At 37.8% G+C, this 132955-nt stretch overlaps 3 protein-coding genes and 1 long non-coding RNA gene across 27 annotated transcripts in view; 1 reads left to right on the plus strand and 3 right to left on the minus strand.

The window, feature by feature from the left end:
* FBXO34 (F-box protein 34) overlaps positions 1–6986 on the minus strand; it is a 70607-nt gene extending 63621 nt beyond the window's left edge. For 4 of the 22 annotated variants that reach the window (XM_039866536.1, XM_039866542.1, XM_039866538.1 and 1 more), the window contains exons 1-2: positions 6062–6262; positions 5183–5233 (exon numbers count right to left, since the gene is read on the minus strand). The gene's annotated coding sequence lies outside the window, so the exon portion shown is untranslated. Of the gene's footprint in view, positions 1–5182; positions 5234–6061; positions 6263–6365; positions 6504–6835 lie in introns of those variants that run through there. The other 18 variants (XM_039866541.1, XM_039866553.1, XM_039866546.1 and 15 more) reach the window with 10 other exon arrangements.
* Positions 6987–46432: 39446 nt separating this feature from the next.
* Positions 46433–83600, plus strand: DLGAP5 (DLG associated protein 5). Of its 2 annotated transcripts, none has more exons than XM_039866561.1 (19): positions 46433–46594; positions 48440–48678; positions 54308–54501; positions 56718–56780; positions 57859–57943; positions 58031–58153; positions 58911–58981; positions 60899–61173; positions 62063–62190; positions 62596–62719; positions 64640–64725; positions 65439–65599; positions 69849–69938; positions 72677–72896; positions 75604–75793; positions 77457–77517; positions 78111–78357; positions 79118–79167; positions 83215–83600. In XM_039866561.1, exons 2-19 carry the CDS (start codon positions 48441–48443, stop codon positions 83353–83355), a joined length of 2547 nt encoding a protein of 848 aa, XP_039722495.1. In that variant the 5' UTR covers positions 46433–46594; position 48440; the 3' UTR covers positions 83356–83600. The 2 variants fall into 2 exon arrangements, with proteins under 2 accessions (XP_039722495.1, XP_039722496.1); XM_039866562.1 differs by lacking the exon at positions 83215–83600 and adding an exon at positions 79580–81919.
* Positions 83601–85920: 2320 nt separating this feature from the next.
* Positions 85921–98872, minus strand: LGALS3 (galectin 3). 2 transcript variants are annotated; one of them, XM_039866563.1, is made up of 6 exons: positions 98737–98872; positions 93194–93215; positions 92161–92556; positions 90273–90361; positions 87569–87734; positions 85921–86230 (listed from the first exon to the last, which is right to left on the minus strand). In XM_039866563.1, exons 2-6 carry the CDS (start codon positions 93209–93211, stop codon positions 86075–86077), a joined length of 825 nt encoding a protein of 274 aa, XP_039722497.1. In that variant the 5' UTR covers positions 93212–93215; positions 98737–98872; the 3' UTR covers positions 85921–86074. The 2 variants fall into 2 exon arrangements, with proteins under 2 accessions (XP_039722497.1, XP_039722498.1); XM_039866564.1 differs by having other exon boundaries at positions 98728–98829.
* Positions 98873–109615: 10743 nt separating this feature from the next.
* Positions 109616–111476, minus strand: LOC120605609 (uncharacterized). Its single transcript, XR_005653665.1, has 2 exons — positions 110156–111476; positions 109616–110060 (listed from the first exon to the last, which is right to left on the minus strand). It is a non-coding gene; the product is annotated as an uncharacterized LOC120605609 (long non-coding RNA).
* Positions 111477–132955: the final 21479 nt, after the last annotated feature.

The following is a 132955-nucleotide window of genomic DNA, read 5'->3' on the forward strand; positions in this document are numbered from 1 at the left end:
CTTTTTTTGCAATCCAATGGACTATCCCACACACTCTATATTGGAGGCCTAGAGTGTTAGCAGAGACTGATCAGGAAAAGTCAAATCCAAGCAAAGGTTTCACTAGAAATTTAATGACTGGTTAACTATGGGAGCAAAGGAGAGGGGATGACATAACGGACATCTACTATTTGCTAGTCAACATTCAGTAGGCCCTAAATTTCCCTTGGGAATCCACTCTTCTATCAGCATGCAGTTGTAGCAATGACCCCAGCCCCAGATCCAGGGGTAGACCTGGGCTGGCTAAACAAATTAGCAAGTCCATATTTTTAGTGGTTGGTGCAGAAATATCAGAAATATAACTCAAAGTCAATGAGATACAAGAAGACATTTGCTGGGGCTTGTGGGAAGCAAAAGTCTCTTCTAGCAGTAGTTCTTAAGCTGAGGCTTATAGATACCACCCTTGCCAACGGATTTAGGTGGAGATAAACTCAGATGCGGAGGGAAAAAATTATTTCTTTCACTAAACTCCAACTGAAATTTAGCATTTCCTTCCATTGTTAATTCAGTCAACAAACCACAATATTAGCAATATCTGTCACTTTGTCACCAGTAGAAATCACAGATATCTTTCTATCACATGATCACTGGTTGCAGAGACCTCCAAATAATCATATTCATCAGTATTTGGAAATTATTAGACCCACACTAAATCTTATTATTTAATAAAGAAGCGCATACTATTTAAAAAAACATTTTGATAACCATATTTTAAAATAACTGTTTTTCTTTATAGTCTTATGTACTTTAAAATATTATTCAGAAAAGGGGTCCTATTTAAATATTATTAAAATATTATTCAGACTGCCAAAGGGGTCTGTGGAGCAAAAATGGTCAAGAGCCCTGCCCTAGAGCTTCTGTGGAAGCACTCTCCTTCACCCTCTGTGGGCCTGAAGGCATGAGGACTTAAGCCTTGAGGACAGCAGGCCTTGAGCAGCTGAACATGCTGCGACCACAAAGGGACCAACACCATGGAAGCAGAGCTCATTAAACGAAAAAAAGAGAAAGACAAGGTTCTGATCACTTTGGAAAAAGTAGATCAAGCTTTATCTTCAGACTTTTCAGTATTGTGAGCCAATAAATTTGAGTTGGTTTTCTGTTATACTCACAATATAAAAAATCTAAATGGCACAGTTAATTTCAATGGTTTCTATCTCAGGGAATTAGAACAATACTCAGTCTTTGCAGAAAAACAGCAAAATTAGAAAAGCCTTAACTTTGTCACATTGAGGGAATCTAGCGAAAATGAGTTGTTTTTCAAACTGAGTGTACTGAAGTGTACTCAGTACTCACGCCAATCTATTCTCATGTGGACTTTCTATTTTAGAGAGGATAGACAACTAAAAATGACATTTTCCAGATGCCCTTGAAGCTGAGGTTTCACATATGATCTAAGTATGGACAAGCAGACATACCTGCATAAAATATTGAGGGCAGAAAGTAATATATAATGATGGTTCTAGTACAGCATAGGAAATATAGTCAATAATATTGTAATTACTATGTATGGTGCCAGGTGGGTACTCTAAGGGGGGATTATTTCATAAACTATATGTCTAACCACTATGCTAATAGAACACTGAATGTAAACTGTAATTTAAAAAAAATTCTCAACTGTTCATTCAGCCCAAAGTTTACGTATCTTTCTTTTTCAATAAATCCCATTTCTTACAACTGCTTAGAGCAAATGTTCTTGCTACAGATTCTTGAACAGTAAGTACAAAGTAAACAGAGATACAGAAAAAAGAAGCACCCTAATAGCAGTTAGTAACCTAACAAGAGTTAAGTTATGGATACAGATGTAGGCATGACCTGTAAAGAATTATAATCAAGAAACCCTAAGAAGTAAGGGCCAGATTACGAGCTGCACAATGAAGAATCAAGAAAAGAGCTTTGGATAGCTTGGATCTGGAAAAGAAAGAATTACCAGCAAAGTTGAGAAATCAGGAGAAATCAGAGATAGGCAAAGAAAGGAGAGGAGACAGCTCAAAAAATAAAGAGATCTTCTGTGCAACTCAATACCAAAGATGACAAACAGGATAAGAATTTAACTAAGATGTTTTTCACATTACATTCTTCCTCAAAAATTGTCATTGGGTACAGAATAATGCTCAAACTCCTTCCAAAATTGGGTCCCAACTATCCTTGTTTGCTACTGTTCCTTTATACCATAACTTCGTAAAGTCTATCTGAAAAGTCAAACACCTCTTCTCTGGATCCTAAAGGCCCAATCCAAGACCCACACCTAGGAAGCTTCCTCTAGCGGTCCCAGTTGCCGCCTCTAAATTTATGTAACATTTATTTATATCTCTCTTTGGATACCTAACCAAAACTCGAACTAAATTATAAGCTTGAAGAGAACAGGGCCTATGTTCTTCATTTCTTTATATTCTGAATACCTAGCATAATGCCACTCGAATGTGCTGCTAACAAAGCAGGCCCTTTGAACAGGTCATTTCACAAGAAACTGGTGGAAGTAAGATTGTAGGAGATTAAAAAGTTAATTAAATTGACTTGGAAGTACATGAAGGAACTTTCTGTGGTGATGGTAATGCTCTAGATCTTGACAAGGTTATGGGTTACACAGATGTGTGAATTTGTCCAAATTAAGGGAATGGTATACATAAGTACTACACCATTTTACTGTATATAAATTTTACCTAAAAAATAAATAGTTCATGATAAGTACACTGAAGTATTTAGGGGTAAAGTATACTTACTTTAATATATAACAAAAATATAAGATGGATTAATAAATGGATAGGAGGAGAGGGAACTTAAGATGGATGGATGGAGAGAAGCAAAGACAGTAAAATATGAATTAAAGAATCAGTTGCAGGTATCTAGGTATTCATACAAATAGTTCTTGCAACTTTTCTAACTGAAATTTTTTATAAAATGTTAGAGAAAGAAGGCAAAGAGGAGAAACAAAGATAGTGAGAGGCTCACATATTTCAGAAGTCTGTCAATTTAAAGTATTGACAGAAAAGAAGGTATTACATGTGTGAGAGTGGGATGTCTGGATCTTCCTCTCTCTACCTCTAATTTTAGTCTGCCTACACAAACCAGTTCTGGCCCTAAGTTCAAAGAAAGTGCTCGCTCACTAAACTCCATTTATTCTAGGACAATCCAAATCCGAAACCCTCTGATAATCCATTCCCCATTTCTTTTACCTGAGTTTCTAATACTTCCTTAAATAGGCCTTTAGATGAGACTTCTAGCCAATGTGACATAACATAAATGGTTCGCCTGTCATCTAATTCCGGCCTCTTAGACCCATGGCCCTCCATGGCAAAAAAAAGTTAAAACAAAGGTCAAAGGTCCACGCAGCAAGGACGATTCATCTCAGTGTCACGGTCCGTGGCTAAGTACCTGGCACAGAGGTACTCAAAAAAATGTTTGTCAGATGAATGAAATCTGTGTGTGATAATATCATACACATAAATAGCACTTAGTTTCAGAGTTATATCTACATTGTGCTGAGGATAGTTAATGTTTTTATGTGCTAGGATTCTGAGAGTGAATATTTAAAAAGGAAGGATCTGAAGCCTCTTCTGTGGAGGATTTGGAAACAAGAGGTTGATAAACTCAACCAAGAAACACCTACATTTTAATCATTAATGCTTTCCCAGATAACACAGTAAGTTCATCAGCTTCAAAATACCATAAGCATGAACTAAAGGAGAGAAGATAAATTATGCAAAGATAAAGATTGACAGGAATTCAATTTCCAGATGACCTAAATGCATTTGGAGTTAATCTGCTCTTTTTTGTTATTGTTGTTTCCAAAGGACTGCAGATTATGCACTTGCTGAGTTTTGCCTTTGTCACACATGACCTAACAAGGAAGGCATTCATTATACCATAGTAGCTTCCCTCAAGTATCTGGTTTTAAACAGCTGCAAGTTTTGGAAGGTAACACCAAATGATGTCTCTCCTCAACAAATATTAAAACATGGTAAGGTCTATACTAGGATATCGAGACCAAATTAAACTGGCTTAGCATAAATTTAAGTTTAGAAAATAAAGTAGAGTGTTTGTGTTAGAATGTAACTCTATGTGTTACTAGAATAATTGATCCGATAAACATATCCTAAAGAATTTCTAAAATATAGCACTTTCGTTCCTCATATTTGCTTTTATCTCTCTGAAAAATGCTGTATCATTAAAGACTGATTGATTCGGGCCCTTCAAATGTTGTAAATGGATAAAAAGACAAAATATTTTAAAATAATAATAAATCTGATCTCAAATAAATTCCCATAAGAAGTAAAAGCTTCTTTCTACATTTAAAACTGCAAGGTCAAGGTGAAAAACATCCTGTGGAAAGTAGAAACAAGCTAAAAATGTTCCAGAAGAGTTATGACTTGTTAAATAGTTATGCAAGTATATGAATAAGCTGGCTTTTTTATAACTGTCATTGTTCCTCAGTCACATCAGAATACAGTAAGACATTTATTCTCTACCTATAACTCATTTTCCATAAGGAAAAATAAGTTTCATAACTGCTAACAAAACAGGGGAAAAAAATGCACTGCCAAGGAGGAGCTATTTTATTATCATCATTTGTCTTTCAATTCACATTTAGTTTGACTTTCATCCGTTCCCATTTACTGATCAGTACACTTCATTAACAGAGAAATGCAGCCTGCTCCAGAAAGGCCAAATGGAAAAGACACATGCAAGAGTCCTTTTTTTGTACCTTCTCCAATTTCATTACATATTATCTTGCCGTGATCCTTTCCTCTTAAAGAGTAGGTTCATTAACACCCTCAGTACAAGCAGTTTCATGTTAAATCGGAACCTATCAGTCTTGAGGATCTAAAGGCTTAAATTTTGTCTTTAAAACCGTCACGCAACATTGTCACTATGTAATTCCCAATTCCTTAAAAAAAAAAAAAAAAAAAGAACAACTCTCAGTAATACATACAATGCTGTCGAATTTCCAAGGCATGGTGAGGATTAAAATGAGATTTACATGAAAGCTTTGTTTTGTGAACTTCCAGTCAAATCTAATAGTAATTAATGAAGGTAAATTTTTGCTTTAATTTCCTATATTAATGGACATAGCATTACATCATCAATCACCTATAAAGAGCGAACTGGAAGGAGAGGAAATATTAACTGCAACAAAAAAACCTACCTTACAAGTCAAGGTCAGTGAAGGATTGAAGACTCCTACCCAAGCTTCCTGCTGAAGACACAAAATTGCAATTATGCTTCAATTTTAAGCCATCTATCTTTCAAACTAGATTCTATTAAATGATTCTATAGAGAGGAAGAAGTGATAAAAATGATAGCTCGAATTCCTAAAGAGAGTCAGTAATGGCAAGTGACTAGCTTCTCTTCTAGCCTGACCTCTTTTGAAATCTTTGGAAGAAAAACAATATTCGAAGACAAGGAACCTTTTAAAAATTCTGTACTTTCATATTTGAAAACACTACAGACAAAATTTTAGCTGCATGTCCAGACAAGCAGTCCTGGGATGTTATTATATTGTTATGGCCCAGCCTTAGTAAGAAATAAGAAGTAAGAAAAAGGTTTGTTGCTGAGCTATAACCACAGGAAACCCTCAATTATCCATGGTAGCATGGGACAGAGAATCTGGATAAATTAAATCCTCAGGTAATTATTATTTAAGAAGAATACTGGATTAACTCAAACATCTCCTCCCCCCAACAGAAAAATTCTTTTAAGATCCACTCTCCCACTTTCAGGCAATTCTCTAACAAAAATGCGAAAAAGCAGACAGATGATCTCAAAACTGTCTAGCAAAAAAAGTAGACTGAATTACCAGCACTCAGATTAGTTCTACTTTGTCAGCAATTCCGATCACAAACAATTAAACTATGAGTTTAGCTTCCTAAAAGGCTTTTAAACATTCAACACCCCCCCCCAAAACCCTCCTGCTTTAGATGTTTCTAAATCAAATGTCTCATATTGAACTGTATTAACAATGCTTGTGTGATATAAAGTTGAAGACCTTGACAAGTATTACATTAAAATTGTAAAATGCTGATACCAAACAACTTTCGATTCAAATCCGCTGCGATTCCAGGAGTCGACAGGAGACTAAACTTCCTTTTTCTCCCCTCCGGATCCTACCGGCCTTTCCGCGCCAAGCTCCCCGCCAGGGCCTGCAGTGACATCACAGCCCATCTCCTGGAACCCCCTGACGTCACAGACACGCGGACCCACAGCACTATGACTTCATAGCGGACTGGGGCCGACCCGCAGTCGACTTGCGCCAGCCGGGTGGCGAAAGAGGTTTCCAAGCCTCCGTCGTGCCCGGTCCCGGTAAAGGTTAAGGGCGGGCGCCAGCTCACCTGCGCTGGGACAGGGAAGGACAGATTGGCCGAGCCCAGGCGGGAGCGACCGTGCGACGCGACCCCCACCCAGGACCCGACTTCCTCACTGCCGCTGGTCCCGGAGGCGGGAGAGCCGGTCCGGTGTCTCCGCACGGCCTATCCGCGATCTCCCGGGCGTCAGCCCGGGCCGGGGTCGCTGCTCCCGCCCGCCGGCCCGCCAGACCCTCCGTGGCCCGCGGGGGCGCTCAGCGCCTGGCCCGTGCGCGGGCGGAGGCCGGCCGGGGAGGCGGTGCGGGCCGCCGGGTCCCTGCCCCAGACGCAGCAGCGCCCCGCGCGCCCCGAACCCGCGGGCGGAGCCCCTGCCCCCACCCGCCCCGCGTCCCGGGAGCGCAGGCGAGCGGAGGGAGGGGGGCGGGGAACGGCCACGGTGGCCGCGGCGGAACCCCGACCGCGCTGCCCTCGTGCCACGCCGCTCGGCCCCGACCCACCTGCGCTCCGCCCCGGACGGGGCCTGGCCCGGGGCTGCACACCGCGACGCAGCGGCAGCGGCGGCAGGAGGCCTGGCTTGCTCCCCACCGCTCAGGCGGACAGAGCGCCCAGCGCCGCGCGGCGGAGCCCAACGCTCTCCCCGAAACCCATTTGTTTGGCTAAAACGGCGTGACGTCACGCGCCGGCCCAATCGACGGTTGGCCCAGGGAGGGGCCGCGGGACCAGGAGGTCGCACCGCCCCCTGCCGGGCATTCTGCCGTACTTCGGGCACTGGGGACGGGAAGAGTGGGGAACTGAAAAAGGGAGACCCGCTGAAGCAACTGCGGCCCCCCAGTGGTGAAGAGTGAAAGCTCCAGCGCAAGTTGTAGGAAAGCGGTCAAACCCTCAGGCTAGCCAGAACGGTAGTCACGCCAGTGTTCAGTCATGAGACATGACAAGTATATTAATACTCACGTGTGGATCTGGAGCTATAAATGGTATTAGATTACTATTAGATATCCTAGTAGACTTTGGTTCTGGTTTTGGTTCTGCTACTAGCTTGGAAGGCTGGGCTTCAGGGTTCTCATTCGTAAAATGAAGGAGCTGGGAGAATCCCTTCTGTCATTCTTTTCTATGCAAATCATGGCCGAAATACCTACCAGCATGTATATAAACTTTGCAATTGATAATGGACTGGCTCGAAAGCTGGCCAGTGGGCCACACCTTGAATAGCTCTGGTCTAGGAAAAAGAAGATGAGACTTTAGGAAAGTCCTTCCCTTAATTCTATTTCTCCATACAATGAGAATGATCCCCAAGAAATGAAGCCAGTAGAATCAGTGCAGTATGCATCAAGCCACGGGCCCTGTTACAGGCCCTCAGGAGGGATCTCCCGGATAAGGATGTTATGGAACAGTGAGGCTATGGAACTCATAAGAAGGTGGGCCTGAGTTGGCACAACAACAGAAAAGGTCTAAATATAAACAATATAAAACTTGGGTTATTACATCAATGATTAGCACTTAGTTATCTCAGACCAGCAAACATATTAAAACCCAGTACGCTGGGCTTGCTTGTATAGACTTGGTTTCATCACCGCTCTCTACGCAGAAAAAAACTAAGAACCTACCACTTATTCCTTAATATGCTCACTCCTATCTCCAAAAACACCCACTATCTCATCTTCCGCCTCACACCCAAATTCTTCATCCTTTACCAAATCTATTCCACTTCAGCAGAAAGGAAACCTAGTGGCAGGATCCATTAGATTTTCCTTCTAGACCCATCTTTACTACAAAACTAGATCACTGGGTGTGACAATGCCTTTCCCTACCTATTTAACTGTATTATTATGAAGCTCAAATAAGAAAAATGTGAAAGTACTTTCAAAACCTTAAGTTTACCACAGAAGGCATGTACTTTTGTTTAGATTTTATTTTCCTTTGAGGTTACATGGGAAGATGGCTAAAACCTCTTCAAGCCCAGAGTTCGAGCCTAGTTAGCCTATCTAGTCTTCCCAAAATTATCCTCTTTCATAAAACTTCATATCACTGATTACACTAGTTTTTATTTATTATAATCCCCTGTAGAGAGACAACTTCAAAAGGATGGGGACTGAGTTTTATTCATTGCTATGTCCTAATGTCAAGCCCTGTGCATGACATTTCAAAGGTACTCAATAAGGAATGGTCGAATGATTTCTTTGTAAATTCTTGAAAGATTTTTTTTTAAAAAAAAGAACAGCAGTGATCTAGATTAGGAATGGTTTAACCTCCGAAGTTATGAGCGATAGAAGAAGTGTTTTGAAAAGAGAGGCAGAAAAAATAGAGGGATCTTCCTGCTCCTAGAAGAAGAGACTTTCTAGTGAGATTTGCTCCAGGAGTTCTCTCCACAATCAGTGGAGTAAGACCAAATGTGATGGTTAGGAGAAGACCACAAACCCTATAGCCTGAAGCCACTCACGTGCAAACACTAGATATAAAGCCAGAAGCATCTTAGAAGACCAGGAGGACTAAGCTGTGCTTAAGAGACTGGAAACCAAGACAGGAATGCCACCTTAAGACACAGAAGGAAAAAAAAAAATCACAAAAAAAGAACGCAGGTTTGCATATCGCACTAATTATCATAGCACAGAAGGAATTAAATCCAGCTGGGAATCATGCTGCATTCCAAGTACAAAAATACAACAGGTCAAAGGAAAGCAGCTTTTCTCTCTCTCTCTACACACACACACACACACACACACACACACACACACACACACCCCATCCCTAAGCCTATCGATCCCTCCTTCTCTTATCATAAAGTCAGAACTCTTTACTACGGCCCATTATAATCAGACATGTCCCCTTCCTCAATCTCTCTCCATTCTTCTCCTTTTCTTGGCTGAAATGTTACAACCTCAGAGAGCTTTCTCTAACTCTGCAATGTAGTATTTCAGCCTTGTCACTTTCCTTCACAGTACTCACGCCTGGTACACGACAGGCACCAAATAAATGTCTATTGAATTAATAAAAATATTCATACTTTTTCTCATCAAACAATTTAATCCAAGATACAAGAGTTCATCACCAATGGATGACTAATACAAGTAACAAGGGTAGAATGTCTTGTACATTAGAAATAAAACCTGAATAAAGGAATTTATTGCTGCAAGAATATGACCAAAAGTAAAAACATCTGAATTCTAAGGAACCCAACCAGTCATGATTTTGGTGCTTCAACTTTTGAATAAAATTTGAATAAATTTTCTAAATCACCAGTTGATTATAAGGATAATTATCCACTTCGCATTTAGACAGGAACTAGTATTCACTAGGTAATACTAGTTAACTCATTCTTATGTGTTTTATATTTTTAATAAGGTCTTGGTCTATGTGTTGTAAAAAGGCAAGAAAGAAAGTGGAGCGGGGCGAGGTAACTACCCACACTTGGCTATCTATCAAAAAGCAATTCCTTTTTTCTTATTAACAGAATCCTGATCTCTAGCACCTTCTCCACGCTCCAGGTAAGGTGGGCCCAGTCCCATGAGGTGAACAATTAATAATGACCTAAGCCAGTGGTTCTCAGTGGGATGACCGATTGATTTTGTCCCCAAGGGGACATTCAGTAATAACTTGGAGACATTTCTGATTTTCACACTTGGGGGTAAGTGCTATTGCATCTAGTAGAGAGAAGCCAGGGATGATGCTTAATATCTTACAAGGTACATTTCAGCCCCTACAACAAAAAAATTATCTCTCCTAAAATGCCAATAGTGCCAAGATTGAGAAACTCTGCTAATCAGTGTGGTCCCAATCTCCTTGTCAGTGATTGGTTCAGGCATGGGTATGTGATGCAGAACTTACTAATAAAATACAGTGGAAGTCTACTGAGATACTTCTGAAAAAGGTTTCTTTTATTTTCCCTTAAAGATATTTGTTTTCTGTTGAGATTCATCACTTTCCTAAATTAAATATTTACCAGTGAGAGAGAGAATAAGAGAGAGGAGAGAGAGAGAGAGAGAGAAAGAAACAGTCCCTCATCTGCTACTAGATATCATTGTGTGGTGTCTGTGTGTGGTGTCTGGTACTGTGACTGCCATCTTGGGACCATGAGAGCTGTTAGCTGAAGAGAGCATAAGATGACAGGCAGAAAGATGGAAGTAACCCATATCCTTGATGACATCATTGAACCTCTGATTTAACCAATCCTTGAGATTTCTTATTATACGAGTTAATAAATGCTATTACTATTCAAGTCATTTATAACCCCTGGGCTGTGTATCAGTACCAGTCCATGGCCTGTTGGGAACCGGGCTGCCACAGCAGGAGGTGAGCAGTGGGTAAGTGAGCGAAGCTTCACCTGTATTCGCAGCCACTTCCCAATGCTAGCATCACCACCTCAGCTCATGTCAGATCATCAGGCGTTAGCTTCTCATAGGAGCACCGGTCCCTGGTGCCAAAAATGTTGGGGACCGCTGATTTATAAGACTTCCTAAAAAATTAGAAAGTCACTGAAAACATCCTGATACACATTTGGGAGGATGTTGAATAGGAAATATATTGGGAGGGGAAAAACTAACCTACTACTTTGGAAGGAGGCAAACTCTACAATACTTTAATAATAATAAAATAATTTTGCGTTGCTATGTTTTCAGAATAATAAAGTCAGTGGGAAAAGAATCTTTGTCTATTAATGCATACATTTGTGTTCTCTAAATAAATGAGTAAGAACTCATGTGACATTTGAAATCTTTAAGGAAATGACATTTTCCAATCATTAAAATTTAATTTGGGGGAGCCTACAGCATTAGTCTGTTCTTATTCTTCCTAAGCTCTAGCACACCTAATTCACAGGCACCTGCTATAACAAAGAAGAGGCTGCCTGGCTAAAATAACCTAGTTACATCATCTTGCTAAAATGGTCCAGAGGAATAGATTTTGCTCAGAATTGCATTCTGCAAAAAAGCCACCAACTTGTTCCACAGTTTTAGGATTTGCTGACATTTTCTACCAGACATAACTATGCTTTAAATGCCAAGTCTCTCTTTGAAATACCAAAAACCCTTTTCAAAAAGTACAGAATTCAGTTACCAGCATTTCCTTGCAAAAATCACTTATTTTATTGATTAATAATGTACCCAAACTAGATGTTTTCCTTGGAAGAGGGTACAGTGGTTTGGCTTCCTTTGAATGCACCACCATATGGACACACTCACGCCTCTGTATTAGTCTACTGTTACTCTTAACAGAGAGTCCCATGGGCCTTTCACCACAACTCACTTCTTACCCCTGAGCTTCATGTAATTTTTTTGTATGATAATACACATGTGAATTAGTAAAGTAAATGAGCCTGCTTTGTCTTTCCTCTAAGTGCCCCTTCCCCAAAAAAAGCCAAAGCATACCTCCAAAGTGGCATAATGATGACCTTGTAAAATGATGAGGACGTCTGATTGTTCCCCCTTGTTCAGAACTACTCTGGTTTTCGTTGGAGTTTATCTCAGAGCCAACATTTTCACACTCAGATTATGTGCTCCTTAAGGCCCCATTGCTCCTATGTCTTTTGCCATCTGTTATTTTTACTGTAGCTGCACTTTTCTAGCTTTCTGTATGTTTCCCTTCTCTCTTCTGCTTCTGTCCTTACCATATTTCTTGACTTCCTTGCCAAATGACTTGACTTTTACAGTCATCACTAGCCAAGCAGACTGTTGTTGGTTCATACATGGTGTCATTGGAGTCTCTGCATATTGAGTGTAGGTTCGAATCCTCTCCCCTTCTCAGTTATTTCCTTCATTCCCTGCTACTCAAAGGCTACTTTTGCATGGCTGTATGCATTTTCTTTTTTCTTTTTTTTAACACCTACGGCACCTGCTATTCCTAGGCGGTCTCCCATCCAAGTACTAACCAGGCCCAACCCTGCTTAGCTTCCAAGATCAGACAGGATAGGGCACGTTCAGGGGTAGACTGCAGTTCCTTTTTTACATTTCCAGTATTGGCAAAGCCCTAGAGCTCCAAGCTGAATAAAACTAATGTGTGATTAGTATGTGTGATAACAGTGCCCTTCTTAAATTCATTAAGTACTTCTTTAAAATGTGCTAAATCTGTTTTCACATGTGTGTAATTTTGTATGTATATTGACACATCTGATTCCTAATGTCCTGCTTTGAGGAGAAAGTTGTACTCTGATAATAAAAGCCCTGTTGGAATATCACAGGAAAAAAAAATGTTTTTCAAGCTCCAAAACTACTGGCTAAGCCACTCTTCCTTCAAGAGTCTATACGAAGCATAAAATGAATAAAATTAATATTCATTTTGTACCCTTTTGCCATTGCTCTTACATTTGGGTGGCTTATCAAACTGCCCTGAGAAGAGGCAAGAACTATGGCCCGCACAAACATGTCATCCACCTACTACATTATAGTTGCCCCTGAATCCCTACACAAAATGAATTATCCCCACAATCAATGATCTCATAGTACTTTGTTCCACTTTTTCGATTTCACTTAAAACATTTCAATGTAACATATCTACGTACAGAGCTACCTTCACCCTTTGTGAGTTCTTTTAAGGACATGTACTACTGATTTATTGAATGGTGAACGGATGAACAATCTATGAGAACAATTTCGTGGACTGCATCAAAATATACAGAGGGAAAAATCCCTTTTCATTAAGCGCAATAGTTAAACTGCCAAACTTGTCAGTTTTACATAAATGGAACTAAATTAAAAAGCATGACCTTCTCCAATGGGCAAAGCTTTGTGATTTTTCCCCGGGTAGTAAACTAGTATTCGTGACTGGAATGCTGCTGGAGTGAATCTTGTTGGCCTTTCCAAAGGCTGATGCTTTCCTTAGTGCCTTCTCAGGGTAAAATGACTCACATGTTCTCTCCAGAGAGTTTGATGCCATAGTTAACAGATTGGGCCTACTCCTGGATGGGAGTACAATTTGTACACTGTTTTCAAAGATAAACGATGCGAATAAAAATTATTAAATTACCTTTTAATAAGTTTGTAGCAAAGATTATTTTCTTATTTGTTTTTAAAGGACAATTTAATTAATTTAAGCAGCAATTAAATCTGTAAATTTAAAATTTTATTTCAGTCTGAGCTCCTCTTCCCTTTTTTTTTCCTGTCGTTCTCATAAAACTCTCACTCAAGTTTAAATCCAGAACAGGACTGACAAGTACCTAATAAAAGGAGGAGGAAGAGGAATGGGAGGATAGGGAGGAGGGGAGAGAACGAGAGGAAGAGGGAAAAGCAGGGAGACAACAACAACTAAGGAGGAGAAAGCCATTTTCAAATACCTAAGAAAAAGTAAACTTTTCTCTACATGTTATTTGCACCAATTTATTGGAAGGAAAAGAAGAAAAAGATATCTGGACAAATAAATGATAGATAACTACATGGAGATATATTTGGAATAAGAAACAGCATTTAAAATGAATAATTTTGATCCGTGGGTATCAAAACAGATAATCTTAGAAAATATTTGGTTTAGTGATAAAAGCAAGTTGTAGATAGATAGATACTATGTTACCATTTACACAAATCTTAACACACAAACAAAACACACGTTTAACAATGCCAGATATTGCTTATGGACAGTCTCAATTAAATTAAAAGTATAGACATGGGTAAGATGTGTCCAAAACAACTTCAGAACAATAGTTACTTCTGGGGAGAAAGGGAAAAGAAATTATTAGAAAGAGGCACAAAGAAGAACTTCAACTGTATTGGTAACATTTTATTTAAGAAAAAGATATCTGAACAAAATAAAGCTGGTTCAGGGTTAACATTTAAAAAACTCTAAGTGGTGAATCCATAAGTATTTGTAAAATTACTCTGAAAACTTTTTTGCATCTTAGATGTATTTCATAAATGCAGCAATTGCAATTCACTTGAAAATTTTAGAATAGATCACAATGTGAAGAATACTCTTGGGAAGAAAACCAATTATTATTATTTATTAATATTAATAATTTAATAATTTAATTTTTTATTACCTGTAGGTAATATCAATACAAAGCAAAAAGCCTTGTGCTCATTCCTATTCTCTTCTCTTATCCCAAAGCATTTATGAAACAAAGACTCTATTAGCTAACCACATAAAAGTCTTACTGTGCAAACATGATACTACTTCATTGAGAGAAGGAAGTGAAGCTAATATTTCTGTCTCTACTTACCTGGTATTACTACTCTTTTTCCAGTGAGAAGACAATAACAAATTCCAGGCACATATAAACCACTTAGAATAACTGTAGGGGCAAATGCTTCCATAATGCTGTTAAAAGCATGCACATCCGAAACTAATATAATATGAATGTCAACTGTAATTGAAAAATTAAGAAAATTTAAAAATAAATAGAAAATAAGATATCCTAAAAAAGATAAAAAAATAAAAGCATACTCAGAACTGGCAGTTAGACAGAATAGCAAAGTTCTCTTCATCTCCCTGAATCATCCTATCAGCTTTTCTAGTTGGTTCCAGAAAAGAAGCACAGAAATATATGGCTAACCTACCATGAAGCAGTACCACCAAAGGCTAAGCACAGCAAAGGATGCAGAGAGCCAAGACATTCACGAGGAAAAACACACATGACTCCATCACGTGTCTTTTATGGAAATGTGGCAATGATGTTGTTTATAGTCACTTCCCCCCAAGTGCCCAACTGCTTGACTATTATACTTCATGCAAAATAAATTTCAAACATATTGTTAGGGCTAATGAAGCCTCGGCAAGCTCTAAACAAAAAGCTGAATAATCATTAAAACCTTTTACTTTTGCCTGAAAAGTTTAGAAGTCATATGAAAAAAAGAAAAAAGGCACTATTTATTTAAAATGAGTTAGTGCCAGAGACCTTTGTCAAAAGCAGCATCAAACCTAAAGAAACCATTCTGATAATAGGTGCCTGATGGGAAGGAGTGCTAGCAACACCCAAGTATTCTGGGGCAGGGGCGGAATTGCAGCTGAGAAAAGCCTGTGGCTCCATGAAAGACATTCTACAATCTTTTCACATACTGCTCTTTACTTGCCTCAGGAGAGAGAGGTCCCAGTTGATGAGAACTTAGAACTTGATAAGGTAGGTTTGTTTTTCCTTTAAGAAGTATTAGGAAACATCTAAAGATTTCATCCACAATAGACAGATCAAAGGCGGGTTGAAAGTATTTACAGGCAGTGTTTCTGACCCTTGACTACACATTAAAATTATCTGGGGAGCTTATGAAAAGTATTATGCCAAGGCATTGCCCAAGCCCAAGTGAATCAGAATCTCTGGGAGGAGGAGCCCAGGCATTTATGATTCTGATGCACAGTGATAGTTAAGAATTGCTGTTGTATGGACAGGGATATGCTAATAAACTGGCTCTCAGGGATGGGGGTGGGTTATCCCAGGGATCTCTTATTTATATAGCGTTTGCCTATTTCTTGGTGTAAATACTCCCACTGTGGCCAAGTCAAAGCTACTAATGTGAAGACACTGAATGTTGAGTTGGGAAGAGAGGAACATAAGCAGCCCTCTCCTAAGCTAACCCTAGCACACACACCACCATTAGGGGCCTTTGATAATGAAGCTACAATAAGGAGTGAGAAGGCAATATATTGTGTTTGGGCTTTACTACATATCACAGACCTTTAAATCAGAGTTCAAGCTTTCTTGGTTTAAAGAATATAGAGAAAAATAAATATTAAACAATGATTTATCTACCATTTCATCGATTTTGCTTGTTCCACTCTATTTTTAAAGCCAAAATTTATTTTAAAATATTTGTCTTATAAATAGAATTATCTTTTTCCACTTTACCAATAATTAATAAAGTAGACAGATCAGTATTATAACTAGAGGAAATTCAATCTTGGGGATACAGAAATACACTATAAGTTTCAAAAGTCTGGTTGTGAGACTTCTCACATAAGACTGTTGCAACATCTAGAAATAGAAGAAAAGGAAACAATTCCCTTGTGAAAGCCACTTTTAAATAAGCTACATTTATAAAACACTGTCCTGTGAATTATAATCCTATCAAATTTATCTCTGAGCAATTGTATAATCACTTAACTACAGCAGTGAATTAAATGAGAGAACATTCAAAATCACTTTATTAAAGAGACCAACAAATGCTGTTTCTGGATCAATATAAGAGACCTGTTGAATAGCAATAAAAAAATATGATACACTATCTAGAAATCAAATAAGGTGAAACAATTTACTAATAAAATTCACATTTATGTTGTATATATTTTTAAAAACCTGTCTAAGAATTATAGTTTTATTAAGTTTCCAGTTGAGCTATTGTGCAATCAACCAACAAAACCAAAAGAGAAAAAAATTATTTTGGAAGACAAAAACATGTGTTTCTGAATGATTTTAATGAACTTAACAAAAATATTGTTGTTATACTATCTACAAATAAAATAAAATGGAAGCGATTGATTTTCAAGATTCACATTTTAAAAATCTACTGTTATAAAACATTATTCTAAAATTTAAGCCAGTGTATAATCATTTTGCAGCAATAAAACTAAAAACTAAAAAAAGATCTAATTTACTGTAGTAGAGAGAAAAAAAGTAACTTCCCGTGGTCAGAAGTAGGATCATTGGAAGGAGGGATCAACTGGGAAGGTGATACAGTTTGTGTTTAGGCTGTGTGAACAGAGGCCGAATCTAGCCCCGACGTATAGACACTTCTTGTCACCAGTGGTGATGTGTGCTGGGTCAGAAAGTCCCCAAGATGGGTGGAAAGGATTCCTGGTGCTTTGGCCTCACTTTTCAGAATACGGGAAGAATAGGGGGAACCTACATCTCAGGAATTGTCCTCTGTCCCCTCTACAACATCTGACCCCTGACAAGAGAATAAGAGAGGAGCTGCCTGGGTCAGAGGCCCCTGCTCATGTGAGAAGTTAAACCAAAAGTAGCCCCTGGGTGACTGTTAGCGTGAGGAGCACCAGAACAAGCTCTGTCTTGCTCTCATAGAGGATCCATGTCAAGATGGAGCTGGCCTGACAGAGGGATTCTTTTTCTAGGATTCTGACCCTTTGGGAGTTCCATCTGGTCCATATAGGACCCTGGACCCTTTCTCCACAACATCACAGTCAGATGTTCCTTCTTTCTTGGGATCTGGTCATCCAGAGAATTCCCTAGTGGTCTTCTTGGGCCTCTGTCAAATATCCTATTTGGAATGTCAGGAATGTGAGGATCTTTTTTCAAACAACTCAATGCATGTATTTTTTTTTCTTAAATTATCAAAGTTTCTCTCAGCCAAAAGAGCTCTCAACCCATTATCATGAGCTATTTTTCATGGGAAATGAACTAGCTTTGATAATAGCCAGCAGTTCTTCTGAATTTTTCTAAAGGAATTTAGGTTTCTGTTTTATAGGTGTTCAGCTCCTCACACGCGTGGCTAGGTTCACATCTGCTTTGGACAGGTTCTCCTCTATCTTCACAGGGTAAATTCTCTCCAAATCAGTTATTAGGTGAAAATTCATTTCTTTTTCTTGATGCAATTGAGAAAGAAGTTGAAGTTTCTGCCAGAACTATGACTCTCCTTTTCTGTGGGGGTTTTTTTTTTTCCTAACTGCAATGATACTTACTCATTTAGTGACTTTTAATATGATCTTTAAGTGCATCGATTAATTTAATTTCTTCAGTTAATTTAGTGGACTTTTGGTCTCTTTTTTCTTTGAGAGATTTTAAATAAGCATTTAACTCAGCCACATCAATTCATTTTTCTCCAACTCTTTTTACTCATTTTCTAGGAGGCGGCCATCTTTTAATGCATTTGTTATATCCACTCCCAAGTTCCCACCATCCTTTTTGCCTTCTCCAAGAATGGCAGCCTGATCTCTCATCGTTAGCACATGCCCACCTAAGGCTTGCTCTCACATTCTTTATCATTTAGAACTTGTTCCATGGGCACTTTAATATTTTCTAACTTTTTTTTTTTCTGTTGGATTCTTTCGGTTGCTCTTCCTTGCTATTTTCTGGTTTCTTGTGAGTACAGTTTAATACAACTCTGAAAATAAGAATTCTCATTCAAAGCATTGTTTAGTGCTGCTGAAGTTGATGTTTATTCTTGTCATGTATTTTGAAGTCTGTTTTGGTTGCAGCTACTTGAAATTTTATGTGTTTCAGTGCATTGTCCAAAGACCAAATCTTTCTTATGTCAATCATCAGCTCGACTTGTTTTAATGTTTAGCTTCCTCTTCTGTTGGTCCTTTTCTCAAACTCTTTATTTTCAGTCCATGAAAAGAGTTGGAATTTTCCAGCTCTTTATTAATGACCTCTAGTTTTTATATTCCTGATCATTTGTGCTCAAATGTGCCATCTATTAAAGTTGATTCAAACCTCCAAATTCTTTTATTTTTTCCTTTTCCTGGATCTGATCCTTTATTTTGCTATAAAGGATATTACTGGGACAATTGATGACATTTAATGGCATCTCAGGATCAGGTAGCATTATCGATGTTAATTTCCTGATCTTGCTGATTATATTGTGATTATGTAGGAAAATGTCCTGCATACATCCTCTAAAGTATTTGGTAGTATTGGGACATCAGGTTGACAACTTACTCTCAAGTAGTTCAAGATAAAATGTTATCTGTACTAGCAACTTTTCTGTAATTTTCCGACTGTTTCTTTTTACTCAATAAACATTTTTTAGAGCAATTTTCAGTTCACAGCAAAATTGAGCATTTTGCAGGTGTAGTTCCCTTATCCTGTGGCTTTCCACTGGGAATGGCCAAAGAGAAGCCCTGCTCCTGAGAATAAATGGGAAGGACACTTAGGGGGTTTTATTCCTTATCACTCTATGTGCTTCTGGCAGGGGCTGTGTTACTCTCTGGACACAGCTATTGCTGGGTAGTCTCCCTCCTACGGTTTCAGCTCCTTAGGTCTCTGGTGACTCTGCTCACTGCCTTTGCCTCTTCAGGCCTATGGTGGTTAACAGCTTTCAGCTGTTAATTCCTGGGTACTTCACCAGCCTTTGTTGGGTCCCTTAACCCTGTCCACGCCTCTGAAAATAGTCCCTTTTTAAACTCTTCAGTTAACCTTGTTGAATGTGCCATTTATTTCTGGCCAGCATCCTGACTGATACATTATATTCATATTCTAGAAAGGAGGAGATAGTATTGTTTTTGTCCCCAAGGAGTCTTACCACTTCGAGACAGGTCAAGTTCACAAAGTCTGAAAAAATGTACAAAATAGCCTTTTTACTTCTAGTATTGGAGATACAGGAGTGACTCCTCTGTTTTCTTTTATCAGTTTCCACTCCCTGAATTCTCTCACTGGGGCCAAACCTCAATCTCTCCTTCCTGTACTACCTTATCAGGGAGGCCTCCTCCCCTGTAGCTATAAGAGTTTTTTGTTGTTGTTGTTGTTTTAATTTCTCTTTCTCCTGACTCAGGCAATCCATTGCCTCTTGTGCCAACCGTCAGTCTTTTGACCTATTTGGGTTCCTTGCTAGATGGGGTTGGGGTTTCCAACCCTGGAGGCTCAAGATTGAAAGACAACAAAGAGGCCTTTTAGTGGTCTACCCTCAGGTTTTGGTATCTAAAAAATATCAGATCACTCATGGATAACGTTAAACAATTTTTAGGTGTTTCCTGCAGTTACTTGAAGGTTTGCTAAAAGTCTAAATGTCTTCTATTAGGCTGGCCTGACATATGTCTGACTCTGGAAGAAAAAGGAAGACGGTGGAGAGGGGACCTCCATTCTACTACCTTAGACGCAACTTCTTTGAGGAAATAAAACTTGAACTTCACTTTAAAGGAGAAATCAGAAGGAAGAGGGCACATAAGAAGATGGAGAAGAATGTGGGCAAAAAGATGTGAACATGACAGTTGGGAAGAAACGAGTGTACCACTTTGCTGATTGATGGAGATGGGCTTGGAGAGCTGAGTAAAGAACCCATTTTGGAGGCCTTCGATGCCAGGATAAAGGTTTTAAGAGGTCTTCGTCAGTTCTTAGCAAGGCAGTGTTTCAGAATTCACATATAAAATGAGGTGCAGGGATAGAGACAGGATGACAAGTTAAAAAATAAATGCGGCTAGTAAGATGCAAGATCGTGAAGCTCTGTGCCCGGGGAATAGACCTTGAAAACATTACAAAGGAAGAAATTACGCTTTGGTTATAGAGTAAATGTGGTAGAAAAGGGAAAACGGAAGACAAGGATGACCTCAACATTTTGAAATGGAGAGACTGAGAGAGCGGTGGTACAAGAGCAAAAGCAGAAAAACTTCTTAGAGAGATTTAGTTTTAGATGAAAGATTAGTCAGGTTTTAGGTACACTGCATTTAGGTGGTTACTGTGTCTCCAAGTGGAGGCAGGAATGGAGGTGTGAAACACAAAGAGAGGGTTGGAGACTTGCATTGGAAATGTGATTATTTAAAGTCAAAAGGGTGAGAAGCATCTCTGAGAAGGACTTTTTATTAAATCAGGGTCCAGGCCTAAACCTAAGGACATGCCTGCCATTAGCTAGAGGAGAAAGCAGAGAAAATAAAATAAAAGGGTCAGTACAGAAATAATCCGAGAAATGGGCAAAGAAAAAGGTGGAGAAATGAGACAACATAATAAGAAAACCAAAAAGTATTTCCAGAAAGGATAAGCTCTACATTTAAATTTTAACATAAACCTCAGCCTTTCCAAAATTATCTTTCAAGACTTTGAAAATAAAATGAACAAATAAAGCAACAGGATAAGTGGTGTGGGAAAAGTTGTGTTAAATTAGGACCTCTCGTCAAAAATACTTTCCTGGAAATTCAATCTACCTAACTGGATATTGGTATAATCCTGAAGCCATTAGAAGGTATGTCAGTTAAGATGTCTTTGGATGCAGCGAACAGAAAAATCCAATTCGAATTAGTTTAAACAACAAAACTGAAAGTTTGTTGGCTCACTTTCCTGAAAAGACCACAAGTTGGGCAGGCTTTAGGGCTGATCCAATCTGAGGGAAAACACCATTTTCCCACAATTTCTTGGTTGTACCTTCCTCCAAAGCCAGCTGTATCCCCAGCCGGGTTTCTTAAAAGGTACGTGTTTCCATGTTTACATCCAGCATTACATCCTTCTCTGGGGAGAGGGTGCCTCTCCTAAGCCGAACACCGTTTGTATCACACCCATACCAAGCACTGGGGCCAAGGGAAGACAATGAAGTGATCGGTTTAGGCTCTTGTCACTGAACAAATCACCACCGCCACATGTTGACCCTAAGTCAGTCATGGTGCCCTCTAAATGTGGGATGTGTGGTCAGTCTCACTCAACCGCCAGGCTAGTTCGCAATGGGAGAAGGCTTAAAAGAACATTGGGAAAATAACTAGATTTCCACAGTTGTATACTGAGTATATACATTAGGATGCGATGGGGCGAGTCAAAATATTAATGGCTTAAACAAGGTAGAAGTTCTTTCTCATGCCTAAGAGACTAGGACTTTGCAGTACAGGTTTGGTGCAGCAGCCAGCTCTGTTCCCAAAAGTCCTTGGGATCCAGGATCTCCTTCTAGCTCACCAACCTGGTGACATTCCTAGGGTACATTCCTAATTCTCACTATCCAAGAAAGGATTTCTGCTCTGGGCAGCAGGAAGAAGAAATTGACAAAAAGGGGCAAAGGGGCGCATTTGAATGAAGGCTTCTAAAAACTGTCACACATGGTTACTTTTATCACATGACCATACCTACCTGCCAAATAAGCTAGAAAATGAACTTTAGTCTGAGTGGCCATTTTCTTGGCTAACCATTCTATTACAAGTGTTCTCTGCTACTCTAAAGAAATGAGATGTTACAGTTGATTGAATGATCTCAGGCTAAGTGACTTGTAAACTACTTGGGAAAGCAGTTATCCATTTGTAGTCTGGCAAACAGGACAGGGGCGAGATGAGAGGAAAGTCCCATTTCAGAGGAATTGAAATAGTGAAAAGGAAACATGAAGTTATGCATTAAAGGAACTGGGTTTACATCCCATTTCTGCCACCTAATAGTTGGGCAATCTTTAACACAGTGCATAACGTTTGTGAGCTTGTAATCTTATCTGTAATGTAGAAATAATATCACCTACTCTATGAAGCTGGGAAAAGTTTAATTGAGATAATAGTTATTAAGTGCTTTGTAAACAATAATGCTCAGATAAAAATGACTTATTAATTATCATAAACCTCGCAATAACAGGGTTAATATTTTAGAAACAAATTATTGAGTAAAACTGAGATGTAAGACTTTGGTTCACTTTTTAAGATCACTTTTTTAACACAATAAGTGATTTTTATGGTTAAGTGAATGTTTAAAAGTTCTGACTCTGTTTTCCTCTGCTGGTCAGGTCTCATTTATCAAATTGTTAGGTGTATAGCCAGAAAGCAGTTGAACAAATATTCTTACTGTCATAACAAACCTGTGAACATAAAGTCAGAAACTGCACATAAAAAAATTCCAGTTATAATATTTATGACATTAGCTCCTATAATAAAGTAAAATTTTCAAAATTATAATAAATTATACAGTGGAATCCCAAATTTCATATATGCTGTCTTTTGCATAAAGAATGGAATAAGTCGAAAAGAAAATATCTCATCCTCTTACATTGTTTCCTCGTGTTTTGTGTTGGAATTTGATATCGATGGCTGTTACCATCAAAAAATATTTAAGTGAAAACCAGATTTTCTTTAAAAAGAACACCAAGGGATTGAATCTGAGCCTGATGAAGCTTCTGGATTCAGCTACCAATTTCTAGGAAACACAGGGGGCACAGGAACATGTTGAATGAGATCCTGAGTGTGCAATCCACAAAATCCAGACTGTAAGATACTCTAGGTGTCGACCAGACTGAATTCTACAGCAGATAAGTTAGGAGAAAAAGAAAGATGAGAGAAAACCTGTAGATTTAAAAGGACTTAAAAGACACAGCAAGGTGTGGGATTTTTTTTAACGGGCAAGACTAAACTATAGTGTAAAGAAATTCAAGAGAGTGATTACTACGACAGGATAGTGGGCATTTTGGAGGAAGAGAGGGGGCTGTAAATTGTAGGGGGCATGTGAGAGACAGCTGAGACGACTGGAAAAGTTTAATTTCTCAACGTGGGTGGTGGCTACAAGGGTATTTACTTTATAATTATTCGTTAAGCTCTCCATTTGTTTAGTTTTCTGTTTGTATGCTTTATTTTACAATTTAAAGGTTTTTAAAAGTTGTAGCAATTTACAGAAATAAAACAACCTGGAAACAGTGAGGAAAAAAAGTATATCCAATCGACCTGTATTATAACATAGTTGATTGTTGCTATGTATTTGAGCTAGTAGAGGTCCATTATGTCTTCCAAAACTTACCATATAAAATAAAAACTAAAACTGACATAGAATCATAGAACATACATAAAAACAAAAACAATAACAAAGAGTTCTTATGGTTCAGTATTTTATAAAACTCATTTCTTTGGAACATTCATTTCACAAGAGGTTAATAAGCGCTAACCCAAAAATGAAAAAGAAAAGTTTCGATGGTCAAATAAGTCAGGGAAATAGAGTTAAACAGATATTTTTATTGTTTAATACCTCAAGGTTTTAATAAGCTAGTGTGTAATGTAAAGTATTAAGATGGAACTATACCTTGCATTATTTCCCAAACTTATTTGACCATACTTTTTTTTTCTTTTCTAAAGACACAAATACAGCAACATTATTAAATTGAACTATGCCTAACTCTAACAGCAGCAAATATGAGATTTTATTGCTATTCGTTTTATAATATCCTTTGCTCAATGAGATGAGGAACTTAGTACTATTTATAGCTCTGTCTCCAGTGCCTAAAACATTGTATGATACACAGTAGATGCTCAAAAACTACTTGATAAACAAATGATTTGTCAATATGGAAAGCAGGTAAGATTAGGGACCTTTTTGTAGGTCAAACTCATTTGTATATTTTGTAGAAAATCAAAGAGTAATGGCCTGATAGACAGCATATGCTGTCATCTTGGTAGCCTACTGAGTGTCTCTCACATTACCATTTTTCCACCAATAAATCTCCAGAAATGATTAAAGAAAGCCGTAATAGCCAAGTGCTAAACTCTACTACTTTTATGAATAACATATAAATGAACTGCTTCTAGAAATTTGCCTAAACTTTCGTTTTATTTTCTAAGCATTTGCCTTTGCACCTTACACATCTGGGGAGGCAGTTAGCATAATAATTAATTATGATTACAGGCTTTGAAGTTAGTCAGTGACACCCTATTCTGCTTATTTCCTTCTATTCTTATAGGAGGAAATTTTAATACCACAACATACCATGACATCATGTCAGAAAAGGAACCAGAGATTGTCAGTTGAATTAACGTATGAACCAGAAACTCTGCCATGGTGACTGTATTTCCATGGTGTCCACTTTTCTATTTATTTCAGTTTGACATTTTTACAGAAAAAAAAATAATGATCTCATGAGTACAGCCTTGAACTAAAATTAGGGTACTATTTTTCATTTCCAGTGCTACCTCTGTCTGATAAGCCCTAGTACCATGGGAAAATTATTTAAGTGCAATTATTTCTTCATCTATAACAATGACAAAATTCTGATCTTCAGAGAAGCAGATAAAATGATAGCAAAATAGCATAGTATACTATTTTATATCTCAGCATATTAAGGAAGCAGAACAGTATGGTAGAAAGTACAGCGGGCTGGAAGAAAATTTGGATTCTAGTACTGGTATGTCATTAGATGACTGAGTAGTCTTGTACACATTACTTAACCTCTGTGGGTGAGAATCCAGCTGCTAAATGATCTTTAGGATCTTTTCTGACTTAAAAAAAAAAAGTCTAAGTTTCTAATCTTTACTCTGGGGATGACTATTATGCATGTCTAAAACTTTTCTGTAACTTGTTCCTTCTATTACCTCATTCTGGATTCTTTGAGAGGATCAATAACTATCACTCCTCTTCCCTACCCTCATTCTGAACCAACTGAAAAATAATATAGAGTCTAAGGCATTTGGGGCTGAAATGAGGCAAAATATCTCTTTTATTATTAATAAAGACTAGAGTAGATGATATGGCATACACTTGTGGGCAAGTGGACTTCTTAAAACTGAACTCCAGACTTAGAAGACAGTATTACTCGTCCAGGCCCAGACATTGAACTATCCCAGACCTAGCTACGTTGTATCAGGCATAAGTAATTTTTTTTAGGAAGAATAAAGGAACATGAGCTCCCTGAAGAAAGTTTTTTATAGATGGCCTTTACTTGGTTGAGAAAGTTCCCTTCTATTCCTACTTTATTGATGGCTTTTATCATAATGAGGTATTGAACTTTATCAAATGCTTTTTCTGCATCTATTGAAATAATTTTCTGCATCTATCGAAAAAATCTCTAGAACGCTTTTTTTTTTTAATTTAAAGTCCACAGAGAATTTTGATGCAGCCAATCTTCAGACTGGGGTTTGAGAATCACAGCTTAATAAGAAGTGTAGCAATGCAAGTAGTAACTAATATATACTTAATCCATACTGTGTGCTGTGTACCGGTCCGAGTGCTTTATATTAATTCTGATTTAATCTTCACAACAACCCTCTGGTATAGGTACTGTTACTATTCCCATTTCACGTATGAGGGAACCGATATTTGGATAGGTCAGGTTGTGTGCTTAAGGTCACATGGTAGAACTTGAACTAACGAAACAGGTGAATAGCTTTTCAGTCTCTAGCTCTAACCATCAATTGTATACAGAAGATCAAGGAATACAGTAAACGACACCAAAGGCATTCAATCAGAAAAATCCAGAATGTGGGGAATTCTATAAGATGACCTGGTTTTTTTTCCCAATAATTAAATTACAAAGAATAAAACAGGGAAGAAAGATTTGTAGATCAGCTCTGTCCCATAATACTTTGGGCAATGGTGGAAATGGCCCTTACCTGCACTATCCATGTGGCTATTTGGCATTTGGAATGTGGCTGTTGCTACCAAGAACCTGAATTTTTAATTTTATTTTTTAATTCTAATTTTAATTTAGTTTATTTTTATTAAATTTAAATAGCCACATGTGGTTAGTGGCTACCATACTGAACAGTGCAGTTGTCGATTATTAAAAGTTTTAAAAAGATTTTGTGTGATGCTATTCCCATGTATTATCTCATTTAATCATCGTTAACTGTCTTGTGAGGTAACTGAATGACTATTTCACAGATGAATAATCTGAGGCTCAGAGAGATTAGGTAACATGCCTGAGGTCACACAGATAGTTAAAGGCCGGGACTCAAGTTCAAACAGTATACCTTCAATCCCATGTTTTTCTCTCACCCCATACTCTGTATGACAAGCTGAATAATCATAATGGTTGTTCAATGGATAATAAAGAAAAAGGATCAGAGAAACATGTTAAACACCATTGGTCTCCTTCAGAGTGATGAATTTGTAGCATGTTCTTTAATTAGGAAGAGATTAATCCCAACCGCCAGCTTCTATGAGTTTATTAGTGACTATGGACAGACATATACTACTAAACGGTATTGATTAATAAGTTCCAGATGTGGAAGAGAGGATCTATTAACTTTTTCCTACAAGTCATCAAAGATGATAATAAAAAGCAATTGAAGACATTAAATACATTGACTAAAATTGTTCTTCTCAGGACTCGAAGGCTATATTATGCTCCTTTTTCTTCAAACTGTAGTCAGTATGTGCTGAGAAAAAATTTTTTTCAGGGTAATATTTAAACAAGGACAATAATTAACTCATTTAGGATCTTGCGAATACATCTATTGCCATATTAAATTATTTTTGTCTTTGATCTTTTACGACTTCCTAAAAGGCCTGTGCTTATTGGCATGTGATGGTACGTTTACATTTCATATATAAGAGATTTCGCAGCAGGAGCAAAGCTCAGCCAATGCTTTTAGCCAATATTTTCAGTTCTTGGCAGTTAAAATATAGTGAACCATCTTTCTTAAGCTAATAAATTAACCCCACTTAGTATTTAGTAGGAACTACAAAAAGAAATCTTAATATATTAATTATTAATTAATATAGGTCTTATAGGTCTATGATTCACCATATATAAGTAGTATCCTAAGACAGCAGTCACCCACCAATTGAATGAATAATTACATGTAGCTTCATCTCTTCTAAAAAGATTTGCACACTTTTGACTAGTGCTGTCAAAAGGTCCTAAAAGAAACAAAAAACAATGGGCTAATAATGATGAGATTTAAACATTCAGAAAAAGTATTATGAAGTCAATCTTGAAACAACTAAATTAAGTGTCCTATAGAATCTGAGGATGAGATAGTAATGGCCTTGAAGAACTTATCTTTCTTGCTTAGAACAAATGCCTGTTTTCCCAAGCAGCTGTTCAAAAGCCAACATCTTTATCACCTAAAGCAACAGTCATTTCTCCCTTCAGGTCTGAATTTACCCATTTCATCTGAGAACTAAAGTCCACGAAAGGTAGGCATGAGGAACCAAGAAAGCAGACAGACAGAGGGAAAACGGCAGGCACAGATTTATGGAGCAGTGAGTTCCAATAATCAAGCAACCAAAAGATACAGTATTCCTCTCTTATTCATGAGTGATATGTTCCAAGACCCCCATGGACGCCTGAAACTGCAGATGGTGCTGAACCCTATATACACTGTTTTTCTTATACATCCTTATCTATGATAAAGTTTAATTTATAAATTAGGCACGGTAAGAGATAAATAACAATAATTAATAACAATTAGAACAGCATACTATAATAAAAGTTATGTGAATGTGATCACTCATTTCAGGGGACCCTTGCTGAAGTCTTCATATAGGCTCAATGCTTTCTGGTGCAACAGGTTGCCACCAATCAGAACACATTTTCTGTTCATGTCTTCCAACCACAAACTTAATGCCTTTTCCATCTTAACTTAGCACTTATCACACACTGTGACTGTAACACTTACAGTTTGAGGGGCAAAAGCAAAACTAGCATGAATTTCTTTTTCCTTCTTCACAATTTCATGGATAGAAGATTCATTCTCACTGTAGATCTTAGCGACCTCAGCACATGATTATTTTTCTATCCTCGTTAAGAACTTTCACTTTTTCACTTAAAGGAATCACTGTAGGGTTTCTCTTTGACATATCCAAATTGCCAACATCACTATTCGTGAGCTTTAGGGCCATTATTAATTAAAATGAGGGTTTCTTGAACACAAACACCGTGATACCTTGACAGTGATCTGATAATTGAGACAGCTACTAAGTGACTAATGGGTGGGGAGCATGCACAGCATGGACGCTGGACAGAGGGGTGATTCACGTATGGACAGAGCAGAGCAGGACAGTGTGAGATTTCATCATGCTCTTCTTCAGAACGGTGCACCATTTAAAACTTATGAATTATTTATTTCTGGAATTTTCTGTTTAATACTTTTGAATACAGTTGACCGTGGATAGCTGAAACCTTGGAAAGCAAAACCGCAGATAAAAGGAGACTACTGTAATACATAAGTAAGAAATGTTGCAACACAAATTGAAACCAAGAGTGCCTTGGAGTTTGCTGTGGAGAAAATAGGATATGGATACCTTACCATAAGAGTCTGAGAAGGCTTGTAAACTAGGAATGTTTTTCTATGTGTCTTGAGTGAAGACTTATTTGTTTTCTTTAACTTTTTAAATTCAAAAACCCAGATCTGGCAAAAAGAGTGTAAAGACTTTGCCACCTTCTAAAAATCACGAATTTTTTTTAAAACATGGTGGATTTAAACTTTTCTAAAGTAGCTGGGCTCTCTGCAAAGGAAATCTCATACGTAAGAGGACTGCACATCTTTGAGGTAAAAATTCTTCATTTAGGGATAGTTGGTGGTTAAAGAAACCTATTCCCCTGCCACACACACACACATGCCCAGAGATAATATAATAAAGTTACTAGATTTTATATTATTATGAAACAATATGTTTCACAAAAAAGATGGAACGTGTAAAATTTTAAAAATCTCTGATTGTTCTAGAAGTAAAAATATCATCAGTTTATATCAAAAAGACATTCTGATTTACCACACCTGCTACACACCTTGTTCACTTTGTAATTTATCGCTTATTTATACAGGACAGCTCAGCAGATGTCACATTTGTTTATCTTACAGGTTTGGAGCATTAGTTTATTTTTAGTTGGGATGGCATGAGAAAGTTTAATGCCTTAAATAAGCTTACGCTAAGAAAATTTTTAGCTTGAATTTTGTTACAGATAGGATTTTCATGAAACTTTAAGATTGACCTGATAAGGAAGAGAAAGTGAATATTATTCAAAAGAAGTAGGACAAGAAAGATGAGGAAAATAAACATCAGTACTGGAACCCTCCAGATTAACTATTTACCCTAGACCTCATACAGTTATTAATGCTGCATTAGATAACCCCGTTCTGTGCAGTGAGCAAAACCCTTTCAAAGAACAATGTCTGTCTATTACATACAGTGTTTAGCACATTTTCCCAGTCATAGTTTTCTGAATTTAACTGTACTGTTAGCCCCTCTTGATATTTGGCAGGCAAAGTGTCATATAATCTAAATAGAATCATGCTGCAGGATTCCCAGATTTCTGGACTATAAGCATTATTCTCTTTTAATTTCAAAATTGTGAAACAAAATGAACAACAACAAAACTATATTTGCAAGTTAAGCTGCAATAACTGTTTACTACTAATACTAAACATGACATATACACTCAAAAACCCTCGAAACATGACAACACACACACACACACACACACACACACACACACACACACACACACACACACACACACACAAGCTAGGAGCCGTAAGGCAATAGTTTGATAAACTATACTACTATCAAAATCATACAACTCTAGAACAAACATATCAGGGACAGAAAGGATATGGGTAAGGATGGACCCTCATTTACTCCTGGGCAAAGTGTAAATTGACGATATAACAATTTTGAAGAGCAATTTGTCGATATATCCAGTAAAGAGGTGTGCAGGACTCACAACCCAGCAGTTTCACTTGTAGATAGATACACAGGGTAAATTCTCAGACATGTGCACAAGGAGGTATGTCCAAGGCATCATTATTTTTTACTAGCAGACAAAAGGCAAATAAGCTAAATGTTTATTAATTTTAAAATAGAAAATATAAATTCACAAAAGGAAATATTATTCAGAAGTTAAAATGAATAAAGTCAAACTACATGTATTGACAGATAAATTTTGAAGTCGTGCCAATTAATCACTACAAATTGAGGGATGATACGTATAATACGATGCAATTTACAGAAAGTTTACAATTTTACAAAATTATATCATACACATTTTTAAAAGAAACATAGGTCTGTGGGGAGAGGGGAAGGATAAACCCATAGAAGTATACTGTATAAGGTGCTTGTCAAAATCACAGATGAATCCCTTGTTTAGGCTAAGCCTAAATTGAGTTTTGTTAGAAATAAGCAATGAGGTGGAAGTTTCAGGATATCAAATGACTAAAGGTTATTAAAGGTTAGTCAATGATTTGTTTAAATGTCTTTTAATTCTTTCTGCAACACTGTTCAGACATGAATATAATATAATATATAATATGTATCTGATCATAATTCAATGACCTCACAAGTTTGATGGGCATATATTTCTCCATCCTTTATTTGCAACATTAATCAGAAGGCCGGCAGAACTTCTCACAGGAACTTTGCAAGTCTTATATTGTAATAAGGTGAAACTAATCTGTCTTAGAAAGATACTTGCAGATCCTGGTGAGACTTACTTGGGTAAAACTGTTAACGGTCAATTTGTTATTGTTGTCTTTTGTTTTTCTCTGAAAGACATAGAGAAATATTTAAACCCTTGGTGCATATGAGGGGTTTTCAGGGACATATAAAGGTCTCTAAAAACAAATGCACATCACCTTCAAGGTGGTGTTTACCTCTGGGGAGAAGTGGAAAGAAATGGGATCAGTGAGTGAGAGTATAAAAGAAACTTCAATTGTATCTTTAATATTTTATTTTTTTAATTAAAAAGGTAAAGCAAATATTGCAAAATAGTATTTTAAAACTGAATGGTGGGAATATAGGGGCTCATTATATAATTTTCTTCTTTTTTTATATTCTTGAAATGTTATACTTAAAAAATAAAGAAAACAATGGTGAAGGACAAACAACAAATTTGAAAAAATATATTTAAAACATGTATGAGGAAAAGATCTATTTTCTCAATATATAAATACAAATTGATAAAGAAAAGACAAATGAGCCAAGAGAAAAATCAGCAAAGAATATGAATGTGGGAATTTATAGGAAAATAGTTAATGAATTTATAAAATAGCCTAAATATGTATGAATCTCTCCATGTGTCTATATGTGTGCATATATTCATTGAACAAATGTGAATTAAGAAAATTATATTGCTTTTCACTATCATATTGACCAAATTTTTAAGTTTGACACAGTATTAGCAATGGCAAAGAGAAACATTCTTATGTGTTTCAAGAGTGTGAATTGGTATAATCATTCTGAAAGGCAAAATTGGAAAGTTGCATTTCCTATAAAAGAGCAATTCCATTTCTAGGATTTTTCCCTATTGGTTAGAGTTGCATAAATTCACAAAGATATATGTATAAAGGTATTGTTTATCATAGTAAAAAATCGAGGAAAAAATAATTCCCATCAATGAAAGACATTAAATTGATGATGCTATATCCAGCTTACAGAATACTGTGCGTTGACAGATGAAGATGTCCACAGCACAACATAAATTTTAAAGGAGCAAGTGGTAGAACCATATGTACAATATAATCATATTTGCATGAAAAGGCATACATTGTACATATTTGCGCCAACAAATGTCTGAAAGAAATGTAACAGTGATTATCTCTAGGGAATGAAACTGGGTGCTGGGAACGGGAAAGAAAACTTTATTTCTTCTGTGACTTTCATTGCATCAGTTAGGACTCTATGCTGCAAATGACAGAAAACTGAACTCAAACTGTCCTAAGAAATGAGTAAATTTATTGGCTCAATTTAACCGAAAAATCTGTGGGGAGTTTCAGGTTCATCTTGAATCGGAGCCCCACAATATCACCAGGATGCTTTTTCTGGGTGTTGACTTTATCTTTTGCACTTGCGAATGGTACCTTGTAGGGGTGCCTACTTGGCAGCCCTGAGCATCTGGATGGCTTCCCTCAAATTAGCAACATACAGACCATTACCAAAGGCAAGAATGAATGCTTTTCTTTTCCAGAAGCCTCTACTTACTGCCTTTCAGGGTTCAGTCAGTTCTAATTAGATCATATGCCCATTTTTTTAATCAGTCATCATCAAACATGGTGATGAGCTTGAGGTCGATACCATCCAACTAAGTAACATAGAATTGGATCTGGATGGTTTCCCAAAAGAAGAAGGTTGCTGAGCAGCAAACAACAGACATCCACTATTGCTAGATATTTTATATAGTACACATAATTTGTCTGTCTGTCTATCATCCATCTATATTTATCATCTATCTATCTATCTATCTATCTATCTATCTATCTATCTATCTATCTATTTATCTACCTACCTACCTATCTCATAATGCCCTGGGGCCTAGACTCTGAGCTCCATAGGAAGAACTATGTCTATGTCATTCATTATCCTGTCTTTTAGGTCTAAGATGGGTTCTCATGATAGGCTATCAAAAATATTTGTAGGAAACAAAACAAAACAATCTACCTTGAAACTTCATACTCCTTATGATTGGCTATAAATTAGAAAAACTTTAGTTACATTATGAGCATCATGGATGGTATCTTTCACAGTGTTTTCATCCAAAGTAATCAGAAGAGCAACTGATGTGGTAAGAAATATACACATTTTAGGAGAAACACTGATGGCTCTTTTAAATATTTGCAGATATTGCTTTTTGTTGATAGAAATTATTGAATGTGTTATATTAATTCATTATTTATGAACTAATGCAATAATAGTTTAACTCAGCAAATTCTGTTACTTTGTTGTTCAAATAGGGGCTTAGGGTCAGGCTAATTTATTTTAAGACTTTTCTTCTTTCTCTTTCCTTTCTTCTACCCTCCACTGGGTCCTGTATGTATGGAGACACTGAGAACTGCCTCTGCCTACGCCACTTGCCACATAGTCAAGGTTGTCATATAAAGTACAGGTTGCTCAGGAATATGCGAATTTCAGATAAAAAATGAATTACTTTTTGTTATGAGTATGCCTCAGATATTGCATGGGACCAGATTATTGCATGGGGATATTCTTACATTAAAAAATTATTTATTGTTTATCGGAAATTCACATTTACCTGAGCATTCTTTATTTTTATTTGCTGTAGTTTCTTATTTTTATTTGCTAAATCTGGCATTCTTTATTTTTATTTGCTGTAGTTTCTTATTTTTATTTGCGTACATATAATGCCAGGTATCTGTGGCTACTTGCATTTTGCCAGAGGGTAAACTCTTGGGCTTTCTGGACTATAAAATACCCGATTATTGGATTTTTACTTCGTAATCTGCCTCTTTTACACTTTAAAAGCAATTATACAGTAAACCCTTGGGTAACTACTTCCCAGGTTAGGAAATAAAGCAGAATGACGCCAGGACTTTACAAGCCATCTGTGTTCCTCTCCTCAGATGTCATCCTCCTCTCTCCCCTCAACCGCTAACCACTATTCTGACTTTGATAATCGATCATTCTGGTGGTTCTTTCGGTTTGCTGTCTGTGTACATATCCGTAGACACCATTGTTTCCTCTGACTATTTTTGAACTTTATATAAAAGCTTCTGAATAAGTGATCTTTGTGACTTGTTTCTTTCCCTTCACATTGTGTTGTGAGATTCGCCCGCGTCGATGCGTGTAGCTGTGCTTCCTTCGTTTTCATCGCCGCGTGATGTTTCGAAATGTGATTATATCCCTGATTTATTCATCCATTGTACTGCTGTGCTGTTGATGGTGCAGTTTTAACTGAAATTTTAAAGTCGACAGTTTTAGAATGTTTTAAATTTATTGCAATAAGGTAAAATAACTATCATAAAAGAGTTTCATACTCTAGGGAAATTGCTAATAGCTAAATTGCAATGCTCCCTCTGAATTTTTGTTGTTGTGTTCGATAATAGGGTAAAGACTAAGGTGGCTTATATAAAATGCTTCTCATTTATAGTCATTTAATTTTTTATTGAAGTATGATAGGTTTATAGTAAAATGCACAGATTATATAGAGTGCTTGATGAATCTTTACAAATGTATATACCTATGTAACCATCACTAAGATCAATATATAAAACATTTCCAGCATCCTTGTAATATGACCGTCTTACAGCTCTATTTCCAGATGCGACCTACGGGATTGCTGTGTGCCTAAATTTTTGGACACATGCCTCATACAGCTCTGTATGGTGCTGGTTTGAGGGCTTTCGGGTGCCACCACGTGGTGAGTCCGCTGTACTGCTACTTGGTTCCTTTAAAGAAGGGCTCAAGCAATTAGATTTCCAAAATGAAAGGTGGTAATACAGATTCTGATGTGGCTAACAAAGCAGATGACCTAATGTTTCCATTAAAAGAGAAGAAAGATTTATCTTCCAAAAGGAGACTTTGAAATCAAGTATATAATGATTTCATATATATTTATAGTCGAATATATCATTTCCTGCTCCCTTATTTAGCATATAAAGAAAAAAATGACTTATTGCAAATATTATGAGCCACTAACTATAAAATACCTCAGAGCTGGTACGGTATAGAAAATATAAGAATAAAGTTACATGCAAGTAATTTATTTAAACCTTTGAACTTACTGATGTATTTTTTATTATTGTACTGTATTCTGAGTACAAATTGCTTAATTCCCTTTGGAATTATGTCATTCTATAGTGGCTACATAACAGTAATATCTCCTAAAATGTACACTGAAAATTTTGAATGCTCATTAGCGATACATGATAGGTCTTTCCAATATTTTGCATTTTGGGGATGGGGATAAAAGAGAACATAAGCACTGAGAATTTTAATGTAACTTAAGGAAAAGTATAAATTAATAATAAATTATTTTGTATGCACATGCAATGTGTGTTGAAGAATTAGAGAGGGAAAAGGGAAATGGATGGACATTAAACAATGTTTTATTCCTTTAAATGTGGAGCTTATTATTAAAAATCTCATAAGAAAGATTTCAGGTCAAGGTGTAGACTGTGACACATAATTAATCCTACATCCTCCAACCTTCCACTGAAATTTTAAGACAGATATTTTTTAAAAGCACAAAGCCATATCAGTAAAAAATGATTAGAGTATCATCAGTGTGCCAGAAATTCTGAGTACTCCTTGGAAAATATAAAGTAAGTGGGTTTGAATTTCTTTAAAAAATCAAGAGAAGAAATTGCATCTCAGGACACCAAGGGCAAGCCAGGTTCTTTCTAAGGAGCTTCAGATAAGCTCCAGGCTCAGCATCAGCAAATTTAAAGAGAGGAGTTGACTGTGGAGCAACTACCAGCGTAATTCATTAAAGATGCTTCCCGGTGAGAGTATTGGGGCCTGAGAGAAAAATCAAAGCCAGACTTGTAATAACTTCAGAATATGGGCCAAAAAAAGTATTAAACAAAATACTTTATAATATTAAAGGCAGAATTTACAATAAAGATATAAAATCTATGCACCAGATTGATATTCATAAATCAAAACCTATAGGGATACAAAGAGAAATAAAAAACAATAGAGCTAGAGACTTTAATTCACTTCCTTTAATTTATCTTAGAGTAAGTAGACAAAAAGTAAAAATATAGAAGAAAGGAGAGTAATGTCTTCAAAGGTTTAAAGAAAAAAATTTTTGAACTTAGCTTTTTATTAATTAAGCATAAAGGCATCTAGGAATTAAAAAGTTTATCATTCATGCTCCCTACATAAAAAAATTACTTGAGTTCAGCACAAAAATAGGACTCTGAGGCATCAAGTTTCACAATAATGGTGGCAACTAAGTAGAATTAGAACAAGTGAAGGAAAGAGTTAAGTAACAAAATTTTAATGTCATAGGATTCTATTTCCTTCTAATTTAGTCCAATCACAATATTTGGTTATAGTGAATAATACTTATGTAACCATAATATCATACATGCTATCTATTGGTTTTTATTTTTGAGTATTAGATGATGCCTAAAGCATAGGAGATTTAGTAATTATATTACAGATTAGCATATAAATGTATTAAACCTTGACAAAGTTACATGGCAAGGTATGAATCTCAGCCAACAAACTCAAGTGTGCAAAAAATGTCACTTTATTTTCTACAATTTAATTTTTGCCTCTGGGAAATATCCCCTTTCTCCCTCCACTACCCCCATACAACCTGCTTGATAAGAAATGTAATCACAGACATTCTTGGGGGTTTTCTACTTTCCCTGGGTCTCATCAAGTTACACAGTTGCCAAAGCATTAGTAATCTGTGCATCCAGATAACTGAGATCCTCAGTGAATAATTTTTTCCAATGCAGCAGATGTTTGCTCCTTTGGGGCCCCACATGTGGCATGGGGGTCTAAGCTGAGATTGGGAATCCTGTGCTGGGATCCTGCCTTCTCCAGATATCTGACACTGCTATCTCTTCTAAGGCTTGCATCTTTCTCAGGGCTCCAACGTGGAGCAGAGTTTGAATCCTATATAGCTTCTCATCACTACCCAACCGTCATGGAATCTCTAGAGGAGAAGCTTCTCCCCACCTCCTGCTTCTCCAAGCCACCATGCTTCCCTCCCTCAAATCCTACACTCTTCAGTGAACTTCAGCTTATGGAAAAATAACCTAGGGAAAATTTTACAGGCTAATTCTGCTTTTCTCCCCAACTGATACCTCTTCTGAAGTGATACAATGGAGAAATGGAAACAAGAAAATATAAGTTAATATTGTATAATGTTATTCAGACACATATTAATATAACTAAGAAAAACTGGGAGGTAGATAGAAGTTAGAAAAAAGGGTATTATTCTCATTTTTCATTGTGGGTACTTAATCCATATCAAATTTGATAAATCAAGAATGAAACATTTAAATGTATTACTTAAAGACAATAAGGCTATCACTAGAAAATAAAAAAATTAAATATAAGCAATAAAAATGAACATAATAAAAAATCAAATATAAGCAGAGGTGGAAAGGTAGTTCATAATAATTCTTAATCTTTCATTGTGGAATATCAATAAATTCTGTATAAATTTTATAAAACTTGAAATGAAGAAATATAATATTAAATTAAAAGCAGAAACTGTTAACAGGGGTGATTTCTGGGAAATGAATTAGGGGCTGAGGAGGAAGGGAGAGTTGGGAAGAGGAGGGAGACTTATTTTTCATTTTAACCTTTTTTATTCTAATTTTTTATTGCTGCATGCAATTCTATTCCAACAAAAATTAGATTAATTAAAAACAAATAAATAAAACTATTTTAACACACTGCCTCATTAATACCTATAAGATATATTTAATAAAGAACTCGCATTAAAATATGCCTATGAGTACTAGGCCTTAAAAATTGACTAACTCCTGCCCATATTACGAACATCTGCTAAAAAATCCACACCCCCAGAAAAATTTTTTTCAAGGCTTTATACAAATGAATAATTTACCCAAAAAGAAACCTAACAAAAATTAATAAGAGTGACAAAGCAATGTTAATGAGTATGCAGTCTCTCAAAAGAAGAAATTATTAAAAACATTCTATTATCAGAGTCACAAAAATAATTATATCCTTTGAAACAGTAAAACCACTTTTAAGAGTATATTTCAAAATACTGTTGAGTTAAATCACAGTTCCTGTACAGTATATTCTCTATCAATATATATTATGTATTTAGTCATGAAATCTAAACTTAATGTAACAAATAGATATTATCCCAAATATGAGAAAGTGTTAGATATTATAACCGTTAAGCATATGGGCTTAGCACACACGTTACAGTGTAAATTCCTCAGGAACTGGGCAAATTCCTTCATCTCTAGCTCTCTTTCTTTCCCCTATAAAATATTATCCACTGGATGCTAGTTATTGTCCAAAGAAATATATTACTAGTTCCCTATCTTTAGGTACCAAATGTCCATCTGACATATTAATTGCCAGTGTATCCCCCACTCTTGGTTTTCTTTTTATCTTTCTCTTCTTTTGTGCAAATGTTTCTTTACATATATAATTTGAATATATGTACTATACATATAATTTGAATTTTTCTATTTTGCCACCAATAATTTAACGTTCTATAATATCTACATTATTGGACCTCTTATTCCTCAGTAATTCCCCATCTGGGATTTTCCTCCTAAAAAATGATCAGAAACTTGGACACACTGAAAGGGAGCACACTCAGATGGAGATGGTGGTGAGGATGGACAGGCGGGAGTGGTGGGTGCAAATGTATACATTTTGCATTAACAGGTATTTTAACTTCTTTCAGTTTTTAAAAAGTTTTTTTTTACATTTTATTTAATTTATTTATTTATTTATTTATTTATTTTTAACATTTTATTTTTCCCCCTCCCCTAAAAATTATGCCACTCCCCTTTCTCATTATAAAGACTAGAGAAATAAAGTAATAATTTTGTGATATAAAAAATTCAAGCAAGAATTGACAGTTTACAAGTGTTAAAGAACTATTTATAATAGGAAACTTAAAAATAGCTAAAATGGCTAAGAAAAAGAGAATGATCTATTTGTAATATATAATACATAAAACCAAATTATGCAGTAATAAATTAAAACATTTTCTTTTGAAGGAAGATGTGTTTTTTAAATTACTGAAAAATCTAACAATTAATTAGCTCTTCAGGGACATATAGTTAGATTCAGCTACTTGCAGGAAATTTTAAGCTATATATTGTACAAAAACCATTATTACAACTCTGGTAGGAATTAAAACACAAGAAAGTTTCACACAACCTTGTTACATCACACAGTTCCTTCCAGGTTTTGTCAATATGTGTGCATAACTTTTAAACAATTATAATCTGTCAACTCTGTATTTAGAGATTTTGAGAGATGATTCTGGAGGCATGTGCTTAAATTTTACAAAGATTTTTAAAAAGTGTTTTCAATCACATTTTATGAATTTACAGCACCATAAAAAATGAAATCACTGTCACTTTATATAAAACCTCTACATAATAAAAATGTCAATCAATATATTTGTTCCATTTATGCCATAAATGTGGTTTTTGTAGAACTATTGCATTATCTCAGTTTCCAAGGGAAGAATCATCAACAGCTTTTTATAACTGGTGGGAGAAAGCAGCAATAAGTGGATAAGAAAAGTTTAAATGCGTTCTACGTTTTTAAATTTGAAAATGAACCTTTGTGATGAGGAATGCTGATTCAAAACAATGGTTTACAGAGTTATGAATGAAGTAAAATCTTAATCACCCTTTAGACAAGTAAGACTGATTGGAAAATGTCATGTTTATTTTCTAGAAAGACTACCAGTTTACAGCAGTGACCAACTAATGCTAAATTTTGTCATTCTTACTAATTTTTATAGCAATACCTCTTTGCCTTTTATATCTCGATATTTTAATTAAAAGTATACTTATTTATTTTCTATTGGTGAATTCAAAAATATTGTTACTATTGTCGTTATTATCATTGTTAGTATTTTAAAGTACCATTAATTGAAAATCTATTATTTGCCAGGTGCTTTTACATAATTTATCTTTATCTTAAAATCCATGAGGAAGATACTGTTATCAAACCGAGGCTCAGAAAGGATTAGGTCTCTTGTCCATGGCCATATGTGGTGTTTGACCTGTGAATTTAAAAAGTGTTAGGGTTGCGTTTTAAACCCAAGTCTGTGGGGCCAAAACCCACACACTTTCCACAGAACTTCAGACTCATCTTAGTAGCCTGCTAATCCAACGCTTGATTTACATGGATTCTGGAGCCACTATTAAAAGTTTATTAGACATATAAACTAAGAGCATCTTTAAGACACGAGAAAACAGATTTTTGAAAAGGAGAATCCTTTTCCTGTAATTTCTTCATCCTTCAATTCCAATGCAGGATTTCACCCTCCTTTCAGCTTTAACTGTTAAAAGCAAATGAATTGATTAATTTGTGGCCCAACCCCTACTACCTTCCTTGCCAGACACAGGGCAGGTCCAGAGAAAAGAGAAATGCCCACAGGATTTGAGCTTCATCCTAATTTTTCCCCTTTTGTGGTCATCTAACAGTAACTACCATAAAGTGCTCACTATATGCCAGCTTCTATGCTAAATTCTTTAGGTATGGTATTTAATTCTCACAAAAACCTTATGAAGCAGATATTGGTATCATCCCCATCAATGAGGTTTAAGAACTAAAACCGAGAAGTTCCAGGACTGTGGCCCAGATTTGTTGGACACCAAAATGGCTTTCCATTTGTTTCATTACAGATTTTTTTAAATCCATCGATGATTTTTCTTCCTCCTTTTTGATAATTTAATTTCAAGATTTCAAGACTCCATTTCAAGAGGTCTACAGATGGAGCCCATCAGATGGACAAGAAAAAAAATTCTAAGGTGGTCTAAATTAAATTATAATAGCCAGAGAGTGAGAGGAGACAGAACAGTTAGCCTGTTAATAGCTGCAGACCAGCTTCTGACAAGACTGTTCCCATTCCTGTATATCTGTAGGAACTTTGGATTAATTTCCAGGTGGCTATTTCCTTGATTATCTAAAAGAGAGACTAGCCAGCAAGAATAGCCAGATGCCATAGAACCCTAGGAGCCTCTGCTTATTTACACATGAACTTTTCAATCTGCTGCCCACAGCCAATGCACAGGTGTGGACACTGCTTCCTTGCTGGCTCTGCTGCACCTATCCCAGAACTAGCCTCATTTCACTTTCTCCCATCCTCTTTGTCTATAGCTAATGTAAATCCTTTTAGAATGGCTTGTATCTTTCTCTCCCTACTTGATGTACAGAAATGCTCACAAAACTCCAAGATGATGGACATGTTTGTCTTTCCTACCTAGCCTTGCTGCTGGTGGTTTAGATTCCATGCCCAAAGACTGGTCTCCTCCCTCTTCCCCTCTTTGTTTTGGGGTGGGGTGGGGGGCTAACACTGGCCTAATAAGCCATTTTGTTTTTTGTTAAAAACTTTCAGCAGTGGAAATTAAAATTTTGGTTAACAAGATGAAGACCACCAGGAACACACTTACAGTTAAACAAAGTTTAGTTATTTACTTGCTGCTGCAAGGAATCGCATGAGGCCTCCTTCAGGGAACCCTGAGGTGTGTGTGTGTTGGGGGGGAGGTGGGGAGGAGGCGGTCTGAGCATAAGGGACTTTGGAGAGGCTTATCTCAGAGGGACCCATGCTAAGTGATTCTGAGAAGGGACCAGGAGGAGTGGGATGAGCTCTGGATTGGTGCTGTCATGAAACAGAGAGTTTAGCAATTGAGGTTTCTCTGTAATATTTATTTTGTAGGCAACAGGAGCAAAGCAGAACTGGGGATGTAACTGGTTTTTTTTTTTTTAAAAAGTAATCACTCTAAAGGAAAGAGACTACATAGGCTGAGAAGAAACATTGTTTTCATGGCCTTGGCCTCCTCCGTTGGAAACTTTGTTAGGTTTCATTAGAAATATTCTAATCTGATTAACTGTTTCCTTGGAAACTATAGTTTAAAACGTCTGAGGGGGACCAATGTTTTCTTACCTCAAAAGCGGCCTTTAGGTTATAGATTTTAAGTTGGTTATTAAAAAACTAAAGATTCAGAAAGAATCTTTGATCCTCCCTCCTACCTGCCTAAAGAAATTCAGATAGATAAATCTGCTTAAAGGTAGGGAGCATCCCCTTAGCATCATAATATAAACTAAATGCAACAAATGGAAAAATCTAGCAATAGACATCCTTCTATGTCCCGTTATTTCTGGATGACCCAGCAAGAATTTATTAATCACATTTGCTCTTTCTACCTGTGAATTGCCTACTTTCCCTTGGCAATCCCAGACCCCCGCTTCCCTTTCTCCTTAGTTCCAAATGTTTATATTATAAACTTCAATGGCCCAATGCCTCCTCCAGTCTTATATTCGTATGGCACCCTCTCATGTGTGTCCATAATAAATTTTAGACATTTTCTCCTGTTAATCTGTCTCATGTTAATTCGATTATTAGCCCAGCCAGAAGAATTTAGGAAGATGGTAGGAAAATTATTTTTGGAGCTGCATACCTCTTATCTTGAAGCTGTAGGCTGGAAACTGAGGCTGCTTCCCTGTGCTCAGATCTCTCCGGGAGGAGTGAGATGGTCCCCTCTCACTGATATTTCAAACAGCAAAGTTTCTCATAAACTATAACAGCATTTTCTAATGGAAATGTAATGTGAGCCACACATGAAATTGAAATTTTACTAATAGCCACAGTAAAATTGACAAAAAAAAAAAAAATTGAAGATGCCCTAAATTAAATTATAATGGGCCATAGAGTTGGGAAGAGACAAAAGAGGTTAATCATCTAACAACCGCAGGGCAAAGCCAACGGAAGACTGCTTACATTCCTGAACATTAACAATAACTTGGCGTTTTTTTCCCTCTGTAGCGTCTCTGAAGTTGATCTACTAGGAGGGAGCCAGTGATTTTACTTTGTCAGCATCTTGGTAGGAAGCAGAACTGGAACTAATTATTTCATTTAATCTTCCCAACACTCATAAGAAGTAGATAAGGAAATAGAGATTGAAAGTGCAGAAAACTTGCCCAATGTAAAGTGGCAATTTTAAATCACATCAATTTGACTCCAAAGGCTATGCTACTCTCTCATTCTCAAAGAAACCTTGAAACAAGTCTTGTGCCCAGCCAGGAGGATGAAAAAACCTAGGTTTGAGTCCTGGCTCTGCTATTTAATTAGTTGTGGGCTCTTATACAAGTCATTAATCTGCAAAGTCGTTTTCATCACTAAAAATTCTGATTCCTCACTTGCACTCTCCCTGCTTGTTTCAACAATTCCCGTGATGCTTTAATTCATTGCAGTATGGTTTCTGTTGATGGTGGCAGAAACCATCACTCCGCTGAAATTGTTCTCACCAAGACTGCCAATCTCATTCTTATTGCTAAATGAATTGAACATTCAAAGCTATATCCTTCCCATATGTTATGCACTTTGTTTTGTATTTCTTTATGGGGCAGGGAAAATACAAGACGTGCCGGAGCATCTAAGGTACTGCAGTTTTAACTAAGAAAACCACCTGAGGGTTTGCAGAGGTAACTATGCACAAACAGCCATTTTTACAGGTTTCGAGTGTATGTGACGCTAAACAATAAGTTAAAAACAAACAAACAAACAAATAAACAACCAAACAAGAGTGGAGATACCACACACAAATTAATTAAAAATGGATTACAGATCTAAACATAAATGCTAAGACTACAAAGTTTCTGGAAGAAAACATAACAGAGTAACTTTATGACCTGTGGTAGGCAAATATTTGTTAGTAAGGAAATAAAGCACTAAAGATAAAATTTTAAAGAATGATAAATTAGACTTCATCAAACTGAAAATCCTCTATTCACCATTGAAGCTATGAGGGAAATGAAAAGGCAACTAAGAGTCAGGTTTTCCACTGCTGGAGTGGGAGGTTACAGATAAGCAAGGGGAGGAGGCTAGAATAATCCATGTGGTAATGGATTATGGTTGGGTATATGAGCATAAATTTATGATTAGCCTAATATAGATGGTTACTATAGAAATATTTATAGTAAAGACAGGTATATTTCTTCACTCTGTCAACTGTGAGACTCCTCAGTAGCAAGGAGCACACCTAGTGCCGAAATCTTGTTTCTCATAACATTCTCCAATGAAAGGAACCAGGGCTTCTTAGAAAAATGATTGGTTTTAGCAGTAGGGCAGGGAAAATACAAGATGAGCCTGGAGTTATCTTGTCGGGCTAGAAAATAAGGAACTATGTGCTAAAACAAATAAACAAAAACAAATAAACAAAACCCCCACAATGATGGGGATATTTAAAAGTGACAGAGGAACAAACTAAAAGAGCTACCAATGGTAACAAGATAAAGTAGTATTAGAGTATAACTCAACAGTCCTGATGTGACTGACTAAATTAATAATGGGACAAATGGGAAAAGACAAGTCTCCCATGCAGAATAATTCCAAATAGTTTTTGTTCAGAGTTTGTCCTCAATTATATGGAACACAATTCCCCACTCTTTAAGTGTAGGCTGATCATAGTTACTTCCTCCCAAAGAGGACAGTTTACAGTAAGGAGGGAAAATAGTAATTATACAGTGGAAGAAATGTGACAAACATTACCTCAAACAAGTGATCAAGGCTAGCAATTAACAGTGATAAACAATATTGATATTATATATTCTTGATGTGATATGATGGGAATGGCACTTCACTTTTAAGGTCTTCCTCTCCAAAACCATAACTCCATAACTCCAGTCTAATCATGGGAAAAACATTAGACAAAAACAAAACAAAACAAAACAACATTCTACAAAATACTTAACCAGTACCCCTCTAAACTGTCAAGGTTACCAAAAACAAGGAAAGGTCTGACAAACTGTAACAGAGTAAGGGGCCTAAGGCAACATAATGACTAAATGTAATGTAGTATTTGGGAACAGAAAAACATTAGTGGGTAAAAACTAAGGAACTCTAAATAAAGTATGGACTTTAATTAATAATATCAATATAATTTCATTATTTGTAACAAATGTACCATGCTAATATAAAAGGGGAAAATGGATGTGGAGCATATGGAAACTCTACTATCTTTGCAATTTTTCCATGAATCCAAAACTATCCTAAAATTAAAAGCTTATTATGAACCCACAGACTGGGAGAATATATTCAAAATACATAAACCTGGCAAAGGACTTGTGCCCAGAAAAGGTAGAACCCTTACAAATGAATGTTAAAAAGACAACCAAATTTAAAAAGATTGTCTCCAATTTAAAAAACATAGGCAAAAGACTTGAATGGACATTTCATAAAACAAGATATAAAAATAGCTAATGAGCACATGAAAAGATGCTGTCATCGGTGATTGGGGAAGTACGATATTAAAACCAGATACCATTTCACACCTACTAGAGGAGTTAAAATGAGAGTGATAACTCTAAATGTTGGCAAGCATGTGAAACACTCTAACTCCTGCAGGTAGCTAATGGGAGCGTAAAATGGTACAACCACTATGAAAAACTGCTTGGCAACTTCTTACTAAGCACACCCAGAAATGATCCAGAAATTCCACACCTAAATTTACCCAAGAGAAATAAAACATGCCCGCAAAAAGACTTGTATGAGAATGTCTGTAGCAACTTTATTTATAACAGGATAAAAACTGGAACAATCCAAACGTCCATCAACAGGTGAATGGATAAAGAAAGTATTCAATGGAATACTTTTTAGCAATAAAAATAAGCACTGATTCAGGCAACAATAGGGACAGGCCTTGAAAACAATAAGCTGAGAGAGAGAAAACAGACACTACAGAGTACTTACCAAAAAAATTAAAATCATTTCTTCAATTAAAAAAAATTAATCAATCAATTTTTTAAAAAGAGTACTAACCACCTTTATCTTGAAGGTGATAGAAATCAAAGGAATGGTTGCCTAAAGGGTGGGAAATTGCAAAGAGGCTTAAGGAAACTCTTGAGTGTCAGAAATACTCTATATCCTGATTAGGTGGTAGTTACATTCAGCAAAACTCATCAAATCGTACATTAAAAAACTATGCTTTTCGTTGTATTTAAATTTTACCTCAATAAAAAAAATGGGCTAGGAAAAAAAATGACTGGCGGCGTTGAAAAGTAACCCTAAACGATCTAAAAAGAAATTTGGTGTGAGAAGCCCTTTTTTAAAAACATTAAATGAAGAAAACATTCCAATAAGCTCTGCTGGATTTGTGTAACAAAATAAGGACATTAAAAAGCCCTGCACTCTTTGAGTTCCTTCTCCGTCTGAGTGCCTTCGTCCTTCCTCGGATACCCGCGGGGCGCTGGGAGTCCGGAGACGGATTCACGCACACAGCAACCCACCAGGCAGTCGCTCCGCCTCTCGCCGAGCCCCGAGAGTCCCCACTGTTCCGCCCTACATCAAACTCACGTCGCTGACCCGCCCACTGATTCTGCTCACACCCATCTGAACCGTCCATTTACCTTTCAATCAATTCAAATGTCGCAAGGCGCAAACCAATCTCCAGCCTCGTCATAGGGAAGAGGCGGGCACATTTCCCGGAAGTGTTTGTTAAAATCCCTCCAATCAGAGGCTCAGTGCGGGAAGTTTGAATCTTGCAAAGGCTCAGTTTGTTGGTGTTCCTGCTTCGGGGGCAGCGGTGGTCTTCCAGACCGGGAGAGTTCCTTTACTTTTGGTTTGGTTGCGGTTTCACGCTAAAAGCTACCTCAGGTAGGTGGGTGCTGGAGAGCTGGAGGGAGGGTGCTGGCCCGCTTCCTTCTAGAAGGATCTTGAGGACCGACAGCTGCGAGCTGGATGCCGCTTTGTGGGGGAGGCTCCTCTAGGACCGAGTTAACTGTCCTTCCCGAAGCTGATGACACAGTCCTCGAGAAGGTTAAATATTTGTTGCCTGATCTATGTAGCAATCAGCGTTTCACCACTGGGGCGTAACTGGCCTTTGGAGCGGGTCAGTATTTAGCATCTTTGGCCCGGAGGTTAAATTTCAGTAGCTCCTCCCAGATCCTGTGACAACTAAAAACGCCCGGGTTGAGAACCTCTAGGCAAGCAAGACTAAGGCATTCTAGACTTTCAAGCCGGAAGGAACTCCGGTCAGCCAAAAAAGGGAATTTAGATTAAGTGAAGAGCCAGGCTGCCTGGCTTGGGGTCCCAGCTGCACCACCTTTTAGTTGTGCCAACGTGGGCGGTTAAATTTACCTCATTTGTATAGCAGTGATAATACTTAACTGCCTTTTAGGGTTTAGGCGATAATTAAATATGTCTTTAGTATTAGATCTCTTTCTGTCTGTCTGCTGTGTATAGTGCTATGTTACACTTTAAAGTAATACATAAATTTTACTTTTTCTTTAATATTTAGCAAATTAATACATGTGGGAGGTGGCAAATCAAATAGAGGAGAGTTCTTGATGAAAAGCATAGTCCTTTGTCACTTCCCTTGGGTTCTTAAAAGAAAATGTTACTAGCATTCAGGTCAGAGGAATTCTCATTTTTTGTACTCTATCGATTGCATAAAATCATGTAACATTTTAATTGTTTCATTTCTTTTGCACATTTTTCTTTTATTTGGAGTTTTCTACTGGACTTTCTTAGTTATTCTTGTTGAAGAGTAGTGTGCTTATAATTTTCTAAATTTCCTAATGCAGACCCTCCCCCTTTTCTTTTTTTTTTCTTTTTTTGTTTTGTTTCTTTTAAACTGGCAAGAAATAATTTTCTCTGGAAAACCAGTCCTTTTTCTCTAGCTTGGCTTGGTGGTTCTCTGTAACAGCTGCATAGGTATAGAAAACATAGGTAAAGAGAAATTAGACTTTCTACTTTATTCTTTTTGTCAGTTGGATCCATGGTTTCTTGAAATCCAGGACATCCTTTCTTGTCCTTCTCCCTTGTGTTGCTTTAATACATTCTCAAGAATCTTTCTGTGAAAAAGGTATATATCAAGTAAACTATATGGTTTCTTACGTGGCCAAAAATAATTTTATTCCACCCTCACAAGGGCAAACGATTATAATTATCCTTCTATATCACTATGGTAATTCTTCTGAAAACTCTTCTTTTTCTTAATCTTGTATATCCAACTGCCTATTTATCATCCCTCCGTGTCTAATAATAGGCATCTTGTGTGGTTTTTGTTTGTTTTGATTTTTGGCTGGAGAAAAAATGTCAGGCCACCTGCATTCTTCACCAGGAGAATGTTAAGAAACTACTCTGTATACTGTCTTCCACTTATTTTCCCTATTTTCACCTTTACTTCACATTATTTTGTAATGTTCTCTGTAGTAACCCTAGAGCCTTTTGTTTATATTATGGATTATTGCTTCCTTGCTTCACTTCATCTGTCAAGCAAGGGCCTATTTAGAGTTTCAAAATAGGTTGTAATGTCTTATTTTTTTTTTATAACCTCCTTCCCACTCCTTAGTGTTACATATTTATTCCATTTTGTATTTCAGTATTTTTATTTCAGAAGGTTCTGAGGCTGGATCTGTAGGCGAACTGGAATCTTAATTGTTTGAGTAATAAAATGAAAATTCATTTAAGTTGGTCTGTCTCTCTTTTCCCTGACAGGATGTCTTCATCACATTTTGCCAGTCGACACAGAAAGGATTTAAGCACTGACATGATTAGAACTAAAATTGCTCATAGGAAATCACTGTCTCAGAAAGAAAACAGGCATAAAGAATATGAACGAAATAGACACTTTGGTTTGAAAGACGTCAACATTCCAACCTTGGAAGGTAGACTTCTTCTTGAATTAGACGAGACGTCTCAAGAGCTTGTTCCAGAAAAGGGCAATGTCAAGCCAAGTAAGAAAATATTTATTGTAATTGTGCTTTAAAGAGTGAACAAAAGTTGGTTTAATAACTGAGGTTAAAAAAACCCTGACCAGAAGAGTGGAAATTTATAATACCATTTGAGTAACTTGATGTTTTCTACTGTCTTTTTAAGGTAAAGGCTAAAACTATTTTAGCTAGGCTAGAGCCATTCATCTGTGGAATATTAGAACACTTTATTTTGTACATTGTCTTATAGGAATTCTAAAGTTCTTCTGGAGCTTAGGTAAGATAAGTGTTGACAAGATAAACTGATAAGGGACATAAAAATAGAACTGATCGAAGAATCTATGAAATAGGGATACTTTGCTAGTAGAAACATTTCTTAGAGAGAAAGGTAAAGAATTTTTCCTTGCAGTTTTCCTAAAAGGGTTTGGGGTTGTTGGGAATAAAAAAAAACCAACTGAAGAAGAAAAACGATCTCAGCAAAAGATTAAAATAATAAAAATAGAGTGTCTTAGAAGGCAAGGGATGCTATAGAAAAGAAAGAAGAGAACTGGAAAGTGACTTCTGCATTTAACTAGGAGTCACTAGACTCCTATTTAGTTATGCTTATAAAGGCACTAGGAGCTAGATTGCAGTGAAATAAAGCAAGGATAAATGATGAAGAAATGGCAGAAAGAGGTAAAGTCTTAGATGTTTTACAGAAAAAAATGAGATGTGAAGTTGTTTAAATGTTCACTGCTTCAATTTTATCATTTTCCAGGACTAGTGTAATATATGGTATGTACAAGACAGTCAACGTAATTGAGCTTAATTGATTCTATAGAAGAGGGGGTTGGACGAAAATATTTCTTTCAGATTTATTATTTGATAATAAAGAAAATCAGAGGATAGAACTGTGATTCTAAAGGAAAGAGAGAAAAGAATTGGACAAAAGTGTTGTAGGGTTATTATTATTTTTTTCTGAGATGAGGTGATCAGTGCATGTTTAAAGGTCAAAGGAAATGGTTAATTGTCGAGGGGGAAAGAGTAAAGAATGACATTTCTTAGGAGTTGCGAGGAAATAAAACTGAGCCATAAAATGATATAGGATGATCTTTAAAGAAGAGCTCGACATTTTTTGTCTGAGAAGAGCTGATGTTACTGTTTCCCAAGTCAGCTCCTTGCCTCTACTCTTGCCCTCTCTGTTCCTTGACCCAGATCTCTCAACTGAAAGTCTGTCCCTGTCAATATGCTATTAAAACAGGCTTTGTTTATTTGCAAAGGTCTAGAGGTGGGAGTGGGCCTGGTATGTTCCAGAGAAAGCAAGTAGGCGAACATGGCTATAGAAGAAGGAGCAAGTGGGGCTAGCTCCTGTAGAGCCCGAAGGGCCATCATTATAAAGACATTGGCTATTACTCTGAATGAAATGAGAAACCATTAATGTATTAGAGGAAGTTTATGTAATTTGATTTATATTTTCAAAATGTCACTTTGGTTGTTCTGTTGAGAATAGATTGTAGGATGACAAACATGGCCTCGGGCAGACCAGTTAGGGGACTACTGCAATAATTTAGTTGGTGGCTGATGATTGATTGGAGTGGTAGCAGCAAAAAATAGGTGATTGCATTCTGGATATATTTTGAAGTCTGACTTAATGGGATTTCCTAATGGAGTGGATTTAGGGTTGATGAAGAAAGAGGAGTCAGGATGATTCCAAGGTTTTTGGCCTGAGCAACTAAAAATATGGAGTGGCCATTTACTAAATTGTAAAAGACTGGGAGTTGGGGAGTAAGACTAAAAGTTCGATTAACATCTCAATGTTAAATTTGAGATGCCTATGTAAGAAGAGATGATGAAAAGATAGTTAGACATACAAGATGAATTCAAGGGAGAAGTCTGAACTGGAGATATGAATTCAGGAGTTGTCAACTTTTACACTGTTTTGTAGCTATAAAACTGGATGTGATTATCTAGAGATTTGGTGTGGAAAAAGGAGAGAAGACGTGTGAGTATTCCAACATTTAGAGGGTGAGGACATGAGGGGAAACTAGCAAAGAACGGAGGAGCAATGCAGATAAAGAGTTTAACCAGAAAATGGTATCTTAGAAACCAAGTGAAGCAAGCGTATCAAAGATGAAGTCCAGATTAATTAATTATGTCAGTGCTTCTTGTTAGGTCAGGTAATATTAGAAATGAGAATTTGAACTTCACTGTGGAGGTCACTGGTGATCTTGATAAGTGGATTTGGTGGGGTGAAGTTCAGGGAATGAAAGCCAGATTAGCATGAGTTCAAGAATGGCAGCACCATCTAGGATATATGCTTGCCCCTGAAGTTGAACATGAGTCTAATCAAACTCTTAGATATAACTTCCAGTTTATAGAAAACATGAGGGCTGGAGGAATGAGCCAAAAACAGGAGAAAAGCAAATAGATAAATGTCGAGTGCAGGACATTGTGTAGGACAACTGACTAGTTTTTGTTGACAAGATAATGACATGAAAAGAAGGATGAGGAGGAAGATTTGTTTTAGATGAAGAGACTTAAAAGATATCCAAATACAATATGCAGAGCTTGCTTGGTTCTTGATTTGAACAAACAAATGGTTAAAAAAAACCCACAAAAACCTATTTGAAACAGGAAATCTAAACCTAGTGCCTTGTAATAGGTGATAACATGGAATTACTGCTTTTGTTAGGTATAATAATGGTATTGTGGTTATGAAAGAAAATGTCTTTATTTTTAAAGGTGCATTCTGAAATACTTATGGATGAAGTTTTGTGAGTAGAATTTGTTTTCAAATACTTCAGACAAAAGCAAGTACAGCAAAATGTTCATAATTATATAATCTGGGTGATAGGTATATGGGGTTCATTATATCCTACTTGTGTGTATATTTGAAATTTTTCATAATTCTGAAAAAAAAAAGTGAGGAAGGATGGAAGTAAAAGAATTGTGAATAGGGATAGAGATAACTCTCTTGAAGAATTTTGCCTTAAACTCAAATAGACCAATGAGGCAGGTAGCTCGATGAGGATGTGGGTTGGGAGGCATTACTGCGTGTTTGTAATTTCATGATGGCAAAAACCCAGTATAGAGAGAAAAATAGATGAGTGATAATAAAATAATCACTAGTTTAATCAAATAGTTGAACTGCTAGAAGAATGTCCTTGAGTAGGTGAGAAGGAATAGCATCTAGAGCTAGGTGGAGGGCTTGGCCTTAGGTGGGGGCTCATCTAGAAGGGAGGGTAAAGTATGTGGGCTCAGATGCCAGGATGGGAACTTTGAACGTAGATGGGAGAGGATCTGTTTAAGGCTTGAGGAGAGGATAATGTATGAAAGAAATAGTAATTCAGGAGAATGAGAGCTTAATGAAAAAATGAGAAATATAGGGTCCAACTGAGGTTTATAGTCATAAATAGAAAGAGATGAGGTAGCATGCTTCAGTGTATTTTTCCAACCCCAGTCAGTTATGCATTGTAGGTGGGAGGTAAGCAGAAAGTGGCATCTAATCAGAGATGGAATTTTGCCAAGGTACAGGACAGTGAGGGACTTAAAAAAAAAAAGTGATTATGATGATGAATCATGCAATCTAAATTGGATAAGAAGAAACTTGAGAACACAAGGAAGGTAAGAGACAGTAAAAAGATGTGCAGATCAATAGAGTGTAGGTCTATTTGGTAGTACCAAAGGGTCATCGGAAAGATGGTAATCAGCGAATTGCTTGAAATTGGGCTTATGGAGGAAGTACAGTAATTCATTGATATAATGAGGTCTCAAGTGCCTAGCTGTCTCAGATGAATACAGGTATGACAAGATATTGGTCCTTTCAGTCCTTGAAGTTTCTGACAGGGCCTGGGTTGATTAGAGCTCTCTTTTTGGCTGGTTGCATTTGATCACAAACAGCTTCTGTTTACTCCAGTGTGCCTTGTAAATTTTATTTTTTATGTATGCCACAATATGAAAAGGTTGAAATACTGGTATGGTTGTGACCATGGAAATGGGTAGCTGAGGTATAGTAGAAGCAAGATCCTTAGAGGAAAGAAAGCCTGAGAATTGAGGGGCCAGGGGATTGGAGGGGTCATCAAGATTGGTACAAGAATAGTGTTGGAGACAGTGACAATAACCTAGGAGCTATAGCCTTCAAGGAACAAGGGAGAAACCTGGAGGGTCTATAGATGACAAATTGGGATGCTTGATAGTATGATCTGATGACATAAAATGTAAAACTGGGATCTTTCAGTGAAGAGGAAGAAATGTTGGGAAGCAGTGATAAGGACACCACCCCTCCTTTAGGCTCAGTGATATTACCAGTGTGGAAGAAAATAGATAGTCAAATAGTCAACTACTTGAGAGGAAAACTAGGTAAACAGTGTCTTCAGGGGAGAGCCAGGTTTCAGTTACATCAGGAGATGAAGGGAACAATCAGAGAAGTTGGGGGACATAGGGGTTTTATTGATGATTGACTACTTTGTCTTCTGAGCTTTTCTGTATTCTGTTCTCTGCCTGGATTATCTTTTTTTAAACAACTTTATCAAGCTATAGTTCACATACCATAAAATGCATCCCTTTAAGTATATGGGGTTTTTTAGTAAATTTACTGAGTTGTACAGCTATATATTTGGATCATTTTTAACCCTTACCTAGTGGGCAAACATATACCCTTCTCAGGTCTTCTCTCTTCTGAAAAATTTTTCCTGATCTCTCCAGATTTGTACTGATTCTTTGGTGTGCGCGTTCTCCTACTTTTTTATTCCCTGCTAAACCAAACTGAATTGTGTTCATCTCCCCTTGATACTGGGAGCCCTTCAAGGGCAGAAATTCTCTTACTTATTCTTACTGCGTAAGATTGTCTGGCACATAGTAGCCACTCAAATTTTTCAAACTAGTTTACATAAACATGAGAATATGTAGGTAGAAACATATGTTGAGAGTCATAGGTTACCTCAAAACTTAGTGGCTTAAAACAACAAAAACAACCATTTATTATTTCACACAATTTTTGTGAGTCAGGAATTTAGGTGTGGCTCAGCCAGGTGGTTCTAGAGGTTGTAGTCAAGATATCATCCAGTAATGCATCCGAGGGCTTGAGTGAGCCTGGAGGATTGGCTTCTAAGATAACTCACGTGACTGGCAGGTTGTTTCTGGCTTTGGGCAGAATGCCTTAGTTCTTTGTCATGTAGACACATCCTTAGGGCTGCCTCAGTGTCCTTAAGACTTCTCTCAGAGCAAGTGATCCAAGAGAGCAATGCCTTTAATGACCTAGTCTTGGAAGTCACACTCCATCATTTCCACAGTACTTTCTTGGTTACACAGGTCAGTCCCATTCAGCGAGGAAGGGGACAACACAACGGCGTGACTACCAGGGGGTGAGAATCACTGGAGATCAGCTTAGAGGCTGGTTCTCATAGAATTTAATTTAAAAATGTAATAATACATGTTTAGTATGTAGTAAGCAGTTAAATATTTGAACAAGTGAAGGCAAAAGGAATAGAAATTTTAAAAGAATGGAGATTGAAATAACTTGTGGTTAGTGTGCTTAGGAATGAACAAGAAGTTTCTAAAAGCATCTCTTAGTAGCAGTCGAAGTTAGATAAAATGATTTTTTAGATGTTTGCATAACTTTTTATCTGAAATGTTTTATATACTGAGTTGGTGTGGTTTTTTTTTTTCTGCTTAGGGTCAGTGAAAACTCTTCTAGGTGATCAACGGAAACAAATGCTCCAGAAATACAAAGAAGAAAAGCAACTTCAAAAATTGAAAGAGCAGAGAGAGAAAGCTAAACGAGGAGTATTTAAAGTGGGTCTTTATAGACCCGATATGCCTTGTTTTCTTTTATCAAGCCAGAATGCTATGAAAGCTGAGCCAAAAAAGGTAAACTTAGTATCTTAACTTGACATAGAGGAATAGTTTCTTTTAACCAGAGTTTTCTTTAAGAAAGTGCACTTGATTTTAGCCAAAAGGCTGGGAAGGAATTCCTTAAGAGATTAAATGGCTAAAATAACTTGTTCCCCTTAGTCCCTCTATTCACTTAACTAATTGGTGGGAGGTGGGAATAACATTAATAGTAGTTCAGAAAATGAAAATCAAGTCTCTCAGTGTAGCTATATATAGATAGGATAAAACTAGGAAGGTGAGTAGAGCCCGACTGAACAATGGATGCCATGTTGAAGGATTTGGTGTTTATCCTGTGGAATACAGAGAGTCAAGAGAGGCTTTTAAATGAGGTTGTACCATTATCAAGTTAACAATGCAGAAAGATAACCCTAGCTTTGAAGATGGTAGTCTGGAAAGGGAAGCATTTATGGAAGAACAGTTGTAAGACTATGTGAAGGAGTAAGTCAGGGTAAGTGGACTGGGCGGTATGTTTAAAAGGCAGACATAGATGTAAGACACCTTTAGAGATAAATTTGATAGGTGACCAAGTAGATAGTGGGGAATAAAGGAAATTTAAGAGTTAAGAGAGAAGATGATTCTAATAGTTTGAACAACCATATAAATTATGCTGCTGCTAAAAGAGATGAGGAGGGCAAGGATAATGCTTCAGTAGGTACATTTTAATACTGATCCCCGCCATCCCCTTCCCCTGTCCCCGCCCCGGCCCTTTAAACCTGTTTGGGCCATTTAGATAACAGACAGTGGAATAAAATTTGGAAATCAGGATGGAGATCTGTGCTAAAATGTGAATTTAGAATATGTTAGGAGTATGGCTGGGTGTTTACCTAGTAGGACTAAACAAAACCACTCCAATAAGGTTATATAAAATTTAAAAAGAATAAGGTCTAGAGAGCACATTCAGGTAGGTGGAAGTCAGTGATTGGCTGAGAAGGGCTGGTCAGAGTGGCAGGAGAGCTAAAATGGAGCATAGAAGCTAAAGGAGGGGTGATCTAAAGGAAGAGAATGGTTAGTGAATCAAGAAGGATGAAGTGTGAACAGAAGAGGCTGGTTTTGTAAGGTAGTGACTGATGATTTGCTATTTTAAGGATATGTATAAAGTTCTCATTTTAAATAATATGTTTAAAAGTTGTTGACTGTATAACTGAGTTAAATAAGAATCGAGTAACATAAAGGCCCAAGATAATTGTCTAGTTTTCTTGGCTTCATGAATCTCATTGATTCATCTGTCAGATCTTTATTTACTCTGTTATGACCTTATGATAATGTGGAAGAGACCAAAATTAATGGAACATAGTTTAAGGTGCAAAGGTATAGATAAGTATATTCTATATATGTTAGAGGAGAGAGAGATTGCTTATGTTTGAGGAATATCAAAGAAGACCTCTTGGAAGGGGTTAGATTTAATTTGGCTTTTCAAGAATATGTAGGATACCAGTCATTGGTCTACATGTAAATAACAATTTACAAAGTATTATGTATAGTGGGAGAGACATCAATGTGCTAAGTAATAAATTCACCAGTAATTGTTTTGTATTCCGTTTATATAATTGCCACTTTTGAATTCTGCTTCCATCATACACTCTAGAGAAAAGCCTAATTTCTTCAATGAGGTTTTTCACTGGGATTTGGTGAAGAAAATGGCTTCTCATCTGAAGAGAAGACTGATTATGCTTTTTAAGAAATTTACAGAGTTGATAAAAACCTTATCACTTTTCGATCAGTCTTTCTCATGCTAGATTTTTTCCACATTTTGTCATCGGTTCTCCACTTTGTTCTTGACAGTGGACAAGTGCATAATCATGAGATTTGATGGCAATTTGTCCAAGCTAGGAGAGTAAGCTATACAGTATCTTTTCATAAACAAAAACAATATCCCAATACTCTAGTCTGTTCATCTATCCCCTTCCAAATAGGGCCAGCTCATCACATTAATGAGGATTCCTAATACCTAGAAAACGTGGTTGGAAATTTGTTCTCTCACTGAGAAATATAAGTACGTTTTTAAGCTATTAAATATAACTTAAATCAAGCCAGATGAGGAAAAATAATAATTTAAGTTAACAAGTATTTTTTTTACCATAAATGATTATGGATAGTTTAACTTTAAAATGGGAACTTTACTTTGTAATGAGACATGGAAGTAATCTTGCAAGTTTATTTAAAAAAATTTATGTTCTTTCAACTGTTTTAAGGTTGTTCCATCTTTTGTACGGATGACGAGGTCAAGGACCAAAGACCAAATGGAGCTGACTAAGGTATAGTTGATAGTAGATAATTGTTTCTAAAATGACTAATTGTACTTCCTTTTCTCTGAGTAAGTTCATTTTTAATCTAATATCAGCTTCAAATATAGTGATTATTTTTACTAGAGTTAATAGTACCCAAATCACTGTTATTAGCATGATGACATAGAGCAGTTTTGGCTAAATGCTAAGGAACTGTTGTTTACTTAAAATAGTTTTTGCCCAGACATCCCTTAATGAGATCTATGCCAAACTCTGTCTTAGTAACACATTTGTTTGTTTGTTTGTTTACCGGGAATCTATTATGCATTCCTTGTCACCATAAAATGCAGATAGGAATATAAAGAACACAGGTGGGTGTTATAAACGTATGGGTCTTCAAAACACCATTATGGGTAAAGTTATTTAGTTATTACTAAAGTGAAGTGGATAAGGGGTAAGTAGTATGCTTCTTTGTTAGGCGAAGTAGCTTAGTTTCATGTATTCAATAAATTTTGAGTCATTACCATGCTCCTCTAGGCTCTAGGATATAGTAGTGAACAAAACAAACAACATTCCTTGTTTTCATGTGAGATAGGCAATAAAATAAGTATGTAGTATGTCAGATGGTCATAAGTGTTATTGAGGAGATGAAAAAAAAGAGAAGGGAGTTGGGAAGTACTGCAGTGGATGTAGAGTAGAATTCTGATTGAGCCTCACTTAGATGGTGGCATTTTGAATGAAGTCTTTAAGGAAGTGGAAGAGTGTACTATGACAAAGAGCTTTCTATCCAGGAAAAGAAGTTTCCGGATAGAATTCAAAGGTCTCGAAGTAAAAACATGTTTAAAGACTCTCAGATGATTATAGTAAGCTCTTTTTCATAGCTTAGGTTTTTAGCATTTTCTAAATTTTAGGTTTCTAAATAAGCTTTCAGGAAAATTTATATAATGGAAAACTTTTTTTCTTTTTCCCATTTTATTTGGGGTAGTGGATTTTTTGCTGGATCATTTTACAATAGTCAGATTCTCTATGAGGGGTCAATTTACAGTTGAAAAAATGTGTTTTGATTCATTATGCAATTAAATCACAAAGCACCTAATCTTTTAAATAGATCGATAACGGGAGCGATGTTCGAGTAACTCGATCTAGTCAAAGACAAACTTCTGAAAAGAAGATGTTGGACAAAGAGAAGAAAGGTAGGACTATTAACAATTATAAGCTCTGATATTGCCACAACAATAATAATAACAAAAAGCATTTGATTTGATTATTTTTTCCCACAGCTGTACAGCCTGTAATGCCCACGGTGGTGAGAATGACTCGATCAGCTACTCAAGCAGCAAAGCAAATTGCCAGAACAGTCTCTTCTACTACAACAAGAAAGCCAGTGACAAGAGCTACTAATGGTAAGAACTATTTCTTAATCAGTGACTGAACTAGAATGTTTTGGTCCTTGAGGTTTTTTTGTGTTCAGTTTTTCAAATCATCATGTACTTCTTTTGAGTAGGAGAGGAGGAAATGGGGGATTCTGGTTCTGTGGCCTGACATCCAGTTAGCATACAGTGGGTCCTCAAACACTGAAGTACCTGAATTGGTATAAGCAGTGCTTCAAAGTGAAAAATTAATAGGACAAATAAATTATAGTCCATCCATTTGGTGGAATACAGTGTAACCATTTAAAACAATATTATGATAAAACACATAGTTCACATTATGTTAAATGGGGAAAGAAAAACAGGTCAAAAGCTGAACAGGATGATCAGAATTGCAAAGTGTGTATGTGAATATGTGAACATAGGAAAAAAACCTGGAAAAATGTACTCTGAAGTGTAAACAGTAATTATTGCTGAGTAATATATGATTTTTTTTGATTGTTGTTTTTGTGCTTTCCTTTATTCTTCTAATAAACATGTATTTGATATTCAGAGGTAAAAGGTAAACTACTTCAATACCTTTATTTTGTTTTGAAAACAGGTGGCCTATACTTGGCAGGAAATTTCATCTTTTTTTATCCTGTTTTATAATATGATTTTTAATCATAAAATTCTTTAAGATACACATTCCTACTGTCGCCTTTTTTTCCTTTCCCAAATTACCTAGTACTTTAAGCGCAGCATTTTCTATCTAATCAAAATGGATGACTTATTTTATTTTTATTTTTAGATAATGAAGTAGAAAGAAAAACAACAAATCAAGGAAGACCTGCCAAAAATATAGAAACTAAACTTGACAAGGTAGAATATAAATATCTGTTTAAATTTAGCTACTTTGAAAATCTCATTGCTACTTTCATAAAGTTGCAGAACTGCTTCAAGAGGTTAACCTACATGTGTGTTAAAACCTCTTGAACCATAAAGAAGCGTTGTTTTACTGTTGTTTTTCAGGTGTCTTACCTCAGAGATTTATAGGCAGAGAAAACATAATTTGGTTAACAGGAGATAGAAAAATATAATCAAAACCTTCATATGAGAATTAGCTTTAATGGAGTAGGATGGAATGCATTGACTGTGGATATAATTAAGCCTGAGTTTGAATAGTGTCTCTGTTTCCAATTAGCTGTATAACAATGGACAAGTTATGAGTTTGTTTTTCCATCTCTAACATGTAATACTTACATAGACTAGTATTGAGAATTAAATAACCTAACATTCTGATAACATCTAGCATAGGGCCTAGTAGAGTCTTCAAAAAAGAGCCACCATTTTGAAGACCCAATCCCTTGGTTTATAATCCATGCTACAATTTCATAATCTTCAAAAAAAAAAATGTTGGGGGTGGCTCCATAGTGTAGTGGTTAGCACGTCTGCCTTACATGCAGAAGGTCCTAAGTTCGCACCCCAGGTGGAGCCACAGACCATACCCCGGGTGCGCCAGGCCCCCCAGGTGCACCAGGCCCTCTGAGTGCACCAGGCGCACGCATGTGGGAAGAGATGCCCTGCTTTCAGAGATCCAGTTTTAAAGGGGAGATAGCAACATCCGTAGGTCAGTAGTGGAAGTAGTGGGGGGAGATTACAGAGGGGGAAAAAAAATGTCATGCCAAAGTGTAAGAAATCTGACTAGATCCTTACCAAAAATCAAACATAGACCCTCCATGAAGGCTCTATAGGCTGACTCTTCACAGACAAGCAGCTGTACCTCATAGCTCCTCCCTTGAGATTGATTTTCTCTTTAAGAATTATCACTAGTTTTACTTTCAATCTCACGCTGACCTCAGGGACAGTGCTACTCTTAAACCTTGTCCAGGTTGAAATACTCTGGTTTCAGTTCATGTCTTGTTAAAAATCAGAAACATAAAGACCTCTAAAAATTATGCCTAAATAGGTGAGTGGGATGGGTCAAGGTGGTCAAAGGTACAAACTTGCAGTTATAAAATAAGTAGGCCCTGGGGATATCATGTACAGATGGCACGGTGACTAGGGTTAATTATACAGCATTGTATATTTGAAAGTAGCTAAGAGAGTAGATCTTAAAAGTTTTCATCACTCAAGTCAAAAGTTTTCATCACTCAAGTCAAAAGCGAAAGTTTGTTACAGTGAGTGGTGATGGATGTTAACTAGACTTATAGCAGTGATTATTTTGCAATATACACAAATATCGAATCATGTCATACACCTGAAACTAAATAATGTTGTATGTCAATTTATCTCAGTAAAAAATAACGATTAAATTGACTAAAAAAAGTAAAATATGCTTCACATTTTATAAGATTAATCTTATTGTGTCACATCGAAAAATATTTTTGTTCATATGATAAAGGATTTGGTCCTTGACAATATAGTCATCCAGTAAACATTGGATTTCTGATTCTCAAACCATTGTAATTACCAACATAATTTAAATAAAAAGATATGTTCGTTAGGTGAGTAAATTATTCCACCTTAATTTTCATATGTTTTAATTTGTTGTAATACCTAAAACCTGTTATTTAGTTCTTTTATTAAGGGCTGATTCTCTCCCTTTCTGGATCATAGCAATGGTTAAGTGTAGCTGGTCTTCTGATTCCATGTATGCATTTAATTGTATTTGTTTTTGTCTATAAAATTAGGTAAATGAACATATATCTCAACGTTTACATTTTCAAGCCTGTCAAAATTGGTCAAATATATCCCCAGGAGAGAAATTCTCACTCTATTTTGTTTACTCACATCTAGGTCATTTCTTTTCAAGTCGATAGTGAAGAAAATAATTTGGATTCACAAACCAGTGCAACAAATGGAGTGGATCCAGATGGAGTCTTATCAAAAATGGATAACTTACCTAAGACAAATACTGCAAAAAAGAAAGGAAAGAATTCCTTTGCACCCAAAGATTTTATGTTTCAGCCACTAGATGGTCTGAAGACCTATCAAGTTACACCTATGACTCCCAGAAGTGCCAATGCTTTCTTGACACCCAGTTACGCCTGGACCCCTTTAAAAACAGAAATGTAAGAATAATAATAATAATGAATTTCTTGCTAAGATGGATAACAAATGCCTTTCTTAGATTTGCCTATACTTTTTTAAAGTTATTATTTAGTAAGTAAATGATGTGATTTATAAATCATGAAAATTTGGTCTTCTAAAAAAATTTTTCAGAAGGCTACAGTAATGTATTTGACAGTTTTTATTTGTTTGTCTGTTTTTAGAATCAAAAGGAAAGTTTATGAGAAAAGGCATAACACTCTATACAAATGAAGTGGTTTCCTCTCAGAGGCAGAGAGTGAAAGGGATAGTGAGAGACAGTGACAGTGGAGACCAAGACAGTGAGAAAGACAGAAAAGGCACAGAGAGGGACCATATTTGACAGTTTTGATAATTTCCTGTATGTTGTTACTATTTTCATGGTGCAATTTGCATTTTTTTTTTTTTTGCTTTAATATGTGACTTTATTATAATACTTAGAATACATTTTTTAGAAAGGAACAATTGCTATGATACTATAGTTCAGACATGGTTTGGGTTTTTGTTTGTGTTTTTTTGCTGAGTATTACTTCAGAAAAACTAAAGACAAAAATGATTAACTTGCAAAGTGGGGGAAAAATCAGTTGGAATCTTTTAAAAGGAAGGACAAGGTTGTTTTGCAAAGACCAGCTGGCAGCAGATTTACTAGAAACTGCTGAGCAGCATCCAGGACTAGTAAGTGCTTATGTTCCACTAAGAGAACTTCAAAATCTTTGGATCTCATTACAGTTAGTAAAGATGGACATTCCCACTTACAGGTGTTTAAAATTTTCCCATATAGAATAGACACATTTAAAAAAGATAGAAACATTTCAATTTTATCCCATGTTTTTAAAAAGCAACATAATTTTGTATTTTTGCTGTTATCTTTAGTGATAAGACTCAAGAAGCACCAAAAGAAATTTTGGCACAAAAATTTAAAACTTACTCCGCCAAGACAGTCCATCAAGATTCAAATAAATTGCGATGTCCTCTGGATTCTCTAACAGTTTGGAATAAAGGTATGGTATTTCGATTAAATTTTTTCTTGCTTTTCTAGGTTATGATCTATTAGAGGTTTGTTTTAGAGCCCTCTTCACCATCTTGTTTAGGGATATGATCTCTAAACAAGGGTCAGAAGAGATGGGAAAGCCTGGGGGAAGTTGGGGGAGGGAGGGAGGAAAAGGGCAGAAGAGAGAGGGGAGAGGGAGAGAGAGCTGGGGAATACAGACTGCAAGAGGGAATAAACTTAAATTCAAAGGGACACTTTAGAGGACATGTGTCGAATGGAACTGATTCAAAAATAAAATTTTTAAATTCAACGTTGAAGACAATCGAAGGATTTAAAACAACTTGTCTTGTGGGGGATGTCATTTTAAGAGGTGCTGCTTTGAAATTTATATATTAATATTTTCTTTAATCTGTAGAAAATGTCTTAAATAAAAATGAAACTACTAAAAATTCAAATGGCCTTCCAATAAAAGAAGTCCCATCACTTGAAATACATGAAGACCAGGTACCTCAGCCACAGCATGATGTGCCATATTTCAGGTTGGTCCATTTGTCCCTGGTGTGAGAATTTTGTATTAATGTCTAGACATTTAAAACCAAAATTAAACTATTTTAACTTAATATAATAGATGCATTTCAGGGAAACTGACTTTGAGTGATTTTCATTTATCTTTTAAATATTAATTTTCAAGGCTAGTACATTCACGTGGTTTCTAATTCAAAGGTAAAAAAGGTATAAGAAATCTTTCTCAACTCTGTCTCACAACAGAGTTCGAAGCTTCCACAGAGGCAAATGTTACCCATTTCTTCTCAATACGTCCAGAAATTGATAATACATATGTAGACAAATGTAAATATTTTTTCTTTTTTTTATGTAAACAATAACATACTATTCTGTGTTCAATTTCTCTTAAATGTAGGAGATACTCCATCTTGAAGTACTTGAAGAGCTTTCTCATGTTATTGTTTTGTGTGTGTATTTTAATAGCTATATAGTATCCAATTATATGGATATACCTCAATTGACTTAATAGATCACTGTTGCTGGATATTTACATTGGGTTCACTCTATTACTATCACTCAAACTTGGATGCTTTTGAGTTCTCTCAGGTGCAAATCTATAAAGACCTCAGTTTACATTCCCTCTAGCAAGATATGGGAGTTCCTATTTTCTCATACCTGTATTAACCCCACAAAGAAACTAAGTTAATATTTATTATACAAAAGAATGGTATAGTGTGAGATGGTAGGGGGCTCTTCAGCCCCCTAAATCATGAGATAGGATTATATTTCCCCCTAACCATTTCACTTGAATGCCTTGGAAACAAAAGAGGGCTGCAATTGAAGAAAGGCACCAACAATCCACATCACACAGGAGATGATTACATACCATTATTCTCGAGTGGATATAACTGGAAAATTCTCATACCTTTTCCAATGCAATGTCGACAATTTTTTGAGCTTTGCCAATTAAATAAATGAGATATATTATCTTGCTACAGTTTTAATATTCATTTGCTCTATTCTGAATATTGTTTTATATATTTAAAAGCTATTTCAACTTGTTTTTAGGACATGAGGTTTTAGAATTGTAAGGGATTTTAGAGATTAGCTAGTCCATTGTGCTGTTCAACTGAGACATTGAGAAAAAAAGCAATTTATTCAAATAACGTCAGATCCAAGCCAGGTCTCACTTCTTATTAATTAAGTTGTTCTCTGTTATGCCACTAGATACAAACAGCTAAATTTTTTTTATAAGGAAAAAACTAGCCTCAGTTTCTCCTGCTAGGATGCTTTGAATAAAGAAACATTAAATTTACCTTAGGCCTGGTTTCTCAACTTTTGCACTACTGACATTTTAGACAGGGTAACTCTTATTTGTGGAAGCTGTCCTGTGTGTTGTTGGATGTTTCGTAACATCCCTGGCCAGTAGCACTCCTATAGTTTGTGATAATCAAAAATGCCTCCAGATATTGCCAAATGTCTCCCTGGGGGCAGAACTGACTTCATCTGAGAACCACTGCCTTTGGATAGAGAAAGACTAATGTTTAGAGAGAATCTGTAAGATCCTATTACTGTAATTCGAGACTGAACAGTTTTTAGCTTCAACTTAATCTTGGCAGTGGATTGGTCTTCGTCCCGTGGACAGTAATAGAGAACTAATAACAGAACTAAAGAATGTCTAATTCTTTCTGTTCACCCTCTGAAAAATAGTACTAAAAACAACTAGAAATATTAGCTTGAAAACTGGGCTCTTGGCATTAACAATCGACATAAATTTTAGGAGTTGAAGAATGGACATGTATCAGCCTGTATTTATGAGTTTTAGTATATCACAGTTCATAAAATAATTAAGTATCAACTCTGGGAAATTAATATTCTGTAAGTATCATAATGTTAATACTCATATATTAGTGTGAGAAATGTTTGTAAAACTAAAATGTATTTCATAATTTTAGAAATATTCTCCAGTCGGAAACTGAGAAATTAAGTTCATACTGCCTTGAGTGGGACAGGAAGCTTGAATTGGACATTCCAGATGATGGTGAGAGAACATTTTTTTTTATGTCTTTGTTTATTTTAATATGGTTACATTTATTTGAAACATCAAAATCTAGTGTTATCCAACTTTATACTTCCATTTTTATTCAAAATAGCAACAAATTTTCATATCTAAACGTATATTTGCTAACATCTCTGTGCTAAAATGATAAATAATTTAAAAGTTGTAATAACTAGAATATTGACTATCATTCCTGAGAGTTAGACATTTGTCTATTATTAAATTTTCTTGATATGACTTTATGAGTGACATCCCTATCTGGTATTGTTTAATTATACAAAATTTCTGAAAGAAAATTACGTAAATCAACATGAACAGATTTTCTGAAAAGTTTCTTAACCTACTTATTTAGGATACTGTTTAGAAAGAATCATTTGTGTACGGTCAGATGTGCGATGAGTTTTTTGAGATTGAATTCTTATAAAATACAAGGAGAGGTAGAATGCTGTTTGCTATGTGGTAATGTGTATGACAATGAATATTGATAATTTTTAGCAGTAATTGAAGTAGATAGTTAATGCTCAGTATTTGTATGACACTATTTTGTAGCAGATATTTTTGGTTTTGCTTTAAGGTAAGAATTCAATTCTGTAAGCCCTACGATATTTGGTGTGAGGTCTTTTTATCAGCTGATTGGCTTGCAATAAAGGTCCTGTTTTGCCATTTAACTTTTAAAAACCTCTTATTTCCTTCAGTTAAAGATCTTATTCGCACAGCAGTTGGCCAAACAAGACTCCTCATGAAAGAAAGGTTCAAACAGTTTGAAGGACTGGTGGATGATTGTGAATATAAACGAGGTAAAAAGGAGACTACCTGTACAGATCTGGATGGATTTTGGGATATGGTTAGTTTTCAGGTATGTGGTCAAGTATATTGAATACATTAACTTTTGAGTCTGTTTTTGTTTTTTTTTTTTTAATTTGATACTGGACATTAAATGGGATATCAGATAGTACTATAAAGTACAGTCTAAATTTTACGACTAATGTCTCCATATTACCCATATTGTTAGAATAATTTCTATATAGGTTGGAAATGGAAATTGTACTCAACTTTTCAAGAGTCTATAATGATTCTACTTGTGAGAAAATGAGTAAATCTAATCATAATAGTTTAGTTTACCTAACAGTTATTGAGTTCCTACTATGTACCAGGCATTGTAGTAGGAGTTGTTAATAAGCCACCTTTTTTTGTCCCAGAGGAGTTTTATAGTTTCATTAGTGAGTCAGACACAATATGTAATTCCAATCTAATGTAAAAAATGCTATACTAGAGGGAATTACTAGGAAGATCAGTAAAGGCGTGGGAAGAGATGACACTTTCTTGCTTTTTGAACTCATTTTAGAAATAAGCATATGAAATACTCTTTCAAGAACTGGTAGCCAGCAATCACTATACATTTGTGGAAATCTTCAAACTTGAAACAAAGAGGCCAAAGCAAATAGGAAGAAAGAGACCAGACATTTTATCTGCCAAACAAGAAAAAAGAATATTCAGAGAATAACAAAAATAGCTCTTCAAATTTAAAAATTATGAGAGCAGAAGCATAAAATTCATTATGAAGTTGAGCTCTCCCATAAAATAGAGCAAAAAGAGATTTAAAAAAGTTGGAGAGAATAAATAAGAAAATTAAGTGGACCAGTCTAGGAAGTATAATATCCAAATAATAGGAATTCCAGAAAAAGATAACAAAAAATAGAGAAGAAATGATCGATGAAATAGTTTAAAATTTTTCCCAGAACTGGAGGACCTGAATTTCAGACTGACGGAGCCTGTTAAGTTCCTAACTTGTGAGTTAGAATAGACATACACCAATACACATCATTAAAAGCAATTGTACAGCTCCTGGGATAGAGAAAAATCTAGAGGCTTCCAGAGAGAGAAAACAAGTTCCATACAAAGAATCCATACAAGAATCAGAATAGCTTTGGGCTTCTCAACAGCAGCATTGAAAACTGGTAGGACAATGACTTCTGACGGAAAATAACTTCCAACCTGGAGTTTATACACAACCAATCAAGTATGAGGGTGGAAAGGTATTTTTAAGACACGTATAGTCTCAGGTTTTACCTCCTAATCTTCCTGAGAAAACTAAGTGAGAATGTACCTCAAAAAATGAGGAAGTAAGCCAAGGAAGGGGAAGGAAGTGGGGCTGATTCTGAGAAGGGGCTAAGGAAGTCGTGGCTGAGGTGAGTCAAGAAAGTTTGCTGCAAGCTTCAGAAACAATAGTTCGGATTGGAGCAGGAAGACGAGGGCTTTGTAAGAACTATTTCTGTGAAGCTGAACTGAATAGAATTCCTGATAGCTTTGTTTTTGTAATTGTATTAAGAGATTTAATTTTATTTGCAGAGTTTAGAGGTGAATTGATAGTAGATACATAAAAAAAGCTAAACGAAAAGCAAAACAATTTTTAAGTCTAGAGAAAAAAGTGAAGACACAACAATCCCAGTAACTATATGGCCCAGATGTGAATAAGAGTTAATATAGCCATAATAATGTAAGTGTAACTTTATGACCAGTTTTAATATATTTACCAGTTCTTATAATAATGAGTTGGTTCATCAGCATTCTTTAATAATGACCAATTTAATGTTTTTTAGTATCATTATTAATTTATGAATTTAAAGGTATTTGATGTGTTTACATTGTTTACACTTATTTTTATTGATGCTTATTTCCCAGCTTTGGCTAGTGGGAGCCTCTCCAAGTTGGCTCCTGAGGCCTTTATTTATTTTTTTTAAGAGCTGTATTAAGATATAATCTACATATCACAAAATTTGTTCATTCTAAATGATTCAATGATTTTTAGTAAAATTTACCAGATTGTTCAACCATCAGAACATTTTAATTACCACAAAAAGATCCACCTGCCTGCTTGTAGTCAATGCTTTTGCTACTCCCATTCCCGGAGATACTATCGCTGAAGATTTGCCTTTTCTGGACGTTTCGTATAAAATAAAACCATACAGATGTGGTCTTTTGTATCTAGCTTCTTTCACTTAGCATATTTTTGAGCTTTCTCCATGTTGTAGCTTGTTTCTGTACTTTGTTTCTTTTCATTGCTAAATAGTAGTCCGTTTTATGGATATATCACTCTTTATTCATCAGCTGATGGATACTTAGGTATCCATCAGCTGATGGATACTTTCTGCTATTTGGTGGTTATGAATAATCTTTTAATATTCACATATAAATCGTAATGTAGACATATGTTTTCATTTCTTTTGGGTAGATACCTAGATATTCCTGGATCATATGGTAAATTTATGTTTTAACTTTTTAAGAAACTGCCAAACTGTTTTCCAAAGTAATTATAACCATTTTACATTCCCACCAACAATGTATGAGTGTTGCTATTTCTCCACATCCTCACCAGTACCTGTTATTGTCTGTCTTTTTTAGAATAGCCATCATATTGAGTATGAAGTATCTCAACGTAGCCTTGACTTGCATTTCCCTAATAAGTAATGATGTTAAGCATCTTTTCATATTCTTATTAGCCATTCACATGTCTTCTTTGCTGAAATGCCAGTTCAAATCTTTGACCTATTTTTTAATTGGGGTTGTCTTTTTATTATTGAGTTGTAAGTATTCTTTATATATTCTGGATATCAGTTCCTTATCAGAAATTTAATTTGCAAATATGTTCTCTCAGTTCGTGGCTTGTCTTTTAATTTTCTTAATGGTATCTTTTGAAATGCAAACATTTTTAACTTTGAAGTTCAATTTATCAATTTTTTTTCCTTTTAGTGTGATTTTGGCATGATAGCTAAAAACTCTTTTGGCCTAACCACAGGTCATGAAGATTTTCTCTTCTGTTTATTTCTAAAAGTGTTTTAGGTTTAGCTCTTACAGTTAGGTTTATGATCCATGTAGAGTTCATTTTTATATGTGGTGTAGGGAAGAGTCAATTTAAATTCATCTATTGTGCATATTCAATTTACTTAGTATTGTTTGTTGAAAAGACTATCCCTATTGAAATTCATTGACACTTTTTTGGAAAATCAATTAGCCATAAGTGTAATCCTGAGTCTTTTTGACATTTAAATTTTTTGAGAGATTGAGAATACCTATGTGTATAAACGCATAGTAAAGGGACTCAAAGCATGTTTACCAAAGTACTGACAGTGGTTACTACTTTGGAGGAGACTGGAAATACCAGAAAATGGGTATCATACATTCCCATCCTGCTAGTACATTATCTGAATCTTTTAAAATGAGATCCTGTCAAAAGAATGAGAAGGCAAGCCTTCTACAGTTTGGTAGAAAATATTTGCAAAAGACACATTTGATAAAGAATTGTTCTCCAAAATAGACAAAAACCTCTCAAAATTCGACAATAACAACACAAACAACCTGATTTAAAAACAGACAAAAGACCTGAACAGATACTTCACCAAAGAAGATATATACAACAAGTAAGCATATGAAAAGTAAAATGTTCAACATTACATGTCATTAAGGAATTGTCAATTAAAACTACAATGAGATACCACTGCATACCTATTAGAATGGCAAAAATCCAAACCACTGACAGCACCAAATACTGGTGTTAATGGGGGAGCAAGAGGAACTCTCATTCATTGCTGGTGGGAATGTAAACTGGTACAGCCCCTTTGGAAGAAAGTTAGGCATTTTACTATAAAACTAAATGTACTTTTACCATATGATTCAGCAATTACACTCCTTGGTCTTTTCTCCAAAGAGTTCAAACCATATGTCCACACAAGAATGTGTACAGAGATGTTTATAGAAGCTTTATTCTTAATTGCCAAAACTGGGAAGCATAGATAAACTATTAGAGAGAGAGTTCACATTGTGTAATTTAGGATATCTCTCCTACCATTTTAGTGATCAAAAATAATTTAGGAAGAGTTATTCATATGACATCCTTTACATAGATTTTGGAGATTTATAAGACCAAAATAATAATGAACAATTTTACCATAAGAATTCTTGATTTGAATACTAAATTGAGAATGACTTAGTCTAATTTTATATATCACCACTCCAAGTACTTTCAGTTTTTTCTGAAGCCTCAGTTCGTTAGGTTGTAATATTAATATGGTTAGCATTAATCTGATAAACTTATGCTTTATTAACAGATAGAAGATGTAAACAAAAAATTCAACAATCTGACCAAACTTGAGGAATCTGGATGGCAAAACAATACTATAAACAAAAAGGTCGTTCGGGTAAGTTTGGTTTTCTAATATAGACTCTTCTACTTTAATGAATTTTTATTTTTAAACTTTAAAAACATTTAGCTTCAGATTTTTCATCATCTTACAAAATAAGTTCTGTATATTACTTACAATGTCATTATTGTCTTTGAAGCATAAGGAAATAATCAATACAAAATTTGAGATGGTTATTTCTGGAGAGAGGTAGAGGCTGTGATTAAATTAGGGCGCCCCAGGAGCTTCTAAGTTGCTAAATAGTGGGTATGTGCATATTTGTTTTATTCTTTAAACCATGCTTATATATATTTTTTACTACTACTACTATAGATAATTTATATATACTTAGTAGGTACCAAATATTTTTCCAATTACCTTGCATGAATTAACTTATGTAATCTTCACAATAGTCTGAAGTAGGTGCTATTATCCCCATTTCACAGCTGAGGAATCTGAGGCCCAGAAAGATTTAAGTCACTTGCTCGAGGTGGGGCTGAGTTTCAGGTCACACTCTCTCATTTCAAAATCCGTGTTCTTAACCATTTGGTTATGTCGCCTCTGTTTTATATACTCTTTTGTGTGATACATTTTGAAATGAAAGAATTTCTTAAATAGTAAAGAACAGTGGCTCTATAGACCACCTGCTTTCTTCCATTTACTCTATCTTGTAAAATTTCTTATTTTCTCTGTAAAATTGGCTTTAATAACATGACAAATTCCACTCTGATCTATTCATAGCAATTTTTTTTCTAGCAATGTTTTAACTCAAAGTTTTTGATCCAAATGAATACTTCTCTAACCACCTTGGAGCATTGCCAATTTTTCTTTTAGAAAAATGCCTTTATAAAATCAGGTTTCTGGATTGGTACTTTATTATTCTATGTAATCTAAATAAAAATTCTGTTTTGAATCTGTTTAAGATGTATTGAAAGAAACTTATTATAAAATTACTTTAGTAATGAAGTCTCATGACAGGGACCCCGAGGTTAGCGATGGAATTGATTGTATGAATTTCAAATCTACTAAACAACGAAGGATGCTTGAACATTTTCAAGCTACTGTGGGTATTTTTTACTGAGTACGTAGTCCTAGAAATATTAATATCAGCGATGCAGATAATGGCTGAAATAGCATAGCATTATATCAAGGCCTTGTAATTTTGTCTCTTATCACCAGGTGTCTCTCTTCCCCTACTTTATTTTATAGGCCACTGTTAAGATTATCGAACAAATAAAACTAATCTTTCACCTGTACTTTGATACCATTCCCTCCTAACTCTTATTCATTGACCTCTCATTCCATCAGTTACCATTGTTTTCTCTTTTCCTCTTTCTCATCAGTTTTTAGGAATGTTTAAGGGTCTTTCTTTACATTAAACAAAAAACAACTAAACCTATGATGTCTACACCTCCCTCTAGTTATCTCTACTCCATTCCCATTTCTTTCCCAATCACAGGCAAGCTTCCTGAAATAGCTGCCTATACTCTGTCATTTTGAGTCTTATCTCTCTAACTCACTGTAATTCAGCTTCACCCCTCTCTGTGCCTCTAGAACAGCTATCATCAAGGTTATTGATCCACTAGTTGCTGAAGTTTTTAGACGATTATAAAATAATCCCTTTGCAGTATTAAATAGAGCCTACTTGCTCTTTCTTAAAATTATATTCTACTGATTTGCTTCCTACTTCTGTGCCCATTCTTCAGTCATGTTTGCAAATTTCTGTTTTTCCATTTATCCCTTCAATGTGTGTGATATGCAGAATTCCTACCTCAACTTTCTTCTCTCCTTCTATATTCTTCCTGTGCAGTCTTACCCACCCTGTGGTGATTCTCAAATCTGTATTTCAAACCACACTACTGTTAAATTCTTGTTCTATGTACCTTAAAATTAGTATATCCTAAACCGAAATAATCTCCACACACACCGATGTTTCTATCTCAGAGAATGGGACACCCACTAGGTGTCCAAGGTAGACACTTGGGTATCTTTTTGGTTTGTTCCCTTCTCTATTTCACCACCTTCACCCCACATACCTTTAGTACCCCAAGTCCTCTTAATCATACCTCTTAAATATATCTTCACTTTTTTCCATTTCTTCCTCAGTTTAACTACCTATCATTTTTTCCCATTGCAGTGGTCTCTTTCCTGTCTTGTAACCCTCCAATCTATTCTCCAGGCTGTAACCACGGTGACCTTTGTAAAGCACAAATCCAATATTGTTAATCCCCTGATTAAAAATCATCAATAATCTCTATTCCTTTGTCCTCTGTATAAACATGGCTCCTTAAAATGGTTACATGCAAGGGGTTTTATAATCTAGCTGTTGCTTATCTCTTGCCAGCTCCTCTCTGCTTTCTTTCAATTCTGGTTTTGTAAACTCGCTATCCTCTCTACCTAGCCCTTTCCTCACCCCATCTTTTTAAGCCTGACTAACTGTGATTCAGCTTAGTGCTACTTCCTGTAAGCCTTTCTTGATGCCTTTGAAGATTGATTTAGGGGTTATCCATATGTTTTTCTACAATTCTCTAAATTTGTCTCTAATGTGACATTTATCCTTCTTGGTGTCTTTATCTAGCTCTTATCTCCTTGATGGCAGGAACTTTTTCCTTTGCCTTTCGACCCCCAGCATTTTTAGCACATACTAGGAACTTGATAAGTGTATGACGAATGTGTGAAATATTTTTTGTATGCTTTGTTTTTCTTATAAGATAGTAATGGGTAGCTTTAATAAATGTCATCATTTCTTTTTGCAGAAAAAAGTTGTCTCGTGTATAGCAAGTAAACCAAAACAGGATGATGGTGGAAGAATTGCAGCAAGAAATCGCCTAGCTGCGATAAAAAATGCAATGAGAGAGAGAATTAAGCAGGAAGAACACGCTGAGGCAGCAGCCTCTGTAATGCCAAAGGAAGTTGATAAAATTGTGTTTGATGCTGGATTTTTCAGAGTTGAAAGTCCCGTTAAATCGTTCTCAGGTTAGTTTTTCTACTGAGGCTACTTAAGAGAACTATTTGATTGAATGGGAGGTTGTATAGGAGGTAAAAAAAATAGTTTTCACATGAATGGTTATAAGCTCTCTCTTATTTCTGGAAAATAGACTGATAGCTCACATAGAAACACATGCAAATCACATTTCAATGGGTATGATTAGATTACTTTAGGTGCCACAGATATTCTGAAATTGCTTTAATATTTTCTAAGTGATTTCACATCTGTTATTACCACTTAACTTCATAATCCTGTGAGGTAGATCACAGGGTCCCAAGAGGTAAGGGATATAATGGGAGCATGAGAAGTTCGGTGATTTTCTTCATTTTCTTCAGGTTAGTTAGAAATTGGATTAGAATTTAAGATATAAAGGAAACTTAGTCATCAAACTATCATACCTCTCTAGGTATGCTTTAAAATGAAACTTATGGAAGATGGGTTTGGTTTTATTTTCATTTGTATTAAAACTTTTGCTCAGATCTTTTTGAAGCACAATATACTAATTTCCTAATTTCAAAATAATCCGGTGAACCCAGTTTTTAATAGTTCAGGAAACCATTCTTATAATTTTCTAGCTCTAGTTGTATTTTTCAATAGCAATTTTTCACAGACTGTCTTTATTAGAGTGAATTTATTTATCTTGACTGAATTTATTTATCTATAAACCATAGAATATGAGGCCATAGTTGAAGTAATCTGTTCTTTATATCTTAGTAGACACTACCAGTGCTCTTAAGTGCTAGGTATTTATTTTCAAGGGGAAAGGGTTGAAAACCTCTTCAAGTACTAATCAGTATTATTTTACTGTGTCTACTGGGAAGTTTTCTAAAAACCTGAGCTGCTCTCTAATATTGATATTAAAATGTAAATTTATAATTTCAGGTATATTTTAACCTCCCTGTCAGATTAGGCATCACACCTGGTTCAGTTTTGCTTTGTTTCCTTTACTCGAAGCAGCTGCATTCCCTGGATACCCAGGAATTGCCTCGCCGCTAGTAACATGGCTCCTTGCTACTTCTCAAGGATTCTAGCTGTTTCCACAGCTATGAGCTCATCTTTCTGCCTATTCTTTCATGGACCCAAGTCTGCACTCGTGACTAGGGAGATTAACGTTAATGCAAAAATTGATCTTTTTTAAACCGAGTTTTAGTTATAGAGCACATAGTTTATATGAGGCTTGTTACAAAGCAGAAGTCCCGTGCAAAAGCTCTTCTCATCCCATTTGTCACTACCTACAGGCAACTACTTTTAATTCTTTTTTTTTTTTCAATTTTAGTTGACTTACAATATTATATTAGTTTTAGGTGTGCAACATAGTGATTAGTAATTCTTAACAGTCTTGGACTCTTCAGTTGTTTACAGCCTTCTCTAAGCAAGGCATAGGGTTTTTTTCTTGAATTATTTCTTTGGTTTACTCTTCTTGGTTCTGATTTTTCTTCCAGAAACACATTTTTCTCTTGGCAAATAGACTATTTTTATTATTCTTCCTCATTCTTGTTTTCTTCTACTTTCCGGCTTGCCACAACTGCATGTTGGCTATCACGTTTTTAATTCCCGAAAGCTCTTTCTCATCCTCCAAATATTTTATTACTGTCTGTACTTGTTTCATAACTGCACAGTCTTATCTTTCTGAGGACAGTAATGATCGTTTTTATATTTTCTTCCCTCTGCATAATCACTATTTGTTCCAAGGTAGTTTCATCTGTTTGGTTTTGGTTTCTCTCTCTCTCATTGAAGACTTTCCTTGCCTGCTCATGATTAAGAGCAGGGCTCTGCATGCATCAATGGGTAGGGTCTTCACTGTGGGGTGGTTTAACTGCACCATTAGGCAGGGAACCTGTATATTGCTGTTTGTCTTTTCTCATGGGCTAGATTCCCCAGAGAACATTCTTTCAATCTGTTGCCTGGAGGGTGTAATTCTGGCTGTTAGTCTTTCAGGAGCCATGTTGGGGCGGGGGGGCGGGATCTGAGTGTCTCCACAGTTTATTTGCAAATACTCACTTAATCCCCTTGTTTTCCATATAGTACCCATCTCTCAATCTTACCTGGTATCACCTAAACCAGATACCCTCTGTTTCACCTTTATTGGGAAATAAGCCTCTAAGTTTTCTGATTTTGGTGGTGGAAAGGGGAAGATTACATTTGCCCAGCTGTGCAGAATGAGGAAAAAAACCTGGGTTTTAATAGTTCTTTAAAGTGACTTTGAACCAATCTTCTTATTTTTAGCTCCATTTTCATCTCCACTTCCAGAGATACTTGAGGCCGCTAATTCTTTTGAGGAGTGCTGTGGTATAAATTGGGTTGACTCTCATCTTTCCTGACTGGTTGGTTAGGATTTCTTTTCTTGAGTTTACCAAGTAAGATTCCACTCACCTATCTACATTACAGCTTCCAAAATTTTCTGGTTATTGTCTCTTTTTTAATTTCCTTTGTCTTTGTAGCATTCTGCCTTTTAAGATTATCTCTTACTGCTTATAGTGGTGGGATGTTGAGAGAGGTAGCAGAGTCTAACGTGTGTGTTCAATACTATCTTTAACTGAGAAGTGCTGGGTATTTGACTTTAACAAACATTATTTTGCAGTAGAAAAAGGGTGGTTGGTAGGGGAATAAGAAGAATTTGTACTGTCTTCCAAGTTACAGTGAAAAGTGAATGAAAGAACTTTTTGGGATTGAAGTGATTTCTCCATCTTCTAGGACTTTCTATCTCTTCTGAACGTCTTTCTCAAAGGCTTAGAACACCTAACTCTGTCAGCAAAGCTGTGTCTGAGAGCAGGGCTGAGGTGGGCCCTCTAAGACAAACTACATCACCAGAGACTCCTGATCCTCAGAGTACCGGAAGTGAACATGGTGATAAGACTTCACTTTCAAATATTCCTGAAAACAGGTATTTCTTTAATGTGTTATTAAGAGTTTAATAGGTGACATTAAATTCTATTTAATTTCACAATGACCCTGTAACATATAGGCAATACTTCTGTTTTATAAATGAAGAAACTGAGACTTAAGAGTTCAGATTGGTAATAGTCATATTTAGATAGGCATAGTTAATTCTGCAGAATTAAGAGGAAAAAATATAGTGTCCTTCATTGCTAAACAGACTGCAACTTTGGTGTTTGACAGATCTGAGCTCAAAACCAGCTGTATGACATACTAGATATGAAATATTGGGACAAGTTAATTAAATCACTTAACCTCAGTTTCATCATCTACAAACAGCAGTGCCGATGCCTCTCTACAAGGTCATTGAGAGGCAGGCACTTTTTATCCGCCTTGATGGAGAGTACCTTGAGATTGGTGTCTCGACAGGTGGCAGAGCATAGAGAAGGGAGAGCTAATGCGTACTGAATAATTATTATGGGCTAGCCGTGGTTCTAGGTTCTTAGCACATGTCACCTCATTTAATCCTCGCAACAACCCTGGGAGGTACTATATCCCCATTCTTCGAGTGAGAAAACTGGAAAAATTACAGACTACCCAGATTCAGCTTATAATCAGTGAAACTGAATGCTGCTTAAATTCTTTCTACTACACAGTACTGCCTCTGCCAGAAATATGATAAGAAAAATATACTTTAAAATAAGTAGGAAATAAAACTGTAGTCTGGAGCCAAGAGAGGACTGTTAGATTTGTTATCATTTTGGAGATGGGACAACATTGAATGCTCAGTTATCGCAGCAAACAAGGCTGTCGAAAATATGAAGAACACCCTATAAGTTGAAATTGGGGAAACAAATAAAAGTTATTCTTAAATACTTCATAGAACAAGAATTTTTAATTTTTGGTATAAACCAAAGTATCTTTATCCTTTATAGGGACTCACAAGTTTTAAATATTCTAGAAATCTATGGATTATAAAATACCAATTTATCGTCATTTCTTAAATGCAGGTTATTTTATTTTGTTTGCATATCCTGTAGTTTAGTATCTTGTATTTAGTATCTAAGAAGATCCATAGTTGTATTTAAGTGCTATTGCAGGTATTCTTTAAAAAATTTTTTACTTAATTCCCAAAAATAGTCCTGAAAGAGAGCATCTTACAAATAAACAATTTTGTTCAATGAAGACAGAGTGAAGCTGAAAACTAGAAAAATTGAGTGTGACATACACCATGACTTGCAAGAAGTTGAGGCAGATATTTTACATAAAATACAAATTAAGAACTTCAGGATTGGAATATGTGCTGTAACTAACAAGTAAATATAGCTAACTCTAGTATACAATAATTGAGTTGTTGCTTCAACACCCCCCAGAAGTCAGCTATCTCCTAACCTTTCTCTAGTATGTAACTCTGGATTTGGCTGAGGTTCAAAAGATTGCTGGTGAACTGACCAGCCTGGAAACAGGCTTGTGAGATTTTGGAGAAAGAATATACTTGTTGTCTATGGCCATCCTGTAGTAGCTATAGTTTTACACTAATCTATTGGATCAGGCCTGATCTTGGACCAAGCTCTGTATTTGACCCATAAAGGATAGTCTCAAAATGCAAATCAAAAGAAAGCGATATGTTTGATTTTCTGAGTACAATGCTGTTTTTTTTATTTTTTCAGGAACAACTTAATAGAAGATGTTCATTGTCCTAGATTACAAGATTTAATTGAAGGAAACCATGTAAGTCCTATTCTAGCGTACTAGATAGCCTAGTATATTATCTGTTTGTGTCATTATGTATAGTAACTTCATGAACAATCCTCAGAATTTCCATTGGAAATCAAAATTGGTCATATAAAATGACAGTTCTTGTTTCAAAGGCCTTTAGCTTGTTTGACACTATAGTGCCATGTTGTATTCTTCAACTCACATTAAGATTATTTTTGTAAATTGTTTTATTATAACACAGCCACATTCTTTGTTTATGTATTATATCTGGTTGTTTTTGCAATGCAATAGAGTTGAGTAGTTGGGGCAGAGACTCTATGACTCAAAAAGCCTAAAATATTTACTATCTGGCCCTTCAAAGAAAATGTTCGCCAATATCTGAAGTGAAGTACAGGTACGAGCTGAGAAACTTTCCTTCAATCATCCTATTGCTATCATATTATTTGAACTAATTGTTTAAGAAGCAAGATAGTAGGATTTACAATGCTCTTTAGCCTGTGTTCAGAATGTCATTCTTTTGTATTTATTATTTTTAATGGCAACAAGACTTTTTCTATTTGTTCCAATGTTTGCTAATTAAACGTAATAATCATTTTTACTTCTAGGACGTAAATGAGATAAACTTTGAAATGGATTGTTTACCCAGTGAAGGAATGAATTTGCCTCTACATCCTAGTGAAGTGGCATATAATATTAATGCTAACAAAAAAGAAGAAATTTCAGATGTTGTAGAGGGAATGGAACTAAATTCTTCAATTACAGCACAGGATGTGTTGATGAGTAGCCCTGAAAAAAGTATATCCTCACATAATAACATCTCACAGGAAGAAGAAACTAAAACTTCTCAGTCAGGTGAGATTTTTAAAATATGTTTACATAAGGCTTTGTTAAATAAATGGACTGGGACTAATGTCTAGTTTATCTTAAATAACTCGGTACCAGTTTCTAAGAATAAAGGTTGAAAAATTGGACAGTCACAGTAAATATTTCTGAGAATTAGTTTGTGTTGTAGTGCCTCATTCTCCACCCCAAACCATCTGAGGTAGACCTATTAAAAATCAACGACAGATACTAATCCATGCTTGATATAAATAACATTTTACATTACAACTAACTACTTGGGATCCTGCATCATTTGTGAAACACAGAATTAGAAAAATTTCTTGAAGTGTTTTTGGTCCTCCTCCTTTCAACACATGTCCTCAAACCTTTCTTCGAAATGCTCTATTTTTCTTCCCTAATGCTTTTTCCTACCTACTTTGTTATGATTGTTCTGCAATAGGAAATGACTGTTGCCTTTTTGTTATAATGTCTGATAGTTTCACCTATTTTCATCTGTTACTCTATGGTGCTATTCTGGCTGGGGCCTAAGGCAAAATAAATTTTACCTTAGCCAGACATCTAACGTATTCCAGCTGTGTTCTTCATCTAGCATCCTTTGGGTACCTTTACTGTTATAAGCTTGAGATTTGTTTATAGAAGACTTTTTGTACTGAAATTAAGATGAGGGTTTTATTAAGAAATTCAACCACATTTTAAAAAATGGTATAGCATAAGATGACCTATATTTTTGTCTTTAAAAAGTTAAAAATAATTCTTTTTTGTTTTTCAGTATTATTTGATAACAAAAGTCTCACTACTGAATGCCATCTTCTCGATTCAGTAAGTTTTCCAAGTTAATTTGAAAAGTTTCTTTAGTCTAGATTTGTTTTATAAAATGAATATTACTTTTTAATTTGTGTGCAAAGTTTAAAATTTGTCATTATTTTGTTTACTCCGAAATCCATTATTTTTATTAAATTGGAACAAAATTTCATATATATGTATATACTCTAAAATATAGTGTGTTTTAGTAGTAAACTCTGAAGATTTATTTCCCTCTATTATTTATTTATCAAATTTGTTATGACAAATTGAATACTTGAATATCTAATATGTGGTTTGGATTATGCTAGGCATTTCTAAGTGATATAAGAAAAATATAATGCAGAGCTTCTGCCCATCTAAAGCATACAGTTGGGGAGATAATGTCTGTCCTACCCATCACTGGTTATTTTCGTTCTATTCCTTTTAGATTACTTATTTGGAAGCTCCCCAGCCTTTATTTTCCGTGACTTCTTTCCTCTAAGTCTACTTCAGATATTAGCCTTTCTGTGAAACCGTCCTGTAAAAGCTCTCATCTCTTCCATGTTACTTTATATATAGACACAGGCGCACATAGGCATACAATGCATACAATGCACATATTCAATATCTTATTAAGAGAATAATATGAATATATTCCTAAAACATAATTTCAGGAATCTATTTCCTTTATCAACTGTACATTTTTCTGTAGGCCGAGCTGTCTGATTCATACTCATGAATGCAGACACTGTAGCATGAATGAAAATGTGCTCTCTTGCCTACTAAGTGTTTATAGCATTGGTTTTAGCCCTGCCCCCAGATTTTTTTGTTGTTGTTTTAATGATCTGGAGCAGGACCTTCATCAGGTGATTTTAATTTTAGCCAGGGTTAACAACTCTGCTATAAAGCCTTACCTTGAGATTTTCCAGGGCCCACTGCCAAAATGAGTCAGGGAACTCAATGAAATGGAGCTAGGCAACCTACCAGATAAAGTGTTCAAAGTACTCATCATAAAGATGCTCACCGAACTTGGGAGAAGAATCGATGAATTCAGTGAGAACTTCAACAGGGAGGTAGAAAATATAAAAAAAATGCCAAACAGATGTTATAACTGAAATTAAAAATATACTAGAGCGATTCAACATCGGACTGGATAAAGGTGAAGCACAAATCAGTGAGCTGAAAGGCAAAGCAATGGAACACACACAGCAGAGCAGCAAAATGAAAAAATAATTTTAAAAAGTGAGGATACCTTAAGGGACCTCTGGGACAACATCAAGTAGAATGACATTCACATTGTAGGAGTCCCAAAAAGAGAAGAAAAAGGACCAGAAAAAATATTTGAAGAATTAATGGCTGACAATGTCCCTAATCTGGGAAGAAAGGAAACAGACATTTAGATCCAGGAAGCCCAGAGAATAAGACAAATAAATAAGATGAATGCAAAGAGAATCACACCAAGACACATTATAATTAAAATGACAAAAGTTAAGGATAAAGAGAGAATCTTAAAAGCAGCAAGAGAAAAACAATTTATTACACACAAGGGAAACCCATAAAGCAGAAACGTTATAAGCCAGAAGATATATTTGAAATACTGAAAGGAAAAAAATTTCCAACTAATAATTCTCTACTCAGCAGGGTTGTCATTCAGAATTGAAGAAGAGATTAAGAGTTTTCCAGCTAAAAAGACCCTGCAAAAAATGTTAAAGGGATTTCTCTAAGCTGAAAAGAAAAGGCACTAATTAATAAAATAAAAACATGAAAGTAAAAATCTCACTGGAAAATGTAAATGTATAGGAAAGGTAGTGGATCAACCACTTAAAAACCAAGTGTGAAGGTTTAAAGACAAAACTACTAAAATTAACTAAAATTATTATATTTAGTTAAGGGAAGCATAAAATAAAAAGTCGAATGTGTTATCAAAAACATAAAACCTGTGAGAGGATCAAAAATGCAAAGCTTTGGAATGTGTTCAAAAAGATATATATATATATATATATATATAGGATGTTATATGTGAACCTGTTGGTAATCACAAAGAAAAAACTTAGAGTCAGCACACACACACACACACACACACACACACAAAATGAGAAAGAAATCTAAACATAACACTAAAGAATGCCATTAAACCACAAGGGAAGAGAGGAACAGAGAGGATCTATAAAAACAGCCAGAAAACAATTAACAAAATGGCAATAAGTACATACTTATTAACAATTACTTTAAATGTAAATGGATTACATTCACCAATCAGAGGGGCTGAGTGGATAAAAAGACAAGGAGGCTCATCTATATGCTGCCTCCAAGTGACTTCAGAAATAAGGACACACAAAGACAATGTGAAGGAATGGAAAAAGATATTCCTTGCAGATGGAAACAGAAAGAAAGCTGGTGTAGCTATACTCCTATCAAAAACAACAAAAATAGACATTGAAACAAAGATTGTAATAAAAGACAAAGAAGGGTACTATGCAATGATAAAGGGGTCAATCTAGCAAGAAGCTATAACATTTGTAAATATATATGAATGCAGCACAGGAGCACCAAAATGTATAAAGCTAATATTAACAGACTTAAAAGGTGAAAATGAAAGCAATACAATAACAGATGGGAGATTTATAGCAATGAATAGATCATCCAAACAGAAAAATCAGTAAGGAAATATCAGACTTAAATGATGTATTAGACCAGGTAAACTTAATAGATATCTCAAGTTTGCATGGACCATACTCCAGGTTAGACCATATGTTCCCAAATCTCAATAAATTCAAGATTGAAATCATATCAAGCATCTTTTCTAACCACAGTGACATGAAAATAAAAATCACAAGAATAAAATGAGAAAAACCACAAGAAAACATGAAGATTAAACAACATGTTACTAAACAAACTCGATCATCGCAGAAATCAAAATAGAATTGAAAAAATACCTAGAGATAAATGAAAACAAATATGACATACCAAAGTCTGTGGGATGCAGCAAAAGTGGTTCTAAGAGGGACATTAACAACACAGGCCTAACTCAAGACAAGAAAAATCTCAAAATTGGTCAGGGAATGGCCTTGCTTTTGCTAATCTTTGATCTCAGAATATAAAAAATTTATTAAGGCAAGTGTAGGATCAAACAACTGTTAACCTCATGAAGACTGGCAAATGCCTTGGCTTCCTTAAGCCACTAATTCCTTCAGGACCTCTGTATATTTTGGCTTCCGTTACCTTTCAGAGATGGTTTCTTTGCATTCAGGCTTCTAGGCTGCTCTTTGTCTCCAGAGAAGAATGAAGTGGGTTATTGTGACCCACACTCTGTTCTTTCTTGATCCTAGCCTTCTTTAATCGTAGACTGAGACCTGGACAGCCAGGGACTTTAGCATAAGACCAATTTATATACACCCAATTTAATCCCGTTCTCAGATCTAAACTCTGAATGAATGGTTCTGATAATATAGGATATTTATAACTGAATTTGGAAATTAATGAATCATAATATTTTTTCATATATTAGTAATATGATTGTTTCACAATCATACAGTATCTTGCTGATAAACCTTTGTACCTTATAATTTAGTCTCTTTATGAACTTTTACTTCTAGAATTTATATATATATATATATTTTTTTTTTTTGAATAGGTTCACCTATTTTAGACCAAACTATTACTTATGCTGGCATCATTTGAACCTGAAGTAGGGTTTGAAGGAGAACAATAAAAAGGATCCCAGCAGGATCACATTTTCGTAAAAGGCCTATTAAGTGCTGTTAGATATGATGAGGATTAGGCTGGGTTTGTGAAATCTGCATATGTGGCCTCGATTTTATTCATCCTGCATATGCTGCTGAAGTCCATTTACGTAGTACTAATCATTTTTACGCTCGTAGTCCTAATATACATTTTCAATTTAAAAATACTATATATTTGAAATTAGATCTGCTGGAAAGTAGCACAATCATTATGTTATTAATTTGTCGTTATGTAGAAAAATGTTATCTTATTAATTGATTATTAATTTACAATGTTGAAGACTTAATTGGTAAAACTCTTGATGGTTCCTTAAGTGACTTCTCTGAATTGACTCTCTAGCCAGGCCTAACCTGCAGTAATCCATTTACTCACGTGGAGAGGAGACTCGGAGAACATGCCAGACACATTTCCTTTGGTGGTAACCTGATTACCTTTTCACCTTTAAGGCCCCTCAGTGGAGAACAACCTGAAGAATTTTGAATTTAAAAATAATTCCAAACATTTTCATACAAATTATCAATGCCGTGGTATATTCTCAGATTTTCAAAAAGTTGAAGACTATGTATTTTTATTTTTGTTCACTTCTGTTCAATTCATTTATATAGTGCCATGTAATGTTTTAATGTTCAGTATTCATTGAAATGTGTTTTAGATATAATACTATTTCTCAAGGGAAGTGGGAATATTTTGTACATTAACCATGCAGAATAAAAAATGTACTATGCCTTGCCTCTCTTATTTAAAATGTTATAAGCTTAAAGCTAAGAATATGTATTCAGAGCTAATGAACACTTCAGCTTAATCGAAATATAACACCAAATTTTGATAGAAATATTTGTATCCTTTTATATTTTAAGTTTGAACTTTTAAATTTGTTGAACAGCTTTGCATATTGCATTTTCCAAAATATACTGAGTTTCTTCAGTTGAGCTTTCTGGCTCCTGATGTCAATTTGCATACTATAGTTTCAAATGGTCAAATTATTGTAAGTGCCCATTAAATTCTTGACTTTTTCATTTTTCCCTTGACATGACTGACAGCCTCTGAAGGAAATGCCTTCTTCCTCTGAAGAAAATTCTATCAATCATTTAATATGTTTAAAATACTTTCTTTTATGAAATTCTTACCTATAGAGCTTTTAGAAGACAGGGCCATCAGAAAACAGAGCACCAAGAAGTCTCAGAGTAGCTAAAGCTTTTAACCAGACCCAGGTACAGTTATTTCTACAAATGAGTTGACCAAGAAGCAGGAACTTTATGGATAACTCCCCTAAGTTTAGGCTGTTATGTAATTGTAAAATGAACTCAAACTGGCTTAGCAGTAAGAATTTTTCACAAGCCATCAAAGTGATTCCAGGTACTTTACAATCAACAGTTCAATAATGGCATCAAGGTCCAACATTCTGTCATAGTCTATTCCTGTCATCCTTGATGTTGGAACTCCTCTAAGACTAGGTCCTTTTGGGGTCATTTTATGGCCGCTGGTGGTAATCAGAGCTATGTCCTTCTCTGTGGTCTGGTTAGGCCAACTAATGCCACATCTCCATCTGCAGATCAATAACAGCAGGGAGTTGGCTTAAACTAATGATTCCCTACTGAATCTGGGATCACACCCGAATAAAACCACAATTATGACACACGGAATGGATTGTGGGTAGGCAGCCATCAATGTCCCCTACAACTAGATAGTGTGTTCTTGGACTATTAGACTACAGAATTATGAGGAATTAGGAAAATCTTTAAAGATGAAGAAAAGCTGCTTGGGTAGAACAAGAGGCTTTCCAAAATTGAAAGGGAATTTCCATTTATTGAGGACCTACATATGATAGCCCCTTTGCAAACAAAGTTTCAATGATCACAGTAACCCTACAAAAGATTATCATACCCCACCCATTTTATAGACAAAAAAACCAAGGCTCAGAGAGTTTAAGTAATTTTATATAAACCAAGTTCTCTCTTTTTTCCAAAGCTTATGTTCTTTCATTCAATCATAGGTGTAGAATTTACAGTTTTAGAAATATGCTGTGATGTGTTGCTCAAATCCCTCTAGAGGAATGAAGGATGTACTCCATCAGTTGCTGGAAGCGCAGGTAGCCCTCGGCTCACCCTATATGAGAACACCCTCGGGTGAAGAGAGCCACTTCACCCATATTCATGCCCTGTCTCCCAGGTGGTCTCTATTCACTGACTGAAGCACAGATATAAGGAATCTATCCTTCTCTTGCTACTCTCAAGGATCATCCCAGCTTTAGAACCCGTGTATCATGGGCTGAGCCATCAATGCTGAACTCCCTCCTCCCAGTCATGTTCCTTGTTCCTACAGCTGTTGATTGCAAGAGTATTCCCTCAACTTCTTGTATTCTAATTTCTTTGCTTCCTGAGGAACCCAACTTCTGACAATTACAGTATTTGAGAAGACCGTATTATAGAAACTATTTTGGTCTTCTCTAGAATGAAGTTGTATAACTACATCCTGGTTTTGAGATTTTTATCCTTTGGTTTTGCTGATGATGGGAAGGGCAGAAAGCATGGTTAAGGATGTTGACGATGGGAGCTTTAAATTTTTGAAGCTGATTATATATCTAATACATGACTTTTTCCCTCTACAAATCGAGGTTTCATAAAAACCAAGAAAACCTATGGGGAAGTGGTCCCATATTGGTATCCAAAACCAATTTGAAAGCAGCGAAGTATAGTTTAGAGAAAATAGGATTTAAAAGGAATTGAAAGAAATATACCAGAATGCTAACAGCAATTGCCTATCAGTCATAGTTCATTTATATGTAAATGCTTTCCGCTTTTCTCATGTCCTTAAGAAAACAGAATGATTTCTTTGTAGCATCTCCTGATTTATATGAAGCTCAGGAAGAGAGAAGTTAATTTGGTGGTAGTATTTACTCCTATTTTCTATCTTAAAAAATAATTTAGGAAGCATAGACAATTTTGGGAGACTAATCCAGTATTAATATTGCTACATATTTCTTTTTCCATTGAGTTCATTGTTCATTATCAAGAATAAACTGCCCCAATTAAATTACATGTAAACTGGTAACTCTTAGAATATTTATTATATGGATGATTTACAAGAAGGACATTGATGAATAAAGGTAAAATTTTTCACTCATAGTGAACATGAAATTGAAAAGTATAAGGTTTATGTTCAATTTCATTTTTTTTTAAAAGTATTTGCCCCTTTGAGATTATATCATGGCATGCGAAGCACTGATGAGAGTGACGTCACCAGCGATTCCTACTGCGCTGATTTCCTTGAGATTTTTCATCCGATGATTGTACTGTAACAAGTGAGCATCATTGACTGCAACCTTGAAGTGGTCATCTTCAACCAGTACTTGTATCTGAAATGGCACATATACAAAACTGTTAGGAATGCCCATTAATTTCAAAACCAGTTTGATGTCTAACATTTCGTCTTTATGATCATTTGTGGAACTGATTAAAGCCCAGAAAAAGCGACTTTACAGCAAAAGTAAACTCCAGATTATTCAAAGATTTAAACAAAGACAAAATGATAAAATTGTTAAAAGGATATGTAGTTGAAGCCATGAAGGAAAAGATTAATAATGTGTCTACATAAAAACTTAAAGTTTTCATATGGCCTAAAGCACCTAAAAGCAAAAATAAAAATAAACACTGAAGTAGGAATCCCTTAATAAAGTGGCAAGTATTACAAAGATGTGTAATAATCAGTTGTGGCAAAAGCAGGGGAAACGTACTCTTCCAATAGTTAGTGAATGTGTTGATCCTACATTCTTTTGGAAGCAGCACTTTGGCAATGTCTAAATTTTAAATATGCATATTCTTTAAAATTCTAGGAAGCAAAGATTTAAAAGGATAGTTATTATAGTATTTTAGATGATAAACCTTTCCAGATTTCATTTGTTTGAAATTTTTCAGTACTCAAAATTTTCATCCATAGGGTACCAGTTGAATTATCACATACCTGAACAATGAAATAACATTAGGTAACATTGTTCTGACTCTGAAAGATGTGCACCACATGTAGAATATGGTCCCTGTTAGTCTCTGCCCTTGAGTAGCTGAGAGTCTAGCTGGGTTTTTTGCCCACTCTGTAGTCAATTCTAACCCAGCACCAAACCTAATATTTGTTGAAGCTGTGCTTAAAAGAAAAAAAGTGTACTTATGTCATAGAAAATACTGGAAAGGTATTCACCAAGTTGCAGTCTTTGTGAAGATAGGGAAGGGGTAAAGGATAGAGGACTTTTTAGTTAATTTAAAAATCTACGCATTTTTTTCATAAAACAAGCACATATTAATTAATTTTAGAATAAAAAGGTTTAGTTTCGATTGCCATACCAATTATACCAATTATGTTGTTTTAAGGAACTAAGTCTCAGTCCAACTGTACCATAAAGTTAAAAAGTAGCTTTTTTTTTTTCTTTTTTATAAAAGATGCTGTTTTCCTCATGTCTAGAAAAGCTTAAACTCAGAAGGGTGATAACAGCAACGATGGTGAGGGGCCTGAGTGGAGTTGGGGAGTGTGCCACTCCTGGCTGTGTTCCAGTCTGCTGAGCCCAGTCCCCTTGGATGGGGAGATGTACTGGCTAGGTGTCCCAGGGCAGCCGATAAAAATTCATTTCAAGTGCATCATGGTTTTAGAGTGATTCCCCATGAGCAATATGCATTATGAATACATATTAAGAGCAATAACTTACTTTGAATGGTTTGCCACTTTCAAATGGGAAAACCATCTGTCTTTCTTCTGGTCCCCAGTTATTATTCATCTTTGAATTGCAAACAATGACTCTCCTGTTGTTCTCATTGAAGCGTGGGTTAAAGTGGAAGGCGATATCATTCCCTCTCTTGAAATCTAAAGTGATTCTGTTTAAACCGAAGACCAGAGTTAGAAAAATGATTCAAATTGCGTATTTGTAGCAAGTGAAGAACATGTAATTTTCTAAAGAGCATATCATTTTATAAAATGCAGGAAAACTTTCTAAACAGAAAACAAACCAGAGAATGGGTTCAAACTGGAAAGTATACTAGGCCAAGTATTCGATGTACTACCGTACTATCTAAAAGTAAGCAAGACAATCTGTTAAACTTTTTTGCCTCGTTGTCTTTGGTACATCATTTTATTCAGCTATCATTCCCTCTTTACCCCCTCTACTCACAAAAACCCTTCGAGGATACCTTATAGAGGTTTAAGGCCACTTTGAGGGCACTTTATGCATTACATTGCAGATAATAATGGTTACCTCCTTCCTGCCCTGCCAGGTTGCTTTTAATACCTATTGAAGGCAAGCCAGTCACGTAAATAAGAGGTATCAAATCCTGGCTTCCTCCTAGTTAACCAAAACCTAGTCCTAAAACTGAAAGAATGAGATTACACAGTTAATGATCAGTATCCTGTTGCTAAATTGTAAAGTCAAGACAATAAATGTGTTCAACTTTCTATGATGTGAAGTAGAATTAATGAAAGTACTGGCTTAATTTTCTAACCCTGTTCCATCTCCTTGGATGTTAATGCACCCTGAGTGTCAAAGTACTAAACCCCTACCTCAGTTCTCAATGTGTGCTCTATGGAGCACTAACATCAGAATCAGCTGGTGCTCTTGTTTTAAAGCAAGATCTGCACTCTAGACTCACAATAATTCCTTGGGTATTAAGATTCACCCAGTAACAGGTACTACCACAAATGCATCTTCCAGTGATTAAATTCACAGGGAAAGGACCGACATAGTCAATGGCAATAGAAATTGTATTTGCCTAAATAGCCATTGGCTGTATTTCCTCTGCAGTAAAAAGGAAGAAAAATAATGTGATGTCTACCACCTTACACACTTTTTTCTTGTAATTCCTCACAAAATTTGCAGGACCAAGCAACAAATATTTTAGCTTACTACTACTTTAACCATTTCAGCCAAAATTAGTTTTGATCTGCCATCGTCTCGATCTACATCTCTAATGTAATTGGAGCTAAAGTTTCTAGTACAATAACCCTAAATAAGGCAAAGATACCAGCATGGTTCTGTGTGATAGGACTTGTGGAGAAGGAGAGCAGATATTAACAAACTGCAAGTGCTATATGCACAGGATAAGGTGTGCTGGGTTCTATGGTAGATTGGGAGGAAAGATGGATTACAACACAGGCAGAGGATATATATATTTTGTTAGAGAAGCTATAGAGGCTGTATGGAAAGAAGAGCTGGCTTAGGGTAGTGACTACTGAGTAGAACCAGAGGAGGATGTCTGGAGGTTGGAGTGAATGGGCTATCTGAATGCAAAATGATCAGATTAGAAGCTGAGTCCATCTCTTGGTAATAGAGGAGGTGGCTCCCATTGACTCACTAGGAGCAAGGTGACAGACACTCAACAGAGGCTGTTTATGGATCCTCAAATAAACTTGTGTACATAGCTCGAATTTGTATCTTTTGTATACTGTCTGTAAGACCCAGAGACAGATTAATTAATGGCTGCAGGAACGTTAGTGGTACCACTCACTTCAGGGACAGGCATACTAGATGGCTTCAGGATATCCTCAGCCTACTTATATTATATGTAAGTATAACCAGAGCCAGGCATCCCAGGGAACCATAAATCAGCATGGATTTTCCTGAACTAGCTCAAAGTCTTACCCCATCCTAGCTCACCTTAATCAAACCAGTTCAAACGGCAAAGGCTGACTTATTTTGATGAAGTCTTTAATTTGTAGAATGTTTTCAAATCTTTTAAGTAAATAGTGTCTACTCAGAACACAGGGGTGCTCTCCATCCTGCCACTTATCATCTGTAGACCATGGGAACCTGTGACTGTAGTTTCACACAGTGGACACGATAGCCAAGCTTGAGAAAGCTGAGGCTACACCGTAACCTGCACTACTGCAGGGAGATTTGTACAAATCTGAGGACACGGTGGTATAATATTCTCTCAGATCAACTCAGAACTATGTCCAGTGGCATCTTTTTGCTTTTGACCCTAATTTTTGATGGTCACCTAGACAAAAAGTGCATGCTTTGTTTTTTTTTTTTTTTTTTTTTTTTTTTTTAGATGGTATGTGGCTCAGATGTGGAGAGATGGCCAAACACTTCATTATAAAGACTCTACTCGCCTTTAATTCTAAAGCTTTTTTCACTGCCAGGAAGAACCAACAGCATGGGTTTTGCTGCTCTTCCTCTTTGTCTTCACAAAGTAGAACTCTGTTTTATTCATGTTCTGGGAGAACAACAAGATTTGGCGAGGGAAACCTTGTCCTCTTGGTGGGAACATATTGATTTCTGGGCTATCCCATCCTATACTATGGTATAGCTAAGATTCTAAATGTGTAGTTTTTAAAATCCTATTAGGTTTCAAAATAGATCAGCATTTATTCAAAAACCAATTAACAAATATATTAGACTTTAAAATTTTGTTCTTTACTTGTTTGCATTGGGCTTTACTGTGCCAAGAATTGTTATCAGCATGCGAGGCATCACTCCTCCAGGGAAAGCCAGGTCATAAGGCACAGTCTGGGGATGAGAAAATATATGTGTATCAATAAAGATCTTGGGAAAAGAAAGAAAAAGACGTTGCTAAAGTTCAATCACTATAAATATGTGTGAAAAACACATAAGTAACTTACGCCATCTGTGCAGACTCTTGGGCCACCTTGCCCAGGGTCTGAAGAAATAAAGCTCCCTACATGCATAATTAATAATCTAGAATAAAGTCATCAGTTAATAGGTGCCAAAGGAAGAAGACAGTCTTTTTTGGAGCACGGTAGCTCATATTATTAGGGTCATCCCAGTCTACAGCTCATTCACTTAGACCGTATTTTGAAAGAGCTTAAACTAGACCTTGCAATCAACATTAACATTTTTGTGCCACTCTTAAGACCCTTGTCACATAATATACTTCATCATATCACATTCCGGAACTTCTGGGTTCTCCCATACTTTCTACACACACAGCACCAGCAGAGTACTTTATAAATGGCAGATACTCAATATTTGTGGAATGAACACCTTCCAGTTAATTCATTACCTGGTTCATTCCACAAATATTTATTGATCATCTAATGTTCAAGGTGCTGTAAGTATTCCCAAAGCTCAATCTCTGGCCTCTTCTCTTTTTTTCTTCACAGTTTTCCTCCTTAGTTCAACTATCATCTATCATCCAAGTCTTTTATCTCTAGCCCTAATATGTACTAGTTCCATACTTCCTTCTTCTGAATTTGCTACTGGTAGTGCAAACCCAACAGGCATTAACTGGAATTGTCTCTCCTGTCCGCTCCCCCATCACTCTCCTTCCAGAGTTCCCGGTTAGGGCTGACTCTTGGCTGGTGCTCTAGTTGTCTTGGAAAGTCAGAGTCATCTCTGACTCCTAAGACCTAACCAGTAGATCCTGAGGTTCTTCTGTAATCTCTCTCCCATCTGCCTCTTCCTTTCCACAGCCTCCATAGCCCCCTCTGTCTGCAGTGGACTAACTTTCTGTGGTATAAGCCCTGCCCAATGCCATGCCCACCTCAAAGGTTTTCTCTGCACTTTAAGCTGACCTAAAAGCAGGTCAGATGCTACCTGTGCCATCTTCTACATAGTCCTGAAAGGGTCTGACCCCAGGCTGTTACTGAACTTTTTCCTCATCTCTGTTCATTTATCAACTCGACTAAAGTCTAGAAGGGAAGGACCTGTGTCTAAGGTTTTACACTTAGAATTTATTTACTAAAATGTGTTTTAATATAAATGAAAATACAACACTTAGATCACAAAACTATTTTTAGAAGCGTTTTCAAAACTACTTTACTTTTGTTCCCCCACATCTTCTATGATCTTGGGCAAGTTATATAATTCTATTGCCCCATTTCCTCATATGTAAAATGGGGATAATAACAGTATCTTTTGGGGTGGTTATGGGGTTAAATGAGATCATCCATTTAGAAGCACACTGCTGGCACATGTTACTTACTCAGTGTTTATTAATAATAATAACCAAACTTTTCCCCATTACTATGATCTTAACTTGATATATATTAAAGCTGCTTTACCTTCAAAAGACGCATTAGCTTCTCAACAGTACACGTACTAAACTCAATATAACTATTTTTTTTGTTGCACCAACATACACCATGGCTGGTCCTTGAAAAGTGGCTCTAAGCAGTGAGTTTAAAGCTTCAGATCTCCCTGAGGCCCTCTGCAGGGCAGTACCCAGAACTAGCTCTTAACCAGAGCACTGCAAAATGATGGCATAAATGCTCTAGATGACTGCCATGTTCTTCATTAGCTTTGTCTTGGTCACAATCAAGTACATGAAATGACTGACTCCATCTTACCAGTGGTCCAGCAGGCGCACCAGTGGGGCCGGCACCAGGGTAGGCCCCAGGCCCACCTGGTTGCCCGGGGTAGGCTCCTGGTGCAGTTGGGCCAGGATAAGCAGGTGCCGTGGGGCCAGGATAAGCAGGGTAGGTGCCAGGAGGAGCCTGTCCAGGGTACGCGCCAGGAGGGGCCTGTCCAGGGTAGGCTCCAGGAGGGGCCTGTCCGGGGTACGCGCCAGGAGGGGCCTGTCCAGGGTACGCGCCAGGAGGGGCCTGTCCAGGGTACGCGCCAGGAGGGCCCTGTCCAGGGTAGGTGGCCCCTGGGTAGCCCCCTGCCCCAGCGGGCTGGTTTCCCCATGGACCAGGCCACCCTTGAGGGTTCGGGTTCCCAGACCCAGATAAGGCATCGTTAAGCTGGAAAGAAAGATATAAACAATGCTTGGATGAAAACATTCACAAAAACAGATTTTTCAAGAAAACAGGAATATGTGATCTAAGAAGTGGGAGGGATATGGTGAAGGTATGAAATTCATATCAACAAAAAATTTCCCACCCATTAAATAGTTTTGAGTTCCAAAGACTTAAATTAGACTTTGGGATTATATATGCTTTATCGGTACATCTCTCTCATCATCTTAGGTTGTGGAGGATTGCATTTTTGTAATTTGCTAAAGTCAGAAGCTATCCATCCTCTGTATAAAAGTGCATAATTTTCTAATGGACATAAGAAAAACAATCACAGAAGTCAGAATGCTCAAACTGCACCACACTTCCCATTCATTGCTCAGCTTATTTCTCAGCTCCCGGCCCATGGAATCCACCACTTCTGTCCCAGGCCTTTCGGTAAATGGGCATGTCCCAGGCCTCGCTCTGCCTGGCTTTCTTTCCAAATCTGTTGCTGGAAAACAAGGCTCCAGCTAACAAGCCTTCACTGGACAGGTGAGGCCACAGGAAGCCATGTGGTGGGAGCGTTAGAGGAGAAAGTCTGATAATAAAAACTAAACTCTCAACCTATGTGGAATTAGAAGGTAAGAAAACATAAAACACTTACCGAAAAACTGTCTGCCATTTTCCTGAGAGGAGAAAAAAAAAGAAGAGAGGTTATCATTTGATCCAAAAGGATTTCATAGGTTTCCATTTAAATTTCACATCACAAATAGTTCACTGTGTAATTCTAGTCAATTTACAGATGTTCTAGCACAAGCCAGTCTATTTCCAAAATACACTTAATCAACAGTGTGGAACCACAGAAATGTCTCATCCAAGGGCGGCCATGCACTCCAGCCAGATTACCAAACTCTATGTAACTCATAACTTTAAACTCTAATCACACTAGCACAAGTTCTGTATCCAGGAACTAACAGGCTATACAATGTGAAATAGAGAAGAATGAGGAAGAAAATGTTCTGCCCCTTTATTAGGTAACAAATGTAAATAGTCCTGGTTACCTTTGGTTCTTCATTTTCCTTCCTGTACTCTTTTTTCACCACCTCTTAGAAAAGGTTCTGCCTGTTAATATCCCTCACGTCCCCCTCCATTCACACTAACAGCCCATGCCTTCTTCTCATATTTAGGAGAAAAACAGAATTGGTTGATTCTTACTGAGATCTGAAAGGCAATGCCCTCCAAATATAGTTGCTGCCAGTCGATTATTCCTTCATTTGCACACATTTATGCCTGCTCTGCACAGGTACCATGCAGGTTCCTGTCTGGGTAAGAAGGTGGATAGGCAAAGATCTGTATGGTCAAAGGGTCCACAGGGACCCCAACTGATGGACACTGTTGAGCCAGATGTGGGAAGTCACAACCAGAATAATTACTTCTAAGAGGGGAGATGTTGTTTGAGCTAAGTCTTGAAGGAGAGTGAAATTGGAATGTGAAGCAATGAAGAAGGAAGAAAGGCTTTTTTTTTTTTTTTTTAAAGATACTTGTATTCAAATGAAATCTTGGCAGTATAACTACTGTTAAAAAAAAAAAAAAAGTTGGGCAATGTGAAAGAAAATATTTTGGGTAGAGCAGAGGATTTGCCTCGCCTAAAGCTGCCCAAGGGATGGCCTTGAGACATCATTCCTGCTTTCCCCTGCTCCTCCACCTGTACCACATCCTCAACTGTCCAGGGTGTTTGATACCTGCTCCTCCCACAGACACTCCAGCAAGTGAAAGGAGGGCTGCTTCAGACTCCTGAGGCCTGGGCGAGTTTTCTCAGCTCAGGATTATCTGTGCTGTGGCCAGAATTATCTGGACCTTACATAATCAGAATCTCCTTTTCCTTGAATTGCCCACTTGTGATATTTACTGAATTATTTCAAGAAATATAGCACTGTCCCAAGGGATCCAGTAAATGGTAACAACTTGATAGGTCCTAAAAATGTAAAATATTAAATTTTTTAATAAAAATTAAAACAGCTCTTCCGAGGACTTAATGTGTGCTTCATTTACATACACCAGAAAAATTTATTTTTGGCACACTTTTAACATGGGCAAAGATATTTGGAAGCAGTTAGGTTATCACTGTGATCATCTTCCAAGGTGGGAAACTGCTGGAAATTTTACTGGGTAGGCACAGTGACTTTCCCAGGGCTTACGTTCACTGCATTTCCTTTTAAAGCAAAAGTTGGATACTCCTCTGCTTGTGCTACCTTCCCCAAAATGCTACCACAGGAGGAAATTGAGAGAGCTGTTACGGAAGAAGAAAAGAAAGGACATTTCGTAAATCAAGAAAATAAAACCTCTCTCATTTTGAATGCCAGTAGGAAATAATCTTGAACTTGGTGGTGGGCAGAGAGCCTAGTTCCTTTGGTTACACAAACTTGTCTTCCCTTCCAAGGCAACGTACAACAATAACTTTATCAGTATTCTGACTTCTTTCAAATATCCCTATGGTGTAGGTGCTTATTCCCAGCCTCGGCACCATTGACATTTCAGGTCGGATACCTTGTTGTGGGGGCTGTCCTGTGCACTGTAAAATGGCTTCCACACACAGGATGTTGGTAGCACACCCTCTCTTCCCCCAACCAGTTGTGACAACCAAAAATGTCTTCAGACATTTCCAAATATCCCTTGGGGAAGCAGGGGAAAGGGCAAAATATGCCTGGTTGAGAACCACTGGTCTAGGCTACTTAGCATGTGTATTCCTACATATATGTACATATACATGTCAATAAAGAAATACATAGTTTCAATTGTTAAAACTTGCTAAATCTGTTGACATAACTCCAATCAAACTAAGTTGTGTTTAACGGTTGATTACAATTGGAAACTCACATAAAGAACACATTTCCAAAATTTGATATTTATTCTTTTCAAAGTCTCTGCTCAAGCATATTCAATTTATTTTCCAACCCAACCAAAACAACTTGAGAAACAAGGCAGATTTTACTTTATTTCCACTGTGTTTCACATAATTCCTTGGATGAGTTTGGATTGTGTTGAGACACATTATACAAGCCAATTAGAATAATTACGCCCTGCATTCCTGGTGCTTTTCAGTTTACAAAGCACTTTCACATACCTTACCTATTCTGATTCTGATAATAATCTTATGATACTGAAAGCAGAAAGTTAATATTCCCACTTCAGAGGTGAGGAAACCGAGGCTCATAGAGCTAACATGGTGGCCCAAAGTCATTTTGTTATTTGCGGGCCAAGGAACAGGGTCCAAGCATCTTGACTTCTAATTCAGGCTCATTTTACACTATATAAAACCTCACACTTTGAAATTTTAAAGTATAGTCTTTCAAAAGTGTTAACTCCTTTATTGAGATATGATCTAGCTTATTCTTTCAGAACTATATAACATGCTGAAACTGTAAACAACTTTGAAAAGAGATCATGTTTTTGTCAGAAAACTAGCAGGGTGACTCATTCAGTGTGCAGTGATATTGAACACACGGATGCCATTTTGCACAGTCACTTTGGTAATTATAACCACATTTAAACCAATAAAGTGTACTTCCTAAAAACGGTATGTAGTATTTTGATTTTGTCAACTCCTAACCATCAGATCTCTTTTCTGAAAAGAGTTATAACCAACGCTCTTTTGAAATCAAGGTTAGTAACCTTAGAACTTAAAAACGAAATAAAAACAACAACAAAAAACATCTACTTGGATAAATATATTCCTTACTTGCCTGGAAAATTTCTTTATTATTTTAGATGAGTCTTCCCACTCTGTAAATTGTATAGATATATGAACTCCTTTCTGGCATTCCCAGAATCAGAGAATTTTGAAGAGCCAGAAAAGAAACACTACATCAGAGACAACAAACAAAAACAGAGGAAATACTACCTGGGTCTTCACATTTGGAAGAACCTACAGGAAGTAGTTGAGTTTGCTTTGGAATAAGAAACTTAAACATGAATCTGAAGGCTGACCATTTTATTATTTATTTATTTATTTATTTATTTGTATTTTAAAGGTTGACCATTTTAACCATGTGTTAACTGTAGCTTTCTCTTTAATATAGAGCGGTTATCTATTCTATTATGTTATTCTGGGCCCACCTAGCAATTAATCCAGTTGCCCAGGTTCCCAGGAGCATGTGTGCAATTTCTGCTTACAAAGGACCTCCAATCTTTACACAAGCCATAAGGGAAACAGATTGTGCATTTCCTCAGAATCCCAAGGCAATGCCCACACTCCTCCCCAAAGAACACAGACAAGTTAGTCTACTTCCTGCCCCTGCTTAAACCTGGAGCAGGACTGGGAGAAAGTCCACTTTCCAAAGTCAAATTCAATGATGCTGAGTTGGAATAAAGGAAACTGGTCCTTTACTAGGATTTCTTTCTCATCAGTTTCTCAGCATCAAGGAAGGTAAAGTTACTTTGTGCCTCTCAGTTACTGATTTTTTTCCACCTCTATGGAATAGCTGAACATCAGTCAAGAGATAACATATGATACTTAGCAGCAAATTGTAAGCGTACAGCAAGCACTACCCTGGCAGGTTTATCACTCAGAATTTAATGAGAACTAGTTCAGGCACCAGACAAAATGTTACCTAACTGTCCTCAGCAGGAGTCTGTGTCCCAAACCATCACAGGAAAGAGAGCCTATGTTTTAGATCAGTTAGCATGAGTCTCAAGTACTCAAGGACCATCATCAAAGTCTCCCCAGAATATGGAGTAGTGCTGATTCTAAGTGTAACCCCCCCAACATGAATTTAGGGAGCAGCACCAAAGATCGAAGATAAGGTACGACCATCAAAGAAATGAGAAAATCTAGGGATTCAAAGTCAATGTCAATGTCTAAAAAGGAGACCATTGTGGAGAAATTAATTTTTATTATTAATTTTAACTTTTAGGGAAACAATTTCCTAGTATGAAAGATAAACATTATAAACTTGAGGCAAATGACTCGGAATTTTGGAAGTCGGTGAAAAATTTTTTCTCATGCCTTGTGCCCAAGTGGTCAGTTTTTATTGCTATCATTTTCTTCAGAATTAACTGGGCCTGTCTTCCATTCTGTTACCAGAATCCTAGAAAACAGACTGGGTCACTAAGGGCCAACTGTCCTCATTGTTCAGCAACCCAACTCCCAGGAGTCACTTTACAAATATTCCACAATATCTGGAACAGGAATCACTAACTTTAAGAGGCTGGCCTGAAACCTAAGTAACAGCCCCAACCTATCTATGTGTCCCTGACTCCCTGGCATTGAGCTCCTGCTCCCCCGAGTGCATGCACTTTAGTGTTTTTATTTGCGCAACTGATAATTCAGAATAAATCCTCAAACGTGTTTTTAACACACACACACACACACACACACACACAGGCTACACACTGAAACACTTTTTTTCGACCAATATGCCACATCCCACACATCCTCAGTACAGATCTGAGATCGTTAACAACCGAATTAGCCAGTCTGATCAGGGATGAGTCACTGATTTGCAAAAGTTTAGGGTTTGAGGTCTTTGCCAAATCGGGCACGTGTCCACCCAGGCCTTGGGGCAGCACCCTTTTCTGTTGGATCAGCACCCAGAGAGAAGTTGCAGCCCGGGACGCTGCCGGGCCTGGTAGACGAATTCATTCGCGCCCCATAGCAAGGTCAAGTGGCCGGACAGCCAAGTCAAGGGTCCCAGGAGCCTCCCTTGAGTCCCTGGGCAGTACACCCTGTGTGCTGGGTTATGAGACTTGGTTTCTAATACCAAGCTTGAGCGTCCACCTCCACCACTCTCTCGCAGGCGGATTCCGCTGATTCCGAGGCGGCCCAGCGGCGGGAGGGCGGGACGCGTGGCTCAGCCTCCTGGACGCCACAGGGGTGCCCTCTGCCCACGCCCGGTGTCCGCGGACACACCCATCCTCCCCCAGGAAGTGTATGTGAAGGCTTTGTGAGACGCTGCTAACTTTACCTGAACCCCCTCTCTTGAAGGGTCAAACACTATGGACCCTTGCCCAGACAGTGCCCACTGCTCTGCTCGGGGCTCTCCAGTTGTCGGTCCCACCGACAGCCAAGCCCCTCCTCAGGCTCCCGCTCGAGCCCTCCGAATGGGGCCGCGCACCGAGAACCGCCCCGGCGCCCTCGCCCCTGCCCGGCCCGAGCTGCCAGCAGGTCGGGTCTCCGTGACCCGTAACCCGGGTCCCAGCGCCACTCACCCCACGCCTCGACACTCGCTCGCTCGCTCCGGGTGTGGCTCCCGGTGAGATCTCGCTGCCCCTGATGGGGCGGCGGCTCCGCGCCTCAAATACGCCCGGCCGGCCCGCCTCTCCCGGGGCGGGGCACCACCCTGCCCACCCGGCCTCTCCCTGCGGCACGGGCTGGGCGAACCCAGGGCGCCGCCGGGCGCAAAAGACACCCTTTGGCCCAAACAGAAGGTGGGTGGGACCCTGAAGGGCGGCCCCTACCCGCGCTGCCTCCAGTTGCCCCTCGGCCCGGAAACCCCGGGACCTGGAAGGTGGCCGCGTTCACCACGCTTTTCCAGACGCACCTAACTCCTCCGACGGAGATAGGGAGAATCTACGAAGCTTGCAGTGTGTGCTTCTTTAGGGAGTTTTGCTTGCTTTAACGGTGTTTCCTTATTTTCTGCCTGAATTGCAGGCCCTCTCATGACTTCTGCATTTACTTTACCCAAACCCTCTCTCAGACTTATCGTCTTGTAACAAGACTTACGAATAATTAACTAGGCAGTAGTCCCCAACCCTTATATCCTCCTGGGAACTATACCCCTGGTGACTAATTGGTTCACTACTCTAGACTTAAAAGATCCATTCTTTTCCATCCCTCTCAGATTACAATCCAATTTCCTTTTGCTTTTGAATGGGACTCCCCCAACGAGGTCCACCAGCAACTTATCTGGACAGTACTTCCCCAGGGATTCCGGGACAGCCCCCCAACTTCTTTGACTAAGCCTTAGCTCAAGATTTACAAGACTCACAACTTAAGGAGGGATCCATTTTACAGTATATAGAAGATCTCCTTCTCTGTTCTACTTGTGACAATGCTATAGAACATGCCATTCAGACCTGAAATTTCTTAGCCACCGGAGACTATAGGGTTTCTTAATCCAAGGCCCAAGTAGTCCAGCAGAAGCTCTCCTATGTGGAGGTCATACTGACCCCTCATACCCAGAATCTGTCTTTAGAAAGAGTCCAAGGAATTATACAATTACCAGACTCGACCACTTTAAAACAGCTAAGAGCATTTTGGGGACTCACTGGGTGCCGTAGGCTATGGATTCCCAACTATGGCCTAATGGTCCAACCCGTATATGACAGCTTAAAGGTAAAGGATGACTCAGACTTCGTTCCACGTGGGCAATCACAGCAGGTGGCTATTCAGAAACTTAAAGATTTACTCATTATAGCTCCTGCCCTAGGATTCTCTAACCCATCCAAGCCATTCCAGCTATATATGCATGAAAGGAACAGCATTGCTATTGGAGTCCTTACCCAACTGTTAGGGCCCACATGTCAACCTACAGGTTACTATCAAAGCGATTAGATCCCACTGTCTAAGAATTCTGGGAACTCTTTCTCTTTTTGTTGAAAAGACAACTTTAAGTTCACTCTAGGGGCTCCTATCCAAGTTTATACAAACCATCAAGTCTCAAGTTTATTATAAGGTAAGAGCCACTTTTGGTTATCTGACAGTAGACTTTTAAAACACTAGGCTTTACTTTTAGAAAATCCTGGTTTAACTATATCTACTTGTGGAACCTTGAACCCAGCAACCTTATTGCCATCTCCTGATGAGGATACTCCTTTCCATTCCTGTTAAGAAACTCTTTCCTCTCCTCCAGCCCCAGGACTTACTTAACTGATCAACCTCTAGAAAATCTCGATAACATCTGATTCAGAGACAGGAGTAGCTTTATGGCTGATGGTAAGAGGAGGGCCTTAGATCTTCTGACAGCAGGACAAGGGGGAACGTGTTTACCTCAAAGAGGAATGCTGTTTCTATGTCATCCGGTCAGGCCAAGTTTCTACATCTATCCAAAAACATCCTCAGATCTGTGGAAAAGATAGAACACCTTGGCGTTGGCACTCTTGCCAACAAATGACAGTGTTGGTTACAATCCCTTCTTCTACTGCTCGTCATTCCCCTAATCTTACTTTTTATTCTCTTCCTCCTGGGACCACTCTTTCTAAACCACCTTGTCCAACTTGTATCTTCTAGAATCCAGGCAATTCATCTCCAGATGGTCGTCCAGTGATCATATTCACCCAATCCAGATAGTCAACAAATCCTATACCATACTGAGACCCTTAGATGAATATTGACAACCTTCGTCTCCAGTGGACAGAAAGCAAGTATAGGGACCCAATCCTCTACCTTCACCTCTTCTCAGCCTGAAGTAGCTAGAGCGGTCATCACCTCAAAATCCCAATGATTTCGGTCTCCTAATACTTGAGTAGGGAAATGTTAGGCAGAGAGACATGAGCGATGGAGGAATGAAGGCCCAATCCAGAGACCACCCTTAGGATCTCCCCAAAACACCCATTTTACGGTTATAAATTACCATTACATCCTAGAATTCAAAGCAGTAAAAATTACAAAAATAACTGCCGGTTTAGTCCAACCACAAGCGCTTGTGCAGTTAGTACATATACTGAACTTTCTTAGCCTCATTATACCATCTTTGTAATAGCATACATATGCCCGGAAGTTCATGAATCTAATTAAGACAGACTGAACTCTGGGTAACTGCATGCACAATCGACAAGGGGTCATATAATGTCAATCAATTGACTTCACATGCCTATCATCTAGTGCTACCCCTGTAACCACCTATCAAGGGCCAATATAAGGTACACTTCCCAAATTCTTCAGGGCTATGGCCATCTCTGGTGTAGCCCATTTTTCTTTTGAAATGTACTTTAATGAATCTTACTTTTCCTGAGTTTCACTGATCCGTAATTCTTTACTGCGTTGGAGGAAAGAACAGAGCTCTTTCAGCACCCTCCAGCGGCAACATCAGCATCAGAGCCTTCCCAGGAAGTGCACAGTGACTTGTGTCACTGGGAGGACCTGTCCAGTTTTCTGAGATGCTGGGTGAAATGCTCCTATGTTATTGGCTTTGCATTCATTCCCTTTCTGAACTATGATGTGGATACATATCTCTCAGAATGAGAGCTAAATTATTTTGCTGTTTGCTCCCTCTGCATCCCCAGCATCTACCAGTGTTTGGTGTGTAGTAGGTTCTCAGTAAATATTTGCTTTGTGAATGAATAAACAAAATAATGAGCTACTTTTTAGAAAGTCTAACTATGTTTTCACAAAGATTAGGGGAAGTCCTGATGGAGGGAACAGTTAAATACAAAAGTAACTTTGGCAAAGACAAGAATAGGACAAAGCTGTTAAAACAAATAGGAAAGGCTGTTAAAACAAATATCGATGCTTTTGAGAGAGGTCGTATTTAGTATTTGGTATAATTTGTCTGGGTAACAGCTGAGTGAAATGGTCAAGGATGTCCAAGACGGAATTTTTTTAAAGTTCAGATATCCATTCATGAAAATTACCTTGAAGTGGATTAAAGACTTCAGTGTAAGCCTTGCAAACATAAAATTCCTAGAAGAAAACAGGGAGAAATTTCCTTGACATTGGTCTTAGCAACGATTTTTTTTTTTTTTTTTTTTTGGATATGATACCAAAGCGTAAGCAACAAAAGCAAAAAGTTTGATGGGACTACATCAAACTAAAAAGCTGCACAACAGAATGAAAAGGCAACCTACAGAATGAGAAAGAAGTTTGGAAACTATATATCTATAGAGGTTAATCTCCATAATATATAAGGAACTCATAAATCCAGCAGCCAAATAATAAACCAATTAAAAAATGGGCTAGGGACCCAAATGGACATTTTTCCAAAGAAGAAATGCAAATTGCACAAAAACATATTCAACAGCAGTCATCATCAGGGGAATGTAAATCAAAACCATAGTGAGATATCACCTCACACTTGTTAGAATCACTATCATCAAAAAGATAAGACATAGATGTTAATGAGGATATGGAGAAAGGGAACACTTGTGCACTACTCGTGGGAATGTAAATTATGCCATTATGGAAAACAGAATGGAGGTTCCTTAGAAAGTTAAAAGTAGAACTATTATATGAGCCAGCAATTCTACTTCTGGATATATATCCAAAGGAAATGAAATCACTATCGCGAAGAGATATTTGCACCATGTTCGTTACAGCATTATTCACAATAACCAAGACATGGAAACAACCTAAGTGTCTGTTGATGGGTGAATGGATAAAGAAAATGTCACACACACACACAGGTAATTATGCAAGGTGATGGATGCGTTAACTAACTTTATTGTGGTAAATATTTTACTATATATATCAAAAAATAAGGTTAGATATTAATAACAGCTAATAGTCATCAAGCATCTATTATGTGCCTTTTACTATATCTAGTGCTTTATGTACCTATATGTGGGTAGGTATTTTTATCCCCATTTTAAAGATGAAAAAACTGAGGCACAGAGAACTAAATATGACCAAAATCACAACATAGATCAAGTTGAGAGTATATTAAGATCTGAGAAATCAGTGTTTGAAAATGGGATATTTGCCATTGAACAGGTTGAGGCAAAGAACAAAACTGGAAGAAAAGAAGGAAGGAAGGAAGGGAAGGAAGGAAGGAAGAAGGAAGGGAAGGAAGGAAGGAAGGAGGAGAAGGAAGGAAAGGAAGGAAGGAAGGAAAAAGGAAGGAAAAGGGAAGGAAGGAAAGGAAAAAGAAAGAAAAAGAAGGAGAAAGAAAGGAAGGAAGGAGGGAGGAAGGAGAGGGAAGGGGAGTGGGGGAGGGGAGGAAGAAAGAAAGAGAAAAAACACCAACTTGCCACCAGATTCGATAGATTTAGAAACTGGAGTCTTTCAGAAATGGAAAGAATAATTGACCACGAAGTGAAATTATCTCTGAGAGAACAGAGGAGTCACTATCTCATTCCAGTTTCAATTCTGAGGAAGAGTTTCCCATCCCACACTGAGATTCCGTGTCCAGCTGATAGCATGTGTGAGAAAGCCTCTGTATCTGCTCAACCTATGTCTGAGAGCTTTTGGATTTGGGGCTAGAAGAGGAAGGGATTCAGTGTTAGAGAGTGGAGTAAGGGCAAAGGACTAAGGAAGGAATATCAGAACCAATCTCAGTCCAGTCTCTTTGCTGGGTTGGAGGCCCAGGGAGAGAAGAATGGGGCTGTCTTTGCGAAAGCTTTGAGAGAAGCTGCATAGAGGCCCAAGTGACAAAATATAGGCCTCTGGTGTGAGGCAGCCCTTCTTCCCCCTTCTGCACTCATCCCAGGGCAGTGCTGGCTCTTTGCAGATTTCCAGAGCAGACTCCTGGGACAGACATTAATGTTCTCACCAGGGACAACCACTGTGTCACTGGGAGTTCCCTCAAGTAGATAGTGGACATTTCTCAAGGGGCAGATGTCACAGCTGACTCCCAGCTGGCACACTGGTTTTGTTAGCACAAGAGGGGTCTGCTTAAGCTGTGGGTCCGGGGTGCACTAAGCAGGGGAGGGGCTGGGAAAGGGACCTTACTTACTATGGGAGCCTATAAATAACCTCAGTGGAGGCCTGGTCAACCAGTGGTTGTGATGTAACTTGGTAATACATTTATAAGTGTTCTATGTTTTGGACGATGACTTCACCAAAATGAAACCAAACCAAAATGGAAACCAAAATGAAAAATTGGAAATGTTATTGTGGAATAATCTCACTGATACAATGTAATTGAAGGGTGGAAATTAGTAAAAAACAAAATTATACTTTACCAGAAAAAATATGTATTTAGGTATATAGATCTATATCTATCTATCTATCCATAAATAACTCTCTAAAAAATAAGATACATTAATGTTAATATAATGTGTTTCATAATGGGCTGCAGTGTTCTTTTGAACTTAGAAATTATATAAGTTGATGCAGGACGCGCCCCTACCCCAGTGGGGATTCAAGTCCTATACCAAGAGAGGGAGGGGCCTTGACTCCTCCCTGAAAAGAATGCAAGTGTGAGAGTTAGGGATAAAAGGAAAATTTATTAGAGAAGAAATAATGCTCCATAGACAGAGCGTGGTGGTTTCCTCCCAAAGACAGAGAATGGGAGCCAGAGTGTTTAAGGAATTCAGTTCATATGTGTTTTCCCTTCAAGGTATGCTTATGCAATGTAAAAGGCATGTTAGTAATCTCAGCCTTTGTTTTGTAGGTTCCCCTTGGTCTGGCCATAAAGAATGAATGATTGGCTCTATTTTGTGTAGTGTACGACTTAAAGACTTTTTTTTTCTTTTATGGGATGGGTATGCAGCATTAATGGCATGGGGAAACAGTTGTTAGTAATTTCTGCAGGAATCTTTGTTCTGTGGGTTTCTTGTGGTCTGGCTGCAGGGCCCATCAACATGTCATAGGCTCTGAATACAACCTGGTTTAGGATTTTGTCGGTTTGTGTAGTTTCTCATGCCTCTTCCCTATATCGAGGTGACCTCAGTAGTTTTATAATGTTGGCTACTTGGAATCCTGTGATATCAAAGAACAGTGGATATATGCTACTAAGGAAATCAGAGGAAGCAAACATTTAAATTTGGAGTTTAACTTGGAACTTCCTTCCTATTACCCTCACTCTCTCTCACCCCACCCTGGCCACAAGGGCCCTCCCTCAGCTGTTCCTCCTTGCACACAAGACTCACTCCCCACTTAGCATCCTTGCACAGGCTGTTCCCTGTATATGGAATTCTCTTCTCCTATTATCTACTGACAAACTCACCCCCATCAAGTCTTTGCTCAACTGTTACCCTCTTCATGAGTTTACTATTTTACCATCTGTTTAAAAATCGTAGCATGAACCTTCCCCAGTTCTTCATGCTGCTGATCCCCCTTTTCCTTTTTTTCCATATATTTATCAATTTCCAGCATGTTATAAACTTTACTATTTCTTAGGTCTACTGTTTATTGTTGGTTTCCCCTGCCTTTCTTCTACTCCCCTCCCTGTCTGCAGAGTTCTTTGCTGTATTATTTAAGTTCTTTGCTGTGTTATGAATCCAAGTGGTACAAGCAGGCACTTCATATTTGCTAAGGAAATAAATTCGTAGTGTGGAAACTGGAAAAAATTTCTATGGCTGTTTGATTTTATCTCTTTCAATGCTCTTCCCTCTCGTTAACTATTTAATGCCCTTTAAAAATAATAAAAAAAAAATTTAAGAGTGAAGAATTCAATTAATAGGTTACTATGTTTGTAAAATACACACACAAAAAAATTTATGTCTATTTTCCAGGGAACTGTATAACTATTGGCCACTTATTTTGGATAAATAGACCTAGAGTCAAAGCAACTTCATTATGAAGCAATTATCAGCCACCTCTTTAATATCTTCTGCACAGGAAATTCAAATTATGTACACTCTCCTTTTAACTTCATCATATCTTTTTGTTGGAAGAAATAGATTAATATTATCGTCTCATTTTTACTGTCAGGGAAAACGATTTTACTTATCCAAGCTCATCCATGTCTAGAATTAGAATCTAAAAGTCCTAATTTTTGCAACTCATCTAGGAAAACATTGAACAAAGAATCTTTGCAGAGACCAGCTTATGTAAAATAAAGAGAGAACCAGGTATAATGTGGTTCCTAAATAATTCCAGTACTCCCTAAAATAACCAAATAATTAATAAAGTGGGGAAAGACAAATTATTTCACCCAGTTTTCCACCATAGGAGGGAAATGTGCACACAAAGGACTAGCTCAATAGAATTGAGAAGGTGTCTTGGCATCCTCTAGGATAAATTTGAAAGTGCCTTAGTGGCTGGTACTGATGTTTTCATATTTAGTCCCCAGCTATACAGTGATTCATCCCCAGCACACAGTGACTTCTATGTCTGTACAAGCCTAGAAGCGACAATGATGCAAGAAAAGTACGGATGCAGGACAGGGCAAATTCCCCTGAGTCGGGGGAATTCAAGTCCTGCACTGAGAGAGAAGACGATTCTTGGTGGAGCGTAAGAAAAAATCCGAAACACACGCCAAAGTTAGAGTCCCAGGAAAGTTCATTGGAGCTGCTATTAATTTTTAACCTTTGTCTTTTCCCTCTTTTTGCTAAATTTATATCTTCTAAGCTGCAAAGCTTCCTGCCACTTCCAGATGCTGGAATAACCTCACGTTCTTTGCCTCTAGGGTCCTTCGAATAGGTTTCCAGAGATTTTTATTCCCAGTAGGCAGGAACTACAGCCCTATCTCAGCTTTGAAGAAGTTACAGAAGACAGACCTTCATCCCTCAACATCACCTTAAGAATAAGGAAATAAAATCTCTAAGGGGGGAATAATGTAGAGAGGAGGCAAGAGAACTAAAATGTTAAATCAAGCTATATTCAGAGACTGCAATATGCTGGTCAGCCCTGCAGCCAAGCCAGGAGGACACCTGCAGAACAGAGGAATATTTCTGCTGGGATTGCTAAAAACCCATTCCCCACATCTGTTAAGGGGAAACAGGAAAAACAGAGTCTTTAAGTGGTGCCCTACATGAAATAAAATCGCTCATTCCCGATGGCTAAAACCAGGAGGAACCTATGAATTGAAGGCTGATAACTGCCAGCAAGCCTTTCGTGGTACAGTAGTCTTACCTTTTCCCACTACATGTGCCTATCCTTCCTCACTGTATGTCCATATCAAAGGAAAATGGGTAAACAAAGTCTTTAAACTATAACTCATAGAAACTAAGGAATGATACACAAGCTGAATTGCCTGAACACTCAGGGTCCCTCTCAGTGCCTTTACTCTGTCTTTCTCACTGTCCTGGTTTCTCTCTATTGTTTCTGTCCCTCTGAGTCTCTCTTAGGCTCTCACTCTCTGCCTCTGAGAGGAGACCACGCTCTGTTTATGGAGTGTTAACCTTTCTCCAATAAACTTTCCTTTTGACTCTAACTTTGGCGTGTGTTTGAATGCTTTCTTATGCTCCGCCAAGAACCCTTTTCTCTCTTGGTGCAGGACTTGAATCCCCCTGACTCAGGACATTTGTCCTGTCCGGCATCCATACTGTTCTTGCACCATTGTCTCCTCTAGGCTTGTATTTACACGGAAGTCACCATGTGCTTGGGATGAATCACTGTATACCTGGGGACTAATTATGAAAACATATCCTCTTCTCTGAAGAGGGAATCTAGCAACCAGTTTGCTTGAATGGATTTACCCATAGTAAATGACTAAGCTGTAGGTGTCGAAAGGAGTTAGCCATAGGAATGGCCTTTGTCTCTTAAGAAAATACCTTAAATCTTAAGATTTTGAGTCAGGAGACCACATAAAGAGGTGTGGTGTGGCATCAATGTCCTCAGAGGATTATCTGTTGGTTAATAAGAAAAAAAGATAAAGATAGCTAATAGGCTGTTATAAAGATAAAAGGTGAAACAGCCTCTTGTGTTGCTTTCTGGTAATCTTGGGTGATTTCAGGAATAGACAAAGCTACTGTATTGGGCTCAGACATCTTTTTGCCTTCACTTTCTTACTTGCACATCCCCGTGTACCCTTTGGTGTCAACTTCATGCCCCTTAAAGTTAACAAAGGGTTTCGCTGAGATCAAAGTGTGCCTGAGAATTTAAATTGGTACACATGCAATAAATGACTCATTAGTACTCAACCCAAAGCCTATATAAACTCTGCCAAGATAAGTGTAAAAAGCAATTTAATAAAATTGATAAAAATATCATCGAGTGACTTCTATATATGGATTCCTGTGCTATTTAAAATAAGGGACAAACCCACTGTTAACCCTCAAACAATAGGTTGGCTGATTCTTATTAATACAGACATTCTGGGACCTTGATAAAAATCCAGGACCCTAGAATAGGCATCTCTCCAGGAGGAGTAGGAGGAACTTCATGGCATGGTGGCATTCCAGAAGGTCCAGAGGGCATCTGGTGAAGGGAACTTGAGTCAGAGTGAGCCAGGAGAAAGTAGGCGATAATGATGAGAGCAAAGCGAGGATCTCAAAGGGTGAGTAAAAAAGAGAAAAAATATATACTAGAGGAGAGAGCAGAGCCAATTTTTAATAAGAAAATAAAATTGGAAAGAAAGATAGAGAAAGAATAGAACTATTGGAGATATAAAAGTACAAGTGAACCTGGAACAAACCAGAAAAGAGATGAGAAGCTACGCAGAAAGTGCTAGCGTGATAGCAGAATACAGAAACAGCCGGAAAAGGGAAAACAAACAGATCTTTCCAGTTTTCACATTTGGAACCCAGGGAACCGATGGCAAGTCTGGCAATTCTTTCTGTGTCCACATCGTGTCAACACTTCCAGGTGACAAGTGAGAACCTGAGTCGGGCATTGGGACAAGCGTTGGATCTATCTGACCGCAGCAACTAGAAACATGTTTCCATTCTGAGCTGGAAACATGTAGAACATGTGGCTGGCAGACTGAGGGATTGAAGGAGATTCTGGATGCCCTGGGCATGCAATTTATGCTTTGAAGAGAGAGCCATTTCCAAATTCAGAAGAAAATGATTAGGCCTGTGTGCTGTTTCTATTCCCAGCTATCTGCACATACTCTCTTCATTTCAGAGGCATTTCGTGGGGATCCTAACAATCATTCCACAAAATCCACCCTTTCTAGCTCACCAAATACCCCTTAGGGATCCTGCTTTAGAGGGAGACCCTCCCCACTCTTCTTAGATGGGGAAGCCAGTAACATCAGGGAGTAAGACTTCTTTGATGCCACAGCAGGTGGAAAGGCCCTGAGCCCTGGTCATCTGAGCCCTTCCTTATCTGTCGCTTGAGCCTGACTCCAGGCTTGCCTTCTACATTAGCTACTCTCAAAACCCACATTCCTACCACAGCCACTTCTTTATGTCCGCAGAACTTCTGGCATACCCACTAGGCCCTGTTACAGCTGCTGCCATTACTGTTGATAGAGCCCAGATCCAGGGTTTGTGCATTCAACCACTGCACAAACTGCCTCTCTGAGGAAATGTAAAACAAGCCAAAAGGATAGAGAGTGTATTAGTTTGCTAGGGCTGCTGTAACAAAGTACCACAGACTGGATGGCTAGAACAACAGAAATTTATTTTCTCAGAGTGCTGGAGGTTGGAAGTTGGAAATCTAGGGGGCATCAGGTCGGTTTTTTCAGAGGCTTCTTTCATTGGCTTGCAGATGACTGGCTGCCTTCTCCTTGTATCTTCACGTGGTCTTTCCTTTGTACATTTCTTTATCCAAATTTTCTCTTCTTATGAGAATACCAGTCATATTGGATTAGGGCCTACTCTAATGACCCAGTTTTAACTTAATTACCTCTTTAAAGACCTGATCTCCAAATAGTCACATTCTGAGGTACTGGGAGTTAAAACTTTAACATATAGATTTTGGGGTGAGGGGACACAATTTAGCCAATAACAAATAGAGAATGGGAAAGAGTGGCAAGGAGATGATTGTTATTTAGCTAGTGTGGTCAGAGAACATTTCTCCAAGGAGGTGATATTTGAGCTGAGACCTAAATAATGAGAAGGGGAAACAAGAAAAACACTGAGAATGGCAAGAGAGACAAGTGACAGAATAGACATCTATTGGACATCTTCTCCTGCCTACCTCTCTTAGAATTCCCCTCCCTGTCATCCTCACAGGAGTGGCCCCTGGCAGCCATGTTGGCACTTCATGACCTTTCACTCCAGCTGGAGTTGCTAGAACCAGGAACCAGGAATGAAACATGCTGAACATTTGGATTCTTTCACCAGGGAGCTTGGATTTGGGTCCCTGAGAGACCATCAGTCAGTCAGTATGTGTGGCTGTGTCTGTATCATGGAAACTTGGGAACAACGGGAAATATTCTACCGCACAAAATGAAGAGCAGAGAAAGCTGGTTTGCAGATATGAATTGAGAATGCGAATGAAGAGATGAGACACACAGAGGTCCTGAAGCATTTCAATTCCTAGTTCCAGGCCCTTTCAAAGCCTTAGTCTCATTTATGCATTTGGATTTTATATGTCATATATTTTATATGCCTTACCCATTTCCTGCTTTTTAATATCCCTTTTCTGCTTAGGCTTGCCGAAGCTGGTTTCTGTCACTTGCCACAAGGGAGCCCTTAAACAGTACGTAGGCCCTCATGGGGCCTCGCTGGGGTCCATGTGACTTGTGAAAGGCTGAGTCCTCCGTGTGTGCTGCTCCAGACTTGAGCCAGACAGAACTGGCTTTCAGTGTCATTGCCATAGTTACTGGTATTTGACTCATGTTTCAGGATTTCCCCCGCTGAATCCCACAGTGCTCACGGCTCAGGGGCCTGAGAGACACCCTGCTCCCGGGAAGGCTACTCTGGGAACTTTGCATTGGACTGGACCGTCTCTGCTAGGCAGCCTTTCCACTCTCGGCTGAGTCTTGCTCAGATCCACAATTTTCTGGTCTTCATCCCTAACAAATCCTCCTGAGTTTGGCTTCCACCTTGCTGCATTCTCCAGGACTGTCATTCTGCTTCCCGCCTATCCCTCAGCAGACTCTATCTCTTCTTTTCTCTCTCCCCAAATCATACTCCCCATTTCCAAAACACATAGGCTTACTTTATATGGATTTCCTTCAGCCTTTCACTAAAACCGGGTACATCTTTCCAAATCAGCCAGTCTGTTAGGGAAAACAGAAGAGAGTAGGTCAGCTGGAAAAAACGTGTCTGCCGCTAGCTATTGATAAGCATCTCTAGCCTGGGTGGAGCCCCAGAGCTCTCTGTGCAAACAGAACTACAGAATCCAGTGCTGTGACAGGGTGCGGCAGAACAGGACTGACAGGTTCTTGCTCAGAGATCCTTCCAGATCATGCTGTCCTTATTTTCAATGCATCATAGTCAGCAACTGTAAATATCTCTGTGAAATGAACTGGCAGATCTGGTTTGTGCAGAAAATAGAAAAACATCGAGGGGGATTACCCCTCTGAACCCACAAGGGCAGAACCAAGGTCATAAACCTTGCAAAGAAGCAAAGAGGCATGTGGTTGTGCCTGGCCGTTTGCTATAAACTATGGAAGTCTGTTGCCCACAATAACACATTCTAAATCACACCCAGAGTATGAGGTAGCAAAAAGTGGTAGGTATTTTTTCAGAAGAGGGCTAATTCTTTGTATTCCAAATTGTAAGTCAAAGCTCTCCAAATGCCTTGTTATTGTTATTAGCTGCAATGATATTTTCGATTGCAAGACCCTCAGACCTATTTGCCAATGGTCCCATCCAGAGTAAAGGTCAAGGGTCTTAAATCAAATAGCAAGTTTTGGTTTATTTGCTCTAAATCTAACACAGAATTTGTGGGGGTTGGAATGAAGTCATGAAAAGAGCAGTTTATGTTTATGGAGATGAGAATGAGCACTATAACATTTAAGTTAACAAAAGCCCTTCCTGGGGGCAAAGAAAAAGTCAGAGCTATGGAATCGATTCCTGGTGATATATTGGTAAAAGATCAAAAGAAAATTTACTTGCTATCAGTATTGTGATAAATTATTTATTTATTAATAATAGTTTTTATTTTTCAGTTATAATTGGCATACAATATTAGTTTAAGGTGTTCAACATGGTGATTATATAACATCTATATAACTTATGAAATGATCACCCCCATAAATAGTGCCCCTCTGACATCATATATAGTTATTACAATATTATCGGCTATAGTCCTTATGCTATACTTTGTGTCTCCTGATTATTTTGTAACTACGCATTTGTAGTTCTTAATCTCGTCCCTTTTTTCACCGACACCCACCCCCAACTGCCCTCCCATCTGATAACCCTCAAAATGTTCTCTGTATCTATGAGTTTGTTTCTCTTTGTTTGTTTTATTCTTAAGATTCCACATATATGTGAAATCATTTGACATTTGTCTTTCTCTGTCTGACTTACTCCACTCAGCATAATACTCTCTAGGCCCATCATGAAATATTTTTTTTCATCTCTTTATTTTCTGTGTGTGTCTTTTAATCTGAAGTGAGTCTCTTGTAGGCAGCATGTGTAAGGGTCTTTTTTCCTATTTGTTCAGCCACCCTATCTTTTGATCAGAGCATTTCATTCTTTCTCACTTGAAATATTCCTTGATAGATGTGTAGTTATTGCCATTCTTTATTTATATTTTTGATACATATTTTTTCTTCTTCTTAAAGAAATCCCTCGAATATTTCCTGTAATACTGGCTTAATGGTGATGAACTCCTTTAGCTTTTTCTTGTCTGGGAAAGTCTTTATCTGGCCTTCAATTCTAGATGATAGGTTTGCTGGGTAAAGTAACCGTCCTTGTAGGTCCTGGGTTTTCATCTCTTTGAATATTTTGTGCCAATCTCTTCGGGCCTACAAAGTTTCTGTTAAGAAATCAGCAAAGAGTCTTATGGGAACTCATTTGTAGGTAACTAGATGCTGTTCTCTTGCTACTTTTAAGATTCTGTCTTTGTCTTTAACCTTTGGTATTTTAATTATGATGTGCCTTGGTATGGGCCTCTTTGGGTTCATCTTATTTGGGACTCTTCACTTCCTGGGCTTGGATGTCTATTTTCTTTACTAGGTTAGGGAAGCTTTTGTCATTATTTCTTCAAATAGGTTTTCAATTCCTTGCCCTCGCTCTTCTCCTTGTACCCCTACGATGCAAATGTTGTTGTGCTTGATGTTGTCTCAGAGGCCCCTTAAACTATCCTCATACTTTGGATTCTTTTTTGTTGTTGCTGTTCTGATTGGGTGTCCTCCACTACCCCATCCTCTGTGTCGCTGATTTGATCCTCTGCTTCATCCATTCTGTTGATTCCCTTTAATGTACTCTTTATCTCAGATATCGTCGTCTTCATTTCTGCCTGGTTCCCTATTATATTTTCCATCACCTTTTTTAATGTTTTCTATCTCTTTATTAAAGTTCTCACTGAGTTCATCTACTCTTCCTTTTTATTCATTGAGCATCTTTATAACCAGTGTTTTGAACTCGGCGTCTGGTATATTGCTTGTCGCCATTTTGATGAATTCTTTTTCTGAAGTTTTGTTCTGTTCTTTCATGTGAGACATGCTTCTTTGTCTCCCCATTTTGGCTGCCTCCCTGTGTCTGTTTCTCTATATTAGGTAGGGCTTCTAATTCTCCTGATGTTTGTAGAATGGCTTTATGTAGTAGGTGTGCTGTGGGGTCCAGTGGCACAGTCCTGGGGAGTCCAGCTTCAGGCCAAGTTCAGCCACAGCCTGTGTACCTCCAGAGCCACCTGGTAAGAGTCACCAAGCAATCCACAGATGACTGCCACTAGTGCAGGGCTCAGCGAGAGGTACAGGGCACGCTGAAGCCAGATGCTACTTCTTTTGTGAGCTTTGCAAGCTTTTATGAAGGTTCACAGCAGGAGCCAAGACAGCCCATTTGTATGGAATAAATCACTGGAAGTGTTTTGGGTGGGCCCACAAGTTGGGAGAGGCAGAGCCTCAGGGAATCACCTGGGCAGAGCTACCTGTGTTATTCAGGTTGTTGGCAACTCAGATATGATGGTGTCTGTGTCTGCAGGCTGGAAGGAGGAAGAGCTCAACAAAGGAACAATGGATACTGCCAGCACTTCTCTCTGGGAGAAAGCCATCCCTCCAGCCCTCGCCCTGAAGCCCTATAACTCAGTGCCTCCACGTATGTCCTTGGTGCCCCTGGAGCAGCTGCCCCAGCACGCAGTTAGCGATTCCATCAGCTAGTAAGGCCAGGCATGGGCTCTTTAAGAGGAAAACCTGCAACTTCTGCAGCCCTCCATCTCACTCAGCCGCTACTTCTACTGGTTTCCACCACCAGAGGTTGTGGGGACTTCTCTTCCTGGCGCTGGAACCCTGGGCCGGGCAGCTCAGTGTGTGACCGAGACCCCTCGCTCCTCAGGTGGAGAAGGGGCTCTGCAGCCAAAATAGCCTTCCCAATTCTCCATTGCCACACGTGGTTGTGGTACTGGGCTGTTTAGTGTCTCTGTTCCACCTACCAGTTTGAAGTGACCTGTTGTTTTTGTCCCTAGTTGTAGGGCTTCTGTTCAGTCAGACCTCAGGCTGCTGTATAGTTTTGTTATAATTTTGGTGAGGTCATGAGAGGAGGCATGCACAGCCTTACCTTCTACGCCATCTTGACCACTATTATTTATTATTTAGTCTCTACACCATGGTAGAAGTAGGAGATATAAAAATAAATAAGACGTGTTCCCTGCCCTCAAGGAGCCCTGTACTACTGGGTCAGACACATACATAAACTAACTACAATACAATGTGGCAACCTCTGGAGCAGAGGAGCATGACACATGCTATGAGAGGACAGAGCAAGGCACAGTTTATTCTTTCTGGGAGCAAAGAAAGGTGGGGCAGTGCCAGTGGAAACAGCTTGACCTAAGTCGGTGGGGCTCAGTGTGCCAGGGATGGTAGCAAGACAACAACAAACGTTCAATTGGGTTTATTACATGCCAGGAGGTCTCCTAGGCATTTTTTATCTTTTAACTCATTTAATCCCCACAACAACCCTATGAGCTAGGTATGATTATTCTCCTCATTTTGCTGATGAGGAAACTGAGGCACAGAGACTCAAATAACTTGGTTGGACTCATACAACTAGTAAGCGGCAGAATTGGGATTCGAAATCAGGCTAGGATGACTCAAGTCCATGCTGTGACCCACAATACTATACTGACTAATCTGGGAGCACACAGGCATATGGCAGTGGGTAGGTGTGCTGTAGTCAGATTTGGAATGGCCTTCAATGCCATATACCTTATCCTAGTAGTAAGAAGCTTTTTAAACAGACATTATTAGATAGATCTTTGCTTTAGAGGATAAAGCAAGGGCCGGATGAATGATGAATTGGAGAAGAGAGAGAATGAAAGGAGAGGTTATGATATACTCTAAGAGAGTATCCAGAGCAATGGCAATGGGAAACAGGAAGGGGTGGGCTCCATTTGTTCACTGGGGAAGATTTAGAGCTGGATGGCAAATACTTGGTATGCGTATCATCACAAAGCAGAACTGATAACTGATCACGCTATTTTTTTCTTGGTGAGGTCAGATGCTTCCTCAGAATCCTTCTCAACACAATGCTCCAGGCAGCCACCAATCAGGCAGAGTCAGTACGTTAGATGAAATCTATTTGCCATCCCTCGTTTGGATAGACATTTTAGGAATGAAATCTAAACAGGACTCAATGGCACATAGAATGTCTGAAAGAGGGGAAAACTGTGGTCACAGCTAACTTGAAGCTTCTGACTTGGGTGCCTGAATGGAAAGTGACATTATTGATTGTGATGGAGAACAGAGAAAGAGTGGGAGGGAAAACCACGAGTTTTGTTTTGCATATCCTCAGATCTGAAGACCAGCAGGACATCCAAGAGTACAGGTTGAGATGTAGTATGGGTCTGAGCTCAGGAGAGACTCAAACTGGAGCTATGATTAGAAAGGGTGTCTTTGAGGCCTGGAAAGTGAATGCCATCTCCTAGAATGGATAGAAGACAGAGAGGGCTGAGGATGGATCCCTGAGAACAGCGGTCCCTCAGCAGTATAAGGAGAAAGGAGAGTGCTCTCTGATAGGAAATGAACATTAGCAGATGGAGATAGTCAGGGGTGTTAGATACTGTGGAGAGGTTGAGAGCAACAATGAAGGCTGGGATGAAGATTCAGTAATGGGGATATCCTTGTTGCCAGGCTTGAGAGAGAATTTTCAGGATATACGGTGTGGGTGGGAACCAACTTACATGTTTTTATGACTGAAAAGAAAGGGAAGAATCTATAATTATTCCTTCAAGATGTTTGGAGGCAAGATCAAGGGGAGAAACCAGAGCATGTTGCTGACAGGAAGAAGAGTCAGGTGAACAGGAGGAGATTGAAGTTGAAGAAGAGAAGCAGGTGGTATACAAGGAGGCAAATTTTTAACCAATGTCACCTCAATAAACTTAATAACTCCCTCAAAAAAATAAGAACAAGGAAAATTGCTTCTTGGAAAAAAAATAAGCACTTAGCATCGAGTATAATTTTATATCTGTTGGTGTGATTCTTACCACTAGACCAAAGATCAATCTCTTTTATTTTACCCAAACTTCTACACCTCCCACTTTGGCAACAATCAGCTTGTTCTCTATATCTACAGGTCTGTTTCTGTTTTGTTTTGTTTACTCATTTGTTTTTTTTTTTCCAGATTCTACATATAAATGGAATCATACAGTATTTGTCTTTCTCTGACTTATTTCACTTAGCAAAATACCCTCTAGGTTTTATTTCTGAGTAATAGTCCATTGTATATATGTGCGTGTACATCTTCTTTATCTATTGATAGATTTATCAATGGACACCTAGGTTGCTTCCATATCTTGGCTGTTGTAAATAATGCTGCAGTGGATATAGGGTGCATAGATCTTTTTGAATTAGCATTTTTGTTTTCTTCAGATAAATACTTAGAAGTGGAATTGCTGGGTTACATGGCAACTCTATTTTTAATTTTTTTGAGGAATCTCCATACTGGTTTCAGGGCTCTGTCTTTTGGGGGTCACTATTTTATCCCTAGTGCCCAGTAAAACACCAGACACTGAATGAATACATGCTGAATAAAGTGAATAAGTGGCTGAATAGAATCTCTTTTTTTAGATATGAAGAAGAGTCACGAGGGCCAACGTTCTTGCTAATAGGAGATGGAGAACTAGTTATCATCAAATTTACTAGAATTCATATAAAATCTATACCAGAATTTTCACTCTTAAAGGCAAACAAAGGGCAAGCAACAGTCCCTACTTCCTCTAAAAATACACACTGAAAGTCGTGTGACTGAGGATTTCCAAAGCTCAGTAATTAATCATAAATGTGGTACTTCCTTTACGATGTTCTCTTCTTTTAAGAGCTCACACCAGGATAAACACAGAGTAACTGGCTCTGTTTTCTAGCATTTCTCTGGTGGGCAGAAACTTTGTGAAGTAAGTATGTTTGGAGGTGCTCTACTTTTTCAAATGTCTGTATGATCAGGTCTAGGAAAAATACTTCCTTCCACTTGTGTCTTTTTTACCCCTTGGGATTAAAATTTTTTTTAAATGTTTTCACTTTGCCACAGCCCATGAAGAAACAAAATTACATAGCTGTTTGCCAAGAACCACAATGGTGGCAGCTACATCATCATATTTGTACCTCTTTATAATTAAGATGAGATTGATATGAAAAGAATATGTTTATTCCTTTAATAATATTATAGATTCTATGTTATTCCTTCTGCTCTTTCTTGTCTGATTATCTGCTTTTTCTGAAGAGTAGGCACTTTTATACGTCAATACTTTCCAGGTTACTGAGTTCTTTAGACAGCTCTGTAACTGCGTCACTCCCCATTCCTCACCATCTCTTTAAATTTTCAACTGTCAGTGAAGTCTGGGGCAGGAATCAGGTCCACCACTCAGACACAGAACAGGCCCCAGGGCCTCAGACTCCTCATTTCTAGAAGAGTCAAATTCCCTGTTTTTCAAGGGGATTGTAAGGGTTGAGTACTAACTCCTTAATTCTCTCAAAACAGGTTTAAAATTCTTAGAGGTAAGGCCTGAAGAAGGAAAATCCAGCAAGGTTTTGAGTCAGAGGTCCGTTGGTCTTGCAGGAGCCCCCAGCTTGTGTTCCTACACTGATGGAGAATCGAATTCCAAAGAAATGGTTCCCTCTGACCACTGCTCACTATAGCCAAAATCTTATAGAGTAGATGGATTAGTGTTTTGGGTTATATTCTCTTGGCTATTTTTTAAAAGAGGATACTGGCAGTTCCTCATTTTATCACAGTGGGAATCAAATCATGTGCTTCTGTGTTTGAGCATCAGGGCACCTCCTATTCCTGGCTCAGCGGGTTTAGAAGCATTTGTCATGTGCCCAAATGAAAGAGTTTCTCTGAGGAATCCCTTCTTTCACTGTTGCTACAAGTGAGCGTGTTCAAGCATTTAGAAATAGGGAGTTCTCACAATTTTAGTACATGTAGAGAAATCATAGATAAACGTAAGCCAAGTAGCATGGTTTATTGGCTGAACTGGCAGTAAAGGCTCTCAAGACCCAGGAAACATGCTTCAGAGAATGACAGAATCTTGCATTTGGGTGTAGCCCCTTGGGGCAGATCAAAGCTCCAGGCTCGATTTGAATTCAAAAGGAGGCTCTGTGGTTGAATGGAAGCAGTGGACAGTCTGGCATTAATCAAAGCCATAATGAGAGGTAGTTCAGTCCTCTGTGCACTAGGGCCTGGTAGGGGAGCCCTGGGTGGGATTGGGGGGCAAGAGATCCAGATCTCATATTCATAAAAAGCCTCAAGTTTAGACTTTTGCATTTTCTGTAAATGAAGTTATGAATTAAGACACAAGTCATATTATAGGAGGGAAAGAAGACAATATTCATCATACAAGTTTGATTTTAAAACCACAAATGTTAAAATATATTATGATTTTTCAATCTTGTTTTGCCATCTGTACATTTTAAAAAAGTAGACTAGGAGCCTCAAAAGTGGAATTGATCTGCCTTCCCTCTGCTTTCTTGCTGGCAGAGGGGCTGTTAGTAAGTGTTGACTGAGTAACTAGGGGCCATGGATTCTGACTAATGCATGCTTATGGAAAGTTTACCAAGAGAAACAGTTTTATACGTTTTTCCTGGCATCAGATGCCCCCTGTTCACCCCCAGGAGTGTGCTGCTCCAAAGGGACCACAGCCAGCTTCCCCCATCCATGGCGGGGCTGCCAGACCTATGATAGAACCCTCACAAATTCCAGCAGCTCCAGCATAAAACCCAGCTTTCTCCCAACACAGGCTACTCCTCGAGTGGCTCCATCCACCTCCCGAGCACCTTGGGTGGTGGGAGATCAAGATGGTTGATACATCTGGAAGAAAGCATTTGAAAAGAGAAGTAATAATAGTACTGGTTTCTCTCTCTGTATTAGAGGAAACAAATATGACTACACTACGCTCATTTCTCCCTTGGCCTTTCAACATACTGTCGTCATTGAAGCTGCACCTTAAGCCTTTCACCTAGAAATACATTTAGGTTAATGAATTCAGAGTATTGACATAATCCACCATAGAGCTTTGATATTCAGGCTTTTTCAGGTAAACAGAGTTAGGCCCAGGACACCAAGAATCACCAGAGAAGGCAGATGAAAAAGCAGTGATATTTGTGGGGTTATAGAAACCATAATCCCTTTTCAATTCAACCCAATAAATATTTATCTAGGCTTACTCTGCATGAGCAGTGTGCTAGGTCCAAGGAGAAGAGAGAATTTGCTTCTAGTCCTCCGAGCCCTTGGCAGCAGTTTGGTGTCATTCAGACTTTAAGCTCTGAAGTCAGATAGATCAGTGTGCAAACGTGCTTGGCAGAGAAACTGTCACATCAAGTACCTGAATAAAAGGTGGTTCCTTTTCTTTTCCACCAGATGCTTTACTCTCACTAGCCCTCTTAAAGACTGGCTTCCCGGCCCTGAGTCCCAGTTCCTGGCTGTGTCCCTGTGCTGTGTTGCCAGAGCTGGCATAAGCCCAACATCTTCTTGGCCCTCTGCTCAAGTCTGCCCCTCATACCTCAACACTCTGTTCATTCTGCTCTCCAGGATGTTCACCTGTGGCCAAAGCTGAACCTCTTAGATGCTGCCTGCTTCAATTTAGGGGATCTATTCCTGGTCTGGCTTGTCCCGATACTACCTATATCCAGGCTATGTCAATTTTACTAATAACTGCTGATGTCCCCGGCTCCAGACAAATTAGTCTTCTTAAACTTCACCTTTGATCACGTTGCACCTGCTCAGAAACTATTAATGATTCCCCATGACTTCTAAATTAAGATGAAATCTCAGTCTGAGAGTGTCAGTTTGGCATGACCTAGCTTAGCCCACCCCTTTAGATTCATCTTTTTTCCCACCTATGTGTAACATACCAGCTTTAGTAGCTCCACAATTAGTGGACTAATTGCACTTCTGGAATATGTCCTTTTCTTCCTGTGCCCTTTGCTCTTGCTGAATTTTGATGGGATTTCAGCATAGGAAGATAGAGGGAGTTAGAGGAAGATGGCTAAAGGGAGCAACATGAACAAAGACAGTTATGGGAGTGTATAAAGATCAGAGAGGAGATGTTTTGCTTACTGGATGTTGAGCACTTACAAACCTGAAATCATAGCCTTCTTCCTCTGTAGAAACCAGATGAATCATCTGGTCTACCTTTGGCCTTATAGTCGGGGAAACATTTTTCCCATTTGATATATTAGATCACTAAGGCTCATAAAGGTTAAATGACATAAATGGAGGAAGGGACAGAAATGTTTAGATAAAAAATTGGGATCATCTTATAAAAGCCTTTAATGCCAGATTAAACAGCTTGTAGCAAATTCAATCAAAGATGGGGACTATTGAAAGCTTTCACTGGGGTAGTGACATAATTAGAGTTACATTGGGTCAGTGTTTTCAAACTGTGGAATATGATCCATCAGTGGGTTACAAAGTCAATTTCGTGGGTCATGAATCAAAAAATATCAAAGTGCAGCATTGCTTTGTGAGTTTCATATGTATATATTGGGTCGAGAAGTAAAAGATATTTCTTATTGTGAGTCATAGCCAAAGAGCTTGAAAACCCTAGTTTTAGGAAGATTAATCTGGCAAATCATAGGCTGAATTGGTAATGCAGAGGGGGAATCTGGAGGCTGGAAGTCTAGAATGCTCTTGTGATAGTCCCAGTGGGCAGTAAGAAGGATCCGATTTTAGCAGGGGGTGAGGGTAGGATTGCATTGCCCTCGTCATCTGACTGTGGGCTGTGCAGCCTCTTTCAGAACCTCCTTCTCAGTTTTCACTCTGGTTAGACCCTCTTGGTTGTCTCTAGGCCTCTCTCCTAAGCAACTGCTTGAATCTAATCCAGGTTGGAAGCCCGTGATCCTCCTGGGGCCTTGGGTTCCTGTAGTGACTGTAGAGTTTTGCGCTGTCTACTTCCACTCTCCTCTCCCACTTCGCACCTTGGAAGTCCTGCCTGTTTCCATGGCCCAGTTCAGGCCCCAGTTCAATGTGCCTGTGGCGTGTTACCTAACCAAGTGTTGAGGTGGATTCTAGCCTAAGTCCAACTTCACACAGTTCAAACAACTTTTGGAACCTCCTTTTTCCAGCAGCTTCGTGGCTCCAGCCAACATCCTCAGACCTGTCTGCCTTCTACATGTACTTCCAACAGCCCCCACTGACCACTGTCCTATACATCCAGCCCCCTGGACCTTTCAGTAGCTGTCTTCCCACGTCAGAAGGGCCCAATGTCCAGCTCTGCCCATTGATCTGAGTCCTATGGGAATTAACAAGGCTTCCCCCATCACGAACCAGCACCCCGTGCTCTCTTCAAGTTGCCTTCTGATGACTCACTGCCCTTAGGCCCATGGCTTCCTCCCTCGTTTTTATTTCAGGAAACTGACTTTTGAGAATGGTCTCGTTTTTTAAACAGTAATAAAATACTTTTCACCTGCAGGGAACAAGAACAGTCAATTCTCAATGCTGTTAATAACACACACACACACACACACACACACAATACACACACACACACACACATGCTGCACACACAAGCCCTTGAGGAGCTTGAGTTTTTTTTTTTTATTAAGTTTATTGGGGTAACATTAGCATACAATTATATAATTTTCAGGAGTACGTATCATTTGACATCTGTATATTCTATGTGTGTTTATCACCCAAGTCCAGTTTCCTTCAGCTACCATATATTTGATCCCCTTTACCCTGTCTACCTCCCCCCTCCTCCCCCACACCCTACCTTCTGATAACCACTAGTTCATTGTCTATGTCCATGAGTCTCTGTTTGTTTTTCCTGTTCATTTGTTGCTTTTAGGCTTATATCCCACATATAAGTGGTATTATGTGGTTTTCAACTTTTTCTGTTTGGCTTATTTCACTTAGCATGATTATCTCAAGGTCCATCCATGTTGTCGCGAATGGCAGTATTTCATGTCTTCTTATGGCTGAGTAATATGCCATTGTATATATATATACCACAGCTTCTTTAGCCAATCATCTATCATAGGACACTTCGGTTGCTTCCGTGTCCTGGCCACCGTGAATAATGCTGCTATGAACTTTGTTGTGCGAATAGCTTTTCGGATATGGGTTTTCAAGTAGAAAGGGGCTTTTTAAATCCAGACTTAGTAGGGCCTGCCAGGTGAAGGTAGTGGAGTGTTAACTACTTTGTTTCCATTGCACCCACAAATAGAGAAAGTGCTTCAAACTGGATTGAAAAAGAACAAGAGCAGTCCCGAAGAATGTAAGCCTGAGATAAACTGCATATTAAGAAGAGAAAAATCCAGCTACTTGAAGGGCCATCGCATCCATATGTCCAAATTATGTCCTATCTAGGATGTGGTTTGCAAATTTTTAGTAGTATAACTTTTTCAGACAAATCTTATATGAACCCTAATTTAAAAATATTTTTAAAATAATTTATTCGTATAGATTAAGTTAAAATTTGTTTAGCATTTGATTCTTATAATCTATGAGAAAAAAATTACTGTTTTGATGAATACCAAAATTTGAAATAATTATTGTAGGTATAACCATTGCAATCTTATACCAAGCTCAGCATTTAATTTACTTCTGTTTATTATTTTAGTTGCAAAGAATAAACAAATATTTTTTAAAAACAGCTTGTCTTGTCATTTTTTAACAGGCATGTCACAGGTGTTGCATTTTTTTAAATTTTGTTTTTAAGTTACAGTTGACATACAATATTATATTAGTTTCAGATGTACAACATAGTGATTAGACTTTTATACAACTTACAAAGTGATCACAATAAGTCTAGTACCAACCTGATACCATATATAGCATCTGTCTATTCTTTAAACTGATTCAGAAGTTTGAACAAGGAATACCAGAACATTTTTAAATTTCCAAATCAAATCATCATTAAGACCATTGAATCTCTTGTCCTAGATACAAAAGTCAGATGTGAAATACAAAACACTTTTTATAAGCAGTAGAGCCACGTGGTGGCTTACACGTTGGTTTGTGTAAGCTCATTGAGGCCTGAGAAGAGCATGGACCGAATGCATGTTTCTGAGCCTTGTGCGTCAGTTAACTGAGCTCAGCATTCTTGGAAAGGACATAAAGGACCGGTACGGACCCATAACCTTCCCAATTAATGGCACGTGACTAATTTAGTCTATGGTTATAGAATCAGACTAATGATGGATGGGGGAGGGGTGGTAGTGACTTGAAAGAGACACGAGGGAACTTTATGGAGAGCTGGACATTGTGTATATCTTGATATGTGTAGTGGTTATATGGAGTGTATTTGTGTGAACATTCCTGAGCTGTATGTACACTTAAGAACTGTGCATTTTACCATAGGTAACGTGTACTTCAAAGTCTTGAGAGAGAGAGAGAGAGAGAAAAGAGAAGAAAAGAGAAGAGGGGAGGGAAGAGGAGGAGAAAAGAGATGATAAAGGGAGAAAAGAGGAAGGGAGGGAGGGCCCAAGAAGTTTTATCCCAAGATTTGCTCAAGAATCTGGCAGTGCAAGTTTATGTGTCATTGGTTTCCATTGCATTGTAATTTGGTAGCTAATAATACAGTAACATGTTTGTGTTTTTAATTATAGTTTTAAAAAATAGTTTTAAATATATTTTAAAAATGAAATCCAAGTATATTTAAAATACGAAATTCAAATAAAACATATTTAAAAGATGAAATTCAAATCACTAGTTACCTCACACTCTCACTCCCGGCAATCTTTGAATACTCATGGAAGATTTAGAAGTGCTGGATGACCAGAGATGACCATAACATAGTATACCTGATCCTTGGAGAGCAGGGTGTACCAATGTGGCTTAAAAATCCTAACTCTGCCAGCTACCTAAGGTCCTACAGCTAGTATGTTGTCAAACACGCAGCCCAAGTTTCATCATCTACAAAATGGGTAGAATGCCATCAGCCTCAGAGTTGTTGGGAGATTAAGTGAGAACATAACCAAGGTGTCTACTGCACTTATAAATGTTAGTTCTCATTTCCTCCGTATCTCATAATGCAGTAAAATATACTGGTTTTAGAGAGGATCTGACTTCCTGCAGTGAGCCATGCTCATTGACTTATTTTTCCAGAGGCAAAAATGAACCTGCATCTCACCACCCACAATCATACCTGGCCCTTCTTGCTGCCAATGACACATTTGCCAAAAGGTCCACAGGCCCTGATGGAAAGAGTCAATACAAGCGGATGTGCTTATTTTAGAGACAAAATGACTGGATTGTGAGTGGATCAGGCCAGCCAGTCCAGGCCCTTGCTCCACAACCACAGGAACAGAACAGAAATATGTCAAAGGAACTGCTCTGTTTTCCTGGGTTTCTCCTTTATTTGTCTCTCCCCAGCCCAGCTCAAGAAGCAGGAGAAAAAAACAACCAAAGGCAAAAAGGCAGAAGCATCTCCCATACTTTGATCAAGAGAGCTTATTAAAAGCTAGGTTTGAGACGTCCTGTTGCGGAAGTGTTGTCCTCACTGGAGATGGGTGTGACCATCGCACCAGTGTATTGGCCTTGGCATTCTTTGCTTCTTGTGGGTTTTCACCATTTGATCTATCAGAAGCATTTACTCATAAGGATGAACGTTTCGTTTGGTCTCAGGGCTAGGTGTCTCACTTCAGATCATTACCTCAAAGAAATGGCGTCAGTCTATGAGGAGTACAAGTCAGGCCTGCCTCAACTTGTCTATGTGAGCCTTCAGGTTCCAATAAACCTGCCTCTCAGATGCTGTTGATCCCTGATAAACTGGGGTTTCATCTTCCAGTTTCAGAGGTCTGAACGATTATGCCCTGTAAAGTCTCAGTTCCAAAGCACTCCTCTCTGCCTGGGCCTGGGTCCTCAGGGATGTGAAGGGATACATTCTGTTTTGGTAAATTCTGTCCAGTTAGGAGTTCAAAACCAAGAGTAGTTAAAGCTGGAGACCAGAGTCTTGTAAGAGACTTGCTGAGACGCCCTGTGAGAGGTCACTGCCCAATGGTAAGCCTTTTTTATGACTAAGATTTCATGCCTTCCCTCTGCGGAAGCATTTAGACCCCAGAAAGTATTTGATTTTCAGGTGGTCTCTTTTGTAGTTGCTCTTTTGGTTCAGCCACGGGCTAACCTGACCTCGTGTAGTTTGGGCCGGCCCGAGTTTGGAGCTGTGGCTCAGCTCATCTTTGATTTCCCTCTCGCAGAGCAAGTGTATGCTTTCCTGAACTGGCCTTGAAAAAGTTTTATAGAATCTCTGTCTGTACTCTGTTTGCTTGTTATGTTGCGAGAATGTGACCTAACAGCCTCCACACCCCTGATGACTAAGCCTAGCTTTAATGAGCTGTGTTTTCCAGGCCTTCTTGGGGCAGCGCCCCTGCCAATGTTGTCCAGGTACTTCCCAGGCCAAGGCACTGCCCTGCAGTGAGCCGAGATGGGAGTTTAAAGTCAGGCAGGCAGAGGGAAAAAGAAGGCAAATTCTGATTTGTTCCACTTTCTAACGGTGCAATCACTCTCGGCCCTTTCCTTGCCCAGCCTAGGAAATATAAGTTAGATGTTAGGAAGAACTTAGTGGGATCAATTTTGAAAGGAGCTGGCAAAGCGGCTTCCTCTCGTAGAAAAAGACAGTTACTAGGGATTGTGTGAAGAAGTCTGTTTTACTTTTAGCTAATCGGTCTTTGATTTGTGGGACATTTAGTTTGCTGGAAAAAACTCTCTGACTGTTAAACTTCTGGGGGCAAACCGGAGAAAATCATGTAGTTAGCAATTCAGAGATTTTCAGAATCTGGACACAAAAAGAGAGCAGAGAAAAGGAGATCACTGTGCTGTAGTAGAGCTCCACGGAAGAGATACTAGTGAATTATGTTTGCTTGTAAACGTATGCTTCTCTTTGGGAAGGAATTGCTTAGGGAAAGTCTTAATTATACTCTTACTAAATGGAAAAATGTTAACTGATTTCACCTTAAACTCTTTTCATCTTGATTTCTTTTGCCAGATTTTTAAAAATTAGCCCTCCTTGCAAAAATGCAAACACACGTCTATTTCTTAATGGACTATAACAAAAGCAGAAGACTTAAACAATGATTAGTTTTATGAAAAGAGATGAAATCTGAACACAGTTCACACAATTACCAATGATTCTTCTCTGCTGCGTGTCATCTGTGAATCACCTGACACAAAACAGCTGTAAGGTCTCTCTGCTGTAAGGACATGACGGCTCTGCCAGGAACTGCATCCCAGTTTGTAGTCTGCTCACTGACAGAATTTACATACTACATGTTGCAGCTAACTAAGCCTACCAGGAAGGGTAACTATCTGTCTCCTGCTGCAGGCCCTGGAATGGCCATACTTTGGATTGGCTCTGGCCCCAGCAGGAAGCACAGGCCTCCTTGCTGTGGTGTGCCTAGTGTTGCCTGGTTCCTGACCACAGCTGTAGGTTTATTTGCATTGTTTTGTTTTGATATAATTTCCATTTTTCAGAAAAATTACACGATTAATGCAAGTAACTCCAAAAAACTTGGATCTATTTGTTTGCATTTTTATTTGCATTTTCGCATTATTTGCTTTATTATTCTCTCTCTCGTTTAAGAGTAAGTTAGAGATGTCTTGCCCCTTTACCCCTAAGTACTCCAGTGTGTATTTTCCAGAAGGACATTCTCTTATATAACCACAATAGAATTAACACAATCATGAAATTAAGCATCCATACAATACTATCTATTTCATCAATTGCCCCAAAATGTCCATACTTTTTTTTCCTTCTCCTAAGTCTAGGATGAAATCCAAGATGATGCACAGCATTTAGTTGCATGCCTATTTATTTTCCTTTATTCTGGAACTTTTCTCCAGCCTTTCTTTGCATTTCTCAACCCCAACATTTTAAAAGACTACAAGCCAGCTATTTTGTAGAATGGTTTTCAATCTGGGTTTGCCTCATATTTCCTCGTGATTAGATTCAGGTTATGCGTTTTGGGTGGAATATCACAGAACTGAAAGTGTGTCTTCCACTAAACATCCTAACCAGGGGCACATGATATTGAATATTGATTTATATCAATATAGTGATGTTAGGTTTGATGAGTTGATTAAGGTGTCTGCCACTATGAAGTTATTATTTTTTCTTTGTAATTAATAAGTAATTTGTGGGAGCAGGCTTTGCAACTCTGTAATTATCTATTTCTTATCAAACTTTACTCACCAGTTTTAGTCATCCATTGATGACTTTCTACCTGTCACTCCCTTTATATTTATTTGTTGGCATTCTACTGTACTAAAGACATTTCCCTTTACCTCTATTTATTTATGTGTTTATTTGTTTATGTCTATATGGATTGCTATTTTATTCAATGGGGTATAATTCATTACAAATATATTTATTTTGATGCTCAAATTGTCTCCAATTTGGCCGGTAGGAGCCCCTTCTAGCTGGCTTCTGAGGTTTTTCAACATATTCTCATGATTCTTTTTATGAACACGTCTTTATTTTTTAGCATAAATCAAGGTGTTCTAGGCTCAACCCCTGCTTTCCCTGCCCTAGCCTTGGGATAAATAATTTCTCAAGGATCCCTGGTTCCTTTAGTGGGAAATGGTATTTAGAAACCAACATCTAAATGCTAAATATGCTCATTCCTACTGGTGTGTCATTGCTTCTAGGTCCTCTTAGCAGACAGAGTTGGGTAATATTATACATGCAAACGCATATATAGATAAATATAAAGACATAGATATATATTAGAAATATATATATATACTTATATATGTGTGTGTGTGTATGTGTGTGTATGTATGTGTGTGTGTGTGTGTGTGTAGAGAGAGAGAGACAGAGAGAGAGATTTTGATTAGACATAGGTATATAGTTGTACTGATAACTCCGATGCAAAAACACCCTTTCCACATTTGTAACTTCTTTCTCCAACAGTGAGAAATCCAGCTCCCATTAGCCTCTAGCTCAATAATGTAGTTTCAGAATTGCTAATCCATAGCACTGCTAAAATTTAACCTAATGAGAGTTCAATTTGTTTACAATTTTTAAGGTAAAATTTACATACATTGAAATGCGCAAATCTTAAGTACTCAATTCAATTACTTTTGATACACCTGTGTAACCCACACTTCTTTCAAGATATGGAATATCCATCTCTGTATCTTTTCAGAAAGTACCTTTGTGTTTCTTCCAAGTCAATCCCTCTACCACCAGAGATAACCACTGTTCCAATATTTTGCTTAGTCTGTAGTCTCAATTAGCTCCCCTGGTTTTGAAACTCCATCTTCATTCTGTGCCCTACTCTGTGCTCTTCCCCCTCTAAAGCTTGTGCCACCTCAGTGTCTGGCCTTAGGCTATGTTCTGTCTGTTCTTTGATTTCCCAGATTCGATTTCCAGTTTGGCCTTCAGTCTCTTCCCATTCCTGGTGCCGGTGAGTCTGCCTCTGTTCCAGGCTAGATGATTTGGTTCCTGCACTAGTCTACATTCCTCGTTCTTCCTGGGCTTTTAATCCAGCCTCAAAGGATCTCTAGCCTGGAATGTGCTTCAAGGATAACATAATTTACCAATGACAGTTTCGTAAAAAGGCACAGTTCCTCAAGATTTGGCAATAACACCCTGTCTGGCCCTTCTTGATGCCTGGATTCTGAGTTACATCTGTTCCTCTGATACTAAATCTTGCTCCTTATTCCAGTTGGGTGACTGTCACAGTCCTCCCTTCCTAGTGACAGCTGGAGCCAGCAGTGGTGAGGCTTTTCTCATGAGGGTGTCTTGTGAACATGACTATGATAGACATCATGTATCTTGTGGGTGTGAGTAAATGCGAAACCACTCAGTCCACTACCAAGACATGGCGAATGGGCAGAGTTGGGGGCACAGGCAGAGAAGGTGGGTGGGCCCCTATGCACTCTGCAAATGCTTAATGAATAACTCCCTTTTAGTAGAGCTCAGCCTAGGCAGAGCTATATGGTTTAAGGCAGAAACTAAGATGAGGCCCCAGAACCAGGAAGTCACACCCATGTTAATATTTAGAAAAAGTGGGGTTATAATAGTTTCTTTTCCAAAAGCTATTCCAGGCTCCTTAATAAAAAGGGTTAGTGTGGTTCAATCATGAGAAGCATCTGAAAAGGCTCTTTGACATGCAGGCACTTGGCCCCACTCTTCATGTTGGCCTTTGATTATATTAGCAGTTTAATAAGCAGTTGCTTGCTCTGTCTTTTGTGTGCTTGGATTCCTCCCAAAAAGGCTAAAAGCTCCGTAAGGGAAGTGACGGCGTCCTGCATTTTTCTGTTTTCCTCCTTTCTCGGCATCAGCTCTCTGTCAGGTGACAGGTGTCCAGTAGATACTCCTGAATTGAATTGAGTCTTCTTAGCAACTTGACAAAGATCTTCTTTCAGTTGTATCCCAGTTCCTAGTGCAGGACCAAGTGCAGTACCAAATGCAGTACCTAGCACAGAGTAGGCACTCAAATTGACTGCATAAATCATAAACTAATTCCATCAAATTGTTGCAAAATCAAAGTGTTACTATCCCTTTCAGGAGTCTGCATTTTAGAACAACAACGAATGTGCAATGCTTAATAATCCTAGTAGAATTAACCTGATAGTGGAATTGCAGGCCTGGGTGAGGAGGACATTTATAAGTAGGGGAGTCTTTGATGCCCTGACCAATTATGCCACGTCATTGTGTTACTCTTTTCCTGAGGTCCTCAGAATGTTGAGCCTTAAAGGGATCATTATATTCAGCTGATGGACTCCTTTTGCTGTCTGCCTTTCCTGAGTTTTCTCTCTCCTATTCAATTTTCATTTATTTTCTTCAGACCAACAGCAGATCGGTTGGAGCACCTTCTTATAAAGAGCCCTGTAGACAAGCATCTCTTGTCAGAATCTCCTAGTGACAAACTTTCTAAACTTTCTGTTTTTATCCCTACTAACGAGACTGTGGAGTTTGACACCAACAGGCAGCCAAACAGGGGCTCTGCAGGGCTAGATTCCCTCCTCAACAGACCACATACATTCCAGGATTTGGTTCCAACTCCTTAGCTTCCTACATTTGCTCAGGGGCCCAGCTATATAGGATCTGCCTCTGCTTTGACTCTCACTGCTGTCCTGACCCAGTTAGAACCCCCAATCTTAACTAGATTATTTTAACCATCTACTTCCTAATGAGCATAACTTCAAGTTGTGACAAAATGTAAATATATTTGGCCGTGATCTCAAATTTATGATTAGCTTCTTACTGGGGTTACCACCTGACCCACGAGTCCCTATATGCAAAGACAAGGCCAGGGAAATATAGTACCTCATGCAGAACTCCATCCAGAAGAGATGGACTGTGCCACAGATGAACTGGGAGGTCTCATCTGAATCCAAGGCCTTTGGTTCTCTCTCAGCTTTGGCTTCAATTAGAATCAACTAGGGAAACAAAAATTCTGATGTCCAAGCCCAACCCTCTGACCTTCTGATTTAATTAGACTGGGATGATGCCTGAATATCTTTATTTTTTCCTTTGAAATGAACTTTTATAAAAGTACAAAAGTACTTTTGTCTAAAAAATTTACAAGTCTGTCATTAGCACATTTTTACTTATCATTACAAATTTTCATTACAATTTTAATCATTATGAAATGTTCCATGGAGTACACACATTTAACCATTCACCTGCCATTTGTTAAACATTTAGTTCATTTCCCATTTTTATCTACTATTAAAGGAAACACGATGAGAGCAATCTTCACATAAATTTTCCTTATTGGAGGTGTTTTGTATTTCATTAAGAAAAATTCTCAGAAGTTTTATTATTGGTCCAATTGCTTCCAAAAGGCTCTTACTTAAACAATTTACGCTTATTCTAGAATGGGTGAAAATTTTGATTTTACCCAGCATTGGTCAACTGCTACTATACCAAGACATTTATTTCATATTTCAATGTGTATGTCTATATTTGAGGCATATGTGTGTGTGTGTGTGTGTGTGTGTGTGTGTGTGTGTGTGTGTATTTAAAGCTCCTCAGACAATTCTAAGGTAGAGTCTGGGTGGAGAACAATAGTAGGCTAGACTCAAAGTTGGCCAGGTGCTGTGGTTCCTTTTTATCCACCTCTGGAGATCTTGTGATGTGATAGCAAAGGCTCAGGGAAAAAAAGAAAGAAAGAAAGAGGGCACTGGGGGAAAAATAAGGTTTCTTCCTAAGGCTTAGGGCCAAGCTGACCCAAGCCATTCTCCCTAGGCCTTCCTAGGGAGGGGCCCTGCTCCTCTGGCTGCCAGGGTTGGACGTGACTCAGGGAACGAAGAGCACATGGCCCCAAAGAGGGAAAATAAGAGAAAAAAAGGGCCTGTCATGCATCACCAGGAGCTTGGAGCCTCTCCCTTAACTCTGAGTCCACTTCCCAGCCCTCAGTCCTGATTCACGGAAGCCTCGGGGCTGTGCTGCCCAGGACCCATTAAATGTGCCTTCTCCTTACCCCACCACCATGGCCTTGGTTTTCTAAATCCCTTTTTAAATTACAAAAGAACTATTGGTATACCATAAACAAATGTGGCAAAGTCGAAAAGGCCATTCCCTTCTCCAGAGGTAACTTGATAATAGTTATTGTGTACCCTTGACCTTTTTCTGTCCATTTACCAACGCTAGTGTGTGTAAAACTGTGCATGCGTACAGGATTTTTAAAACACATAAATGGAATCATGCTCTGTATAGTTTACTCCAATTTGCCTTTATCTTTAACATTATAGCATAGCCCACTTTGTGTTAGTTAATATAGAGCTGTCTCATTCTTTTTCATGGCTGCATGATAACCCACAGTATATGAGGCTATCATATAATTTAACACTTTTACTGCTGGATGCTTTAGTTGCTTCTCATTTTTCCTCTGTAACAACAATGCTGCAATGAACTCCTTTGTGTATATGTCTGTGTGCCATCTACCTGGCTTTGAGTATTGCCACTGCTAGAAAACTCCTGATTTTGGGCTCCAACGATGCATGCCTTGGGTATCTCTGCCACCTCCAGAACTCGTTTAGACCCTGGAAGAACACCACCTTGGCTCAGTCCTGGCCTCTGCTCTCACCCCATCATTCTGCTGTGGGAGTCACAGCATATCTTACAGCCCAGGCATCGGAGTTCTGATAACTCGACCATAATATGGAAAGGTGCAAAAAGTACAGCTAGTGTCCCTCTGGCCATTTGGAGAAAAGAAAGAGGGCCAGCTCTTCCAAAGTGTGAGAGTATCGATAAAAGTGGTTTTCAAGATTCTTCCTCTTTTGACCCTGGGATGGAGTGTGAGACCGAAACAACAGTGAATCACTGATGTAGAAGATACAGGAGCCGAAGTGGTGCTAGAAGCTTTCCAAAGCAGCAGAGGGAGTGAGGGAGTGTGTGTGTGTGTGTGTGTTTTATTTCTGAACCAAATGTCCTTGGCCCACAGATAGAGAGAGCCAACCCTTGATTTAATGTGTCATTGTACTTTTTGTCCTTTAAGAT

The sequence above is a fragment of the Pteropus medius genome, unplaced genomic scaffold, assembly GCF_902729225.1.
Source record: "Pteropus medius unplaced genomic scaffold, Ma_sr-lr_union100, whole genome shotgun sequence".
NCBI classification, from domain to species: domain Eukaryota; kingdom Metazoa; phylum Chordata; class Mammalia; order Chiroptera; family Pteropodidae; genus Pteropus; species Pteropus medius.

What these genes read in the sequence shown, in the direction of transcription:
- DLGAP5 (XM_039866561.1), top strand. Translation starts at nt 48,441, where the DNA reads ATGTCTTCATCACATTTTGCCAGTCGACACAGAAAGGATTTAAGCACT. An exon ending in ACCAAATGGAGCTGACTAAG is followed by an intron (nt 56,781 to 57,858) that starts GTATAGTTGATA and finishes TCTTTTAAATAG; the next exon opens with ATCGATAACGGGAGCGATGT. An exon ending in TAGAAACTAAACTTGACAAG is followed by an intron (nt 58,982 to 60,898) that starts GTAGAATATAAA and finishes ACTCACATCTAG; the next exon opens with GTCATTTCTTTTCAAGTCGA.
- LGALS3 (XM_039866563.1), bottom strand. An exon ending in GTGCGCCTGCTGGACCACTG is followed by an intron (nt 90,362 to 92,160) that starts GTAAGATGGAGT and finishes TCTCATCCCCAG; the next exon opens with ACTGTGCCTTATGACCTGGC. An exon ending in GTAAAGCCCAATGCAAACAA is followed by an intron (nt 87,735 to 90,272) that starts GTAAAGAACAAA and finishes CGGTTTAAACAG; the next exon opens with AATCACTTTAGATTTCAAGA.